Source organism: Xenopus tropicalis, chromosome 4, assembly GCF_000004195.4.
Source record: "Xenopus tropicalis strain Nigerian chromosome 4, UCB_Xtro_10.0, whole genome shotgun sequence".
Classification (NCBI taxonomy): domain Eukaryota; kingdom Metazoa; phylum Chordata; class Amphibia; order Anura; family Pipidae; genus Xenopus; species Xenopus tropicalis.
The window spans coordinates 112768779-112912957 of NC_030680.2; the positions used below are offsets into that span (position 1 = coordinate 112768779).

The 144179-nt window shown below is 36.7% G+C and overlaps 1 pseudogene; it reads right to left on the bottom strand.

The window, feature by feature from the left end:
• Positions 1-106789: 106789 nt before the first annotated feature.
• Positions 106790-106947, bottom strand: LOC116410651 (annotated as a pseudogene).
• Between the last annotated feature and the right edge of the window lie 37232 nt (positions 106948-144179).

Consider the following 144179-nt stretch of genomic DNA (forward strand, 5'->3'; position numbering starts at 1 on the left):
CCCCAGAAATGTGTTCAAACTTTAAATAGTCTGACAAATTTTGTAAAATGGAAGTGGAATTTAGGGGATGTGGTCGTAAAAAATGGGTGTGGTCAAAAATTTGCAGCCCTGTGCGCAGCACTTCTTTTTCTCCTTCATTTACATTTTTCAAGGGAGGTATGAAAAAGCCACGCTTTAAATAATATAATAGATTTCAACAGTGAAATAAATATATAAATGTATTGAATACTGTAACATAACAAATACCAAGTGCCACCCCATATAAGGCGGCTGTAAGTTGTTATTGCTAGTGGCCGATTGTCGATCAGATGGGGAAGAAACGTGCATTTTGAGCCAAAACTTGGCATTCCGCCCTTTGTTAATAAAAAGACCCATTCACTAGAATGAAAGTACTCTACAAATAAACACACTTTCTACTTAAAAACAGATTTTTTTTTGTAAATTCAGGTCTGTTATAATCCATGCTGAGGAAAGAGGATTGTACACTTGACTTTGAGAATATGCTTTAGTATTGCTGTATTTAGACCTTTCTGGATAACAGACTAGGTGCATACCTTTACTACTCATCTATTCACTTTTCAATTGAATAAGTGAATTTCACTAAGTTTGCCCAGGACCAGTAACCAATAGCAACCAATAAGATGATGTTAATAAGATGTTTTTAATCAGGTGACCAGTAAATGCTTCTTGCTGATTGGTTGCTCTGGGTTACTTCTCCTTAGTACCTTTTATTACATAACCCCATTAATATTTGTAATATCAATCAACAAGTTTCTTACATATTCAATAAAGAACACATAGGACCTTTTTTTAAATAAAAGTATGTCAAATGTTTCACAAATAAATGTGTAATAAGGGGTGTGAAATATAAGCTATATATTAAGCTGTGGATTTCTCTTTACTTTTTATTTCATAACATCTATCACCATTTCTGAAATCTGCAGGTAGAATTGTTGCAAAGTTAAAAGTCATATTCCTAAATGTGTGTAATTTGATATATTGTACAGGTATGGGATCCATTATCCAGAAAAACATTTTCCAGGATTTCCAAATTACGGGAAGGCCATCTTCCATAGACTCCATTATAAGCAAATAATTCTAATTCCATTTTCTCTGTAATAATAAAACAGTACCTTGTACTTGACCCTAACTAAAATATAATAAATCCTTATTGGAGGCAAAACAATCCTATTGGGTTTATTTTAATGTTTAAATTATTTTTTAGTAGATTAAACACATGGTGATCCAAATTATGGAAAGATCCCTATCTGGAAAACCCCAGTTCCTGAGCATTCTGGATAACAGGTCCCATACCTGTACCCTAGAAATGTACACCATTGGGTTAATATATGTATAAATACATAAACATGTCCCTGTACTGGTAGCCTTGGACACAGAGCACTTTGATGTGATTGCAACTAAACATTTATAGTTTCTCAGAATATTAGGGTAGATTGCATCTTTTTATATCTCTTTTTGTAGCCAACAGCAAACGGTAAGCGTAACCTTTCTTCAGCAGAATAATCAAGGACAAAACATAATATTATTGCTTTCCACACTTGCCTCATAATCTGCTTTACATCCAATCAAACCATATGATGGCTGCTTTCACTGGAAAATGTATATGAAAACTTAAGTCAATGTAATACTTTCTCTCGGTATTTCTGTATGCTCTTGATATTAAATACATTTATTGTTTTTTTTTTTTAACTTGTTTATCGAATACCTCATCTTAGAACATTCCTTCCAAATAACTAAACTAAAAGATCCCTTTAGCCTAGTCCAGTGCTGAAATACTGCAAGTTGGACAGCATATTTGTAACACAGGTATGGGATCCCTTATCTGGAAATCCGTTATCCAGAAAGTTCCGAATTACGGAAAGGCCATCGGCCATAGACTTTATTATAAGCAAATAATTCTAATTTTTATAAATGATTTCTTTTTTCTCTGTAATAATAAAACAGTACCTTGTACTTGATCCTAACTAAGACATAATTACCCATTATTGGGGGCAGAATAATCCTATTGGGTTTATTCAATATTTAAACAATTTTTAGCAGATTTAAGCTATGGACATCCAAATTACGGAAAGATCCCTTATCCGGAAAACCCCAGGTCCCAAGCATTCTGGATAACAGGTCCCATACCTGTACAAGACAATCATTTTTTTCTTAAAATTAACATTTATTATGATATTAACAGTTATATTCTAAGACCTGAGGACTCATTTATACAGGGGGGGGTGCAAAGTGCAAGTATTCACCCCTTATCTCTTGGACCATGCTCATTCTAAAAGAAGCCTTTTTTGACTTTTTGGAATTATTTGACGTTTCCTTCATCCTCTTTCACAGCTTATATTTAAAAAGTTATCTGTATGCCAGATTGTTATTCAGATCGATGAGTCTGCCAGCTAAATAGCAGTTTCAATTCATAACTAGAAAGCTCCAGATTAAAATGTCAAATAATTCAAAACTACAAAAATTAAAAGAAGAGGAGAAATCACAGATTGTTTTGGAATGATACAGTCTACAATTTACTAACATATTTATTCATTTTGGTGTTTTGCCTCAAATTGCTTAAAATCATACAGCAACTGTTTACTGTTAAAAATACAACTGATTACTTTCGTAATCTCATTTTTCCAGAGATCTGGGTTTTTTTTTTTCAAATCAAAATCTCAGCACCTAAAACCTGTTTTTATTTTTAAAAAACACGACCACAGAGAAAAAAAGCAATTTATGCAATTTGCAGTATATAACAAATGTGAAGATTCACCTCTTAGCGTCACGTTCATTAAACTATGAATTTTTCATTTCACTTTATTTTCAAATTTTTAGAGACAGATTTATCAAAATGTGAGGTTGGAGCTTAATTCCTAAAAACTTGCCCAAGTTCTATTCATTCCTAACCATAGCAATAGCTTTGTGTCCAGGTTTGCATCTTTCCATATAAACTATACCAGGCAGGAGGTGGGCAGATAAGGAGGGCAGATTATGCCTTAAATGGACAGAACCATAGAGCTCATTATATGCAAAAAATTCCAACTTTCAAAAATTATTAATAAAAAAACAGTATCTTACCATACTGGTCTTGCAAAGGTGAGTATTAACCAAAAATGGGGACAAATGCATCTGCAGGCAATGATTTTGTGATCTAAGCTGACCCACAATGCTTCACATTTTTGTAATTAATATGTTACTTTTACTTCTAACACACCTGATTTTTTCAGTGCATAAAACTTTCTAACCAAGAGGGAAACTTTTTCTGCGGGCAGCTGTAGGACTTACCAACTGAACTACTAAAACTACTATAAACTCGACTTGGTATTTTTTAGAATAAAACACAATCATTTTTGCATTTATTAAATGTCACAATAATGTTGGTAGGGTCGAACCAAAATATTGAGTTTATTTGCAAAAATTCATGAAATTTGAATGGCTGTTCATTTCCATATATCCTCTTTATTTTTCCCAAACAGAAATTGCTCCAGCAGCCACTTAGGAGCATTGGTGCTCATTCTTGAAAAACACTAATGTAATTACATTTCACTTAAAACTGGGTGAAATAAAAAACAATGATGGGATTAATTTCCCCTTAAATAAGTGTAAAAATTGAACACTAGAATTGTATGATTAACAATGATGAGATTAACTTCCACTAGAAACTGGGTGAAATAGAAAACTATGATGGGATTAACTTCCCCTTGAAAATGTGTCAAGGACAGGCTGTCACTGACTATTCTGTTCCTCTACTATTCTAAGCTTCTGTAGGACTCAATGGTTTTAGGCAGCTTAAACCTGGTGTACTTTTTGTAAGTCAAAAAAAGCCACATAAAGTTTTATAAATCTCGAATGTTTGTGGTTTTTAAAAAGAAATCTCAGATTTTTTGTGAAAATACTCAGCAGAATTATCTTAAATTTTTCAAGAAAAAAACAAACAAAAAATCATATACTGCCAAAAAAACACATGTAAATCACCCCAAAAAAAAATCGCATAAAAAAAAATCCAACTTTTCTCAGAAAACCTTAGTTAATGGGCCCCTAAATGTCATGACTACAACCCTCATCATCATAGTAGGATGGTGGATCACCAAAGCATTGCAAAAACACACTATTATGACACACATATACTGATAAATGATAACCCATTTATTGTCAATAAATTGCATTTCTAGTATAACTAAAATGTTATTTTCCTTTGTCACACACTGTGGTCATTCAATGGGTTGGATACCAGCGGAATACCTGCAAAATAGGCAGGTTTAAGGGATAAGGTTCTTGACCATGGGGTGGTCCGTGAGTACCATGCTTGGATACCTGGCTAAAGTGTGGAACTGTCCCCTCCCACCCCCAACGAGATAATGCTAATTATTCACCTTACCCGGTTTATCCATCTCTGGGGTGGCATCACTTCTGGGCCATAGAGATGTTATTTCTGGTTTTGTAGGTCCCTGGCTCGGAAGGTAACCTTACCTCTTAAGGGTAGGGTTGGGTAGCAGGTCTGGGCAGGATAAGGTATAGGGCACTACCTTAATGCAGCACAAATGATGTTTTGTATCTTCAATGCCTGCAAAAATTACTGCTTTAAATCAGTTCTTGGCTCCAGGAATCATGAGCATATTTTATTTTTATAGCTGTCTTCTAGTATATTTCTAATAGATCCCACATAGAGTATGCAAATGCTGGGATAATCAGAGATTTTCATTTAGCTGATTAATAAATGTCTAGCCTGTGATGCTGGAACATGCTAAATAATTAAAAGCAGAGTTTTTATATTATTCTCTTTGAAGTGTTATTTACTTTATGCCCATCAAACAACCTCGTTGTAAATGTAGTAAATCAATTTTTCAACTAATCAGCTATGAAATAACTTTTATCTCTTTCAACAACATAATAAAGTACAACAGCAATAAACAAAAGCTTTTGCAAAATGTCAATTGGTTTATAGTAGTGTAGTGTAATGCTAAAATACCACCGCTTACAAAATAGGTGTAAGTTGTATCTGCCAGTGTGGCATTCTCAGACTGGTGCAAAGCGAGAGAAAATGGTGCCTTTGAGCACTTTAAGGCTAATGCCAGATGAGGCGTAGGGCGGATATTTTCAGCAAACAGAAAAACGCCTGCTACATGTGCCTGCTCCCGAATGAATGGAATATGCTCGGTGCAAGCACATGTAGCCGAAATATGCTTAAAAACATGAGACTTTGTATTCTCTCACGTTTTTATGCGTATTTCGGCTACATGTGCCTGCACCCGAGCGTATGTCATTCATTTGGGTGCAGCCACATGTAGGAGGTGTAGGGCGGAATTTTCAGCAAGCGCTTTTCCTCTTGCCGAAAATATCCGCCCTACCCCTTGTCTGGCATTAGCCTTACATAACACTTTGTTAATATAAGCCCTATTAACTCAAATGTAATTTATTTTCTGTTCACTGAACATTATCACCACTTTGCAAATAAATTCATTTCTTACTGAAAAACATTCCTATGGCAATGTTACTGCTTAATGCCTTAACTAGTCCATCAGAAATATTTGTTCAATACACATGGGGATAATTTCTAAAATTGTCCCCATTATTTTATTTTAATGTAATAGCAGACCACTGACTGAGGGAAATACTAGATTCCAAAGGCCATCCTACTCATTTTCAGGAACTTTCAGGAACAGTACAGAAAGTTCAATAACATTGACTGCAGATAAAAACTCCCATAGCAGCTCTGAGAGCTTCATAAATCATGTCCCAAAGGGTTAATTTTTGTAATGTTCTGGCTAAAATGATTTTTTTTTATTCACACAGAATTATCGCAATGTAAGTTGCACTATATCTTTCTGGCATTTACAAGGCAAAGCTACAGTAAATCACCATAAGGCCACAGAGACAGTACAATCTGTTTTCTATTAAGAAAGAAATGGAAGTCTTTTCTAAGAAAGGATTTCACAGGTTTTTGTAATTAGAAGTCATTTCAGGAACTGGGGTATCTTCCAAGCATCACTCTTATCTCAGTTTAACCCTATACACTACATCCAGCTCACAAATGACAGCTGATATTACATTCTGACATAATCTATAGGGCTAAAACAATTGCATTCTGGTGATTTCTTCAGACCCAGGTAATTCCAAGTACAGGTATAGGACCCATTATCCAGAATGCTTGGGACCAAGGGTATTCCGGATAAGGGGTCTTTCCGTAATTTGGATCTCCATACCTTAAGTCTACTAAAAAATCAATAAAACATTAATTAAACCCAATAGGATTGTTTTGCATCCAATAAGGATTATTTATACTTTAGTTGGGATCAATTACAAGGTACTGTTTTATTATTACAGAGAAAAAGGGAATCAGTTTAAACATTCTGAATTATTTGATTACAATGGAGTCTATGGGAGACAGGCTTTCCGTAATTTGGAGCTTTCTGGATAACGGGTTTCCGGATAAGGGGTCCGATACCTGTATTTCAATATCGTGCTTAGAATTCTCTATTGTTTAAAGAATTTAAAAAATTAAATATAAGTTTTATCTTATGGAAATAAGAAACTTTCTGCATATAATCAATTAAAAACGATGTAACATTTTTAGTGATGGGCAAAATAATTTGGCAGGCATGGATTTGCAGCGAATTCCTGCGTTTCGCCATTGGCGGATTTTTTCCACAAAACAAGCATCAAAATTTTCCACAGAAAAACTTGCCGCTTGGTAATTGTTGCCCGCATAAAAAAAATTGAGCGTAAAAAAAATTACAATTTTTGTGTGACATTTTCGCCACTTAGAAAATTTTTCCCCAATCTTTTCAAAGATACGCAAATTACATGAAGTACGCGAAATTGGACAGATTCGCTCATCACTAATCATTTCTGAAATATTCAAGTTACTCTTTACTCTCACCATCTAAGTATCTGTTTCTCTTCATGCAGACATCAGGGTTAGATTTTTATTAGAAGGTAGGTCTAATACATCTTTTCAAAGATTGAGCTCTAATCTAAATCCTTTAGGCAAAGGGACCTCCCCTCCCCACAAAGGGTGTATTGAACCTAACTGCCAATCAAAGGCTGAATGTAACTCCTGTATGAAGAGACATTAAAGAGAGAGAGATAGATGCTGAGAGGGGGAGAGGGAAGAGTAGCTTCTTTCAAAAATATACAGAATTTTAATTGATTACATTTAGAAAATGTTCTTATTTCAGTGAGTTGAAGCTTACATTTTCACTTGTGTGATTGTTCCCCTTGACAATGGTTGACAATGTTCTATTACGAACTAACCATTAAATACCTGGTAGAAAATATAATGGTGCATTCACTTAAAGGAACAGTAACACCAAAAAATGAAAGTGTATAAAAGTAACTAAAATATAATGTGCTGCTGCCCTGCACTGGTAAAACTTGTGTGTTTACTTTAGAAAGTCTACTATAATTTATATAAATAAGCTGCTGTGTAGCCATGGAGGCAGCCATTCAAAGGAGAAAAGGCACAGGCACATAGCAGATAACAGATAAAACACTATTGTATTCTACAGAGCTTATCTGTTATCTGCTATGTAACCTTTGCCTTTTCTCCTTTTCTCCAGCTTGAATGGCTGCCCCCATGGCTACACAGCAGCTTATTATATAAATTATAGTAGTGTTACTGTAGCAAACACACCAGTTTTACCAGTGCAGGGCAACAGTGCATTATATTTTTATTACTTGAAAGCTCTTTCATTTTTTGGTGTTACTGTTTCTTTAACAGATGCAATGTGTATCAAGTTTTATTTGCCCATGATGCAACATTTCTCCAAGAATTCCACCATCATTGTGGCCACATACAGAATTGTGTCTGCTGTATCAAAACAACATTACTACAAGTGCTTTTTCATAGCTGTAGGTGTAGGTTGTGTATTTCATTATCAGAATGGGGACTGGTAAATGACTTTTTTCGGTTGAAAAAAATGGATTTACAACAGATGCAACAAGGTTGTTTAGTGGTCATGAAGTAAATAGCACTTCAGAGAGAAATTTTAATTGTTCAGTATTTTCCAGCATCACAGGCTAGACATTTATTAATCAATTAAATGAAAATCTCTGTGATTATTGCAGCATTTGCATACCTTATGTGGCATCTATTAGAAATGTACTAGAAGACGGCTATAAAAGCAAAATATGTTTGACATGCCAGGAGCCAAGAGCTAATTTAAAGCAGGGATTTTTGCAGGCATGGAAAATAGAAAACCTCACTTGCAGGTGGTGCTTTGTACATTGAGGTAGTGCTGTTGATCTCCTATAGACACCCTGTAGTGCATAATCGTTTGATATTGCAGTGCCTCCTGCATGCCTGCCAAAGTACCAACCATAAGCCGGCAAAAGCCACATTTAAGAGTCACACAGACTGGCACAATAGTTACTGGGCTTATTTATCAGTTTTCAGGTTTGTGAATTTGAGTTTGTTTTTCTACATCAAATTAACTCACAAATAGAATACTTGCTTATTTATCAATACAGAAAACTCTTTCGAATAAAAAAAACTTGAAAATACCTCAAATTTTACACACTCAAAAACACCTAGAAAACTTGAATATCTGAAATTGAAAATATGGCTTGATATTGCCAAGGATAATGCAAAAGAATCCTGGGGCCAGCACATCCGTAGTAAAGTGAAAGAGACGCTTTGTTTCTTAAAGTTCAGCTTTTCACTTTACTGTACATGCACAAGGGCACGAAGACAGAAGTAGGAATAGGATCGCACGGTTGCATAAACCCCGGCTGGTGCAGTTTTCTCCTCAACCCGGGGTATCAGGTAATTGGTTATAATCACTGGGGGAAGCCTAACATTTTGCCACCCCCCAGTTATTGTAACTTTTCTTCTCCTTTAACTAATTTATTACCAGTGCGACAAGAGAAAAGAACATTTTGGCGCTTACACTAGAAATATTTTTATGTTAGTAAGTTTAGGTTGGTTGAAACCGAGTTGTTTTTGTTTGTTTTTTTCACTTTGTTTTTCTGTGTATGCATGTATGTTCTAAATCCTTCTCCCACAGAAATATGAAATGTAAAATTCAATAAATAAAACTTATGATAACAGTTAATGATGTTGATATTGATGATATTCAAGTCTTCTTACAATAGTTATACAGGTACAGGATCTATTATCCAGAATACTCGGGACCTTGGGCTTTTCTGGACAAATATAATTAGGATCCAAATATAACAATATACTTTGGAATAATATACCTTAGGTCTTCTAAAAATCATTTAAACAATAGCCCCAATAGGATTATACTAGTGACGGGCGAAATGTTTCGCCAGGCATGGATTCGCAGCAAATTTCTGAGTTTTGCCATTGGCGGATTGTTTCGCGAAACGGGTGAAAAAATTTGCCACGGAAAAATTTGCCGCGCGTCCAAAAATTGGGAGATGGCATACTCATAACTTGGAGCTTTCTGGATAACGGGTTTCCAATTAATGTATCCCATAAATGTACTGATTGTTTTCTTGGCTGAATATGACTTTGATAGCCCAATAGCGAAATAGGATACAGTTATTTTGAAGGCAGTACAGAGCATTGTGATATTAGTGATCCCGTTTGTGAGGATAATTCAGTAAACTGGAAGCTGGTTTAATTGCATCTTTTTAACCATAAAACATAAACTGGTAGCTAGTCTGAGTCTCTACAAAATATAGATTTCTTTCAGCCTAAACTTTAAAGATACTGTATAAAGCTTTTCTTAAGACATTGCCCAGGCAGTGGCAGTAAAGCCTTATCTTACAATCTGCTCAACTACAAAAAAAATATATTAAATTACATATTATATATACACAGCAGTATGGCAGAATGTGTTGACACCATACAATACAGTGAAATCATTAGAATGTTACCAGGTTGTTTGACTCGTAGATATGTAGATATTCCTTTAGATATTGAGCAGGCTCACTCACCCGTCTGTGCTAAAGCTTATGGACTTGCTCCAGCTAATTAGTAACCTTGCAGTGCTGGAGAATCTATTTTAATGGTTCCTTTCTCTGTTGAGGCCCTTCTTTAATTTAGACACAGAAGGCACAAGGGCATTAACTAAAATGGAAAGAAAAAAGGATTCATCTTAAAGTGTGAAAAGAGAGCAGGGTAGTTGCTGTCCTTCAGATTTAAGATAAAGTGTACAGAAACTTTTAAATACTTTGTAGTAAGTTAAAATATACTTACTACCAAGGTAAGTAACAAGGTATTTTTCCAAAAAAGTTATGGAATTTGAAGGCTTGAGCAATCATAAATGTGACCTTTTCTTAATCTATGGGTCAATGCCCAAAGATTTGTGCACTTTTCCCTCATATTTGTATGCTTTCTACCCATTTAGACTGTAAGCTCTACAGGGCAAGGATTCCTTCCTACTTTGTCTTTTAACTCATGGCATTTAATTGCTGTATATAATACTTATAATATTTATTTGCTATTATTTTTTATAATGTTCTCTTTCCTGTGTGCACTTGTCTATATAGTAAGTTGCACATTGTCTATATACAGCAAACATAAAATAGTATCATTATTATCACTATTATCCCATTATTATTAATATAATAATTCATGATAATAATAATAACAACAAAAAGAGGAAATGAGTCAATTATGCAAGGAAAAAAAAATTAACACATAAAGAATGAGTCATACAGGATGCCATAGTAGTAACATTTAGCATATAAACTAACAGTAGCAGTTTGTGACCTAAGAAAAGGGAATAAAGAGAGAGAGTGTAATCAAAGACCCATTGTGTATATATATTTTATTTTTTATTTTTTTTTCAATACGAAAAGACCTATTTCTTAGAGAGGCAATAATGTAATAATATGTCTCACTGGACAACTAAAAACACAGAAAAATATTCACAAATATTGTTAATATAGATATAAATACATACTTATATACACACACAGCATTCGTCTAGCAGCATGAACACAAAAATTGGCTTGCAACAAGGATAACGACAATTTGAAAGGAGGAGAGTTCTTATTTATATCTGTGCAATAACATACCATCAACTTATTCTGTCCACTGGTATCTGTCAAGTTTCATTACATCTCATAATTGAACTGAACAGTGACTCACAGTGACTTGTTATTGCAATCAAAAAGACACCACCACAGATATTGCCTAGATATATCCGCAAAGCACAAAACTGGTTTAACCTCCTGTCTACTAGGATAGTAAATTAATTTCCATATAAATAAGAGCACCCAGGATAAAACATCATTATAAACTTTCCAACACGTATAGTACATTATTTTTCACAAGTATTTATGGCACCTTTTAGCTTTAAAATGAATAAAAAGTATTGATAAACAGGTGATATTAGCTGTCACACAAAGAAGATTTGACCCAATTTCATACCCACTGCCTCTAAGAAAAGAAAACAGATATAGTTCCCGAGGCTTTAATGCAATATGCATCCTACTCATCAGCATACACAGTAGATCGTGGATGGGGGAACATTTTCTTTACTATCAGACATGTGGCTTCACAATCTAATGACAGGTATCTGGATATATGACTCCTAGCAGCAAACTGTTTTAACTCACTTGGCATATGAAAAATGTCACACCTTCCATTTTTACGTACATTATTGTACAGGTAGGGGATCTGTAATCCAGAAAGCTTTGAACTATGGGAAGGCCGTCTCAAACAGACTTAATTTTAATCAAAATTAATAATTCAAATGTTTAAAACTGATTTTCTTTTTCTCTGTAATAATAAAACAGTACCTTGTACTTGTTCCCAACTAAGATATAATTAATCCTTATTGGAGGCAAAACAATCCTATTGAATATAATTAATGTTTAAATAATTTTTTTTAGACATACGGTATGAAGATCCAACTTTGGAAAGACACCCTTATCCGGAAAATCCCAGGTTCCAAGCATTCTCCATAACAAATATCCCGTATAAATATAAGATCTGGCACAATTTTAAAAAAGGCAAATTACAAATGGAACCTGCGTAGATAGCTATCATCTAAAATGTATTCTTTAATAAACAAAATACTTTTAAAGAGAATTTGTAAAGGCAGCAGTAATAACATTTTTGAAATGCAATTATTTTATTGGGCAAAGTTGGCATAAACGTAGAAACCGTAATTTACTTGGCCAATCATTAGTGTGTCTGAGCAATTAAAGGATAACTTACAGTTTTAAACACGCCATATTGCCATATTGTAAAATGAACAGTGTGTATGAATGATTCTTCCTGTGCTCCAAGTGCTTTAACGATTGACATCTTCAGGCAGGGGATCCAAAGCAAATGTCATAAAAATGAGAAGAGATATAGCAATAAGTACCTAAATATCACTGATCTTTCAGGTCAAAAAATATATAAACATCTAATAAGTTTTTTCTCAATGAAAGGAGAACTAAACTTTAAAAATAAGTAAGGCTAGAAATGCTATTTTTTATATACTGAACTTACTGCACCAGCCTAAAGGTTCAGCCTCTTTATAGCAGCAATGATCAGGGCCTTCAGAGTTATCACAGGGGTCACCATACTGGATTCTGTTAGAAGTGACATTACACGCGTTCAGTGTGCTCTGAGCAGCTGCTGGGAAGTTAATCATAGAGGTCGTCGCAAATAGAGATGAGCACATTTTTTCACCGCCAACTGTGTATTCACCATCTGTGAATTTGTTTGTGAAACAAAAAAATTGCCCATTGACTTTAATGCTAATTTGTGACACAAGTCACAAATTAGCAATCAGAAAATGATGCTGGGGGTGTCATATAAGCTGATACTACAGGGCTGGTTATTAATTTCTGCTGCTAACTGCACTGGTTTCAGGACTGCCATGTACTAATAATCTGTATTATTTGCTAATCAACTATCTATTATGTATATTCTGTATATACAGTATATTGTAAGTCGGTCCCTAAGCTCAGTAAGTGACAGCAGCACAGGGCATGTGCAGGGAATCAGCAGAAAAAAAGATGGGGAGCTACTGGGGGCATCTCTGGGGGCACAGATCTTCCCTGCTAAAGGGCTGTGGTTGCCTTGAGCTGGTACAGTAGCCCAAAATATAATGTCCACCATTTTTTTAGTTAAGCTTTAGTTCTCTATTAACTATAGACTACAAAAAACAAGACTGTAACTGTTGACCAAAGATATATTTATGTAAATATGTACATTTATTCTTATATACATATGTACATGAATATTCCTGGTTATAAAGGTTCTTTAATAAAAGAGATAGTTCAATCAAAAATATACATTTATTAACAAAAGCTATTGCAAAATACAAAACAGCACTAAATCTAAACACAGTATATAACTGCTATTTAGAAGATAATTATAAAGGTGGATATGTTACATAGAATCCCACTGCCTCCCTTATACTCATCCTTCCATTGAGTCAGGCATCTATGTCCTCACTTCAGGAACTCCAGGAACACACTACTAAAACTTAACCCATGCTATTAACCTAGAGATTGGTCATAGTTGATGTGGCAAGTTCTGATTGGTCAATGACCATTAAGTTAACTTTAGGGAGTGGGCCATAGATTCCTGAGGCAGGTTGGACAATGGAAGTTGGGAATTGCAGTTGGAGACAAAGGGGATTGAATTTCCAACTACTCTTGGTCAAAGGGGAGGAGACTTACCAACTGTGTGCTAGATAGGATGTGTTTGAAGCTGGCATCTGTTGTAACCTAATTATATCTAATATGTTAATTACTCAACATCCTTAAATACACAAGTTACAATGTATATATAAAATACACGCACATTCTATTTAATAGAAATATGACGCAAGCAAGTCTCCCTGGGTTAACAGTAACAACTGTACCTCAATGAATAGAGGGTATATTCCTAGCTTGTGTTGCTAGGCTGTTATGGTGGGTGGCCATATGGCTTATAGGAAATGTGTATTAGGCCAAGAGTAATACCCAGCTGTAAATAATATATATTCTAAATGTTAAAAATGAAGAACAAACAGTATTCTCCTGTAGAGATGTAGCGAACTGTTCGCCGGAGAACTAATTCACACGAAAATCGGGTGTTCGCAAGTTCGCAAGTTTTAGCGATGTTCGCAATTTTGGGTTCGCCTTAGCTGGAGCCAAATTTTGACCTCTCCCCCCAGAGCCAGCAGATACATGGCAGCCAATCAGACAGCTCTCCCTCCTGGACCACCCCCGGACCACTCCCTTCCATATATAAACCGAAGCCCAGCAGCCATTTTACATTCTGCCTGTGTGTGCTTGAAGAGTTAGCATAGGGAGAGAGCTGTGCAGGGGTTTGAGGGACAGTTTAGGTAGCTTTGCTGACTAGTAATCTACTTTCTACTGCTCTGTATGTAGCTGCTGTGGGCAGCTGTCCTGCTGATCTCATCTGCTATAACCCAATAGTCCTTGTAAAAGCAGTTTATTACACAAGTTTAGAAATGTAGTGTGATTTCTGCCCTTTACAGCACAAAACGCAACGCTGTGTCAACAACGTATTTTTCAGAGAAATTTTTGCCCTTGATCCCCCTCCTGCATGCCCCTGTCCAGGTCGTGGCACCCTTTAAACAACTTTAAAATCAGTTTTCTGGCCAGGAATGGCTTTTCTAGGTTTTAAAGTTCGCCTTCCCATTGAAGTCTATGGGGTTCGCAAAGTTCGCACTTTTTGGCAAAAGTTTGCGAACTTTTTTTGTGAGGTTTGCTACATCCCTATTCTCCTGCTGCCTCTTTAAGGTAGCTGTCTTAGGTCTAAACCTCTATGGCAGTGATCCCCAACCAGTGGCTCTGGGGCAACATGTTATGTTGTTATTATGGGGGACTTTAATTATCCAGACATTGACTGGAGTAATGGGGTGGCTAAGTCAGAAAAAGCTAGTAGGTTTGTAAATATGCTAAATGACAACTTTTTATTTCAGGTGGTTCAAGAACCTACTCGGAATGAGTCTATTTTGGACCTGGTAATATCTAATAATACTGAACTTATCTCTAACATTTGTGTGGGTGAGCATTTGGGGAACAGTGATCACAACATGGTCTCCTTTGAGATAATGCTACAGAGACAGCTCTATAAGGGAGTAACTAAAACGCTCAATTTTAGACGTGCAGACTTTGCCAGTATAAGGGCATCTCTGCAATGTGTCAACTGGGAAAGGCTTTTCATGGGGTTAGACACAGAAGGAAAATGGAACATCTTTAAAACATTGCTTTGCAAGTATACACAACAGTATATTCCCCTTGTAAGCAAGGAGAGGCATCGCAAAGCAAAACCTTTATGGCTGAATAAAAGAGTTAGGGTCGAGGTTGGTAATAAAAAACGTGCTTTTAAAGCATTCAAGTTAGCTGGGACAGCGGAAACTTTCATCAGGTACAAGGAAGCAAATGAAGCATGCAAAAAAGCTATCAGTCAAGCTAAAATAGAGATGGAAAGGGATATTGCAGCTAGGAGTAAAAAGAATCCAAAATTATTTTTTAATTATGTGAATAGTAAAAAAATGAAGCAAGAAGGGGTGGGAACTTTATTATCACGGGGAGGTAAGTTGGTTGATGAGAACGGGGAAAAAGCAGAAATTTTGAACTCTTATTTTTCATCTGTCTATACATCTGAGGAGCCAGATAATGAAGGCTTCCCTTTTAATATACCCAGTGCTAGAAATTTAGCTACTGATGCGTGGGTCACTCAGGAGGAAATTCAAAAGAGACTTGAACATGTAAAGGTAAACAAAGGTCCAGGACCGGATGGGATTCATCCCAGGGTATTAAATGAGCTGAGCGCTGTGATTGCCAAGCCTCTTCACATAATTTTTCAGGATTCGTTGAGGTTTGGCATGGTGCCGAGAGACTGGCGGATTGCTAATGTGGTGCCGTTATTTAAAAAGGGATCTCGTTCTCAGCCTGAAAACTATAGGCCTGTTAGTCTGACATCAGTAGTAGGAAAGCTTCTGGAAGGGGTAATAAGGGATAGGATAGTTGAATACATTACAGTTCACAATACTATTAGTTTGTGCCAGCGTGGTTTTATGCGTAACAGATCTTGCCAGACTAATTTAGTTGCCTTTTATGAGGAGGTGAGCAGGAACCTTGATGCTGGAATGGCAGTTGATGTCATCTACTTAGATTTTGCTAAAGCGTTTGATACAGTACCTCACAGAAGGTTAATGATCAAATTGAGGAATATTGGCCTAGAACATAATATTTGTAATTGGATAGAAAACTGGCTGAAGGATAGAGTACAAAGAGTGGTGGTAAATGGAACATTTTCTAATTGGGCCAGTGTGGTTAGTGGAGTACCGCAGGGGTCAGTCCTTGGTCCTTTGCTTTTTAACTTGTTTAATAATGACCTGGAGGTAGGCATAGAGAGTACTGTTTCTATTTTTGCTGATGACACTAAATTGTGCAAACCTATAAGTTCCATGCAGGATGCTGCCGCTTTGCAGAGCGATTTGACAAAATTGGAAAACTGGGCAGCAAACTGGAAAATGAGGTTCAATGTTGACAAGTGCAAAGTTATGCACTTTGGTAGGAATAATATAAACGCGAACTATCTACTGAATGGTAGTGTGTTGGGGGTATCCTTAATGGAGAAGGATCTAGGGGTTTTTGTAGATCACAAGTTGTCTAATTCCAGGCAGTGTCATTCTGTGGCTACTACAGCAAATAAAGTGCTGTCTTGTATAAAAAAGGGCATTGACTCAAGGGATGAGGACATATTTTTGCCACTTTATAGATCCCTGGTAAGGCCTCACCTTGAGTATGCGGTGCAGTTTTGGGCTCCAGTCCTTAAGAAGGATATTAATGAGCTGGAGAGAGTGCAGAGACGTGCAACTAAACTGGTTAAGGGGATGGAAGATTTAAGCTATGAGGTGAGACTGTCGAGGTTGGGGTTGTTTTCTCTGGAAAAGAGGCGCTTGCGAGGGGACATGATTACTCTGTACAAGTACATTAGAGGGGATTATAGGCAGTTGGGGGATGTTCTTTTTTCCCATAAAAACAATCAGCGCACCAGAGGTCACCCCTATAGATTAGAGGAACAGAGCTTCCATTTGAAGCAGCGTAGGTAGTTTTTCACGGTGAGGGCAGTGAGGCTGTGGAATGCCCTTCCTAGTGATGTGGTAATGGCAGACTCTGTTAATGCCTTTAAGAGGGGCCTGGATGAGTTTTTGAACAAGCAGAATATCCAAGGCTATTGTGATACTAATATCTACAGTTAGTATTACTGGTTGTATATATATAGTTTATGTATGTGAGTGTATAGATTGGTTAGTATAGGTTGTGTGCTGGGTTTACTCGGATGGGTTGAACTTGATGGACAATGGTCTTTTTTCAACCCTATGTAACTATGTAACTATGTTGCTCCCCAACCCCTTGGATGTTGCTCGCAATGCCCCCAAAGCAGGTAGTTATTTTTGAATTCCTGACTTGGGGGCAAGTTTTGGTTGAATAAAAACAATTTACTACCAAATAAAGCCCCTGTAAGCGGATAGTGTGCATTGAGGCTGCCTAATAGCCAATCTTAGCCCTTATTTGGCTCCTCCATGAACTTTTATGATGCTTGTGTTGCTCTCCAAGTCTTTTTACATTTGACTGTAGCTCATGAGTAGAAAGGTTGGGGATCCCTGCTCTACAGCCTCTGTAGCAAAAGTATCCATGATGGAATATATACTAAAACATAAGATTTAGTGCAGTAGCAACTTTAGGATTTGTATAAGTCTACAAATAAATGGTTTAGGCAAAGCAAATACAGAATGGATCTTTAATGTGCATAAACATTTTTATAAACCATCAAGACATGTTGTGCTTCCAACAAAACACTATTTATTGTTTTCCGTCAAAACAAACGTTTGACTTTTAATTCTGTTTTCAATAAAAATGAAATGGTTTTGCTGAAATAACATCCCTTTAAAAGCCCATTGCATTTTCTACAATTAATTTAGATAAAGCAAACAGTATAATACTGCAGCCTGCAAAATGCTTCTCCGTAAAATGCCACACTCTGGCACGGTTTGCATGACTTTTTAAACTGCATATCAATATTGCTCAGCTTGATTCAGCTGTCAGTGTTGGACTCCGAAAGCTTATTTCAATAAAAAATAAATTGAATGGAACATAATGTAAAAGGAAATAAATTGTAAATTAACATGATTTATACTAACTGAAATCTGTCACAAACGCCATTCCAAATCATGCATTGCCTGTCTTGTGTGAGTCGCTTTGAGAGTTCTGTATTGTAAAGCAAACTCTTTCTCCACCAAAGTGTTTTTTTTTTTTAGTTTTCGTAAGACCTGACTAGTGAAAAATGATAAATGAACTCTATAAAGTTTCCTTTTCCCCTTCAAAATTTTGAAACTGTTCCCATTTTAAGTCACACTTCCTTCTGTGCTTGACAGTGCAGAAAGTCTGCGTTACAAGTAGGAAGGAACAGAATTATTAATATAGAAAACAAAGCTCAGAAAGACAGAGGTCTAACTGTATGCTGATGAAATGTTCACTATATTGATAAATGAATTTGTCCCATTTTGCTTTGCCAAAAAAAATTGCACAACTGCTGAAAAATTCAAGAAATGGCAAAATTCAGCTGATGCACGCAACTTTCTTTGATGCAATCTATTTGACAGGATTGTGACTTATTTGACATGTGACTACCCAGAATATGAACAACTAACTACCCAAAAATGAACTTTTCTTACTTTATAACAATATCTTCACACTCAACTGCAAGTGATGAGTGAAAAGGGAATTTTACTTTAAAAACTTCACTGAAGTGAATTGAAGTCAATAGGAATGTGAAATTACAATGCAGTGAATGTGTTTTTAGCTCTGCAATAGCAGATATGTTGCCCTACCTTGTTAGAGAAGCTCCTCTCCACATACAACTGCTCTTCATAAAAAAAAGCCTCCAATTTTGCTAATCTCTCCCAAGCATGTTGGTGACTTTTCCATCAATTTCATCATGCCATCTATATGGTAGTTTTGCATTTTGCAAACTGCCTTATTTTATGTAAATGACTTCTAATCTGTATTAGTTTCTTTATAAGTTGAGGGTATTATCAAAAAAACCCCATGAACAAATGTTTAATTTATATTCATGATCATTCTAAACAAGCCAAAAGTTGATTATTAATATTGTATAAGGGTGTCATTTAATAATGTATACAGTAATTCACTGGGAGAGATTTATCAAAATGTAAGATTAGAGCTCAACACATTAAAATTCACCTACTTTCTATTTATTCCTATATGATTTTTAGAAATATATTTATCAAATGGTGAACTCTCACTCTCTAACTTTCACCCATTGATAAATACACTTTTAAAAATCTCATAGCAATAGATAGAAAGTGGGTGAATTTTTCTGTTGTGATCTCTAATCTCACATTTTGATAAATATTTCCCATAGAGTAAAGAAAGGGTTTCCTATATGAAATATGATTCATTTTGAATACTTTTCATATTTTTTATATTTATTACAACCATTCCTTTGTGCAACTACATAAGTACCCTCACTTGTTTGTTCTGTTTGTGACCACAATTCCCTGCACCATTTTGGCTAAACCTTTATCCACTGCACATAACCCATATAATGTATGTATGGTATTTAATTAAATGTAGCACAAAATGCCATGAACTTACTGCCTGCGTTCAAGTGTGTGTTTAGTACAGAACTTTGTTTGCATATGGCCCTAACATATTGGTCACAACGACATTTAAAACTCCCTAGGAGTCTATTCTTAGCACTCTCTTGTGCTAAGGCACAATGGTATAATCAGTGTTAGGTTCAAAGAAACTTAATTTACATGATAATATGCATCATGTCAGGGAAGAATTGCTGAGCTACCAGAAAAAAAATGGGTTAGCATAAAAGGTTTTGATTGAAAATTAATGTTTTAGCATTTTTAGCTATTTTTAACTTGACTCAAACATGAGCACACACACCCATACGACTAGTCTAAAAGTTGAGATTTTTTGGGGGGATGGTATTAAAGTAAAAAATATATTTTTATCTCTTTTATCATTCAATAAGAAATTGATAAAGGGGGCAGTGTTTAAGAGACAAGCCCTGCAATAGAACTATTGTCACAAGGTATTAAAATATAATTTATACTTATGTTTATATGTATAATATGTACCAAAATAGGTCATTAGATGAATGTATATTTTAGGTGCAGAAAGACAAGGATGACATTTTGTTGAATAGAATATTGGGGACCTGGGGTTTTGCAGATAAGGGATCTTTCTGTAATTTGGATCACCATACCTTAAGTCTGCTATAAATCATTTAAACATGAAATAAACCCAATAGGACCATTATGTCATGGATTTATGTAGCTTAGGTACCATCAAAGGTACCATCAAGGTAATTTAAAAAAAATGGAAATTATTTGCTTAGAATGGAGCCTATGGTAGATGACTTTCACATAATTCTGAGCTTTCTGGATAATGTATTTACAGAGTAGGGATCCCATACCTGTACTTTTTTTTTTTTTTTTCAAAATACTGTCCTCATTGCAGCTGAATAATGGGCTCATATATTACAAGGTGATATGGTTTACTATTGCCATTTTTAGTTTTCTCAATAAACCCTGTTGTTTGCCTTTTTTTCCACATCAAAGAAGTAGCTCCAGCCACCGGTGTTGATTCTGTTGATTTACTACAGTATATAAGGCAAAGGTCAACATTACAGATGGTAAAAAAAAATTTCTCTAGTAAAACATTATCTGTGACCTGGGTATTAGCAATATTGTTAACTTTTTCTCAAGGTACTTGAGAAAAAGGCAAGTGGTGAGCATCCGTCTTTTTCCTACTCAAGTAAGCAAGTAGGGGACAGGGGAAAGCTGATTAACGACCCTTATACAACATGCAAAATGCTTGCTAGAAGTAAATGTTATTCTCTATTTTGTTTTAATATTCACCCTATGCCAAAACTTATTGAGGTGAAGGAAGAGGGACTAACCCTGTTCAATTGCAAATTTCACATTTTTCCCCACAATTCAAATTTGTTTTGTGCCGAAGCTCCTAAGTTCAAATTATGGTTTCTGAAACTTGAATGTTCAATATTTATTAAGTACAAAAAACTTGAATTTTAAAACTTTGCCAACTTGCATGTACTAGTAAATGGGAGTATCATTAGACAAAATCTATGCTTTTTAGAGTTTTTCAAATTTATTGAATTTTTTGAGAGTTTGTAGACCGACTGAAAATTATGAAAAGAATTTGAATTGATGCATTCAAGTTTTTTTTTTCAAAGACTATTTTTTTATACAGGTATCGGACCCGTTATCCAGAAAGCTCCGAATTACGGAAAGCCCATCTCCCATATACTCCATTTTAATCAAATAATTCAGAATTTTAAAACGGAATCTTTTTTTCTCTGTAATAATAAAACAGTACCGTGTAATTGATCCCAACTAAGATATAAATAATCCTTATTGGATGCAAAACAATCCTATGTGGTTTAATTAATGTTTTATTGATTTTTTAGTAGACTTAAGGTATTGAGATCCAAAATACGGAAAGATCCCTTATCTGGAATACCCTTGGTCCTGAGCATTCTGGATATTGGGTCCTATACCTGTATTTAGCTTTTAAGTAAATATGCAAACTTTCGAGTTTTGTAAAATTTAAAGTTTATTCGAATTGATAAAAACATTTAAAATTCACAAATTTCAAATTGATAAACAAGCCTCCCCATGTTCCAGGTAGCCCAGCAAAATCACATGGTTCCAGTATAACAAGAGATTTATAGTAGTAACTGGAAATTCATCTAAATCTTGCCACCCTGGCATTTACCCTAGTGATGCCCTCATTTTTGCAGAGTTGCTGTCAGTATTATAATATAGTTTAGTATTGGGTTTTTTCCCTTATAAAGTACTATATACAATCTAAAATTCTTATATCTTATAGTGCCCGAAGTGCTTCCTTTGCATTCAAAGTTTACACTTGCAGATTCAGTGATTGTGCTAAATCATTCATGTCATGTCTACAGATGGAGCAAATTTTATAAAGACATTTGCTTGGCTTATAATGTCACAGTAATAAATGGAACTATAGGATAATAACAATTATCAGTATCTATAGGCTATTTTTTGTATGAGTAGAGTAAAAAAAAGTAAAAAAAGAATAGTACACTCAAAGATTAAGGAGCAAACTATTTCTGTCTCCCCCAACCATGATGTAGATTTATTTTTAAAGGTTTTTCTTTAATGTAGAACAAAGCAGAATGAATATGGCAGTTAATTATTTCAGTAGCGTTGAGGCTTATGTTGCAAATCATCAGTCTAATAGCATTTTACAGTTGTGATTTGGGCACACACATTTCCAATTGAATCAGTGGGATCAAAATGCAATTACATATCATAAATGAGGAACTCTTCTTTGTCCTCTACCTACTTTTGTATCCGGTATGGCGATTTTTTTATTTAGAAACCATGCAACTGTGAAATTTTAAATTACATTTTACATGAGAGAGAATCAGTTGAATGTGCCAGAGGCAACAAGTGAAGTGCTTTTTATCTTTTCCTCATTGTCAAGTACAGAGTAATCCACAGAACAAAATAACCATGCGTTGCCAAGAACTTCTCATTTTTATACAAAGAGGCACCCATGGGCTCTTCTTTCTTCTTTCCACAGTGCCCCTTGAGGGATGAATACAGAACCCCTTATATTTTTATGTTACCTTTTGAAGCACTATATACTCTACAGGCTTTAAATGATCAAAGCTGACACACTTATAATTCCCCTTTAACACAGTTTATTTTTGAAACAGCATTTTATATGCTAATTTAGATTGTGAATGGAGGCATTATTTATATGATTTATATGATTTAAAACATTCATAACTCATTACATTTGTTCCATTTAATATTGTAATATTTACTAGACATTTACTATAATTAGTGATGAGCAAATTTTTCACCAGATACAGATTTGCGTCAAAATTCCATATTTCGCCATTTGCGAATATTTTTAAATACCCCTCATAAAATTCTGCTGCAAGGAAACGTGGCAACAAAATACCCATAGGGATTAGCCAGTTTTCACTGTTTTGCAAAGTAGTTATTACATGAAAGTTCATTTGGAATTTATGCAGGCATTGATTTTAGAAATGGGTTTGATCACTGCACATTTACAGCCATTGTCTAGGGACACAATCATTCATTCTATAACCAGGTTTGGAACAATACACATATATTATCAATATCTATATGCAGAAAAATCTTTATTGATTCCTTTTAGCATGGGACTATTTTAGTTAAAAAAATATATAGCAGTGACATCTGGATTTGTATTTTATTTGAGAGAGGAGAGTTTGCCGTAGGCGACAACTAAACTGTGTTTTATCTTTTCCTCATTGTCAAATATAGAGTAATTCAGAGAACAAAACAACCATGAAGTACCAGGAACTTTTGATTTCATTCAAAGGATCACATACAGTATGGATGTTCATCTTCTATGTAGCTGATAAATTGTAAGTTACCTTTTGTATTTACAGGATATACATATTACAGGAATTTAAAGGTCAAAATGACACTATCAAAATGTGAGTTTAGAGCTTAATACATAAAAACTCACCCACGTTCTATTCATTGATATTCTATGAGATTTTTAGAAGCATATTTATCAATGGGTGAAAGTTAGAACTCAGCATTTGATAAATACATTTCTAAAAATCCCATGGGAATGAATCTCTATTCTGCGTGGATGAGTTTTAATGTATTAAGCTCTAAATTCACATTTTGATAAATCTGCCCCTTAATAGTCACTTCTAGTCCTATAAACACATTTGAAAATTTTGGAAGGAGATCAGCAACCCTTTGTTTATCTTATAACTCTCACATGTTAGGTGGACAAATCATAGATAACAGGTAGAGAACAGTTTCACATTCCCAATGTTTACCTAAGGTGCTCCACAATGAAAATTTCTGCTATAAATTACTATGCCTAGATAACATCACACTTGTTTTACATAAAAATTGTATTGTATCATTTGTTATTGTCTTAAAAATTGATATAGAACTGATATAATAGGGTTTGCCTAAAACAACAAAGTGTTATTTAGGATTGAATAACAGTATAAAATTGGCTCTCAGTAAGGTATGGGGAGTTTAGTTGGGTTGAGGGATAATACAGTTTTATTATATACAACATCAGTAGTGAAATGTTAGTATGTACATTAATAATAATAATGAAATATGTATATATATATATATATATATATATATATATATATATATATATGTATATGTATGCACAATATGCTAAACATTTCCAGATAAACAGTTTAATACTGTATATTTGCAAGAATATTTATAGGAGTTATAGGGCAGCTTTTAATTCATTTTATGGAGGAAACTTGCAGGTCCATATTAGATGATTTATCATAGTGGAGGTCTCACCAGTGTAATGTGAACAGTAGTGATGAGCGAATCTGTCCCATTTCGCTTCACCAAAACAAAACGGTAAAATATCCGTTAAACGCGTTTTTTTGTCGCCTGTGTCTTTTTTGACGTGACCATGCCTATTTTGCCACGACTGCACCTATTTTGATGCTCCCACACCCATTTTGCACATGACCACAACCTTTTTTGACACGCTACAAATTTTTCTGCAGCAAATTTTCTCTGAAGTTTTGCGAAACTATTCGCCAATGGCGAAATGTGGAAATTTGCTGTTAATCCATGCTTAGCGAAAAAATTTGTTCATCACTAGTGAACAGAACAAGACCTGACATCAAGTGCTTGTTGTGCTAATATATGAAAAAAAAAGAGGCAGATGCAGCAATGATTTGATTTCAACCCATTATGGCATTGCAATTAATTGTAGCTGATATCAATAAAGATTTTACAATATATTTTACAAATTGTATATTGCACATTCCTTCTAGACCATCTCAGACAGCTACTTTACCTGAAGGCTTGGATATTTATACAAAATGTATTTCCTACTCATTCTGTGATAAATTTGCTATAACATTTTCATGGGAACATAAAGAAAACAAATATTTACGAGTGGTCTACACTTTAGATTTTAAAAATCTTCCACCCCCTTTACCAGTTTAGTTGCTTGTCTCTGTACTCTCTCCAGCTCATTAATATCCTTCTTACGGACTGGAGCCCAAAACTGCACTGCATACTCAAGGTGAGGCCTTACCAGGGACCTATAAAGAGGCAAAATTATATTTTCAACCCTTGTGCTAATGCCCTTTTTAATGCAAGAAAGTTTTGCAAGACATGTCTACAAATTGGTTTATAGGAGAAGGAAAGACATTTTGGCATTTTACTGCCAATAGATTTGCCACATTAGTGCCACCTAGAACACTATATTTATTCTGCAAAAAGCTTTACCATACCTGAGTAAAGAGCCCTATAAGCTTTCTCTGTTTATTTAAGATAGCAGCTGTAGTAGTTTCCTTTTTGCAGCTCTAACTGTTGTAGCTCAGATTACAAATTCCTAAGGGTGAGGGGAGTGAGTTCTATGAATTCTTATGGGAGGTGGGAGCAGGAGAGGGGAGAGAACTTTGACCCCGGGAATGAAAGATTTTTCTAAAAGAGGAAGTCTCATACCGAAGAACATGTTTACAAAATAGAAGACAAGAAATCCTGTGTTTCTTTTGACCGAGGATCGAGTTTCTCAGTGCAGCATTTCTGTGAGTGCTTATGGCTGTATTTATAAACCTTTCTGCTAAAACTTTCCTAATTTTTACCTTTCCTTCTCCTTTAACTAATAAATGGCACCTATAATGCATATAATGCATGTATGCATATATACCTATAATACAGTCGGGGGAGACAATGGTATTTTGTGAAGAAAACTCTCCCTGTGAGTGCTACATAATCACATTAGGTGATCATTGGGTTCATGCATATGACATAGGGTTGGGGGACTTTACAGACGATCTCATGTTACACACTTGTACATAATGGGAAAGTGGTGGTTGGATTCCTCACAACATGCTATTGTTTCCCCCAACCAGAGTGTAGACTCATTTAGCCTGTACCTCCTGTGGGGAAGGCAGGTGCCCTTTAATTGAGCAAAAAGATACTCAAGATTGTGGAGTGTGTTCAAGGCTGGTGCACATTTTGCTTATTCTTTTTTTTTTTAACTTTTAACTTTACTTTAAGATACCACAAATAGCATTAAACCTTGTGAAATGTGGCCATTATGATTTGGTTTGATGCTTTTAAATATCCTTGTATGAGTAAGCCCTTGGGTTCCAACATAAATGATACAATGCTTTATTGGAATTTTGTGAAACAGATTTTTTTCTTCATAATGTAACTTTTAGCAAACTTCAGATATGGAGCCTGGCTTTGCAAATGTGCGTGAAATTGGTTTTGAGACCTATGGCATGTGTTTGTTCATCAGTTGTTACTATGTGACAGTTCCACTGTGTCCATTTCTTCTACAATGCTTTTTTATAACTTGCTGTAAGTGAACTAACGTAGTAATTTCTGGAAAATTGCACTTTTTATTTTTTAAATAGATGAGTGATCCCCATGCAGCTGAAACACATAAAGACAGACAGATATGGTCCATAAAAAAGGTCAACATTACAAAGACACAATAAGATAGAATATGAATTTTTTGTGCAAGCTGTATATTTTGTTATTTTTTCCAGTTAAATTCACAAATCTGCTGCTTACACAGGTAGAAATCATAGGATAGACTGTATCCCATGGGGCATCTATACACCTTGTCAAGAAGACATGAAAATCCAGCAATAGAATTATGTTGCCTGCAGCTACAGTCCCAGAATACATTTGTGCAAAGTTGCAAAAGAGCTAATAAAGTGCACCCCTTATTATTCAATAGGTCAGCTAAGAAAGAAATTCCTTCAAAATTACTAGCTGCATGTTTAAAGAGAATCTAAAGCCTCAAGAAGGTTACTATACAATAGAAAACATTTTTTATAAAATCAAATAATTTTTCTCCTGCATTTAGAAACATGTATAACATAGGCAGCTCTGTATGCAAAGAGCACTTCTTATTTGCAGTGTCAGAGTGGGATGTCCGGGGCCCACCAGAAGACCTTGGAGCATAGGCCCATTCTTCATATTATTTCTACTTCTCTCCCCATTTAACCTCTTTATTCCCCCAGTGTCTTTTTCTTATCACTTCCTCTATTTAGCCTTGCTGTTTTCATACAAAAATAGGGAATGACCATGGAATAGGCCAAGTGGTTAAGAGCAGAAGGACCCACTGCTTATTTCAATGGAGCAGTAAATAAGGATGCCATGATCATTATTCAATGGTAATTTTTCATTGTCTTTGTGGATACCTAGACCTTTAAATGCTTTCATTCAAAAGCAACTAAAAAAAAAATCACATAGACCTCTGCTATGACATGAAGATTTTATCACAATATAGTCCTCAAACATGTGATATGATGACAAGTCAACCACATGGAAATATTTGGAAAGCCCTGCACTGCTTATTTATAGCACCACCAAGCCCCTGTAAGGGTGCTTTATTCTTCTATTTTATCATAACTAGCATATATACATATTAGTAATCTGTGTGTAGGTAGAAACTGGCAGTGATAATCATCATCATATGTAAAGGTATAGTTTAAATGAAAAAGCCAGAATCTACAGAAAAATAAGGATAAAGAACCATAAAGACATTGCAAATTGAATAGTGTTAACAAAGTATTTAACACAAAATCTTTTTTAAATACATAAAAGTCTGCTGATCACAAAGTAAATCTGTGGGCTAAATTGTCCATTCAAGATTTTTCAATTACTTGCAGCCCTGAGGCAGCTCATGTGATGCCGCCCCCCTGGCCTCCCCAGCACTCACCTCTCCTGTGCCTGAGGGGTCCGAGGGGGGGTGCATCTCTAATGCAGAGAGTGCAAATACACTCTCTAGCAGAGCAGAATTTCTGGTTTAAAAAACAGAAATTAAGCTCTTAAAGTTACCAGGATAGGGCTTTTGCCGCCCCTGTAACTTTGGGGGTGCTGCTGCCTGAGACGAGTTACTCAACTTTCTTATTCTCTTTTGTGTAACTGTTACATAGTTAAGTTGGATTTAAAAAGGGCCAAATCCATCAAGTTCAACCCCTTCAAACAAACCCCAGTGCTTGCGAGGGGATATGATTACTCTGTACAAGTACATTAGAGGGGATTATAGGCAGTTGGGGGATGTTCTTTTTTCCCATAAAAACAATCAACGCACCAGAGGTCACCCCTTTAGATTAGAGGAACGAAGCTTCCTTTTGAAGCAGCGTAGGGGGTTTTTCACGGTGAGGGCAGTGAGGTTGGGGAATGCCCTTCCTAGTGATGTGGTAATGGCAGATTCTGTTAATGCCTTTAAGAGGGGCCTGGATGAGTTCTTGAACAATCAGAATATCCAAGGCTATTGTGATACTAATATCTACAGTTAGTATTAGTGGTTGTATTTATAGTTTATGTATGTGAGTGTATAGATTGGTAGGTGTGGGTCCAGCACAGGGTTTACTTGGATGGGTTGAACTTGATGGACACTGGTCTTTTTTCAACCCTATGTAACTATGTAACTATGTAACACATACATGCAAACTATATATATACCAATATCTATACTAACTGCAGATTTTAGTATCACGTTATGGATATTATGTTTTGTCAAGAACTCATCCAGGCCCCTCTTAAAGGCATTAACAGAATCTGCCATTACCACATCACTAGGAAGGGCATTCCACAGCCTCACTGCCCTCACCGTGAAAAACCACCTACGCTGCTTTAAATGGAAGCTCCGTTTCTCTAATCTAAAGGGGCGGCCTCTGGTGCACTGATAATTTTTTCCAGAGAAAACAACCTCAACCCTGACAGCCTAACCTCATAGTTAAACCCCTCCATCCCCTTTACCAGTTTAGTTGCACAATTTGGCAATCTCTCCAGCTTATTAATACGGTGCATTGTTACATTGAGGATCAGTTCATGTTAACTGTGTTGGGCCCTGGTTGTTACATATCACCGAAAAGAAGTTTAGTTACAACCTCCTTGGGTATTAGTCCCAGGGGGGGTCTGGCGTGAAGTTACCTTACTTCACTTTCCCACCCTTGCATGGCTGCGCCAGGTTACTGGCATGATGGGTGGTCTGATCATTCCTGTCTAGTTATGCAAGCATCCCAGTAATGCTGGTTATCAGTATTAGTTTTTCAAATGGCCATTATACATCCAACCTGGACTGTCAGTGTGCTTCTTTCCTTGGAAATTCTGGGGCAAAAGGGGCTAGATGGTTGGGGAGCCATTTAAGTGGGATGGTATCATCTGCCATAACACTGCCCTGGTCAAGTTCTTTTTAGTAAAAATTCCATTTGAGTAAACATTTTTCTTAACCAAATATTATATTTACAAAACATTTCATTTTAAATCTGAGAAATCTTTCACTAATTTCACTTAACATTCCCTTTCCCCGAGCATTCCATTACGCTATGCATTCTAGCATATAAAATGGCATTGGCAAACTACTCTTCCTACTCAGCATCACTTAAGTATATGTGTCCTCATCCATCATTGCATTTTATGGTAGCAGTGAAGTTGCTTAAAACTACAGGAAATAGCAGACTAATATTATGCTTCTGTTCTCAGATCTATTTACTGAATAATTCATAGGGTGATCAGTTTAATGTCATGTTTTGTTGTTGTCTGAATGAAGGCTATTTAGGATATTGGCATCTTAATGAAAGACAGTTTTTTAAGGACAATGTGTTGCAAGGTTGTCTTAAATTTCCATATTATCCTGAAACATAAATCATATCATTTGGCCAAAGAATCGTCTGTGCAGTCAGTAAGCACATTGCAGACACTTTTAAAAATCTGTAGATGTGGCTGTATATTAGCATATAAGATTTGTTTTACTGCATCTTTTATTAAAACCAGTTTTATTTACAGCAAATCTGTTTTTCTTAATATTAAGAGAATCTCAGCTTCTTTACAAATATCAAAATATCTACTGAGTGAAGAGAATCAATTTGCTTCTTATTTTGCTGTCAGCACAATATTCTGCTTGACATATCACACAGACATGTGAGATTAGTTGGGGTTAAAGTGCTGCGGGAAGATGTCTGGGTGTTTATTAGAAGCTGACAGTAATATTGAGAAAGTTGACAGAGTGATGAATGTTATCAGCAAGTGAGAGCAAGATTATTATTATTACATCGTAGGTACAGCCCTTTTGTGGGTATCTTTGGGCTTCTTTGCCTTGGCTTGTAGTACAGTTGCAGCGATAGTTCTACAGACAATTTCAGCCTAATGAGATTTTTATTAGGAGTCATGTAAATTCCATAAATAAAATCTCATGTTTTAGTAGGCATTTCATATCTATGGCATAAATAATTTAACTACAAAAAGACATGATTTTAAAGTGTTAAATATGTCTAACTATTGGCCACTCTCCACTTGGAACACTCACTGCTTTGTACTCTGAAAAGGGGCTTATTTTATGGCTTTCTGGTAAATCCTTCACAATGTTATGGCTGTTATGGCTGTTATTGGTTATTTGGCACCCCTATGCGGACTTTCAGCCTACAGGAGTTTCTGTTTGTCAGTATACATTTATGCTTCCAAAACTTGCCTCCAAACCAGGAAAAATAAGCACCTTTTTTAAGGCCACTGGGAGAAACATCCAAGGGGTTGGTGAGCAACCTGTAGTTGCAGAGCCACTGGCTGGGGACCACTGGATTAGGATATGGATCCCAAGGAAGAGCAGTGCCTTAATAGGGCATGTTGGGAGGATAACTCTAAATCATACAACAATCTTATAAAACAACTTTCCTGGGTTATTTCAGTCTTCCCCCTAACATTTCTAATTCATAGATTTAGACAAATTAGGACACACCTGATCAATATTCACCATAATCTATTAAGTGCAGATATGCTCTCATTTGGCCCAAATCCCTGTCTTATTTCAGGTTTGTTAATCAGATGTATCCTGTCTAAAGAGCAACAAGGAAAATTTACATTAGCTCTGTTAACATCAAGGGTTCTAGTAAGGAATATTATACCTTGTACTCATAGGATTAGCGGTTTGACAGCAATACTTGCTTTTAGAATAAAACAGTTGACTACTTAATAAAATATTGCCAAAAATGTGATTTAAATATCAGGCAAAGGAACACAAGTTCCTTTGCCTGATATTTGAATCACATTTTTGGCAATATTTTATTCACACATTAGTTTGTTTTTGGTTTTACCTCTAGGGAGCCTGTGGAGATTGTGACATACAACTCTGCCAGTACTACAAGGTAAATTACCAGTTTACTTACTAAAAGTAAGTGTGTATGCGTAGAACTACTGTAGATATCATTGTTCTCCTAAGCAAATATGGGAAATGGCATACCTTTGCTTTTCAACAAAAAAAAATGATTGAGGCGATTTTTGAGAGCGTAGTCAAGTAAACAGGCCAAGGTCAATAACCAAACTTTTGGTGCAGCACAGAATCGTAATCCAGAAGCATGGTCAATAACAGGCAATAGGTTGGTACAGGTAGTGTTTATTTATGTATTTTAGCAGAATTAATCTGCAGGAAGAATGGCAACATTTCCATGTGGTTGTAGCACACCCACACCTGTCTTATACTTTTTAAAAATGGGTGTTGGTCAATCTTTTCCTTTACAAGCTGCAGTGAGGATTAAGCCTGTAGAACCAATGCTGTGGTCAATCTCTCTCCTATAAAAGCTACAGGTATGGGGGTGGACTAAGCCCTGTGACTGAAACCAATGCCCAGGTTAGGAGACACTTATCCCAATAAATGCTACCAAGCAGGAAAGTGCCAGCCTTTGAAAAATGACCAGAAGTAAATAGTTAGGACCACCATATGGGGTTTACCATGATGTGGTATAGTGACTCCTGTTTTTTGAAAATACATGCATTAGCATAGATACTAAATTATGTATGAAACAGAGGACATGGGAATGTGCATTAATCAATGCCCCTCTCTCTTTTGTATGCTAGCTAATTTGGCCAGATTGGTCATAATTCCAGTATATTTGTTTTATTTAGTCCTGGAGTGCTCCCACATCCCTCATTTTTGTGTATTTATGTATTTTAGCAGCAGTAGATTCAGTGAAACAGCAATGGTCAAAGAACAGGAAATGGTCAGGAACACAACATCAGACAGGAACTATACAGGACAGACCTACGTTGGGTGAAGGTAGACAGCCACGGCGACTTTTAATATTTCACAGTCACAGCGCCATTATAAATAAATCCCACTAAACATAAAAGCTATCTTAATGCTGACTAAAAATAAACACACAACTCTGTTTTTATTCTATATCAATTATTCAACTCCTACAGTTAGGTTCCTAGCATGACCTTCTAATTCTTCTATCTAGAAATGTCTGGCATGAAAATAACATTCCCCTGCAATAGTATAATTACTGGAGACAGTACAAGTTAGTGTTTTCTCTTACTGCTTATTTATTGTGGTTATTCTTTAAAACACTGTATATTGATCACTTGGCATATTATTCATGGATCACAGCCTGTGGAAACCAATTTATATATTTTTGTTAGTGATTCGCTTACTTGTTTCCATATGCAATTTAGTCCTCTATATTGATAATTCAAAAATCATATTTTCAAGAACTCTATCTGCAGATGGGTTAGTATTACTATTACTCACCATTCTACTATAGGGTGGATATTCTACTGCCATTGTATGCCCCTGGTACTAATTTCCTATTACAGGTATGGGATCCCTTATCCGGAAACCCATTATCCAGAAAGCTCCGAATTACGGAAAGCCCGTCTCCCATAGACTCCATTTTAATTAAATAATTTAGAATTTTAAAACGGATTTCCTTTTTCTCTGTAATAATAAAACAGTAACTTGTAATTGATCCCAGCTAAGATATAAATAATCCTTATTGGATGCAAAACAGTCCTATTGGGTTTAATTAATGTTTTATTGATTTTTTAGTAGACTTAAGGTATGGAGATCAAAATTACAGAAAGATCCCTTATCCAGAATACCCTTGGTCCCGAGCATTCTGAATAACGGGTCCTATACCTGTACTTACAGAATTAATCCTGTTGCTAAGTAAGAAGCTGATTTTGATCCATATTTTTATTATTATGCTCATAAACTCATAAACCTTCAAAAGGCAACTGTAGATCTCCTAATCTCCTACATTTTAGTGAGGAAGCCACAGATGCTGTAGTTTGTGCAGCCCTCCAGTATGTAAAACTGATACACAGTACAGTATATAGCAGCATCATATTATGATGTATATAAAAAGGACACAGAGATACAAAAGAGGGTTATTTACTAATGTACCTGCAAGTATGGGTGCTCTAAAATAGATGGAGAGAGCATATTGATGCAAACCATTATGGTATTTTTTTCTAGACACGGTCCTTTGCTTAAACATAGTTGCCAATGTGTCCATCCTGGCTCTTCTGATGAAACTGCCTATTGACACAGGGTAACCCTGGAGATACTGCCATCCTGGACCTGGGGATAGCTACATGGGTACCGCAACAGTTTGGAGCTTATTTCCTAGGGTTGTTCAGTGTCACCATTGAGAAAGAGGGACAGCCTCACAGTATGGCAGCTCACACCATATGTAAAGCCTCTTTTTGACCTCAGGTCCAGTCACAAATAGCCACATTCAGGGATATCTGTTAACATCTTGATGGAGCTACCATACAGTATTTTTGATGGTTTGTGCCCTTCTAAAGCACATCATGGTTTTACCAATAGATAACGTGTTTAGAATGGGATCTGCTGCAATCAAATGCCAGTGTTTCAAGATAATCTGTTAAACATGCCCACCTGCTTCATTGTATCTAGTGCAAAAGACTGCCCTGTTATCTGATTCTTTGGATATCCATTTGGATATCTAAATAATATATATGGTATATATGTTTCCTGTTATTTTTTAATAAAGACGTCTGCGCTATTATATTCTTTTTCCCTTTCATTATTATGAATACTTGAATACGTTTATACTTGAAGACACCATGGATTCAACATTAATTCGGTTGATGCGTACAAGTTTTGGTGAGCAGGCAACTTTACCATTGGGTTGCTGACCTATCATCCTTGGTCCAACTTTTCGGAAGGGATTTCAGCACATGGCACTTTTCTAAAATTCAAAATTATATGGCACAGTGTGTTGCACTTGGCACTTTATTCCAATAATTTAAGGGTACTGCTTCATATTATCAATTTTGTGCTTCCCTAGAGATTTACCCATATAAAATGGTAAGCATAAATCTATATAACCTTAATGAAATGGTGTCAGTTTGAAAACATATTACATGTTTGCATCCCTTAATTAGACCTTCTAGATTCAACATCACATTATAATGCAGCTAATGCAAACAGATGCAATATTGTGAATATCTATCTACATTTTACTTTTTATTTTGCAGCCTACACATACATTGTCCTTTAACACTTGGAAATCATTCATTCATATGATTGTGTTAATACAACATGGTTTTCCATCTCACTCTTCAATATATTGATTGTTTATGCAACAATGAGTAGACTGCCACAGGCAACAGAGTTATACTGGGTATATCAGTGACAAATTAGACCAATTTTGTGATTTTCTCCATATTTTGCTTTGTTCTCCCCGAGCATATTACTCTCTTTTCACTCTCTCTCTTTCTAGTCAATAATCACCTTTGTTCTCTAGCAACTCCCCCACCCTCAGCCTCTCATTTACTCTAGTTCTCCCTTCTTCATCTTGCATCCACACTTAATGTTCGGCGAAAAATAGAAAGAAAACATAAGTCAGTGCAAATATTATCCATAGATATAATATACGGGTTTGCTTCCTAGATTTTCAGCTCAATTAGACCCTTGTGAAGTTTTAGCCTCGAGTAAATATCTCAAGATATTTTCATCTTTACTTGATTTTTTTTACAGCACAGATAATCAGAACAAGAAAATGTATTGGAGATTAAAGGTTTCTTGAGATCCATTATAATGCTGATAATGCTGCTTTGGCAAACAGAGGAAAAATGTAGCTGTCTGCATAGCTACAAGAGTATTAAATGGGAAAACACGTCACTGCAGGAATGTCAATATTTGAACCAATATTTATTCAGAATTAAGCAGAAAATGGGTACAGACAAGAAAAAAAATGAATCACTAGATTGCTTAACATTCAGAGATGAAAAACTAAAGGGACAAAAAAAGGTAGTAAATGTTTAATGGGTTTATATTAAAAATGTATTTCATTTGGTTAAAATAACACACTCACAAGGTTATGATTTTTGACTTTACATCCTCTTTACATCCCTCAAGCACTAGTCCTTGAATATCCAAAACTGGATTGTTGTGACACAGATAAGAACAGTAAATGAACAATTTTTTACACATGCATGATTGACTTAACACTTTTAAGAGAATGCTAAAAGCCTAACTTATTACTACAAGTCATATTTATAAATATGCCTGTTAGTGAGGTGTGAGACGTTCAAAACACCTTTGAGACTATAAATTGCCTTGGCTTTGTGGATGTTGAACATCTCATAAGTGCTCATAAGATGGAGTAAAAGTCAACTCACAGTGTGCCCATGCATCACCAACCTCACAGTTCTCTGAGACAACATTTATTAACGACTAATACCATGTAGGGGCACTCAGGCTGCCCATTTATTGTCTATGATCAGTTTATGGGATGTTTCTGCATTGTGAAATAGCTAAGACCAGTGCTGGATTTCAAATCTAGGTTCCCCGAGGCCGCCCCCCATTCACGCCCCCCCCCCTGCGGCTAAGATATGAGAAAGTGTGGTTCTTTTTGCAGGGAACCTACTGCATGAACATTTTAAGAAGTATTTAGATAGTTCAGTGCTATCTGGATTGTTAGGAATTATTTTAAAACAGTTTTCCAGTGAAGATATAAACAAATTTGTTTACACTTTTGTGGGGAAAATAGCTAGCAATCTCTAGGATCTAAACTTTGCAAAAGTGTGTGCTTTTAAATACTTTAATCAGTACCATCAAGAATAAAATGCTTATGTGTTAAATTTGTATTATAAAATTCATTTGGTTGGGTCGAAGGTCCCATGTCAAGGTCCTAATGAGGATTGAGTAAGTCAAGCATCGACACACTAATACTGCTTGCTAAATGTTTTCTTATTGTAACAAATGCATTGCAGCCTCTCTTAATGAATATTGATGTGACCTTTGCACGGCACTTCTTCTAATTTAAGATGAGTACAGTACATTCAATGACCCAGAGGCACCGCACCAAATTAGGAAATAATGAAACTACTAATTGCTTAGAGAAGCAGGCAAAGAAAAGTAGATTAGAAAAAAAAGCAGAAAGGAAGTTACTCTTTAGCAAAAAACTATTTTGTCGCATATGCCCATAATGGTAAAAAAAAAAAACAAAATGATAATGAAATTTGAGAAATGATTTAGTAAATAAGTTGGATACATCTTGTAAAAAATTACACCAGAAAATATACAAAGTATTCATTATACAAATGGGCTTTTCACTGAAACCTTAATGCATTTAATTAAAGATGATACAGATCTATAGTGACTTCTGTATTACTGATTCTACAGTGTTTTTGATCTGAAGAACCCTATAAACACTCAAGAAGGATCATGGTCTTCAGGGTGATTCTAGATTTTACTTCTTTCAAGAACAGCAAGGGAACTAGGGGCTACTATGAGTTGTTTTCCATTTCATCTTGGAAAAAGGTAGCCTTTGGGATTATGTCTCGTGTAAGTCAAGGTTCGGGCTATTAATTATGAACTATCTCCATATTTACACAAGATGATTAATAAGCAATAGATGATTGATAGTTGATAGATAGATGATAGATAGATAGATAGATAGATAGATAGATAGTGAAATCGAATTAAACATTATGACATTTTTTTATGAAATCCTACTGGAAACTTGCATATAATGGTCCCCAAGTTAGATTAAACAGTACTATATGTTGATTTTCATGGATCCAACAAAAACTACAAGTTGACTGATATTACTTTCTGAAATTCATCAAGTGAAGTGACAACTTTTAGGACAGTGTTAATGATGCATAGAAATGTCCTCCAATGCTGATATTATGGTAATTATTTCATATCTTTTTTGCAGTTGCCTTATTGATATTAAACTTTTTAGACCTGATTATGCTAGAGCTGTCCAGGTCATGGTATATATGTAGTAATAATTCAGATAAACTGGACTTGCTGTTGTTTTTTTTAATAGGTTTCACCAGTAATCTGGCTGGCTTTCTCAATTCAGAATGACTTGTACAATGATCTTTCTGGAATATATACCCTGGAATGTTGCTCTTATCAGCATAATGTGTTCATTATAACCAGCAAAGAATCAGGGACCTCATGAAGGTAATGTGTTGAGTGTATTAGCATGACTGGAATTACCAGGTGTTATAAAACCATCCAGGGAGAGGTGACAAAGCAGCATTGTATGTGGAAGACAATAAATGTTGCAGACCCCGCCTCTATTCAAACTTGTTTTTTTTTCCGTTTTCACATATATATGACAAGCATCAGGAAAGCATCCAGTGTGCCAAGAAGAAACTGTAACCCAAAAGCAACATTTGCTCCCTGGGACTGTATGTAAGACTGTGAAGGTTATTTGGGATCTAGTCTAGTTTTTAGTAGTTGAATGTTGGTTTTTATTGAGGCATTTGCTTGTCTTATTTGATTGTCATCTACAACCTTAACCATACCAAAAGCCTAAATGTGAGAGTCAGCTCTACCACTTAATTCCAAATGTATAAACTGAGAAGGAAAACCAAAGGTTCTTCTGCACATGCTAAGGTGGGGTTTCTACAACTGAAAACCTGGAGATTATGCCCAGAATTCCCAGTCTCAAAAACGTTCACTGTTTACTCCTTGGGACTGTAAGTAAGACTGTGAAGGTTTTTTGTGATCTTGTCTAGTTTTTAGCAGTTGGATTGTTTGTTCTTGTCTTCTGAATTTCCACCCACCGCCTTATCCATACCAAAGGCCTAAATGTGAGAGTCAGTTGTAACACTTGGTTCCAAATGTTTACACTGGTAGGAAAACCAAAGGTCCTATAAAGATTCTGCAAATTATGTCAGGTACCCATCAAAATGTAATGTCAAAATGAAACCTGTAATCAAAATAAAATTATCTGAAAATGTATATAGATATATATTGTATGCTGTCAGCATTCATCTTAGTGTGCATTGTGATACTTTACCTGTCTGTCTGTTGAAGTCTGTTGAAATGTTTTAGACCTCTTGAAAAGTTGATGTGTGCGCAACCTATCCTTTACTCACACTGCAGTGTATATTTGGTTGTTTATTATTCTTGTAATTACTATGTAACAGAAGGGCATACGTTTAGTTTAATTTGACTTAGCAAGCCACCATAAAACTCAGAAAATAGAGTGTTCAGTGAATTTAAATAGCATCTGTTGTCCATTCTTAAAGACAATACATTTTCTTCTAAACATAAATATTCATGGCAAGCTGTATTTGGGTTTGTGTTCTGAGATGGTAAACATTTATTGGAATAGCATACACAACAGTGCTGAGCTGTAAAAGCAAATAGGACAACATATGCTTCCCGTTTGAATATTAAATTTGATGCTATTGTCAGTACTGCAGTATTTTTCACTTGCAATCTACTGTGAACACGGTAGAGTTAGAATGGAAGAACATAATGGAGAGGATGCTAACCTGTATTTAAACAGTTACTCCAGTTTTAATTGAGACTTCAAGTAACAAAACAGATCAAACATTTAGAGGGGCCTTCTATAAAAAAGACACATCTAATATATAATACAGGTATAGGACCCATTATCCAGAATGCTCGGGACCAAGGGTATTCCGGATAAGGGGTCTTTCCATAATTTGGATCTCCATACCTTAAGTCTACTAAAAAATTAATAAAACATTAATCAAACCCAATAGGATTGTTTTGCATCCAATAAGGATTATTTATATCTTAGTTGGGATCAGTTACAAGGTTCTGTTTTATTTCTACATAAAAAAAGGAAATCAGTTTTAAAATTCTGAATTATTTGCTTATAATGGAGTCTATGGGAGACGTGCTTTCCGTAATTCGGAGCTTTCTGGATAACGGGTTTCCGGATAAGGGGTCCGATACCTGTACCAATAAAGTCAAATTATTTCATACATATTGAGCTGTAGCTCTGTACCACTGAGATTTCCTTTGCACCCATATCTTATACATAAAAGCCATGGTGCTCCTATGTATAATTGCATGTGCAAGTTACACTAGAGCTCAGGGATATCTTAAATTGTATTCAACTTTATATTAGGCAATACCACAATACATTTCTGATAAAAAATGTTTTTAACTTTTTTTAAAATACTTTTTTTTTATATGTATTTTGTGTGGACTGGTCTACAAGTTGGAACAGATGAGGAGAAACAAGAGATCTAAAGACATACATATTAATCTGAAAAGGTATCAGCAGGATAACCTTTTACTGTTAGCAGCTTTATTTTTGCTCCCACGGCCCTATCTTCAGACAAAATACAGTAAGATAAAGGCCTGACAATATTGCCCAGAATTGAAAGTAGCCTGACTGAAACTAGGAAAAAAGAGAGTCCCCATAGACTACATTCAGTGGAAGTAACATTCAATGAGTTACATAATATTGTTAAATATTTACAGGTGTCAGGGTTAGTTCAAGGAAGGTGCTTTGCATTATTGTATAAAATGGTATGGTAAAACACAGCTTGTACTTGCAGACAATCAACAATCATTACTTAGGGACTGCTATTCAGGTTCAGATAAAATCAAGTCAGAAAACAGTGAGTTCTAATGCTCGTGTTTTCTGGCATTGGTTGCTTTTTTTCTTCGTGAATAGTTTATACACTGAGTTATATTTTGTGACTCCGTTTTACCTGAACCCCTAAGAGTTAGTAGTATAATACAGAGGTAGTTAAAGTTGTTTTGATAACTGTACATTCATTAAAGGTTATAATCAGGAACAACTAGGAAGCACTGAAAAATTAGTAGAATAGAAAGCACGTCCGAAGGCCAAAGAAAAGGGAAAACTCACATAGCAAATATTTTTCCATGGGCTGCACAAAATATGACATTCAATTAAGCATTTTGTATTGAAAATATACTAGAGACAGGGCCGTGTTTAGGTCTCTTGCCACCCAAGGATCTAGACTTAATTACGCCCGCCCAAAGTTGTGGAAGTGATGTCACGCTTATGGCTGCATATGATGTCACTCCCACCTGCCATCACCCTCTGCACCCTCCCCCAGCTCTGCTGTCAGATTTGCACAGGTATTATCAAGTGGCTGCTGGAGAGGGGTTTTTTTTATCTTTTTGTTTTTGATTTTCAAATATATAGGCGCTCAAGGGCCACTCCCCTAAAGCTGCCACCTAGGCACAGGCCCTAGGAATCCTACATAAAAATACAGCCCTGGCTTTAGATAAAAAAAATCTAGGTTATATCCCTTTAGAAATGTGTCTATAACAAAAATGTCTTAAACTGTTATTTATTATTTACTATTAAAGTTGTAAAAATGCCTTGGATCCAGACTTTTTGAATAGTAAGGTTATTGCAGAAACCATTAGAGTGCCACACTTGATACCTTCATCTTTGTTAAGGGACATTTTATATTAATAACTTAATTGTACAGGTATGGGACCTGTTATCCAGAATGCTCGGGACCTGAGGTTTTCCAGATAATGGGTCTATCTGTAATTTGTATCTCCATACCTTGTCTACTGAAAAATGATTTAAACATCAATTAAATCCAGTATGATTGTTTTGCCTCCAATAGAGATTAACTATATTTTAGTTGGGATTAAATACAGGGTAGTGTCTTATTATTACAGAGATAGAGAAAATCATTTTTTAAAAATTAGAATTATTTTCTTATAATGGAGTCTAAGGGAGATGAAAAAGAATCTTCTGCAGGTGTTTTATATTACTTTTAGTCTAACTCTGTCTGCTTATGAAACACAGTAGTATTTGAACAGCTCCTCTTACAATGCAAAAGGCCATTGCGATTGGAACTGGGATTATTCCTAAATGTACCATGAAGAGAGTTGCTTTTAATTAGTCTGTTCTTTAGCGATTTACTTGGTAGTCTAAAGAAAAAGTACATTTAACTTCTATGGATTTCTCATTAAAAGTAATATAAAATGGGTGGAAATATTCAACTTGATGCCTTTGGGGTATGGGTGAGTATTCCTTTATATAGGTATGGAATCAGTTATCTGTAAACCCATCCCCCATAGACTCATCCCACCCATCCCCCATGATTGCATTTTTCTCAGATATAATAAAATGGTACCTTTTATTTGATGTCAATAAAAATATAATTAATCCTTACTCATCCAAAGACAATCCTATTGGGTATATTTAATGTTTAAACTATTTTTTTAGTAGTTTAGTAGTTTTATGGTGATAGAAATTACAGAAAGACTCCTTATCGGGAAAACCCCAGGTCCCAGAGCATTCTGGAAAACAGGTACCAAAGCTGTAATACACAAGAGCCCTGAATATCCCGTAAATGCTATCCTTATAAATAAGTAACCCTTGAAGTTTCATGACCTGTAAAAAGGCATTCTGCTTGGTCATGGAACTCCTCAGTGAGTTATATATATATAACAGTGACCAAAAAATAGTACTTTTTGCCTTGTCACTGGCAAGTATAAAGCAGATGGCTCCCCTGTAGGGATGTAGCGAACCTCAAAAAAAAACTTCCGCCGAAAATTGCGAATATTCGCGAACTTTGCGAACCCCATAGACTTCAATGGGAAGGCGAACTTTAAAACCTAGAAAATCCATTTCTGCCCAGAAAAGTGATTTTAAAGTTGTTTAAAGGGTGCCACGACCTGGACAGTGGCATGCAGGAGGAGGATCAAGGGCAAAAACCTCTGAAAAATTGACACACGCCGTTTTTCGAAATGATCGGTAATTTTGCGACTTTTTCGTATTTTCCGGCGCTTTCGTAAAGTTATCGTAAGTTTTGCGACTTTTTCGGAGCTTTCGTACCGTTATCGTAAGTTTTGCGACTTTTTTGGATCTTTCGTAACGTTATCGTAAGTTTTGCGACTTTTTCGGAGCATTCGTACCGTAATCGTAAGTTTTGCGACTTTTTCGGAGCTTTCGTACCGTTATCGTAAGTTTTGCAACTTTTTCGGATCTTTCGTAACGTTATCGTAAGTTTTGCGACTTTTTCGGAGCATTCGTACCGTTATCGTAAGTTTTGCGACTTTTTCGGAGCATTCGTACCGTTATCGTAAGTTTTGCGACTTTTTCGGAGCTTTCGTAACGTTATCGTAAGTTTTGCGACTTTTTCGGAGCTTTCGTAACGTTATCGTAAGTTTTGCGACTTTTTCGGAGCATTCGTACCGTTATCGTAAGTTTTGCGACTTTTTCGGAGCATTCGTACCGTTATCGTAAGTTTTGCGATTTTTTCGGTGCCGGCGAACCCAAATTGCGAACATCACGAAAAGTTCGCGAATTTGCGGACTTGCGAACACCCGATGTTCGCGCGAATTAGTTCGCCGGCGAACAGTTCGCTACATCTCTACTCCCCTGCACCAAAAACAACAATGTGCAAATAAATATGTGCTGTTCTATGTTTATAAATGATCCCCATTGTGCCTACACACAAGAAAACAGGGGCACATGGGTTTATTCGGAAGTCTAAGGCAACTAACCTTTCACTGTTCACCTAATCAGCCTCTTTAGTTCAACTCTGTGGATGACATTTGGAGGCTACTTTTTCCATTTTGCTTCTAGAAAATAGTGGGCCTTATTTATAATAAATGAAGCTCACTGTTTTAAGATGTCCTGCATTTTTTCCATTATTTAAGTAGCTTATTCCTAATCCTATCCTACATAACTGCAATATGTATAAGTGATTTTAACTAAAAGGGTATTATTAAAATTCTTAACCACATAGCATATAATTACACGGTTGTAGCCACAGTTTATGTCCTAGACAGAAGATAAATGTTAAATATATGGTGTACAAGAAGGCACAATCAGGTCCAGATTTGTGGCTAGGCCACAAAGGCCCGGGCCTGGGGCGGCATGCCGCTCCGCCACAGCGGAATTTTAGAATTTTGCTCCCATATGGAACAATGGGGACCTCTCCCCACTGCTCCATAGGGGAGTTTTAATGGTCACGCATGCACACTTGTGGAAGGGGTAGGGGTGCGCAGAATGGGGGCGGCGTCGGGGCGCCCCCATTAGAAATCCAGCACTGGGCACAATTTAGATATAAAAATGTGTCATTATATAAAGCTATCACTTCATTGGCTTAAAGCGGACCTGTCACCTTAAGAAATAATTCCAAATTGTTTTCTATTGTGGTTGTCAAGCAAAATAAACTTTACTTACACTATATAAATTATTTTAATCTTAGTTTCTTCAGCCTTGGAATTCACAATTGCAGCAAGCAGGCAGGGGCCATTTTGTGGACACTGTTGTCAAAGCAGGCATTGCATTCTGCCAATATCTTGTTTCTGTGCCATTATGGGGGAACCTAATGCCCATGTCCATGCACTGGTTACAAAATTGCATGGTGAGGAGGGAGGGGGAATGTGAGCAGTGCAGCAACATCTAAGAAGTTCTGAATTGAAAGTGAAAGTAACTGCCTGCCCCACCCCTATGCCTAAGGCATAGAGGCGGGGCAGGCAATATATGACTGACAGCTGGGATTTTCAAATGCTTTTATAATGGGTATGGATGTGGTAATAAAAAAATGATTTTGGGTTTCATGTTTAATTTGAAAAGGGCTTTTATTACACAGCTTTTTATGTCTGGGTGACAGGTCCACTTTAAGGAATGTGCCAACTTTTTTTCAAATTTTCAAAGCTCCCAGGTCCCTTCATCTGAGCAAATATCAAAATAAGTACCTACAGTGAAATTGGCTTCCTTTTAGGTTAATTCTCTTCAAACAAGCCAGGTGGTTAGATGAATTTTTGTAAAAATAAAAAAATAAAGTGTCTTTTACGACAGGCTATTTAATCAGGGTCATACCATAAGACCTGCTTGTGACATTATGGGTCTGTAATTAATCAGGCAAATTTCATTTGTTACTAAATGAAGCTATGTGCCATCAATCTGTTGAAAAGCACATGGTACATCTGAGTAATGTGCTGTCATTTTTCACACAGAAGCAAATGCTCAATATTTCAGTAGCAGATTAATTTGATCTACAAAAGTGAAATTGTTTTATGGCTTATATACCTTTTTTTACATCACATAAATGTTTCCATTAGGATTAAACACTTGATATTGGGGATTCAATTCCTTGAAGCAATTAAATAGATTTTTAGTAAAACATTATTGTGTAAAAATAATAAAGTACAGTACTTGAGGTTTGTTTGAATTCTATAGATATATAGATGTGTATAGAGTGCTCTATGGCTGGCAGTAAGGACAGGGTTTGTCTGTGCCTTGTGAAGCTGTGCTTTATTCCTCATGATGGGTTTTTAATTCAGTGTGAAGAGCAGAATGCAGTGTTTCCTGGGGCACAAGTGCCTGTTATGTAAGAACACTCTTAAGGGGCACACTCTTGCACCCCTCTAGCACTTGTACCACTGGGAACAGTAAATGGACCCTAATATGGTCAGTTTATCATTCAACAAGATTCAAATGGGAGAATGCAATGAAAGTTGGGAACAGAAAAACTGTTTACGTCCCATTTCTGACAGTGGCAGAAAGATTGTGAATTTTATAGTTCTCACCAGTGAGCAGTGTATGTAATAACTTCTTACTGGAAAAATTATCTTTGCTCCAAAATATTACTCCACCTTTAAGGGGCACATTCATTAAAGTACGAATCCGAATCACAAAATCTGATAATTTCTGATGATTGCAAAAGTCACGAAAATTCCATTAGTTTAAATACTAAGATTTCATACTTACGATCCGAAATTTTCGTATTGAAACGATCGTTTACCATTGGTGATGCAAAAGTCACAAAATTATCATATCCGAACAATCGTTTACAGCGGAAAAACCTTTCTGACTTTGATCCTTCAGTGCATGATTTTGGAAGCCTCCCATAGGACTCAATGGCACTCTGCAGGTCCAGCCTTGCCCAAGGAAAGTCACGATAACAAAGCTTGAATGAATCCAAAACTTAAGTACTCGCTGCGACAAATGCGATTTAGTCGCACAAATTGTTGCGCAAATTGTCGCAAAGTACGAAAAAGTCTTGCAAATCAAAGAAAATATTGTAGAAAAAACACAAAAGTTGTAAACTTTAGAAAAAATACAATTTTTTTTTTGTAATCGGACCTGTCATACTTTCATGAATGTGCCCCTAAGTATACCTTCAAAGTGCACAATGCTCAATTACAATTTTCAATGCAATTGTTTTTGTTATTTGTGGCAGTTTTGACTGTTATTACATTTTCCTCAATGTGTTTTACTGTGGAAGGAAAAAGTTTGGTACATAAAAATTCCATGCTGGTAGTGTTTTTGTTGAAATTGGTTGAAATTACATTTTGGACTCCTATACACTAAGGCAGCTAACCCTTGCACCAATGTCCTGACCTGCAATTTATTACACCCTAGTGGTTCAAACAATCACTGTAATCCTTTTTGTGATATTAGTGGTGTTTGTATTCCCTTCCCATGGTTATCACTCAAATTGGTACTGATTTAGGTAGAACATTACCCTAGTTAGTTACAGATATAGACACTCTTGGCAACCTGTTTGGCTGTGGGACATTAGGCTAAGAAACTATTTTTAAAAAAAGATATATCTGTTTTCCTGGAGTAATTATTTAAATTGTGGCTAAGAGTAGGTCAATATTCACATGGCCAATTTAAGCTCAGTGATTTATTAACTAAAGCAAATCACATAGATTGGAAAGCAGAGCTAACTATGGGGCAGCTGACAGAGGCATCAATAACCAGAGGAAACTGATAGATCCCCCCCCCCCCACACACACACACTTATTTTCTTAAAATAAATCATGTTAATAATCATCCTAAAATATCTTTTATGTTTTTTATGCCCTTATATCAGTTTATTGTACTTTAGTCTAGGCAGACAGAAGTTCATGTGCCTGGTCTTAAAGTACCTGACAGTATGATCCATGGAGGAGGCACTGAAGATTGCTTTGCTCTGCAAACCACTGATATCCTCATAAAACAATTTCCCCCGACTATGCACTTCAAAAAGCTAGTTTTATACCATCAGGAAATCCTACAATCCATACATTATTGATCTGCAATTTATTTTGCCAACCATCTGCCTAGTGCTCACAATTTTGATTAAAACCCTGTAGATATGATCATGGTCAGTTGTCAGAGTCTACAAATCAGTGCAATAAACTACACCACACTGTAGTGTCCTGTGCTCATCAAAATAACATTCTATGACCACTATAATCTTCATTTTTACTACACAGAATCCGTCAATGACACAGTGCGGACTAATGTGTACTGTAAATGAGAAATATAATAGCAGACAGAATATATAAAACAGGAAATGAAAAAGATGTGACATAATATCCAGCCATCCACAATTTTCTGCTCAACCTGTGTGACAGAAGAAAACTACAGTGTAATAAACTACTATGCTGCTTTCTTCTTCTCCCTCTACTTTTCATGAGCAGTAACATTTATATTGTTTTATGTAATATTAGGATTCATATCTATATCCAGGGTTTGAACTCCTAAAGAACTGCGACCAAATCAAACACCTCCCCTGTGTGTGTTATAATCTCTGGAATTCCTTTGGCATCTGCCCCATAAAGCATCTGTTTTATTTCAATTAGGCAGATAGAAAGCAAAATCAGAAGCATAATCAATGTGTAAATGTTTGTGTGTGTGTGTTTATATTTGTGTGTTATATAGAGTTATAGCACTTTCTGAAAATTCTGAGCTAAGTTAAGAAATCGTTTGTTTTGCATTATATAAAAACGACTGCATTTTGTATGGCTGTAGTTTTTTGATACTGTAATATTCATGTAAACATAGAATAGTAGCCATTCTGTCATTGAAAGGGGTGGTATGCCTTTACATTACCTTTTCTGGGGTTATGTTAAAAAACACTATGGGAGCCATATACTTACCTTCCAATGTTTTTTTCTGATTTGCATTTTTTTGAAATTTTACTATACATAAAAACGGCTAAAAATCCAAATCTAACAAATTTGCCAGCTAAAACTTGTCGAGATAATGTAGAAGTCATGTAGAAACCAATGGCAGATGTCCCTTCCCTAGAGGACTCTTCTTTTACTTCAAAACTTTAGAGGTTTCAGATTTTTGATGCTGGTTTTTTTTGTGCCAAAATACAAAAAAGTAGAGGTTCCGGTACAAAAATGTGAAAAAAAATTTTGTGACTTTTCTTTTTTTTTAGTAAATGTAAGACATTCATAGAAATTAGTTTATTCAAATTATAAACAAAACAGAAATGTTGACGTTTTAGTAAATCTGCCTCAACAATTGCCCAGGAGCTGTATCCCATAGCAACCATTCAGCAAGTAGAATTTATTGTTTACCAGTTTAAAAGCAAACATCAAATTGGTTGCTATGGGTTACTGCTCCTGGGTAAACATAGTGCATTTTATTACATATGGGGTTTAGTATATTATAGCATGTCCTGTGCTTAGAAACTTTGCAATTGGACTTGCCCCTACCTTTCAGATGGGGTTTGCTTATTCCCTCATACAGAAAGCTCAAATTTTATACTTTTAAATTACTTATCTTTCTATTCTGTCCTTCACGTTTTCATATTCCAGTTTCTTATTCAAATCACTGCCTGATTTCTAAGGGTAAATAAGGCCATAGTAACCTGATAACTGTGGAAATAAAAAACTGAAGTGCTGCGGAAAAAAAAAACAAAAAATGAAGACCAAATTCAAACTGGCCTGGAATATCACTGTCTGCGTCATACTAACGCTTCATTGGAAGGTGAAGTGCCCCTTGCTAGAACAAGTCCTCACTGGCATAAAGGTTAAAATACATTCTCTGATGGTAAAAAAGGTTAGCGATGCCCTCCAAAGATGGCTTAGACCTGTGGTGGGACACTGCTCCAATATTAGATCAATAGCCCCAATTTGTGTCCTTAATAAAGGCAACCTAAGGCAAGTAGGGGGAAGGGGATTTTGCTTGATAAAGTAAAAAATATTAAAGGCTGAATAAAAGAAATGTTAAAAGGTTCTGTTACATACATAGCTGTCAGAGATAAGGCTGGGCTATGTCTAGCAAATCACCCCCTTCACAATTGTGTGAAAGCTAGCTACAGTGCTAGGTCTGCATTTCACAGGAAACCACAAGCTTAAAGTGATACTTACACTAAAAAGCTACTCTTCAAAATATTAATGTACGTTAAAAGTTCCCTATAGGTCATGTTGTTTGTTTTTGCTGATAGGGCTTCTTTTGTAATATTTTAAGTAATTGTTACTCGAAGTTCCTAAACCTGACTGTTTTGCCAACCTGACTTTTCCTTCTCAAACTGTCAGTTATAGCTTCTAATGCTAACGGTGTCCTGCTGCACAAATGTGACAGCCCCCTTATAGAGGAACATGGGGGGGGTTGGTAGGTAATGTAAAAGCATTTGACAAAAGCAACAAAATTATAAATAGCATGGGAAGACAATGTTATGGCAGATGTTAAAAAAAAGTTTAATTTCTGCTGTCAGTATCTCTTTAATGGTAAACTTATATTTTGCACACTTCTAGAAATAGATATTTCTGCTACAAGATGTTTTTGCCTGTTACAGAAATCATTGCAAAGTTGTCCTCTTTGATGTATACTATCATGTATATGTTACCTATAAAAACACACACTACCATTGTGTTATTTGAAGCCTCTCGTATCGCAACTTGATACACCCAATAGGATTGTTCTGCCCCCAATAAGGATTAATTATATCTTAGTTGGGATCAAGTACAATGTACTGTTTTATTATTACAGAGAAAAAGGAAATAATTTCTAAAAATAAGAATTATTTTTTTAAAATGGAGTCTATGGGAGATGGCCTTCCCACAATTCAGAACTTTCCTGATAATGTGTTTCCAGATAATGGGTCCTATACCTATACTTATATTTTCTATTGCATTTATTGGAAATAGTTTCTCCATTTGGAAAAAGAGCATATTTTGAATGAATGTCTCAAAACAAAATATCATTAAGCGAATTCAATAATAGGAGCATTTTGTTCCAGATTTAGTAACTCTTGGCAACCAATCAGCAAGGATATATTACATAGAAATCTGCATGCAAATGGCTGAGCCTGTGTGGCAAAATATAGTATAGAGAGGCAACATCTGCAGCATAGAAAGGAACAAAACATATTGCAGACTCCATGTTGAACATTGATCAGCTCTTGAAGCTAAAGATAAATCCTTATTAGAAATATTGCTATTCTTTAGGAAGAAACAATAATTCACTGTGTAGCAATACAGTGAAACTGAAGCAATATGTGTAAGAGAAATGAAAAATGTTTAAAGGCCGAAAGGCTGCAAAGGCCTCTGGGTGCTCCTGACTGTGGCCGACATTGCCATATTTGCAGTAAGGATTCCCCCAGATATTATGGTACCATGCAGCTGTGTTTCATTTAAGCCTACCTTTTCTTTATTTGTTTTTAAATGATGGCCTTTTTATCCTTTATTATTAAAATGTAGGCTTTGACAAAAGCAACAGACAAGTTAATTTTTCCCATATTTAACCATTAAAATGACAAAACCATTTCATATTTAATTTACAATCAGTGTCAGATCTGTTTTGGACTGTTTCCCTTTAGGGTAATTTCTTTGGGGTTTCTAAGGAAAACTATATATAATTTTTTCTCAGGACAACCTAAGCTTTCTGAGTTTCCCGCCCATTTCACTTTTTTATTGAGAAATATGGTTCTAAATGCCTATACAGGTATGGGATCCATTATCTGGAAACCCATTAGCCAGAAAGTTCTGAATTACGGAAAGGCCATATCCAATAGACTCCATTATAAGAAAATAATTCTTATTTTTTAAAATGATTTTCTATATCATTGTAATAATAAGACAGTACCTTGTATTTATTCCCAAGTAAGAATGGGTTTAACTGATGTTTAAATCATTATTCAGTAGATTTAAGGTATGGCAATCCAAATTATGGAAAAACCCTTATCGGGAAAACCTCAGGTCCCAAGCATTCTTGGTCCCATACCTGTCCAATACCTGTAATATGGGAAAAAAGTCATTTTACAACATAAAGGCATATATCACAGACTTTTATTTTATGTGTAAAAGTGCAAACAATTTGGAAAATTACAGCATCTCATCTTCCATATGTTATTTGGTACAAAGATACAAAATAATTAATATGAATGCCAGAGGTCTTTTCAACAGTTTGATGCCCAATATGAATATAAAAATGAATTACAAAACTATGTGGCCTGTAGAGACCACAAAAGTCAAAAATTTTCAAGTAATCAACAACAATACAGAATGTAATAATATCACAAAAATCCATTAAAACCATTCAAAGCAATAAACAGTATTTATTATGAAATAATTAGGGATGCACCAAATCCAGGTTTGGTTCGGGATTCAGCCAAGATTTGCCTTTTTTGGCAGGATTCGACCATGCTCCTGGCTTAACTGAATCTGAATCCTAAAAATCACGTCACTTTTTTGTCATGTAAACATGGAAATTTAACCCTTGCAAAGGGTCCTTCCAAAGAGCTTGGTATTCGCCCAAATCCTTTACTAAGGATTTGGGGGTTCGGCCGAATCCAAAAAAGTGGATTTGGTGCATCCCTAGAAATAATTAATGCATAATTCAATGAATGCATGGAGCATTGTAAATGAGCCCCACACTCTGCATTGTCTCAAATGTGCACTGTTTTTCCCACCAGGGTCAAGGTATAACGAATTCACAAAACCCTATTTAACACCCACAAATGAAAAATTGTTTGAGCACACACGTTCTTTTTATAACTTATTAATGGTGCATGTTTTGCAGATGCCCAAAGGAAAACACAAACTAGGATTGTTCTGGCGTGGCCGGTAAATTTGAATGAGATAGTCCCATTAGTCTTTAAATGCCAATAAATCGCTAATCTCTTCTAACACAGAGAAGTATTTACTATGATTACAATATTATGTAAAACCATCAAATGGTACAGATATTTAAATTGGTTCTCTGTGGATTTATTTTGAAAAATTCCACCGCATATGATAATATTATGATAATATTATATACTTTGTAGGCATGGCTACTGGGAAAAAAATGTGACTGACTGGTTTGCCTAAGGGCTTTTATGCACCAGTGTTTGCTCATGTGTATCCCTTTATGGGATCTTAAGGAGTTAACTCAGTCCACTATTTCCTTTTTGTTTGTACTCACTGTACATAATAGAGCTACATTTTTAAATAGAGAACAATGGAAAAACTCTGCAAAAATCCTTGGCTTTTTATGGGCTGGACATAAACAATAACAAAGTATTTTGGAATAAATTCCAAGAATTAAGGGCATTATGTTGTACTTCTTCCTAGATAATTTCTTAATGTGTTCTACTCGCGGCAGTCTATTTGATAAAAATAAAGTACTTGACCTGCTAATTGCAAATGTTTCATCTTACCAGATGGGAGCTTGCTGTGAGAAATCACATTGTGCCAATGAGCCCTGATTCCTCATATCTATATATAAAGAGTGGTTGAACAGGAAGTCAATTTAATAAAATGATTAAATGGAAAATTTGTGGTGAACGGTTAGAATTTTAATTGTCATATTAAATTTGAATATTCTTTGAATATAGTGCTAGAAATAAGACTTGGTTTCATAAACCAAATGTTCAGGGAAAATTAGTAAGTTCCAATAGAGAAAGTGATGGGACTGTTTCTTTTCCCCACAAATGGAGCATATGTCCAGACAAGTGGGGCTGAAACACACTGCACATGTTGTATTCTTAGGCCTTGCACTGATATATTAATTATGAAAAGAACAAAGGGAACCCACAACACTTACAATTAAACTAGGAGTTTAACCTATTTATTGTGCCAGTTAAAAATCATAAAACTACAAATGTTTCATAATCACAAAAAATTATGATAATTTACCTCTTTTTTTCTTCCCTATTCTCCTATGTTATGATTTATAGGTGTAAATGCATTAAGATTTTTTTTAAAGGTGAAAAAACTTAAAATCACCAGGAGTTTCCAATTTGTAAGGCTTCTCCTAGTGGATATAATTAACCTCCTAACCTGGTTCAGCACTCACAAGGTACACCACCATCTTTATTGCTGACCCACAAATACTGCATTGCCTACGCAGAGTCCTTTTCCTGTGCTACACATGATCCTAGCTTGAACCAGTGCAGGGGACACCAGATAAACCTAAAGAAGACAGTGGCACATAATTCTGCATGAAATAACCCTTGGCCAATGCAGTGGAGTGTCAGCTTGGAGTAGATTATTAGCGAATTACTAGGGTTACCTAACAAATTGGCACTCCCAGAGTGATTTTTTTTCCTTTCCTTTTCCATTAAGAGATAGTGAGTTAATCTGTCACCCTTTTGTAAATCAAGCCATTGTGTATATGTAGACTTTTTTTAATTAGTTGTCCAATGCCTCTTTTTTTCCCTGGATCAAGATCAGTATGGATAGGTTGTATGTAACATTAAGTTGGATGGATTTTCCTTTACATTACCAGATGCTATATATATATAAATGTTGATAAGGTTAATGTATTAATTATAGTTGGATTTAGCTATATCTACAATCATATTTGGAAAGTAATGGAAAGTCTCTCTTCGCAAAGTTGTTTAGCTCTTTAGATTTACATTGGTCGTAATGACTGATAATAAGACCAATCACACGTGATACTGAAATTTGTGTGTGTGTATATATTTAATACAGCAGTTAAGAGTAGTGGACCACGGGTAGATTTGTCACCTGGAGTTAATTCTCAGCTACTATGGGCAACAAACTTTCCTGAAATGTTTTCCCATTGGCAATAAACTGAATTGCTGATAAGAAAGCATATGTGGCACTCTGTTTCCTGAAGTTGCCTGTGCAAATGTTGCCTATATGATGGTAGTACTCTTAGACATATCTATATTTCTGAGCATTGAGACTCATTGCTGAGGGAATACTTTTTACCCTGCAAATAAAAACATGAGAGTCAAATCTAAATATTATTAATGTATTAAGTAAACCTTTACTTAAATAAGTCATTTCAGTAGATAAGATAATAATTACTGAAATAAGCTTGGAGGTACACAATAAAACACAAGCAGCATGCATTGTGTTAGTTGACAAAGACACTGATAATAACTTAGGAATAATAAGAGACAACTCAATATTTCTGTTGAATTGATTTGTTGTTAAAGCCTTCACACTTGGACGTAAAAACAGGTGGCAAGAGTAATGAGTAGAAAATCAATCTAACAGACAATGAAAATGTCAGAGCAGCAGAGCTCCTTGCTAAATTCTAGAATGAGCTGTTGCAAATTTCAATAACCTTGTAACAAAGACTGACTGGAAAGTGGAAAGTGTCAGCATGTGAAGCAATTCATTGCATGTGAAGTTTGATATAATCAGGTTAACCCCCATTGGATGCTGGCGGTGAAATGCTCGCCAATGTGCATATTGGCTATAGTACAACTATAATCTATTTTTTTAACTAATAGAATTTAATTCATATGTTCAAGAAGGGTTAAAAAGAAACATCTCCGTTTAATTGTAACATTGATTTTATTATCCTTTATGAAGTAAAACTGAAGACCCTTTAAGAGCAAGAATTGTGTATTGTTTGTAGGTGATTTAAAGAAATGATTGTTCATAACTTAGTTTAGACTCCCACCTTTTTTAAATGCCTTGTTAATAAGTAATGCCCAACATGGTCAACAGATCCCGTTGTACTGTCTCCTGAAAAATGAGTTGGCCCTACTGGCTTAGCCTCACCTGTTGTGGCTTTTATAGAGGAGAGAGCTCTTTCAAAAGCAATAGACCACTACTGACATTTTTATAGAAGTACTGTATATTAGAGCTAGTTTGTGAGACTTCATCCATTATCCAGAAAGCTCAGAAACAGGGGAAGGACATCTCCCATAGACTCCATGTGAACTGAATATTTTACATTGTTAAAATTGATTTCCTTATTCTCTGAAGGATGAACTAAGATATAATTATTCCTTATTGAAAATAAAACCATCTTATTTGATTTATTGAATGTTTAAATGATTTTAAGTACAGTGATCCAAATTATGGAAAGATCCCCTACTGGAAAATCCCAGTTCCCACACATTCTGGATAACAGGTCCTATACCTGTACTGTTTATTCATTCTCCTGGTATGTTGTATAAGTATGTACCTTGCACAAACAAAATATTTTCCTTGCTTCACATACTGTACTGTAGTCCCAGTGGTGCTGCTTCTATACTGTATGTAAGGCCAAGTCATAATACAATTACTAAATAAAAAATCTTAGCACATACCAGTCATTTTTACCACTGTTTACATTTTTTTCCATAAGTGTCACATCACTCACATTTGTTTTTGACAAATGTCAAACACTCAAAACATAAAATTGAATGGATCTTTTTTGTGATTGAATTTCCTTATGAAATGGAATTAGACATTTATTATACCTGTTAAATGCAATACTTTTGCTATTGGGGCAATGAAAAAAAGATAAATATTTTAAAATTTCTGATTTAGAAGATGCTCTTTCCCCAGATATACGCAGGCAAGATTTATGAATTAAAATCTGAAAGGTATGAACATTATTGTATTGAGATAAGATTTACTTACTGTTTAGCATTTAGATGATATTGTGATCCTTCCCACTCCCCCTCCCTACCTGTTAGGCTCTTTACAGTACAGAATGATGTGCATTAAGCTTCCTTTCATCTTCAGCTAAAGGAAAAAAGAATAAAAGGTCACATGAATTTTCACACATTGGTAGACACTGTGCTTTTGCATAAAAATTTCTAATGATAAGCAGTACTAGAATTTTCATGATCAACAAGAAGGTTATGCATGCTGATAAAGAAGTAACTCTCGCGGCTTACATTATCTTGAAGCCAATTTCACTACAACATTTTATTTCCAATCAAATATTATGTTTCTATTGAAAAAATATTGATGCGGGGGAGATTTATAAAATCTTGTATTTCCATTTTGAGTTCATGTGAAAAGCCTGTATGGGCACAAAGCAATAAACTGCAGCTTTGCTGTAGCTTCTGACTTTTTCTCAGTAACACATTGGCTCAGTGTAGAAAGATAAAATGAAGATGCAGGTTGAAGGCTTTTGAGCTGTGAATCTCTCTTTAGCTCCTGGAGATATGGTCAGTTCCATTAAAAATGTCCTAAACTTATTTCTATGACCAAAAAAAAGCAAAACTATAGTACTTTCTTCACAGGAAATCTGAAATATATAGACAGAAAAAGGCAAAGTTATACATGTATCTGGTTTATTCAGTATCCAGCAGCTTATTTGTTTTCAGGGGAGGGCATCTGCGACAATTTGTTCCAAAGAATTCAGTGCCGAAAGAATCTTGCCATTATAAATACATTTACAGTATCTATTAAATAGTTAAGAATGAAAGAAGACATATGTTGGTCAAGTTCTTCTATCCCTGACCCTATCACTGTGCCCTGTAGCGGTGGAATGCCCATTGGTTCTGACTCCACTAAACTCCTCTGTTCCTCTAAGCTGCTTGACTGGCTGGCCTATTCCTGACTCTCACCCACTATGGCAAGTTCTTCAGAATCTGTATTAACACTAGCTGGCCTTGTCTGAGAGGTGTATATTGCTTTGGCTCTTAACTGGGCCTTTTATACAGATTTTCTTAGACTTTTGACTTTAGAGTAAGTGCAAAGGGCTAAAATGGAACGATGAAATGAGCATGTATTGATGGAATTCAGTAAAGTAGTTGCATGCTTCCAAGAATAATACTTGTAAATCACTGCATTGTCTGTAAAAACCATCATGATTTGAATTAAAAAAAAATAGCACATTGCACTTATATAGTAAATTAACTTTCTTAGCTTTAACTCATTCCCAGGTCAATAGTGACCAAAGACAATAATGAACCATACCTGAATTAACCACAAAACGTATGTACAACATACTGTTTACCCTCGAACACCACCCCTTTGCTTTAACATAGCAAAGTCCTTGTTGTTAACCTTAGACAGAGAACTGGCTTGTAAGATGGCTCAATGCCATTGCATATTTTTTGTACACATAGTACCACCAACAGACTTTAGTTTAGAACACAAATGCTTAAGTGGCACTGTATCAAAAGTCTTGGCTAATTATATGTAAGTAAGTCACTTCTTCCACTCAGATGAGAAAGAGTTTGAGGATATAAGGAAGAATGGCTAGGCTAAAACTGCACCAAGCTCTCGAAGAACTCATGGTTGTTTTTAATCTGGCTCTGGAGCCTTTGTTTAGATTTACTGTATATAAATCATCAAGTAACATCATGTGTCAGCTGCTTCTAATGTCTTGGGCTAAGACACTGGCATAACTATAGAGGAAGCAGACCCAGCAGTCATGGGAAGTGGGTGTGGTGGGGGGGTTGGGGACCTGGACCATGGGGCCTGCTTCCTCTGTAGCTATAAGGCAATAAAAATCTCCCCTTCCAGACCACTCTCCTACCTGCAGTTGGGCAAGGTAGGGGGATGCGGTAGACAGTGGGGGAGTGGGCAGGTGGGGACTTCCAGGCAGGAATTACTATGCACCAAACCCCTCTGGAGATTTTTTGGCAGAGGGGCCCATGCTGTAAAGTTACACCACTGGCCTAATCTTTGCTCTGCAACCAAAATATTTTTTACTGCACTTTCAAATACTATTAATAACATGTATTTCTAAAGTACCAATATATTCCTCAGCACTGTACAATAAGAGGGTTTATACATACAAATTGACACACAAATGAACATAGAAAGCTACCAATAACCAATGCAAGAGGTCAAGAGGGTCCTGCCCAAAAGAACTTACAATCTATAAGAAAGCTTAAATCTATATGTTCAGTAGTCTCTTCCCTTCACATCATAGCATTCTTAAAATGTGTGAACTTCCTGATTATTCTGCTCTCTCCCCTTTAAGGTTGATTGAAATAACCTTATAGAGCGAGTCTTATTTATGTACAGTACAGAACCTCAAAGTTTCACATAATATAGCAGTACTAAGGGAGAAAATTATGCACATGCTCACAACACTTACTTGAGAAATGAAATGATTGTGTTTGGGGAAACAATACTGAAATATATCTCTAAACCCTGTAATTTAATGCTCATAATGTAAGGTTGCTTTCCTTGCACGTGGAAAACACTGAACTGAATCTGTAATTTAAAGTTAAAGGAAGTGTGGGCTACGGGTGATACACATTTTATGCTGAATTACTGCTTTGCTTCTTACTTTAATTAAATCTCTAACCACAGTGTTTCATTTGAGTACAATAACTGCAGATCTCTATGTAGACTGTCATTTCATAGATGGGTATTGTGATAAATGTAAAGCAATGGTGGCACAGAACTCCGGGCTACGTGAAGTCAGGACCTGTTTTCTGAGTTTAGCTCTCTCTATAAAATATAATATTGCACATTTTATTTTATCTTCTTGTGGTGTTAATTAAAAGTTGATACATTAACTTTCACTTGGGTTCATGATTTAAACATGAAGACAATAAAACTACAGATTATGACTCAGTATGACGCATGAAGTTTTTGCGCTGTGCTATTTGCTGAATAACAAAGCACTAGCATTTATCTGCATTAGAAACTGTAGGTTTTTTGTTTTTTTTATTGACAATTTGTTGGAATTTACAAGTTTAACAATCAAGATTTGCATTATATCCACATGTATCTCAAATATTGAATATGTCTGTACATGTTAAGATATATAAACACAGGAAGAGAGAGCAAAGAGAGAGAAGGAAGTGAAGTAGCAAGAAAGAAAAGGAAGAGAACAAGGGAAAGAGAAAGGAGAAAGAAGAAAGAAAAAAAGAAAAAAAAACACGAAGAGCAAATAATATAAATTATTAGCTATAACTTAGAAACTGTAGTTTTTAAACTAGACATACAGCTTTGAGATATGTTATATGTAATGCTGGATAAAGGTTCTTTTGTAGCTCTGAGCACCAGTCCTACTAAAACGCCTATAGGATTCTATAGGACCATGGTTCTATATTTATATAGTGTTAGAGTTAGTCTATATGTGTTAGAGTTAGTGTATGTTTCTCTGTAAAATATAAACCTTTAGATATTGCGTCTCAATTTCATTTACATGATAAATTATATTTTATCTATGGAATAAAACAATGAAAAACCCTGTTGCATTGTTTCTGATAGCATCTAAGGGATATATGTACTGTATCATGCTGTGTAAAAAGTGGAGTAAACATTACCGGTGATGTTGCACATAGCAGCCAATAAGATGCTTTGCTTTGGTTTTCTAGCTGTTGAAATCTAATTGCTGATTGGTTGCCCTGAGCAACACCACCGGTAATTGCTCTCTCCCCTTACAATTTCACTTTACACAGCATGTAAAATATACCCGTTAATGATACTAAAATATCATTATCAGTGGGATACATTGTCAGTATTACTAACAAAAAAGAACTGTGAGTTTCTTTTTACTCTAGTCACCACCATCCAGCCCAGCATTACCTCAGGGTCTGACTATTGGGAGAGCTACACTATGGAGATCTGTCCGTCACACTGGGCTTGGGGTGGTACAATCCTCCCATTGGCTGGTGTTTTGCTAATAGTTGGACTCCAACCTACAGGAGGATTACACCATCACTTACCTAAAGTGACTGATATATCTGACCTATGCAGTTCTGCTGGTCAGAGAGTGGGACCTCTAATAGACTATGACTGAAGTTAATTTTTGAAAAATAAAAAAAAATTCCACTTATTTCATTGATAGGATATGTATAACCTTGATTTGAATCATTTTTTGCCCCCCAAAAGTAATGTTTGAACCCAGAAATTGCACTTTTCTCCTAAGATATTACGCTATATGAATTTTATGGCCACAACCTCATTGCACCATGCCTAATTTAGGGATGACCGAAGCACAACTTTTTAGCTATAGTTTATACAGGAGTAGCTCCATGTAGTAGCTCCTATCATTCTCAGTTTCTGTCATGTGATCCCAATGGGCCAGTTAAAAAGGGCAACCATCTGGGAGTAATCTTGGAAGCAAGCAAGTTGCAGGTAAAACTCAGTCCCTTTGTTTAATGTATATTGAAGCAGTAGAATTCTTAGTGAATGAGATAAAAGTGAATGTAGGACTGGCGAGTCTAGGGATTACTTTGAGATAGTTGGCCAGCTTGAAGTATATTGCAATATATGGACAAACAATCCCTATTTGATTAAAGGGGAGATGTTGGTAGCTTAATGTGCAGAAGGTCTTAATGTCCTATATATATTGATAATGGGTGAGAGCAGAGGATCTCTTGTTTTTGTCTCCCAGCACAGAACAAAATTTGCAATATGCTACTTTGGGATTCTAATGATTACATGACATAAGGAAATACAGATTTTACATGTTGCATTTAGTAATATTATTCTAGTAAAAATAGAAAAAAAACCCCAAATACTGTAATTTCTGGATAATTGATTAGGTCTCCTGCTTGTGCTATTTAAAGGTAATGTTTTAAATCTGTGCTTTCCAAACTAAGATTAAAGGAACAATATATAAATATTCTGTCCTTAAGTTTTCCAGAAGGATGTACCATATGGTGTGATCTGAAATGCTCACCTCCGTGACATTACAACTGCTAATCAACAGAACATTAGGCAGCTGGATGCTACTGTTTAATAGAAAAAAGCATCAGAAACACTATGGGAAATATGATATTCATATGGATAGCCCACACTTCCATTATGACCCGTGCTGCCACATTAAATAGCAATATGTGTGCTAGTAAAATACAATATGAATCTGGTAACTATGTAAAGAGGGCAGCTGTGGGAGCAGGAAGGTCAGTGTGTCCTTGCAGAGAATTCATAATAACATGTCGAAGTACAAATGAATGTTTCCATATTCACTTAGATTAGAGATAAATTGGACAATGGTAAACAGCATGCTGTGAAGGTGTCCTGTGAAATCCTTCAGCCAAAGAAACAGGAATATAATATAGAACTCAACATGACATAATACATCACACAGAGCAAAAAGAGACTCTATTATATACTGATTTCCCCACATACTTGTCATTTTATGATACAAATTAATATAATTTTACAGTGCCTGGCCCTATATCCTGTTAAGTATGAATGCAGAGATTGACATTTTTCAGCCCTGAAAAGGATTTTGTAGCTAAGGCTCAATAGCTCAAAGTTAAAAGATCTGCAAACCATTTGAATAACAAGTTAGTTCAGCCGATAGTTTTTGCCTGCTTGCATGCTATCAATATTTATTCTGCTGGCATTTTATTCCCTAGCCCAGAGCATATGTAATCCATCATATATACTTAAAAATGAAAGCTCACAAGTTTTATGTGACGTGACATATTCTCACCTAAAAGCTCTAGCTAAAAGACAGCAAATCGGCCCAAAAAATGAGAAATGAAAAGAACCAGAAATAGACTTCTGACATGTTTACTAAATTTCAGGTTTAAATTTCCCTCTGGAATTGCTTTGTGAAATAAATTGTAGTCCTTTATGAGGTGTAAAAGTTTCAGAAGCAAAAAAATATTAGGAAGAAAAAAAAAAGGGCTGGGGTAGCAAGGAGAGAAGGTTTGTAATAACTACAGAATGCAAAAACAGTAACAGATTCCCAGTGAAAGACATAAAGACAGACATAGGCTAGGGTTTTGTACTAAAAGACACTATATTTATTATAGTGTGTAAGCCAACATCACCAGTGATGTTGCCCATGGCAACCAATCCGCAATTAGATTTGAACAGTCACCTACAAGTTAGAAAACAAAAGCAAAAATCTGATCGGTGATGTTGGCTTACACACTATAATAAATATGCAACTTAGTGGCGTGTGTTATATCAGTGATGCTGGACAGTAATGCAGGCAGGTTGTTAACAGTTCACCATCTTCATTTCTTACACACTGAGAGAAGCTTCCTAGTCTCCTCCCACTATTTCCCAAGGCTGCAACATTCAACAGCATATAACTTTATAAAACATAACACAGCTTTTGCACATACATAACAGCGTGTTTACTAAGATTGGAGATAAATATCTCTGGTGATGTTGCCCATAGCAACCAATCAACAATAAGATTTGAACATCAACAAGTTAGAAATCAAAGCAAAGACCTTATTGGTTGCTACATGCAACATCACCGGTGATATTTATCTCCATTCTTAGGGGCACATTTACTAACCCACGAACGGGCCGAATGCGTCCGATTGCGTTTTTTTCGTAATGATCGGTATTTTGCGATTCACACGGTGAAAATGACGTGTCAAAAAAATTGACGCACGACTATTTTTTTAACAAACGTGACAATTCTTTTGACGCGAGACAATTCCTTTGATGGGCGACAATGCTTTTGACGAGCAAGACAATTCTTCTCGACGCACGACGAAAATTCGCCAATGGCGAAATGAGGAAATTCGCTGCAAATCCATACCATGACATTTTTCGTTAAAATTCATAGCCTTCCTCATACATAATAATTCCTTTCACATTGTACATTTTTGTTATTTTACTGCATGCTTTCCTTAAATTTGCCCTAGTGCCCTAATATTAAGGTACATTTCATGTATACAGCAACCATTTCTTTCTCTGAATGTTGCACATTCACAATCCTCCTAGATTACATATAATGGAATGAAACATGCTTTTTTGTGACAAGTCTGTTTCACTCTATTACACACAATTTGTTGAGTAAAGAGTCTGTTTCCTACTGCATTATGCTTGATATATTTTCCCTTTGTTACACATTACAACCACAAGTCTGCAGCTGCCACATCAAGTCTCATTTAATACAAAAATATTTGTTATTCTGCTGTGGCACTATACAAAATTCAATATATTTGACTGTTTATTTTAAATCAGTAAAAGTTGTTTGTAATGGGAATAATATGCCTATTGGTGCTTTAGAGATGACTGCACAATTGAATCCCCTTTAGATTGCCAAGCAAAAGTAAAATTAGAGTAATCATAAAATTCCATGCTTAATTAAACATAATAATGTTAGCAGTAATACTGTGATAATCTAAAATAAATGCAGATTTCTTTTAAAACCTATGGGCTTATGCATTAAGCTGCAGTGCATATTCAAGGTGGGCACAATGACAAGCGAAATTACAAATAATTATGTAAACATTTGCATAAATATGTTTTAACCCTTTCATTGCTATCTGTGATGGCTTTGAGTGTGATCCAGTGTTGCCTAGCAACAAGATTTTTAACTACTAAATTCAAGAACGAGGACATATAAAAATCGACACGTTCTTGTGATTTTTCATTATTTTTTACACAATCCATGGCGCTTAAAGGGTTAATAACAGTGCATATCTGCAGGGATGAAAGAACTGTCTTTGATAATACAGATAGGCAGGGAAATTTACGATTTATGAAAGTAACATTTTTTTCAGGAATCTGTGAAGAATGTGTTGCCATGTGTTTTGTTTTGCCAAGAGACAAGAAAAAAAAAAACATCAATTGACTCCAAAGCATTTGGCACAAGTAAAAATTCCTAATGACTCCAATGTATTTGCCAAAATTTAGCCATTTCACAACGTTTTCAACAAAGCAAAACAAGGCAGTTGTATTCATCACTACAAATACCTTGAATCATACCTGCAGAAAGACTGGTTTTCAATACTTTGTAAGTATATTTTCTGATATTTTCCATATATGTCTCAAACATTAAACACGGTAAAGGGATGTAGATTGTATTTATATATTTGACTGAATATGTTTATAGAAGTAAAGAATCATTCCCAGCAAAAGATTTGTAGTATAGATATGTAAGAGCCTTCCAGCTGATGTATAAGATAATACAATATCACCTCTGTTTCAAGATGATCAAACCTTTAGAAACATTAGATTAGAAGAAGAAAAGGCTTTAAAAACCAAGAAAGGCTTATTCATGTCTTAATAAACATGTATATTTCTTGCAAAGCTAAGTAAGTCCAAATAGGATCATCATAAATTAGTGCATATATACTACAGGTATAGGATCCATTATCCAGAATGCTCGGGACCAAGGGTATTCCGGATAAGGGGTCTTTCCGTAATTTGGATCCCCATACCTTAAGTCTACTAAAAAATCAATAAAACATTTATTAAACCCAATAGGGTTGTTAAACATCCAATAAGGATTATTTATATCTTAGTTGGGATCAATTACAAGGTACTGTTTTATTGTTACAGAGAAAAAGGAAATCATTTTTAAAATTCTAAATTATTTGATTAAAATGGAGTCTATGGGAGACGGGCTTTCCGTAATTCTGAGCTTTCTGGATAACGGATTTCCGGATAAGGGATCCCATACCTGTACTATTATTATACCATATGACTATGTCACCTAACTATGTTAAAAGACGTCTTTTGAAAACCATTTTCTACAGATCATTTAATGCTTATCAGTTATTGGGATCTTTTAGTATGTAACATTATTACATTGTGAAGTTTAGAGGTAGTCTAAATACCCAAAATACTGTATCTAACCAACCAAGGGTTAGGTGCTGCAAAGGTTTAAGTCCTGTTATCCAGAATGTTCTGGACCAGGGTTTTTCCAGATAAGGGGTAATTTTGTATTTTGGATCACCACACCTTAAAGGAGAAGGAAAGGCTAAGTCACTTGGGGGTGCCAAAATGTTAGGCACCCCCAAGTGACTTAGAACGCCTACCTTGTACCCCGGGCTGGTGCCCCTGTACGGAGAGAACAGCACCAGCCCGGGGTAGCTGCCGGCGCTTCCTCCTTCCTCCTCGCTTGCGCGCGCATGCGCAGTAGAGTGAAAAGCCGAACTTAAACATTAAAGTCGGCTTTTCACTCTACTGCGCATGCGCCGGCCGGCGGATTTCGCCGGCAGCGCGCAAAGGAAGGAGGAAGCGGTGTCTACAGGTGCCCCGGGCTGGTGCTGTTCCCTCCGTACAGGGGCACCAGCCCGGGGTACAAGGTAGGCGCTCTAAGTCACTTGGGGGTGCCTAACATTTTGGCACCCCCAAGTGACTTAGCCTTTCCTTCTCCTTTAAAGAACTAAACCCTAAAAATGAATATGACCAAAGATGCCATATTTTATATACTGAAACTTACTGCATCAGCCTAAAGGTTCATTAGCTCTATAGCAGTAATCATTCAGGCATTCAAAGTTGTCATTGGAGCTCCTCATTTTGGATTTTGTTACAAGTGACACTGCACATGCTCAGTGCCCTCTGCTTAAAGAAGAAGGAAAGGCTAAGTCACTTGGGGGTGCCAAAATGTTAGGCACCCCCAAGTGACTTAGATCGCTTACCTTCTACCCCGGGCTGGTGCCCCTGTATGGAGAAAACAGCCCGGGGTAGCAGCGAGCGCTTCCTCCTTCCTCTCTCGCTGCGCGCGCATGCGCAGTAGAGTGAAAAGCCGAACTTTAACAGAGAAGTCGGCTTTTTCACTCTACTGTGCATGCGCCGGACTCGGAGTCTAGGGGAAAGGAAGGCGGAAGGAGAATCGCCCCAGATGCCCCGGGCTGGTGCAGTTTTCTCCTAATAGGGGCACCAGCCCGGGGTACGAGGTAAGCGATTCAAGTCACTTGGGGGTGCCTAACATTTTAGCACCCCCAAGTGACTTAGCCTTTCCTTCCCCTTTAAGCTAAGCTTGGGGGTCGCCATTAATTATCAAGCAAAAAATGAGGTTTATTTGTCATAGAACCTGATGCTACAGGGCTGATTACTTATTGCACTGGTTTCTGAGCTTCCATGCACCAACAATCTGTATTATTTACCAGTCAGCCTTGTATTATGACTTACTGTATATTCTATTTAAACAGTGTATTCTGAGCTCAGTAAGTGACAGCAGCACAGAGCATGTGCAGTGAATCAGCAGAAAAGAAGTTGGGGAGCTACTGGGGAATCTTTGGGGGGCACAGATCTTCCCTGCTAAAAGGCTGTGGTTGCCTTGGGCTGGTACAAAACCACAAAATGTAATATGCAACATTTCTGCCTACTTTTTTAGTTTAGCTCTAGTTCTCCTTTAAGTCAGCAAAAAATAATTTAAACATTAATTCAAACCATTAAGAAGAAATTATAACTTAGTTTGGATCAAGTGCGAGTTACTGTTTTATTACTACAGAGAGAAAGGAAATCATTTAAAAAATAGATTCAAATGGATTCAAATGGAGCCACTGGGGGATTTGGAGCTTTCATGGTTCAGGGTCTCATGGTTCATGCATTTCACTGAATTTTCTACTAAAATATTAGGGCTAATATAAATATAGCTGTTTTTTTTCAGTGGTGATTATTAACCAGCTTACCCAGGAGTTCTATAATCATAATATATCATTCCTATAGCAAATGAATGGGTAAAAAGGACAGATCAAAAGAGTAAATTGCTTTATTTAATAAGCCAGTGATTCTGGCAATTTATGGCTGCTTAATGGCATAAAAAAATCAAACTTTTTCAGTATGAAATTTCATTACATGCAATTTTGTTCCCACTAGTAGGTGGGGATGATAAATACTTTCATGGGTTTGCATATAATAAATTCATGCAAAGGAGAAATTGTTCACGCAAAGGAATAATTTTTCACATTATGTATATTTTTTTCCATTTTTATTATATATTTCCACTAGTGTTGATGGCCTTTTGCTTACCTGCAGTGCTAAATGAATAGGCACATAAATAAATAATGATAACAAACTTAGCATCATGTGGCAGCATACCTAGCAATACCTTATAAATTCCTTATAATAGTAACACTTTCCCTCTCTATAGGTTTTCTAGTGTTGGCTTTATAATAAATGATTCACTGACATAACTAGAGGGTTACATACACTGATGCAAAGTTTGCAAATGGATCCCATGTTTGCACCAGGACCCCCATGCCAGAAACTTACAGATGCAGCACTGCAGGACTTGCAGGTTCCCACAAGCTCCCGCCCCCTGCCACCCCGGTGTTGGCATCCTGTTAGGCTCCATGGGGTTGGAGGCCTTGGTGTACCCCCTGCTCCACTGGTAGTAACAACATTGATTGACTACTCCTCTTGTGATTTGGCCATCATTTGAAAAACAAAACATCATAAACACAAAAGTCTACATGATAAAGTGTGGTTTAACTCCTGAATTTGTTTGTGTTAATGCTTAAAGGAAAACTATATAGTTTATATTATATGAAGTGGTTTATTAAGGATTACATATATATATATATAATCAGTAAATATTGCATCTTTTCCCTTAAGCCACCATTTTGTGATGGGCTGTGTGTTCCCTCAGAGATCACATGACTAGGAATAATGCAGCTCTAACTGTAACAGGAAGAATGGTGGGAGTAAAACAAAGAAGTCTGTCCATTAATAGGTTGATGTGACCTAACATGTATATGTGCTCTTGGTTTGTTTTTGAGTACCCAATGGCACATACTACTAAAACTATATATATATTTTTCTTTTTAATAAAAATGGACTAGATATATATTGCAGGGTTTTACATATGAGCTGTTCTATGAAATATATGTTTATGTTTCAATGATTTTAATTAGAATTTTTAAAGTAATTAAACAAAAAAGAACTACAAATTTCCACCATTGTAGCAGAAGTGATTAAAGTTCGGTATGTTATACTTAAAACATTGTTTAGTGCTATTATACTACTATTATACTAAGAAGAGGAGAAGAAACATAAGACTGGAGAAGAAGGGCGAGAAGAGAAAAGAAAGCAAAGAGAAGAGTGGGGAGAAGATGAAAGCATGCTATCAAAGTGCCACACATTATATACAAAAATATATTGCATATCAGAAACATTACTAAAAGCAAACCCAATCAGAAACCCTTTAATAAGTAAAAGTGGAATTATCAAATTCGTATAGGTGGCAATATTGGATCCACGGATCCCAGACCTTCATTAATTGTTTTTGTTTATCAAGAAGTATGCTAGTAAGTTTTTCAATAATTTAAATATTATCTATTTTTGCCTTGACCTCCGGGGAGGATAAATAGGGAGAAAGCCAAGCCTTTGCAATAACTTGTTTACTGGCAGTAAAAATATGTGTGATTAAAGTATGCTATGCTCTGGAAAATGTATCTATTGTCTTATGTAAGAGGGCGTCCTCTGGACTTTTGGGTATATTGACCTGTAAAACCATATACCGTATATACTCGAGTATAAGCCGATCCGAATATAAGCCGAGGTACCTAATTTTACCTAAGAAAACTGGAAAAACGTATTGACTCGAGTATAAGCCGAGGGAAATGCAGCCGCTACTGGAAGTTGAAGTGATATCACCCCCCTCCCAGCAGCCGATCAGCAGAACAATGGGAAGGGAGCAAGATAGCAGCTCCCAGTATATATGAGAATAGCATGCAATAGTAAGAAATCCAAGTCCGGCTTGGGACTCCTCCAGTTACATGGGAGTAGGAGAAACAATAGGTTAGCTGAAAGCAGTTCTAATGTGTAGCGCTGGCTGAAAGCTCAGACTCAGACACAATGCACTGATATGGCGCCTACGCACCAATATTACAACCAAAAAAAATACATTTGTTGGTTCAAGAACACAATTTTATTTGCTATGTAAACAGTGTAATTTAGAACTAAAAGTATATCATAAAAATCATGACAGTATTCCTTAAAAATTTACTTGATCACTTGGCACTGTGACCTTTGCTCCCTTTGTTTGGCAAACCTTCACTGTGCAGAGACAGTAGAGGCTGAGCAGTGCCCATAATCTGATGATAATGAAGTGTACATGTAATTTCACAGCAGGCTTTGGGTTGTGTAAGAAAGTGCTTGGCAGCATCTAGTACACAATCTCCAGCCTGGGTCTACCACTTCAAAGGCCGCTGTGCCACACACCCACTGCTTTCTGTGCCACTCCAACCTGTTCATAAGATATATGCCTCAGCCTGTGTATGGCCTTAGTGAACCACACTATTGTGTGAACTGGAAATTCTGGCAATATCTGTAAAAAGGCCATAAAACCATTCAAAACATTTTTTAAATTATAGAAAGCAATTAAAACCCTGTAAACACAAAGGGGCATATTTGACTTAGGTATACTGTACAGGTGACCTGTTGCGTGTTGGCCAGTATGAAGACTACACATGGAAAACATGATGAACCTGTTCTTTAAGTATGTAGGTATATGCCTCCGTTATATGTCTGTTATCCCCTACCCCGTGAAGCGTCGCGCTGATGCCGCCGCCATCTGATGCCCGACTGTGCACTTGAAGCCGATGCTGGCGATGCTCGGCACCTTACTGATGTCCCGCGTATGATGTCGCTCTAACGTGACAGTGTGCGCGTTACGTCATCGGCAGGGGGCGGGGGCGCGCACCGATCACAGTTCAACAGTAAATCCAAATACCGTATATATTCGAGTATAAGCGCGAGTATAAGCCGAGGTTTACTTTTTCAGCACATTTTTAGTGCTGAAAAACTCGGCTTATACTCGAGTATATACGGTAAATGAATTTGTAAACCCTAATCCATAAGTGTTGTGCTTTATCACAGTACCAAAATGTGCCATTGTACCTGGGGTGGCACATCGCCTGAAGCAATGAGGATTAGCTCTAGGAATTCATTTAGCTTTATGATTTGGGAACAGGTACCATCTAATCAAAATCTTGTATGATGTTTCTTGAGCTAGAGCATTAATGGAATTATGCATAGTATTTATTCTTGTTCATTAAGGACAAGCACCAATTCTTTATTACAGACTTTTATGAATTTCAGGGTATCAATAGATTGAGTATTAGTACTTTTCTGATAAAGAAAACTAAAAAATCCTTCCATAAGGGGATTGGAGGGAAATGAGATCTCTTCTGTGAGGATTTAAGAAGTAGCGTATTTGATTATACCTATAAAGTTCTTGAATTGATGTAATAAATTTTTATAGAGACCTTCATACTGTATTTGGGGTAGAGTTTTCATTTAAAGTATAGTTATTGTGCTAATGCTAATTCTAATCCTGTCAACCCCGGTAACATGTAGATTAGGAATTGCTTAGGTCCTTGATGTCACTCCATGTGTCAGGGGTTTTGGTTCAGAAGATAGTAATCTTGAAGTAATTCATTCAAGTGTGCATTTTACCCACTAGGTCAAAATTTCATGGGAATTAAGACTTAAGCTGACAGGTGCTGACAGGTTCAGAAATATTAACTCTCCACTGTCTTGTACCATAAGTAGGGAACTTAACATACCGGTCACATTACAGGTTTGTAGATAAAAACGAATTTAACAGAACCATATGTACAAATATAAACACATGTATATATATAAATATCATATAAATATTGCCTTGACCTAAACAGAAAGCAATATGTTTAAGTGAGTGAGAAAGCAGCTAGAATCAATGTTCCCTCTAAGCTGCGTGCTTGTGTTTGCACACACAAATTTTGAGGCCAGCGCATACAACAAATTGAGGCGCTCACAAAGAATTTTGCAGGAAAACACAAAGCTTTGCATTAACCTTGAACTGAACACACATTTTTTTAAAAATTCACACACAAGTTTAAAATGTGTGCACAAAAGAATTTTGTTGAGAACGTAGCCAAAAAGGGAGTAGAGGGAACATTGGTCAAAATGCTCCATTTCATTAAAGAAGTAAAGCCTAATATAAGACAACAGCTAATAACGCTGCACTGAATTTAATTAGTCTTTTTGACCAAAATAAAAACATGACATGATCAAAGTACTCGTGAAATAAGTCAAAAACTCATCACAGTCAAGGGGGCTCAGGTGCACTGACCTATAGCCTTCAGCTGGTGGAGCAGAAACAAGCATTTGTGTGAGAACAGATACTCAACAAGTGCTTCAAACAGGCATATAAAACTATAATTTATCTACAAAAGAGGTAGAACATGTGAGTGCCAATTGCCTTCAATACATAGGCATCTGCTATTTGGGCTGCACCCAGACACAGTGCTTTAGAGTGTGAGTGCTACCAATCTTTCCCAATCAGTATTTTACATATATAACGTATGCATGGTATAAGTTGGTCCCTAAGCTCAGGTAACTGACGGCTTCCCAGAGCATGTTCTTCTGCTATTAGGGGCATCTTCAGAGGTGCAGTTCTTCACTGATAGGGCTGTGGTAGCCTTGGGCTGATACAGAAGCACATACATATCATTTTGTGTTAGCATTTCTAACGTAATTCTTAAGTTAACATGTAATGTAAACTTAATTCTTTGTTGAGCTTTAGTTCTTACAGGAAATGTGTTATTACCATTTTTTTTAAAAGCTTGAATTTTTAGCAGTGTTATTGGATTTCTGAAAACATTGCAAAGAGCCCAGTATAATAATGCAATGGTCTTATAATGAAACCCATTTGAATATGTAACATATTACAAGCATTATCCCATCAGTATTATTAGGTCTTTGAGAGCAGCATAGACATCTGTTTTCAGACCTGCTTTAAATGCTAAGGGTAGAAATGTAATTCGGAAATGGATTTATGTGCAAATTTCCATGTAAATGTCAAAGTCTTTTATTGTGAAAATTTAATCTGACTTTCAAATCACACAAGAAATATGGGCCCACTGCATAACGGACATAGGAAAATAGAAATAATTCACCATTTTTAGAAAACAATTACAATGTTATGAGTCAAATAAAATATTGGGTTTTATTATACTGGTTTTGTTATTAGTAGGCAATGGCATATATGGCAATGCTTAGAATATCCAATTAAATCAATTATATACAATATTAAAAATGTAGGAGACAAATATTGACTAAGCAATATGAGTTAAATAAGTTATCTACCCTTCACTTACTACAAATATATACAGGTACATGAAAAATGTGAAATAAAAACTATAGCACACAGTACTTTTGGATATTCATTCTGTAAAGCTGGACTCCTAGGTTATACCTTCATTATCATGAATTGTGTCTCTGTTTACAAAGCAAGACATTGTATGAGGTCACACATATCCACATTTTTGTTAAATAACAGCAACAAAAAAGCACAACACAAGGGTCCTGTAAGATTAATGTTACACCTAACCTATTCTGTATCAGCAGCTGATTCTTCTAGAGCAAGTGACTGGGCTGGAAAACAGTACATAATATGTAATATAAATACATGGTTTAATTGAATGCTTTGTTTAGATGCTACATTTATTGTAGACATACAGTATATATTTGAGGCAATTTATTGCACTCCTTCAGGTGACAGTCCCAATCCAAGACCTTCTTCAGGAAAAGGAAGCAAATAGAGCCACCACCAGCAAAGAAACATAAATACCCCTTCAAAGATGGCTTACAAATGGTTCAAGTATGAAAACTGTTGATAACTGTATACTTTTGCATACTGTTATTCAGGTTGTATGAAATATTTGGGTACAAATGACTAGTGATGGACAAAATTTTTCCCCATGCATGGATTTGCAGTGAACTCGTTTCGCCACTGGCAGATTTTTTCACAAAAGAAGTGACAAAATTCACTGTGTAAAAAAAAAAATATTGCACATATCAAACAAAATAATTGTTGCGTGTCAAGAAAAATTGACGCGCAACATTTTCACTGTTTCACAAATTTCCAAATTTTTTTAAAAGATTCGCAGAGGAATGGTTTGCCTTTAAGGGGACACAAGGGTGAGTTGTGTGTATAGAAGAGGGAAATATTCCTAATTTGTTGGTTGGAGAATATTTTGATAATAATTGTTGCTTATTTCTATGTTACTGGTATGAATATGTGTAATAACTGACTTCATTATGAATTTCATCAAACTCAAATTTGTTAGAATTATATTTTTATTGTAAAGATTGCAAATTCATTTTATTGTTTAATTCTTGGTTTTAATTTACTGTTACATAAATCTATTGTGTCCTTTAGAATCCAAGAGGATTGTGTGGTGTAAACTCAAGTGATTTCAAAGAACAAAGATTTATATAGTAGAAAATTGGTAAAGTTCTAACATGTTGCCAGACCACCAACTTTATTTTGGTCATGCATACTAACAAATTATAGTTTATGTGATGGAAACTGTTTTGACCTTAATAAGTTGTCCGCAACAATTCAGGTTTTTTTAGGGTATGGATTAAAGACAGAAGGTGAAAAGCTTGGGGAGGTTTAGGTGCATTGTTGTTTCAGCTATTTAAAGTCCACATTCAGTACCAGGTCATTAGGACTGCAGGTTGTTTTAGTGCATAATGACTTAACCAGAATTCCTGCTGTTGTTCATGTTCCAGTCATCTTGCTGAACAATTGAGTGCTACAGAATGAGCACTTGACAAAGGACATGATTAATTCAAAATATTGCCAGCATGTGAATAAACACATTCAATTCACCAGCTTTTAGTGTACTGTTGCTTGGATACATACAAAACTAGCAGGCATACCAGTGCTCACATATAGTACACATAGCACACATACAGTGCCACATGTATAAACTGATACGCACCATGGCATTCTATCACTCATACATATAACAAAATGGGTGTGCAGAGGTGAAACCTACAAAGCCTTACCAGATATTAACCAACAACTGTGGTTGTTAGTAATCCTAGAAAGGGGTCTTACACACCAGAACATTTTCTAGTACTGTACACCAATGAATCAGTTTTATTTTGACACCCTTAAGACTAAGATTTTTTGATACAGCCTCAAATTCATATTTGTCTGGCATGCCTCTTGCTAGACGTCTTAAAAAAAGTAATAAAGCCCTGTTTTATTCTAATGCAATATGCTTTGCTTAGTAAGAGCAGAATCTCTCCTCCATGAATCACTGCACTTTCATTATCACCAGATATAAAAACATACACCAACAACAACAGCGCCTTGAGTAATTTCATTAATCGGCATCCACCAATCATGTGAAACTGATTCATGCACTGATGAATTCTCATTCAGTTAATGTTGCTTCTGGCAACTCCACTAGCACAAAACATCATCATCCAGTGAGCTCTGAAGGCACTGAGAGGATAACTGTCTAATGAACATCAGAATTAGCTTTCGATATTCATAGAAACAAAAAAAAAACATAAAATTGTTGTAATTATTACAGGCAGTAAATGATGATAATTAAAGGCATCCATCTGCAAGAAGTCCGCCTGGTCTATTTACAGGATAATTAACTTATTTTCTCCAAACTGTTGTTTTAGTAGACTTTTATTGTTTCACTAAATTTAATCAGTAATAAAAGTGTTATGTTATAGTTATTTTTTATTTAGAAATCTCAAATTCATTTTGCAATCATATCTAAGAAAGGGGAGAAGGATGTATTCATTTTAGTGACGCAGATCTGCTTTATCCTGTGGTATGTTGCAATGAGTGTTTTAAAAAGTTTAACACAGAGCCCCAAAAAGACAAGAGGGAGCTTCTAATGCAGGAAAACTGAAACCCCCATATTGGGGCAGAATTTTCATATATTCTAGAGTTACATAGTTCATTTTGGTTGAAAATAGATAAAAGTCCATCGAGTCAAACCAGTTCAAATGACCCCACAGTGCATATGCCTATTATACACACATATCTATACTAAACTAACTGAATCTGTGGATATTGCAGTGTCCTTGGATATTATACTTGACTAAAAATTCATCCGAGTTACTCTTAAAGGCATTAATAGATACATGTGCCAAAGAGCAACTCCTTAACGCCTCTTTTGAATAAAGTGCTGTCTAATGCAGGCAGAGCTCAATTCAAGGTGCAGAGGTGCAGAGGCCTGTGTCTATTTGCACAATGTAAATAAGGTGTATGTTGATTCAGAAAATATTTCTTAATTTGATCAATAACCTTTTGTATTTTATCGTATCAAATGCTTTGGCCAATTTTAAGTAGATCACATTCACTGCAAACCCAGTGTCTAGGTTCCTGCTCACTATCTCATAAAAAGTAATACATTTTGTCTGGCAAGATCTATTGCACATAATACCATGCTGGTACAAACTCATAGGGGCAGATTTACTAAGACACGAATGCTCGGATATTCAATATTTCAGTATCTTATCACTTATACCCACCTCTAAAAGCTTTCCTAAACCCATCCCCTATTGCTGCATTTCTTTTTTTACTATTTACAAAAATAATTTTGAATGTATTTTACAGTACAGTACAGGTGTTATTTTCTATTGTTTGTGGTTTTTTTAGTTTTTTTTTATTATTTGCCTTTTATTTTGTCTTTATAACATATTGAACAATGAGGCTAATGCTACACATAATATACAGTATACTCTGCAAGCCAGAAAACGTTTGCCAAGAACGCCCCTAAGCTTCTACTTGTGCCTGCACTGGGAAACATTGAATAAGGTCGGGTGCAGGCACACGTAAGAGGGTTTTACAGTAGCAGGGTGAATATTTGCTAAGCATTTTTCAGCTTGATGAGAATATGCCACTACTAACTATTAGGGGCACATTTACAAAAGCACGAATGCTCCGAGCGTATTTTCGCTGATTTTTTCGGGCGTCCGCACGACTTTTTCATATGGCGCACGACTTTTTCGGACGTTTGCACGAAAAAATCGCAAAGGTTTTACCGTTGTTTACAATTGTTCGGTATGAAAATTTCGTGACTTTCGGATCGTCAATGCGATATTATTGTGACTAATACGATTTTTTCGTAAGCATTTTCGGGATATTTGCGATCTTCCGAAATTTTCGTTTCCAATACGATTTTTTCCCATTCGTGATTCGGATTCGTGTATTAGTAAATGTGCCCCTTAGTGTCATTCCCTTCTGGAGAGCTGCAGAATGAAAAGATAAGTGATTAGAAATAAGAAATACAAAAAATAAAGGGTGCTTGTAAATTGTATTTTAATTTACAACATATGAAAGGTTCACTTTAAATGAAACACCACCAGTTTTTGTTTGCTTCAAGCAGTTTACATTTATAGCACACAAAGCGTTAATGTGCATGTTGTAGTTCACCTTAAAATTCACTTTTACTAATGTATAGACAATGTTATTTTAAGCTTTCCTGCCTTTAATGTTACCTCATAGTTCTAGTTGTTTCTGTCACAGGGAAAGCCAGAAAATGTAATTTCTTTGATACATAAATATATATCTTTGAACGTATTTCTATAAATATATTGAGGAGAAATTGAAAGTGTAAGCAAATCATTTCTGATGCTACTGCATTGGCATAGACAAGCAATTTCCAAATCTTCATATCAACATTTAATTAATGGGAGCAGCTGGCTGTAATTATGAGATAGTGAATTACCTTACAGATCATTACTTCCCCTACTCTTGAGGCATAAAAGGACAAGAAAGGGTGTTTCTCTCTTTCGCCACCAATATGAGGATATAATCATGATTTAATTTTAAAGCAGAACATTTATGAAATCAAAAACTACAGTCTGAAAAACTTATGCCAAATATGACATTTCCCTAAACATGTTGATTTTTTTTTTTTTTTTTGCACCATTTAAGTGATATTAAACTAGTTTTGATGCTTTAACTCCTCTCCTTTAGTTTTACCTTGCTTCTGGCAGCTTAGCAAATACTTGTCGCTGACTTCAAGATGTGAGAGACTTTGACCTGAGCCAATATTGGAACAACTTTAAAGGACAAATCACAGCTCTTCTTACTTTTATTTGGCCCTCCCTTGTTCCTGACATCACAGGCAAGCTCCCTTTAGCAGAGAAAATTGGTGCCTCTAAAGATGGCTTCTGTAGCTCCCCATCTTGCATTTGATAGTTAATAGAAAAGTACAATGCCATTAAAAGACATGGCTCATTTCTGGACTGGATAACAACATTGTTGTCATTTTTCTAAAAATGTTAATTGTGTTCAATATACTAAAACAGTCCTTGGGATTTTTTGCCAATGTATAGTGATCAAATCCTGCAAATTACACTCCACATATCAGATTGCATGGTGCTAGAATATTCTATACATTCTAAATTGTAAGCTCCATATTTTTGTTCAGTTTCTGATTAAGTTGTATCTTGATTGAAGTGTTAACACCACATTTGTGACCAATTTTTCTAACAATACAGGACTACTAATTGTAGATGTCCAGTAGGAACATTGCTCAGGGCAGGGATCCCCAACATTTTTTACTCGTAAGCCACACCCAGATGGAAAAAGTGTTGGTAAGTAGTGATGAACGAATCTGTCCTGTTTCGCTTCGCCGCAAAATTTGCGAATCTTTCAAAAGATTTGTAAAATGGTTCGCAATTCCTTTGACCCGACTATTCTTTTGACACACGACTATTCTTTTGTTGCCCGCGACTATTCTTTTGACGCCCGCAACTATTATTTTGACTCCCACGACTATTCTTTTGATGCCCGCAACTATTCTTTTGACGCCCGCAACTATTCTTTTGACTCCCGTGACTATTCTTTTGATGCCCACAACTATTCTTTTGACGCACAACTATTCTTTTGTCACCTGCGACTATTCTTTTGATGCCCGCAACAATTCTTTTGATGTCCACGACAATTTTTGGACGTGTGGTGAATTTTTTCATGGCAATTTTTTTCACCCGGTATGTGTGCCTTAAAAAGGGTCCCAATGGGGGCTGAAACGTCAGCTGTACATACAAATATGATACAATACATTAACTATACTATGATATTTGTTATGGTTTATATTTTGCACATTGTATTAAGCCTGTGCACAGGGGCAGCTACAGGGTAGCTGCAGTGGAAAGAGGAGCTGTCTATGGATTCTTCAGGTACTTGGGTCACAGCTAATAACCAATGAGATGGTGGGAACATACTGTACTCTGGGTTGAAGTGTTGATGGATTACTACAGCTTATTCATTCAAGGGCCAGTTTCTTCTGTCTACTCTCCACTCTACTTTCTAATTTTCTACCTCATGTTAATAGAATTATGGAAAACATTGTTTTGCTATTTGAGAGGATGTCTATACACAGTAATATTTCCAAGCATATCTTAACACACAAAGGTGACCTATAAATTGTGGGTACTCTATAGAATAACTACCAGCCATAATTAAGGCAAGCAAGGGAAATGTTCATATTTCTTTATTGTGGCCATTTAATATTTTACTCTAAAGACAAACTTTTGTATTCAATAATGTAATTTCACACAGAGTAACCCAATTTCATGCCAGATTTGCTTTTTTATGTAGCTGAATAGATTAAAGACTTTTTCCTTTTAACAATTTCAATTTGCTTTAAATATGTCAGACAGTTTTACATAAATCAGCATATTGAATTTTGTGTGAAAAAAGCTTTGCTGAAATAACTATTAGTTAGTGAAGCTACTAAAGGTAAAAAGATAATTGATCTTTCAGTTTTGCTTTGAGATGTGTGTAACTGAATAAGAAAGGTTGTGTAATATAAATATTTCCCTTAACATGTTTTGCCATCAACTCAAACTGTATAATGTAATGATTTCTTATTAATTACACTTGGATTTTATTGAAAAAGAATAAAAGCATGGCACATTCCATCTTCTTTCATATGCGCTTCTATCATTAACACAGATACAGAGATTGTGATATACAGTGACTTACATAGTATTCCCTTGGATTTTTTCACATTTAGCTGTTTACAATCTGGAATAGAAATTAATTTTATTTGGATATAGCACTTATCCAGGCAAAATAGTCCATAATGTCAGTGGTAAAATCAAAATATTTTTCAAAATTATTAAAATCTGGTGCAACAACTTTCTAGATGTCACATTATTGGTGCATCTGTTTCTAAAAGGCCCCAGAGTATGTTTGAGATAATAATAACTAAACAAAAAACATGACCAAGCATGGAGAAGCACCAATTAGGAATGAGTAAAAATATTCCAAACTTGAATATCCCTAGGAGCACTATTACATTTATTGAAAATGGAAAATATATAGCACAACCACATGATGCATGCCATAGAATGGCATATATCAAAACTCAGAGACTGGGTAAAGAGGACATTAGCCAGAGAAACAACCATGGCCAATGGTAACTTTGAAGGAACATGGAGAGATTCACAGCCTATATTTTCCACAAAGCTGGGTTTTATATAAGAATGAGACGAAAAGTGGTTGCTAAAAACCCCATTTGAAATCCTATTTTGAGTTTGCTAAAGAGCTTGTGGTGAGACAGAAAATAAGTAACAAAAGATTATCTGGTCTGACAAGTTCAAAACTGAAAATTTTCCCTTTTTTACAAATTCTATGTGTTTTAAGGTGCCGGTGAAACTTGCCCGCAATAGCAGCGATCTATCGTGGGCAAGTAAGTTGCTCCGTGGGGTCTTGCCCTTAGAAAGCCAAAACTGTTTATCACCAAAAGATCAGCAGACCCACAGTAAAGCATGGTGGTGGTAGCATCACATTGCTGGGATGCTTTTCAGTGGCAAAGACTGGTCAGGATTGAAGGCAAGATAGATGTAGCCAAATACAGAACAAACCTGTAGTCTGCAGCTGGGGTAAAGGTTTCCCTTCAAGCAGAACAGCGATCCTCACCACACCACTAAAGTTACACTTAAATAATTTAAGAATTAAAGCAGACTTAAACAAGATACACCTAAATGCAAATTGTATATTTATATCTCTATACAGGGTTGGACTGGGCTAGTGGGAGAAAACCCAGGACTGCTGCCTAGCTCCTAGCAACAATGGGTCCGAACACCCCCTGCTGTCCAGGATCTGCTCCTTTACCCCTCCTGTTCCCAGAGATCTGTCCGTCCAGACAGAGAGAGGAGTTAGGTGGTAGGGCGGGAATTTGTGACTCTGGACCGATACCACCTTGGGTCTGTGGTGTACAAACAGAAATATGTCCAGCACTTACAATGTTTTTAGATAATAAAGTCACAGAAGCCTAGGTTAGAGCTTTCAGCACACAGTATTTTAGGAGGGATTTGTTGCTGTTTCATTCAGGGTGACCCCATAATTATGTTATTCAAGTTTGGGGGGGTGTAGCTTCAAAGCTGTAAGAGTGGCGGCAGTTTGAAAATCTTTCCTGTCAAAGTCACTGGAAAAACTGGGGTGTTCGGAGCGGCGCCACAAAAAGACAGGTGGCAGGACTGCTTAGAAAAGCACAAGCAACCTGCTCCGCTGCAGGAAGAAGAAGTGTGGAGAGTTTGTGAGTTGTACCCCTAAAAGTGTAGGAGGAGTAGTGTCACAATCATGTCACTCTCAGACACACATGACACTGGGACCGGGAGACAAGGTGTTACACTCAGTCTCCTTACACGCAGGTTAGACTAACGTCAGACACCCCCAAACACACCACTGCCCCGAAAAACTATTTGCTGCCACCATCTATCATTAACAGGCGATAGAGACTTAATCTGAATATCTTCCTTCTCTCTACAACAGGTACTATTTCCTAATAGACAAATCTATCACACACTCTCTCCCTCTGTAGATAGGGTTAGCTTCTACTAATTCAACAAGCACTCTAGCAGCCAAAGGGTTAACGTACAGTCAACTAGTTAATTAGCATTTACCCTGACAACTTTCCCTCTACACACAGACAAGAAGTTAGGGAAGTTAGGGTACATTTAGGCCCATGCATTCATACAAGCTGTGCGAGATCTTTCTAGAGCAAAAGGACAAAACTTATGAAATGTTATATTTAATATTACAAAAGTAACCAGTGCATATAAAAGAGAAACACACATATGCAAAACAGTAAATAAAATAAAAGGGAATAAAACACAGAGAAACCCTATGCATGTTACCAAGTAAGGAATTTCCTTTGAGTCCTCCTAAGGCAAGAGGAAACCTAGGAACACACCCCCAACAGAATCGGAACCTCAGGTATGAGCTGTAGTAATTGGGTCTTTTGCCCTTTTATTCCCTAGGATCTTTCCTCATTACTGTATGCATGAGCAGGGAGTGCCCAGGAACTGGTAACTTATGACCCCCTGTAGAGAGCTGCAATTTTCTGGCCAGTTTCTGTCATATAATACTGCCACTTGCCAGTATCCAAAATTATGATGAGAATATGGGCTTGCTGTGATCCATATGTGGGCGATCAGAATGATACAAACATGAGGGGTTTCTCATGTTCCAGTCCCCCAGAAACTATCCCTCCTAGCTCGTGGGTATAGGTTGGCCCTGTTTGGTATCATTGGGAAGCATGGGACCTCCTCATAACCAATATATGATTTATGAGGATGTGAACTCTAAAGCAAAGGAGATATGGATCCCTTTTTATAATCCATATTTTCCTCATAGCTGCTCCCCCTGCAGCTCTAGGTCCACAGTTCATTTTTGATGAACAAATCAAAGAAACCAATTACCCCAGCTTCCTTGCCCAAATGGTCTGGCTACAAATAAGTGTGTCACCTTTCCACAGTCCCTTGTAATTAGGGGTCTCTTGTGGACCAAAAGCCAAATGTATATTGGGTTTTCAAACCAACATAATTAACAGTACAGAATATTTAAATCATTATATTCAGAAGGTTTGTTTTTTTTTATTTCAGTGAGACAAAGCCTTTATATCATTTTAATTTTCATGATAGTTCCCCTTTAAGGAACAGAAGATGGAAAAAGGAACCAAAAAAGCAAGTTGTAGAAGAAGGACTAGCATGTCATGTAAATACAACAGTAATCAGGACCAAGGCAGTATGTGAACTACTGTAGCTAAAAGGTGTTTAGGCATAATTGATTCGCTTTCTTAAGAATTTCATTTAATCTTAAGGCGGAGGTTCTATTTCAGTGTGGCTTTGTGGTTTCTGCAGTAATGACTTCCTTTCAATTCTGTTATGCAGCCTTTCTGATATGAGAAACCGTCAGCAAACCTTTTAAGACAGCTTATATTCAAGAGGGATTTGCACCATACAAAGCCTTTGTCATTGTAATAGAAATGCATAGTATAAATGGCGAGCTGGCAAAGTGGAACATTAGGTAATTTCTGGACACAGGAAACATGACAGTAAAATGCTGTGATCATTTTTTACTGTTATCCATAGGTGAAAAGATCATGAATTAATAAGATAATTGTTCCTGTACTACATTTACAATCTATATGGTATATTTGCATTTCAGATAAGCATGAAGTTAGTGTATCAGTATCATCTGTGTACTGTATCAAATTCTTCTCTTCTCTCACTGGGTGCTAAACCATGCATATGTATAGGTAGTGCTTGAATCTTATTCTGTGGGGAGGTAGGGTGGTACAGTACTGCTCTACAAGGTTAGTATTGAATTTTGTTGCCTAATTCCATACGATGGATGAATCTATATGCTCGCTGTTTTGTTTCCCTTAAGAAAGTGAGAACCAATAGGCAGCAGAAGGAGCACAAATGAAGACAGTACTGTAGGCTGTTGAAGGATTGCACCATGCCCCAAGGAGGTAACTAGGGGTAGGCAGAAGAAGCATGTGACTAGGGCACAATGGTCAGGGGATGCTAGGCATGTACCTCTTCTACCTACCCCTTGTCCAGACTCTAGTCCACCCACGGTGGTTTGTCACCTTGCTTTCCCCCCTGCAACATCACTATCCACCAACAATCTTTTTAATAATAGTCCTGTGTATGTCTTCTCATAGGAACTTGTCAGATTAGTTTTAATTTTGTTGGCTCTGTAACTGTTTAAGAGATGATGGACACCTGTATCCAGAATATTTAGCATCAGGCCCATTTCAGTTTATATACGTCTATTGAAATCTCCTGTTACATCACTCTTCCTAGAGATAACAGTATGTATATCACTTTAATGATAAGTTTGTACAGTGTGTATATATATATATATATATTTGTGTAAAAAATGCTGATGCACACCAGGAAAATGTAATGAAAAAAGGATACTTATTTTATTTAGATCGATGTTTCTGTCCTCACCCGGGACCTCACCTGGGACCTTTATCAAATATATATGTGTATGTATATATATATATATACACTGTATATGTATAGTACGACAAACACAGAGATCCAAGCTCACAGTGCTTATGAAGAAGAAGCCGTGTTTATTGTGAAAAGGCAGTCTTCTCACAATAAACACGGCTTCTTCTGCATAAGCCCTGTGAGTGCGAATCCCTGCATTTGTCGTACTGTCTATTTGTGTTGACCTGCACCCAGGCTCCCAGTGTCTTCTTTAATGTGAGTGCCAGCTACTTTATATATACTACTTGGTGCTTCTAACATTGTTCTAGAACACCCAGCCCTCTTATTTAACAAAGAGAATGATGTAAAGATAATAACCACCTCTACAATATCAAACATAATGAGATCAGAAAAATACTGTAACATTAGAAAAGCCTAGAAGGAGACCATCTTATGTATTTAGAATAAATAATAGTTGCATTCAATTCTTGTCCAAGGTAAAAATACTCTTGCAAAGGCAATCAATATTGAAGCAGGCAAAGACTTGCATACAATAAACGTAGAAACAATAATAATAATAAGATGTACGGTTGTACTCCACTGTATTGAAAGACAGATTATTTTTGCTTATAAATATGGTTTATTTCATTTAAAGTCCCTGGACAAATTCTTTAGATGCCTTGAAGAAATGCTTTCGCTGAGATGTGGAAAGAGCAAATTAGAAATGCTGTGATTTCCTAGGAGAAAAATTATCATTACAAAGGCACAATCTGGTATTTACACTACAAAACTGTATGCATGTTTGTAAGAGCCGATAGATGGCAGTGTTAGGTATATTAAACACAGCATTGTAATTATTAACAGGGAAGCCTTGGTCTAGGCCACATATAGGGCCACAGCCACATTGGCTGCTGTACTGCAAACTGTACTTGCAAACAGAAAATAAAGAGAGAACTTAAGTATAGTAGTTCTTCAAATAATTGTATTTATTACTGAGCAAATAGTTCATATGCTGTGCCAAGCTCCCTCTTTATAAATGTGTCACTAGCCTGTTGCAGCGCTAAGAGGTGGGCCAAGCAGGCCGGGCACCTTAGGCAACCTAGATGGCCACCTCACCCCAGCACCCTCCCCCCGTGTGCATGAAGAAGAACGCATGCACAGTGACATCAATGGCAAAGGTAAGAGGCAGCAGGGAGTCAATGGTAAGAGGCAGCAGGGGGCCAGAAAGTGCAGACTATGGGTAGACAGATGAGTAGAGATGTAGCGAACCTCACAAAAAAAGTTCGCGAACCCGTTTGCGAACTTCCGCCAAAAAGTGCGAACTTTTGCGAACTTTGCGAACCCCATAGACTTCAATGGGAAGGCGAACTTTAAAACCAAGAAAAGCCATTTCTGGCCAGAAAACTGATTTTAAAGTTGTTTAAAGGATGCCACGACCTGGGCAGGGGCATGCCGGAGGGGGATCAAGGGCAAAAATTTCTCTAAAAAATACGTTGTTGACACAGTGTTGCGTTTTGTGCTGGAAAGGGCAGAAATCACACTACATTTCTAAACTTGTGTAATAAACTGCTTTATAACGTCTGGCATCTACATAAATTACAGTAGCAAAGTAAAAAAACACAAATAAAAACAAATGATGTGAATGTGTGGTTGGTGCTTAGTGCACTACTATGAGCAGCACACCTGTCTCCAACACACACAGACGGAGCTGCAGTACACAATGAAAAGAAGAGTAACAGTAATCAGAAAATAAAAGCAGTCCTTACAAGGACTATTGGGTTACAGCAGGACAGCTGCCCCCAGCAGCTACATACAGAGCAGTAGAAAGTAGATTACTAGTCAGCAAAGCTACCTAAACTGTCCCTCAAACCCCTGCACAGCTCTCTCCCTATGCTAACTCATCAAGCACACACAGGCAGAATGTAAAATGGCTGCCGGGCTTAGGTTTATATATGGAAGGGAGTGGTCCGGGGGTGGTCCAGGAGGGAGAGCTGCCTGATTGGCTGCCATGTATCTGCTGGCTCTGAGGTGAGAGGTCATAATTTGGCTCCAGCTAAGGCGAACCCAAAATTGCGAACTTCGCTAAAAGTTCGCGAACTTGCGAACACCCGATTTTCGTGCGAATTAGTTCTCCGGCGAACAGTTCGCTACATCTCTACAGATGAGGCACCTGCTTATGGCACAATGATGAGGGGCCCAGGCAAGTACCTCTGCCTACCCATAGGGAGCACTAAATGGCTGTAATGTAGCTTCTAGCAGCCAGGTACTTCTCCAAAGGTCTACTGTGTTTTCATTAGTTGGGTTTAAAAGCTTCACAGTCTATCTCATTAAAGATCCTTTGGAAATGAGACAGGATACACAGCTGTAATGCTAAACTGCATATTATTTATTGAAAAAGATTTTTACATGCATCACATGACCAAGAAAGGCCAGGAAGGGGCACCCATAATTTACCATTAACCGTTTATCCCTAGCTACAACCTTGAAAAACAGCTTCTCCAGCAATAAATACAAACAACACCAAAAACACCAAGCATTTGTAACATAGTAAAATAGTAATGTATCAGCCAATATGACTGATTTAGGGAGGGAATTCCACAACTCTCACAGTAAAAATAAACCCTATTAGAATATTTAGATGGAACATCCTTTCTGCTAATGGTGTCCTTGTGTCTGCTGGAAGGACCTACTGGTAAATAAAGCATTAGAGAGCTTATTGTATGATCCTCTTATATATATGTAACCCTATTTTGGCTACGGTTGTACTTTTAACACACAAACCCTGCGTGTGGCGCTACAGGAGCCCTGAGCCCCCGCTTATTATGGGGGACAGGTATGATATAAATGAATGGCGTGCCACCACCCAGGGTAGGTATAGGTAGAACTATATGTCTCCTCCCTGGGAAAACTCTATGAGGTCCTCCTTGGACCCGGACTCCCAGCAACTCCTGGTACCTTACCCCTCCCTTGGGGTAACTGCTTACCAGGCAGTTGAGGATCCTCAGTATATGAACAGCCAAGACACCGGTTAAAATGGTGAACCAGATGAACTTGTTTTATTGATGCAGGCAGAACACTTCAGAGGATGTCACACAGACGGCTCAAGTCACACACTCTCTCTTTGGGCTACCCCCGGTACTCCCGCCGGATGCTTCCACCTAGGAACTCACCCCGGTCCACGCGTAGGGCCCCTTCACTGGGAACACTCCCAGGTGCTGACTTGGCTCCTCTTACTACACACTACAGGTCCTTAACTCCAGCCATGAGTGCTGGGGGGGGGGGGTCTTAACCCCTCTCTCTCCTGTTGGGGCTATCACTGCCCGTTCTCTGCCTGTGACTCCTAGAGTGACCTGTTACAGTACCTCCTGTACTAGAACACAAGCCTGTTATATGCTTCTTTACAAGAAGCAGTCCCAGGACTAAGACCTTCACAAAATGGTTGTCAGCCCTTTTTATATTGCAGCACACTGCCACCTAGTGGTTGCTGCTGCATAACAGGGAAACTCCCTTTTCACACATAAACACCTAGGACCACCTTTAGGTGTCCATAACCAAAAAGGCCACCCTCATGGTGCCTGTCTAAAGGGGAACTAATCCTGGAGGGGCCCAATTCTTTGGGGTCCCTACATATATATACACGTATATATGTATATAAACATAGTTATCATATCAACCCTTAAAATGGACCTGTCACCCAGACATAAAAATATGTATTATAAAAGTTCTGTTTAAATTAAACATGAAATCTGAATTCCTTTTTTTTTTAACACATACATACCCATTATAAAGGCATTTAAAAATCCCAGCTGTCAATTGTATATTGCCTGCCCCGCCTCTATGCCTTAGGCATAGAGGCGGGACAGACAATTTCCATTCAGCACTTTGTAGATGTCTCTGCCCTCCTCACTTTCCTTCTCCCTCTTCACCATCTTATTATGTAGAAAGTGCATGGGCATGGGCATCAGGTCCCCCATTCTGGCACATACACAAGATTTTGGCATGATGCAAAGCTTTCCTTACTAACAAAATGGCACCTCCCTGCTTGCTGCAGTTATGTAATTCCCAGACTGAAGGAAAAAATATTTAAATAATTTATATAGTGTAAGTGAAGTTTATTATGATTGACTAACCTGATAAATAATTTGAAATTATTTCTTAGGGTGATAGACAAGTTAGAACAAACAGTTGCAACCTTTCTTAGAGCTCAACAATTTAGCTACTAAGTACTGTATATTCCACTCTGCTGAATGCCCTGTAAAGCAGATGTGTATGGCTACAAAAAAGCCAATGATTTCTGCAGGAGGCATCAAAAATGCTTATTTCTTAACACAGCATCAGATTTTAACATTTTTTAGTTTATATATTTGAGCCATTTATTTAACAGCCATTACTTAATTAATTTGTTTTAATGTTTTGTAATGTTCTCATTATATTAGATGTAGCATGTGTCCTGCTTCAGGCACCAAGCAAAGAAAGATGGAGAGGCACTGGATATAATTTTAAAGCCATGGGTTATTAATCTTATAGAAATGCTTTACCTCTAGGCTGATACAGTAAGTAAAGTGGGTTTACATTTAACATAGTTATTGCTTTTTTTTATTTTAAAAAAATTGAAATAAATTCACATTGGTTATTTATATCATTAAATACGTATTTGCCATAAACAGTACATGACATGAAGGTTCTCTTTACAGAAGTGTTACTGCCTTGCACTGTTTAGTTCAGACCAATTACAGATATCAGGCTCTCTTCCCTTCTAACATAAAGCACCAGATGGAGTGAAAATATTCTTAACCCACTAACCATCTGTACAGATTTATAAAATACTTTGTTTGCCATAGCTTCATTACTTGGTGCACACGGCTGAAATACAACATAGGCAGTGTAACCTCTATTTTATTATTAGAGGAGATATTAACCTTTCAAACCATTTAAATGAATCCTTTCATTCAATGGCAAGCAGGGATTTTTAAATTAGTTTTATTATTCCAAATTAATCAACAGATTACGGTATTTGCTCTAAATATAATGAAGATAGCTCATTATGTAGTTTACATATCATGCCTTTGATTTGGTCATTTGCTCCTGCAGCATCCTTAGCAGTCTTTCAAGTATTGTCAAAAATATTTTTTTAATAAATCCCAAAACCCTAAGAATTATGAATTATATACTTCACATTCATAAATATCATAACTTCTTCTAAGTGTCTATCAGGGTTGGACTGAGCAGATGGGACATCTGGAAAAACCCGGCCATCATAAGCCCGCTGACATAGACCCTATCCTCCAATTGTGCCTAGTTTAGTATGAGATATGTGCAGAAAGGGAGCCTCTGGAGGGTGTTGGGGACATTGGCACTGTAGGTGAACTGCAGCTAAATGTTTGCACAAAGAAGCTATAACAAATAGTAATTAGAATTAAAATATAAAAAACCACGAAGCATAGAAAGACCTTTCAGTTGTAAAAGGGACATCGGCCATTGCCTTCTACATGATCTTGATGGGTTTTAGATGATGTATTTTTGTTTTTTGGGTCTTTTGTGGTTTTGTTGCATAATAAATTGCAAAATTGCATAATAAATTGCAAAAAAAAAAATTGCAATTTTTTTTTTTTAATTTTTTAGTAAATGTCCCCCTTAATATTTTTTTAATGGATTCCATGTGGAAATGTGTTTAGAATGGTAAGAACTATCAGTTTACAGACACGCCTAGAAAAATGAACATCCCCTTTAAGATATTTATGACTGGAGCCTCTCATATTAAATATCTATAGAATTTACCTTTGACATTTATTTTCCCTTAACTTACCCCTGTACACAGGAGTGATGGGTTGTGGCAAGTTGTAACAGAATGCTATTTTTTACACACCTTTATGAATATGTACGGGGCAGGGACCTCTCTTGTGTCTTTGACTCTTAACTTGTTGCAACTGTATCTGTATTTATTGTTATACAGGTATCGGACCCCTTATCCGGAAACCCGTTATCCAGAAAGCTCCGAATTACGGAAAGCCCGTCTCCGATAGACTCCATTTTAATCAAATATTTCAGAATTTTAAAACTGATATCCTTTTTCTCTGTAGTAATAAAACAGTACCTTGTAATTGTTCCCAACTAAGATATAAATAATCCTTATTGGATGCAAAACAATCCTATTATGGTTAATTCATGTTTTATTGATTTTTTAGTAGACTTAAGGTATGGAGATCCAAATTACGGAAAGACCCCTTATCCGGAATACCCTTGGTCCAGAGCATTCTGGATACCGGGTCCTATACCTGTACTTTGTATTTTTCTATTATTATTTTAATAACCCCCTGTTTGTATTAATGTATTCTACTGTACAGCACTGTGTACATAAGTAGCGCTTTATAAATAAAGATACACATACATATATACATATGAGCCATTGTGCATGTAAGCAGAATGGATTTAGTGCTTCCACAAATACAGAAAGAAGAGTCAAAATAAAGAGTTCTTTCCTGGACTGGATAGATGCTCCTACGGTAGAAGCCTAAAATGATATTCAGGAAAGCATACATGTACTTCCTACTGCCAAAAAGTTGTTTATTTTCAAAATGAGTGGCTATACTGTGATTTATTTTATTAGGACATTTCTAACATAACATTTTAACACTTCATTTTGGGGTTTTATGCTGGCATTTTAGCAAAACTAAAGTATTATGGAAAGGCAACTTTTAGGCTTGGGAAATTCCTTAAATAAATAAACCAATTAGCAGAACTGCGATAACAACGGCATGAGAGCTCATTTACGTCTGCAAGTGCCAATGTGTTCCCCACAATTTCCCTGCAGTCTGTTACCTCTAAAACTATTTTCCACTCAGAAGTCACAGCACATGTTTAGTAGCAACTATGTCCTGACAAAGATGAACGATAATAACCAGCATGGCATTCACCCTACACACAGATCCTTGACTCCGGTACATTTTTTGTTTCACTGACTTTGCAAAGAAGTTTAAATGTACTGCTGGAAGAATGGGGATGTGCCACTGTGTTAAAGATAAATATTTGTATGTAAATATTGGAGCGTTCACTGTGTAATGTAATCAATTAACGATGGTGTGGTAAGTCTGCCAAGATCAGTGTTTGTACAGTAAGTTTCTCTATATAAAGATAAGGGACACAATGTAAAGTGAAGTGATCTGAAAAGCTACAAAATATTTCCTGAAAGTATTGCAGTTCTAAAGATTTTTTTTTTATTGTAAAATGTTTCTTGACCTCCTCTACTACATTTATTATATACTCTATATTTACAGTTGCTAACTCCCACATGGGGGTTATTTATTTAAATTCATATTTATATATTTTTTTTTTCTACTTCAAATAACTCCTCACCACCTTCTACAGAGGAACTATAGAGAGCATTTTGTGCAGCTGCATCACTGTCTGGTTTGGGAATTGTGCATATCAGACTGGAAGTCTCTACAGCGGATAGTGAGGACAGCTGAGAGGATCATCGGTGTCTCTCTCCCCTCTATCGATCACATATACACCATACGCTGCATCCGAAAAGCCACCAGCATTGTGGCTGACCGGTCACACCCCTCACACCCACTCTTCACCCTCCTGCTATCTGGAAAAAGATACCGTAGCATTCGGGCACTAACATCCAGACTATGTAACAGTTTTTACCCACAAGCCATCCGCCTTCTCAACTCAATGGACTGGTCACACACTAAAATCATTCAGACGATCTAAACAACATCAGGTCTGAACTGACAATTCACAATCACTTATGGTAAATCACCTGATCCACCTGATCTATCTGAACTGCTCTTAGCAATCTGCAATTATTTGCACTATATTTTTAATTTTTTAATTTTTAATTTATGCTGTTAAACTTATGTTGTGTTGTAAAATGTTTTCATGGGTTGCATGTATGTAGCATCTTGGGCCTGGAGGAACGCTGTTTCGTGTCACTATGTACTGTACTGTATATGGTTGAAATGACAATAAAACCTACTTGACTTGACTTGACTTAAACCTTCTATTTAAAAAAGAATCGAATGTTAAATTATTGATTAAAAAATCTGAATTAAAAAAACAGATTTTGGAAAGGCCATCTCCCATAGACTCCATTTTAATGCCCCTTTTCTCTGTAATAATAAAAAAAGTACCTTGTACTTGATCCGAACTCAGATATAATTAATCCTTATTGGAGACCAGTCCTATTGGATTTAATTAGTAGTCCTTAAGTATGGACATCCAAATTACAGAAAGACCCATTATCTGGAAAACCCCAGGTCCTAAGCATTCTTAATAACAGGTCCCATACCTGTACCTCTTTAATGTTTCAGTGATTAAGAAATACGGCAGCAACAATTAGATTTGATTTGGAAGAGCCAATAAATAATAACTATTGGTCTGTTAATGCAGAGGCTTTGACTAAAAGTCCTTTCTTAATTTAGAACAATCTATGCTCCGTAATGTCAGGTTCAATTGAAAGAACACTACAGCTGCAATACATGTATACCTAAATGACTTGAAAGCAAAATCCATTTGCTAATGTTATTGAAATACTTTAATAAGTGCCCACATGGAAAGGTTTTATACTTTGTAACGTATTTGAGCCCAGCTGGATTATAGTTAAAGCATAAAAACAGCTGACATGACAAAAAAAGTGTATAATGTTATTAAAAAAACAAACAAATAGAACTAGATCTTTGTATTAAAACAAAAAGAACCTTGCTGTGATATACCTAGAATAGCATGAGCATATTTTAAGAATTTAGGTGGCACCCTGGCACAGGCGAACTTCTAGCAGTAACAAAGTTAAGCAATTAAGTAAGTGAAAGACGCAACATTCTAGTGCTGTGTAATCTCATCAGAAACAGTGGAGACCAAAACAGTTATTCCTCAAGGGAGAAGAACAGATGGATTTCCACCTGCAACAGCCTTTCAGCATACTGGGAGGAAGTAGACAATGAATCTATGGAGCAGATTACAGTTCTTAGCACAAGAACAGGCTGCCAATAGGGTAAAGAAAGGAGTGATGTTGTTTTATTTAAATGAAAAGAACAGGTGGATGGTATCATTTCTTTGATATATTGGAATAATTTTAAAAAAAAAAGGACATGGCAGAATGACAAGCCTTATAAAAGGGAATAAGATTCCAAGGTACCCTGGAGAGCCGTGACACAGACCATATGACAGATATCTTTAAAGCTTGTCATTTAAATCTGACAAAAATGCTGACAAACACACATTTTTCTTTAAATCCACCTGCTTGTTGTATTCAGTACATACTGCTCTGTGATGGCGAATAACAATTAATTTGTTCCTTATTATTGTTAATTTTACAAATCATTGGACCGATATTACAAAAACCATAAAACATGTGGAAGGTACAGCATTAATCATAAATCATGAAATGGTCACAATTGTGCAAGGTCCTTCCTCTTAAAAACATCTGGGGAATCTACTGTATTTACTTCAATAAGTAAACGGATTTAAGTTTCAAAAGGGCATTTTCAACACAGTGGCAAAAATATTTCTTTAAACAATTTAGAACAAATGTAACCAAAGCAATCAGTGGGCCAATATCAACGTAAACATTAAATGTTTTTAACAGCCCATTCCCCATGTTACTTAGCATCTACAGGAATTGTTATAGAGCATTGTAATTGGTGCAATGGCAGTCACTGGACCACACAAAGGCACAAGATCTCAAGGCCACAGTTTTTTATATTCCTTTATGTCTGAGCAATAATAGTGAGTTATGCTTTGTGAGCTATCCATAATCTAAAATCCTAAGTATTTTAGGATTTTAGATTATGTTAGACTAAACTTTATCTAAGCCAAATGTATGACTAATGCATATCATAGCTCTCCATAGACCTCTTTGTATGACACCATTTATTTATAATAATCCTACCCCTGAACACGTGAAAGGTCAGAACAAGGACCAAAACATAATTGTGATGGAATAAATTCTACAGATTTTTTTTACACATAAGGAACCACTGGTCTAATAACTCAGTTTTCTATTTGAATGGTGCTTGCACTCTGAGCACTATATGGTATATATATTGTAAACATTCAATTGATTGGTCATAGTTATTCCTCCCAATATCTCATTTCAATCAGAATATCTAGTATATCAACTATAAAGAAAAGCAGTTATTGATGTTTTTATTTGTGTGTTTGTAAGCAGTAATGGATAATTAAAAAAAAAAAAAAAAAAACATTTTTGTAATATACTCCTACAGAATGTTTTACAGTGGGCTGAATATTATTTTTATGAAATAAAATCTAGTATCCATATAGCAATAGGAAATGTAACATTGCAATGCAGTCCATTGTGGGTTATGTAGTTCCTGCATTCCATCTGTTACAATGTTTCAGCCTCCCCTCCCCACCAGAATTTCAAATGATGCAAAAAACAGAAGAACTATTTTGCAGCTGGATTACAGCATACAAAATTGGTATGTATTCATACTTTTTGAAGGAACATATTACAGTAATAGGTATATTAGGGGTTTCTGTGTTGTGTGAGGCTTTTTAACAAACTTTTGTTTTGTTTAAAACTTTGGTTCAGAAGCCAAAGTTTCCCTTTAAAGCTTTTCACAGTTGAGTCTTTTACATTAGAAAATATCCAGGTAAATATTAATACAGTTTGGAAGAACAGAATCAAATAGTTGTTACTTTGTAGCATAAAGAAATGTGATGATAAACTGAAAAACTTTGTAAAAAATGTGTAGTCCTTATCACTTATAAGCCCTTTAGGAGATGTACCATTTTAAGTTAAACTTATTGATTCTGATTAAGTACTTTCCATTTCCAGGCATCCTCTGTGCTTAAATGTAAAAGGGAATAGGTTTCTTTGTCAGAATGTGCAAAGCCGTCGGCATGCTGGTTGCCTGCTGGAAGAGCTTATGTACAATCTGGTTCCTTACAAGTTGACAATAAAATATTGTAATAGCACTTACTCGATATTTTTGAATCTATGACAATCATTGCATTACCCAGAAGTGCATATTCCTCAATCTAACACTTTGTTTGCAATGCTAAATTGAAAATGGCTTGTAACAAGAACATGCTAAAAAGCCCAGAGAAGAATTAGAATTGTTTTTATTTAAATAATAACACAGAAAAAGGTAAAGCTACATCTAAACAAGAACTTTCCTCCTTTACGGTCACTGCTAGTGATGACCGAATGTGTCCTGTTTTACTTTGCCAAAAAATTTGCGATACTTTGAAAAAAATCGAATGCACATCTTTTTTTTGATGTGCGTGACTTTTTTTGGTTGCGCAGCTGATTTTTCAGCGGCAAATTTTTTAAAAAATCCGCCAATGGCAAAACGTGGAAATTTGCCGCAAATCCATTGCTTATGTCTAGCCATAACTGACTTACTGTTACTATTTTTTATTGCTATGTATATTTTAGACATAGGGGCTGATTTATAAAAGTACGATTGGATCTGAATACTAAAAATTCTTATTTTTAAAAAATTTTAGAACTGTGTGTATTTTCTGGGATTTTTTCATTAGTTTCCGCATCTTTTTTGTACTTTGTGACAATTTGTGCGACAAAATCGTATTTGTCACAACGAGTACGAAAGTTTCAGAATTAATTCAAACTTGGGTATCGTGACTTTCCTTGGGCCAGGTTGGAGCTGCAGAGTGCCATTGAGCCCTATGGGAGACTTTCCTTGGGCCAGGTTGGAGCTGCAGAGTGCCATTGAGTCCTATGGGAGACTTTCCTTGGGCCGGGTTGGAGCTGCAGAGTGCCATTGAGCCCTATGGGAGACTTTCCTTGGGCCGGGTTGGAGCTGCAGAGTGCCATTGAGCCCTATGGGAGACTTTCCTTGGGCCAGGTTGGAGCTGCAGAGTGCCATTGAGTCCTATGGGAGACTTTCCTTGGGCCAGGTTGGAGCTGCAGAGTGCCATTGAGCCCTATGGGAGACTTTCCTTGGGCCGGGTTGGAGCTGCAGAGTGCCATTGAGTCCTATGGGAGACTTTCCTTGGGCCAGGTTGGAGCTGCAGAGTGCCATTGAGCCCTATGGGAGGCTTACCTTGGGCCGGGTTGGAGCTGCAGAGTGCCATTGAGTCCTATGGGAGACTTTCCTTGGGCCGGGTTGGAGCTGCAGAGTGCCATTGAGCCCTATGGGAGACTTTCCTTGGGCCGGGTTGGAGCTGCAGAGTTCCCTTAAGTCCTATGGGAGGCTTCCAAAATCATGCACTGAAGGGTCAAAGTCAAAAAATTTTTTGCGTGATTTACAATTGTTCGGATACGAAAATTTCAGAACTTTCGGATCATACCACTATATTTTTGTGTGACCACAATGGGAATTTTTTGTGCTTTTAACACACATCAGAAATTATCGGATTTAATCCAAATTTTTTGAATCATACTTTTAAATTTAGAGAATTCAGACTTTAATAAATGGGCCCCAAAGTCTTTCATTTATTACTGCTTACCAAGGAATAGGTGTCCTAAATATTCTCCTTACTAATTTTGCAATGAATATTTGTTTAATATTTGTTTATATATTCAACCTCCCTACATTCTAAGGCATAATAATAATATTTTTATGAAAATGGGTTATTTAGATAAAGCAGGGTTTTATATATGAGCTGTTGAGCTGTTGGATCTTTTCATAGAGGGCTTCATTGTTTGTGGGAATATCTTTCCTTTAAATGCCTTCTTTTTAACCCCAATCATATGGCTTCCATAAATTCTGCTCACTTGCTGGAAAGTATATTGAGATGACTATGGCTCTACCTATGTTTTACTGTGACCAGCACTCTGAATAGCACTCATATTGAGTATTATGTCATGTCAGAAAAACTGCCATATACACAATGAAAGGAGGATTTATAAACTCTACAGGGGCATCATTACATCAATTGCACTACTACTGCACAATAGGATCTAAGAACACCATGGGAAATCTTTTGACATTTCAACACAGGGAAAAAAAATGTCTAAAAGGGATTCTATGCACATGGGTAAAGAGGGATATAGGTGGATTTGCGGAACAGCTGAAAAATGTGCGAAACCACTAAAAATGAGCAAAATGCATTTTTTCGTGGTTATCTCTTGACTTTTTTTATGCACGCAACAAGCAACTTTTTTTTTCCCTCACTCCAAATGTATTAAAGTTAATGGCCATTGTTTTCTCTCCAAATACACTGTGGATGTATGTCAGTGGGCGTTTTTTCTCAAGTTTTTTCTCATTCCGAATGCATTAAAGTCTGCAAGCATTTTTTCTTACTCCAAATGCATTGAATTGGCAAGTGAAAATTTTTTGCAGTGTTTTTCTCACTTTTTTTTTGCTGCAAATTTTTTCCGCAGTTTCAAAATCAAATCCAGAATTTTGCCACACATCCATGGCTGGTGAAAAAAATTGCTCATCGCTATTAATGAACTTATCTGGCTGACACAGAGCACAAGCACATTATTTATTTACAACTGGAATTAATATTCATACATATTTATGAATTATAAAATTGTTTTTTTAATAAAACATGTTCTCATTGAAGAAGGTAGTGCACTTCAGATAAGAGTGTAAACTTTCGGATAAATGTTAAGAAAAAGGAAATTATTGTTTTTAGAAATCAAGCTACAATATCATTTGTAGCAAGGTGTTTTGCAATGCATTCTTCTGTGTATAAATGCCCTCTCACCCTATTGATGGATGCCTCAGATACATAACTGCCAAGTACTTAAAAGGTAAGGTTCTCTGGGCTTCGACAAAGGCAAGCAAGCTTGCAAGTTAAACCCAGGGTTACTGGGTTACTGCCCAGGTGCAAATTTGCACAGTGTTTATAAATGAGGAGAAAGAAAAGCCCTGGAGCTATAAGCTCAGGGGTTGGATGACTATTATTGGTTTTATGTTAAGAGATTGGGAAAATCAGATGTAACTGTCATTGGGTGAGAAGCAATGAGTTAAGGCAGGCTAAAGCTTGGCCAGAGGGCGGAGAAAGAGAAGGATGTGATGTCAGGGTAAGTAGCAGTTCACTTACTTATCTATTGAGCAGGTAGAAACGTCCCACCCACTCTCCCAATTTTGTATATTTTGCAAAAATCTCATGAGCTTTCTTTTTTCTTTATGTTCTCATATTATCTATTAATGACGGAATGTCAATGTTTTCCTGAATGCATTGTTATATTGTGGCTTCTGTATCTTTATAGCATATAAATGTGAGAGTCAGCATTGTATCAATTCATCATGTTAATGTTAAATGCTTAATTCAGGAATGTTTCCAATCACCATTGGGGTCAAGAAGAAATTGTTATCCCTCTTGAGGCATAATTGGCACTGGCTTCAGGTTTTTTTTTTTTTTCATTCTTTGGATCAAAAAAGTGGATATATTATAGTTTATTTTAAGTTTTATTTATCACAGCAGTAGTAGGTCCTTAGCCAGAGTATTACACATGAAAATTTAGCAGAGAGACTGCACAGTGTGTTGATAGATACAGACACTACTACTGCTTGTGCTAAGTGACAGTCTTCTTGGATTTCCTGCAGATTCAGGACTGGCAGCAGGGTTGCTGAACTTCTCTCATTGTGGGAGATGCAGCACCTGGGGGCATCCATTCTGTAGGTAGAGGCAGTCTAATACTCAGTGGTGGTTATAATGATATAGTGCCAATCTCATATAGCAACTATGGAAGTGAAATTTAAGTCTTCAGTGAAGAACAGCAGAGCATACTAGCGATCTCTGGCTTTAGAAAATTGTTTTGGGATAGGCTGGTATTTATTTGATTAAAGTGAATACATGCTGTGGCCATTTTACCTCATTTTTATCCCCTGGTGTTCTATGAAGGTATGTAACAATGGGATTCAGTGGGACTGATCAAGGCGAAAGGTCAGTTGAGGAGTCCCCATGTTGGGCACCAAATCATCCACTGAAAATCAGCCATGAGAAGAAAGATTAGGGAAAGACAGCAATGTAACTAAATGTCAGGTGAAAAGAAAGCAAACATGTCTGACAACCAGGAAAATGTGTAGCAAGAATAAGCCAGATTGTCCCTGAATTGTAACTTATTGTGGACCGGTACCTCTCTCTATTTATGCTTGTTCCATCATTTGTAATTGTTGGGCTTCTGTCATACTGTTTGTGTTCTCCCCAATTTATTGTACATTATTGTGGAATTATGTATGTCCTTTATAAATAAACAATGATAGTAACATTTAAGTTCACAGTGCAGAAAATCACACTGAGCTGAATACTGCACAGCCTCTGTTGCAGAAAACCACTCACATCGTAGGACAATGTTACTCTATGTAAATAATCTGTATTCTTCTGTGTGCCATGCCTTGTATAATGTAGATCAATATGTTTAACATAATTGCTAAATGTTTGCCAGCCTTTTCCATAATTGTTGAAAACAGTATTCTAAAATGCCCTTTGGGATATTTAAAATAACTTCTCTGTTATTGTTCTGAAATTTTTCATAGAACAGTTGTTCAATATATTTTACAGGACAGGCTGGTATACAAGTGCCAATTTTTTTCTAAATAATCCAAGAAATAAAAACACATATTAGCAGCACAAATTTGGAGAGTTCTGAACTTGGAAGTCAATGTAAATCCAATTATATCAGGAAAGAACATAAAACTTTACCCCCAACTGCTTGAGGAAAATTCAAGCTAATAAAACAGCTTCATGGTTTATTACATTCATAATAGCTTAATAAAAAAAACAGTAAAACTTAAGTTTATGAAAGTAAGACTTGGTTCTTTATCTTTCTGTTTGATCTTATAATATTCTGGTGCATTCTACTGCGTTTAATATGATAACACTATTTCTAGTGTACTGCTCTGTGCAGCTGGAGTTTAAGTAGACATATAACCACATTAGAGTGTATTGGTGTTGTGAATTATCACTGTTTGGGTTTTCATCAATTACTATTGCATGCAAATCGTCTAACCAAACAACAGCTGCTTTATTAACTGGTCAAATAAATAAAATAAAATTATATTTATGTGTTTCTGCTTTGGTCTTGAAAAAGGTTTCATTTGGTAGAAGCTATTTTGCCATTATATACAGTATTTATAAAAAAGAGACATTGTATAATTGTGTGTGTTTGTGCTTTAGCACTATTGTAGCAGAGGAGCTGTCCTACAGGTTTGATGACCTGCCTTTGATGCCAGAACCTATACTAGAGATCCTGGTTTTAATCCCTGGGATCCCAATTTCTTCTGAAGATGGATTAGGGTTGCCACCTTTTTTTTCTTTTATTATTATTGGGGGTTGGGTAGTGACATCACTTGGGGCAGAGAAATGGGTGGTTTAGGCAGGGAAATGTGTGGATGGGGTTGGAAATGGGTGGATCGGTGGGGAAATAGATGGACGGGGTGGTGAAATGGGAGGGGGAGATATATAAAAGGCAGTAATCTGCTGTGGATAAAATCAGGGAAGGAAGGTCTTATAGGTAGGGTTTTCCAACTTTACGAATTTATTTGCAGCCATCTTGCTGATAAATTTGTAATACCGACACTGGCTGTAGCTGGCAATTTGCCGGCAAGTCCGGTCAAATACTAGCTGGGTGGCAACCCTACCACGGATAAGTCTACAAATCTCCTTGTGCCCTGGCATGTCTAGCACATCCATGAGTTTACCTTAATTGCTGTAAAAACCCAGTGAAGTATATTGTGTACCATAAAAAAATTGATATATATATATATATATGTGTATATATATATGTATATATATATATATATATATATAGACAATGTCCTTTCCACCCCCTCTCTCTCCTCTCTTGTGGGTTATCAGTAGAGTAAAACTGTGGTATATAACAAAGTAAGTTAGGTTAAAAAAAGACATACGTCCATCAAGTTCAATCTTAAAGAGATACTGACACCAGAAATTAAACATTTTTTACATATACAATAATAATGACTTTCCATGCTATTTATAATTTTGCCACAAAAGTATTTGCCCAATGCTTTTACATTACCTATCCAATCCCCTATCCCCCTTCCTCTATGAGGGGGCGGCCATATTTGTGCAGCAGGAGGCTGTTAGCATTAGAAGCTATAACTGACAGATTAAGAAGGGACAGTCAGGTTGGCAAAACAGTTAGGTTTAGGGACTTCCAGTAACAATTACTTACAAAAGCAGTCATATTAGCAAAAAGTGATCAACATGACCTATAGGCAACTTTTTATGTAGATTAATATTTTAAAAGGTAATTTTTTCATGTCAGTATCACTTTAATGCCCATATATAACCTGCCTAACTGCTAGTTTATCCTGAGGAAGGCAAAAAAAACATCTGAAGTCTGTCTAATTTGCCAAAGGGGGAAAAAAATTCTTGCCCTAAGGTTGGGGTAGAACATTCCCTTAACATTATAGAACATTCACTTTGATAATAATTAGGGCTCATTTACCAACAAAGGGTGCATTGCAGGCAAAATTGCATTAAAAATGTTTGTCACAACGGTACATGTATCAATACATGGTCCTCTATACTTTTGCTTACAGGGTTTCCTGGAATGAACACCTGCATGGAGGACCAAGACAGAGCTGAAGATACTTAGAACACTGTTAAGTTAATGTAGTTTTTGGCACCGAAAGCATTGCCACCACAATAATTATGCACTTTGCACCCGTACTGATGTAATTTCAGTTTGAATTCTACTTGTACACTATTTTATGTGCATCTGTAATTACCCTGGAATTCTGGGAAATAATGCTGCCTTGAGATATAAATAAATTTGCAGTTTAACCCTTGAGCACCAGCATAACTTGTAGAGACAGCATTAAGGACATACTGTATCTATTTTATCTATATCGGACCAGACTTTTACACACCAGTAAGATGTGATTTATTTGGCATAGTGCCTTGTTTAAAATCTTCTTTGGCAAAAAGAACTCCACAAGTTACACAGCTCACTATACTCAAAGTTGACCAATTTATTTCTAAACATTTGTTTGTCATAGAGCATGTGATTATTTGATCATGTGCAACATATAAAAAGAAATGACCAGGTCTTGCTATAAATCATTGGGTTTCTATTTATATTTTTTATAAACATCAGATAAAGTCAAATCATAACTAAACACTTTATAAAGACTTTGGATTTGATGCGAAAGTCATTTTCAGAATGTAAACTAACACAGTCTGTTATCTGATATAATGTGCAGAATCCAGATCTGAACCTGAGCTCAGCTGTTTTGCAATATAAATAGGTGACCTCTTTACAGGTATAACACGCACACAGCGGGAGCTTGGTTGCTGCATCGCCCACTAATCCTCAGGCTGTATGTGAAATGAATATTCCTCTCTGCAATTAGGATTTAAGCAAGCTGTGGAAATATAATAATAGTATATGTATGTAACAATCCTTGCACCAGGTTTATTAACTCATAACTACTAATCAAGTGTTTGCATTTAAACAGGTAATACACAATTGCTAGTAGCTTATTGGCTGCAGTGGGTTGCTAGACCTGATGCAACATTTGCAACTTTTATTACATTTTCTCTAGGACAGGGGGTCCCCAACCTTTTCTACCCATGAGCAACATTTAAATAAAAAAAAAGTTCGGGAGCAACGCAAGCATGAAAAAGTATCTAGGGCATGACCGATAAGGGCTGTAATTGGGTATTTGATAACCCTATGTGAACTGGCAGACTATAGGAGGCTCTGTTTGGCAGCACACATGGGGGCATATTTATTATGCTGTGTAAAAAACAGCGAGAAAATTCGGCACACATCGCCAGGCTTCGCCGTGTAAAAACGGCGTAAAATCAGCGTAATTGTTTTACGCGTTTTTTCTTCCACCGGAACTTATGGAAAATAACTGCGTAATATCCGGCGTAATATCCGCCGTTCAGATGACGATCTTTTCCATTTCTATTTTACACAGCTTAATAAATACACCCATGGTGATTATACCTCCAAAACTTGCCTCCTAGCCAGAAATTTAAGAATGGGCACCTAATTTGAGGCCATTGGAAGAAACATCAAAGCAGTTGGCGAGCAACATGTTTCTCACGAGCCACTGGTTGGGGATCACTGCACTGATTTGTGTTACCTAATATATTTTATAGTTTTGGGGAATTCAAAAATCTGGAGTAACAAATAACAACCAATCTGAAGTAAGATCTGATTGTCTTGCTATAGAATAACAAAGTAAAGTAAAATTCTTTTTGGCTATTTTGATTTACTAACTAAATTTTATAAATTTCCCTAGAAAATTAGTGATAAGCAAATCTGTCCCATTTTGTTTTGGTGAAAAGTTTGTAAAACTGCAGAAAAATTAGATAAACATGACCACAAATTTTTCACTGCAAAGTTTCGCAAAACAATTTGCCAAAAGCAAAATGTGGAATTTCACTGCAAATCTATGCCTGGTGAAAAAACTTGCTCACATTATATAATGTTGTATTTGTGAAGAGTGAAAATGGCTTATTTAGATGAAGCAGGGTTCTACTGAGCTGTTTTATATACCTACATTGTTCAGGGGTATCATTTTTTATGATGAACTCTAAACTGTATCCCAATTAATGAATACAATTTCATTAAGAATTTCTATACAACAATGCCTATGGAGCAGCCTTAAACGAGATGTTCACCTTGACCTTGTCTGGTTTTTTAAAAACCCAAGCTGGGGAATCCCAAAGAATTTTCAGCAGTTTAATACAGTTACTGAAAATGTACCCGACTACACTAGATCAACATATTTATTAAAGCAGATCAATATGTTAATTCAAGAATATGTTTGAATGCTAAATACCCTGCCCCCCTGTGTTATTACTTTAGTGTATTAGTATGATCTCCCTAAACTTTGGTCTCCTTACAACACTTTTATTCTATCTTATGCCTTTTGCTTGTTTCCCACTCTGCACTGCACTTGCTTTACCACAATATGCCCATTCCTCTATGCTCTAACATTCAATTTATTTCAGTTTATTGAGCTCAGCACACTGTATGTTTCTGTAGTTTTAATCGCCTGTTTATTTGTATTACTGTTATTTTTTATGCGGTTATCAATAAAGCTGTCTCTGTAAGTCATTTACAGAGATTCAGCAGAGAACCAAACACAGCCCTTGTGTGGTTTTTCTTTTGGATATTTAGGGAGATGGCAAATATTTATTGACTCAAGAGATTATTTACGTAGCTTAGCAGATCTTTATTAATTTTCAGTGTTTACATTACAAACATAATCCTTATCAATGTGCTAACAGCAATTACTGTTCTAGCACTAGTTTTCTTGGTTAAAAAGGAAGCCTGTTAAGGACAGAGCCCAGTTGCGGCCGTGGCCTCTGCCATTCCTGACCTTGTGCATCTCAATGACGCATTTCACCATTGGTGAATTGTTTTGTTGAACTTTTTGGTGAATTGTTTTGTTGAAAATTTGCGGTTGCATGAAAAAAGGGGTGCAGTCACATCAAAAGGACATGGTTGCCTCAAAAAAAGTTGTGGTTGTGTCAAAAAAAGTCATGCATGTCAAAAAAAGTTGCATGCTTCCTGAGTTTTGCAAATTTTTCTCCATTTTGCAATGGCAGATTCGCTCATCACTACACAAGACATAAGGCTTATGTCACACAAAGGGTTTTTTTTCTGCCAACATTAAAAAAAATTACTGCTAAATGCTTACTGCCTAAACATAATAGGCATGTACAAACAACAGTTCATTACAATTGCTTAGTATCAAAAGACTGCAAAGGGAGAGCCTTGTCAGTCTAAAAGCAAAGGTAAGTAAGGTAGCTATGACCTGTATGGTAGTGGAGGTCTTGTGAGTCTAGTTATAGGCAGTAAGCGTGTAATGAAAACGAGTAAATCAGTAATAATCAGTGTGTGTCAGGAGAAAAGGGGAATTACAAAAGGTGACCAACTGCTGATGGCTTTTGTTGTATGCATAGGAAAGAAGTAGAAGGCCTTGAGGCTGTGGAAATGGAATGTGGTTGAGTGCAGGATTCTGTCATGATTTTTACTGCTATATTACACTGTTCAAATTGCAAATAATTCATTCTACCATTTAAAATTTTATTTTTGAAGCAATAAGTGTATTTTTTGTAGTTGTGATACTGATACAGGCAGCCTTCTCAGTGCATTGTGCCGGAAAAAGCTATTATTTCTCCTACTCAGATTTTTACTATTAAGTGCTATTCTCATATCCACTACTAGGTGGCCGATGGGAACATTTTTAGCATTACATGTGTCAGGGAGCTGCTACCTTGCTACCTTCCCATTGTTCTGTTCGGCTGCTTGGGGGAAGGGAACGAAAGGGGGTGATATCACTCCAACTTGCAGTGCCGCAGTAAAGTGTGACTTAAAGACATACTGACACCAGAAATTAAGTTTTTTTTACATCTATCATAGTTACATAGTTACATAGGGTTGAAAAAGGACTAGAGTCCATCAAGTTCAACCCATCCAAGTAAACCCAGCACACACAACCCACACCTACCAATCTATACACTCACATAAACTACCATAACATTGTCTTTGCAAGAACTTTGTAATTTTGCCATAAAGGTATTTGCTTGATGCTTTTACATTACCTGTCTGATGCCCCATGTTCCTTCATGAGGGGATATTTATCCATTTGCACTGGAAGTTAAAACTGACAGGCTGAGAAGGGACAGTCAAGTTGGCAAAACAGTCAGGTTTATGAACTTAAGTAAAAATTACTTTTAAAAGCAAACATGTCAGCAAAAAAATGTCAAGACGACCTATAGGTAGCTTTTTATGTACATTCATATTTTGAAAAGTAGTTTTTTGTGTCAGTATCAATTTAAGTTTTTTCAGAGCACGTTACATGATTGAGGGCACCTGGAAAACTAACAATATGTCTAGCCCCATGTCACATTTCAAAATTAAATCTGTTAAAAAAATCTTATGTAAAATAATACAATTTCAATACAGGATTCTGTTGGAGAAGCACCATTAACTGATTGAATCCCATTAAAAGAAAATATAAGGGGTAATTTAAGACTTGAGGGGGTTGCAGGTACTCATTTTCTAAGCCGACAGCTGCCTTTAGTGCTCCTTTTCTAAGCCGACTGCTGCCTTTAGTGCTTTTGTCCAAGCCGAATGCTGCCTTTTTTTGCAGTTTGCATGCTGTAGTCAGGTTCGCAAATAAGCCCTATTGACTTATAATTTTTCTTTCTTTAATTTTCAGATGAAGTTCTATTTTTTTTACTTATATTGAAGAAAAGTGTATATCAGGGTTTACTGCAACTTTAAATGGTTTCAGACTAGTGCTCTAATTTACACATTGAATTAATGTAGTTATTCAGCAGCAAATGATGTATATTTAGGAATATGTGCAAGTTATTGTGTGGAAGAATTTGGCAATATTTGGATTATTTTGTTTGTGCCCCCACCCCCAAACTACATTTAGAATACAACACTCACAATACTGGGAATGTATTTTTAGCTTTACCTTCCTGACAAAAATCATTATTCTATATGAAAATAAAGACTGATGGCAACGTTATTGAATCTGATGAACACAATCTCAGACACAGAGAGATGTATCCCTGTAACCTAGGTTATAAGGTAAAAATAGACACAAACATAAGGCTATTTGTAAAGATTTCAGATGTGTTGATCTGCTAGAATCTGTTTTCACAATGATACATTCTCAAAGCTCTGTCCAATATACTAATTGGCTTTATAATGACATAGTCAGTAGCACTTTTGTCAGAATGCTTTGCTCAGTGTGCAACATAAGGAGCCCATGTCATGAATTCTGTCCTTGAATAGCACAGAACAATTGATGTGCTAAATACAATGTTACCTGGTATTGGAAGTGTTCTGAAGAACCTCATTACACGGTAAGCAGCTGCTTCCTACAAGATCTCTTTGCTTACCGCTGTGCTTATCAGCTAGCTTTGATTTCTGACAGAACACAGACATGTCCATAAACTTCAACATACTGTTTTTTCCATTATTTGTCTCTGTCTTGGCAATATCAAAGGTGCTATGTTTTGACAGTAAGATGCCCAGTAGGGGGAGGATTCTCACAGCACTAGTGCCTTTTTCATCTCTCTATTTAATATAAAAGAAAAATAATGCAATTTTATATTGAACTTTTACTTTTAAGAATGTTTCGGGCAATCTAATGTATAGTGTTATTACATATAAGGGCTGTCAATATATTATTCATGATCCCTTATTGCTCTTTAAATACCAGCTCAAATATATTCTGCTTTACCTCTTCACCCAGATGTATTTTTTTTTTTTACATGAGAACCTTTAAAATTTTAGATGGCAGGGCACAAAGTGCAAAAAAAGATGCAAACCACAATGTGTTTGGCATTATAGTTCCACGGACTGCAGAATGTTAGCAGGTCTTTGAACTCCAAAATGGACCTGTGTCTGCCACATGAATATAGCTCTGCCTGCTTTTGGCAGCATGGTATTCATGATAGGCAGGAGAATGGAGGCACATACTATAGGCATTCCACCTGCAACTGTCCTCTAAGTTGTGCATCATTCAGATGTACAAGTTAAGGAATGCTGGTGGGTGAGGTGCAAAAGAGCCCTGTACTTACTGGATGAAGAGCCAAGTTGGAATCAATATCAGGACCCCAGCTATGCAAAGCAGATTTACTACCTACTGAACCACTGTGGTATTTGCCCACATAACAATCTTAGATCAATGGTTTACAAATGGGACAAGTAACAGATAAGTTACCAAATACCTTTGGCTTCTACTCCTAAAAGCACAGAACACTACTGCTAAGGCATAGGAAAGACTCAAAGGCTTCATCTTTTAGATGTTCTCTACCCATCTAAAAGTAGAAGCTCTGGTCCAAGAGTTGCCCTGAAGTAAGTTATACTGTATATGCTAGGCTGGTAACAATTCAAGCATGTTCATATGTGGCTAAAATAAGGAGATAACATATCTCAATATATAACAATATATAGAGAAGGCAAAGAAAAAATATGTGAATGCCACTAAATGTAAACAAGCTTACAACAGGGTTGACATACCGAGTTGGTTAATTACCAGATTTGCAAGCTTGAACCATCATGTTCAAAATGATGAATGGAGTAGTTTGCCTTCTACTGCGGTCTTCTGCTAGTCTGCTGTCTATATAATAATAGTGGTCATTCCTAATACCATGTTGTATATTCACAGCAAGCTCCAAAAATAAGGTGATCCCACATTATGAGGAGATGTTTATTTTAAGGTCACTTCATCTTCTTTGGGTACATTAAAGTGGAGCAAGCTGTGAATATGCTAGGCTATGTTGGGCTAGTAATTACAGTATATAGTACAGATAGCAATTCATTCCACTTCTTATCAGATACAGAGGTAGCATGATAGTATATAATGCTGTGTGTAATTGACAAGTCCTGAACAATTCAGGACTCAAAGAAGAAACCATTTTTCCATTCTCCGCTCAATGCATTATACTGGGTCACATATGTGTGAGGCAGAAATCAGAAGGAGAGAGCAAGAGAACAAAGAGAAGTAGAAAAATGAAGAAGGCAAGGAGGGAAAATAAATCATAATCTCAGCACGAGCTGGTGATAACATCAGTCACTGTCAAAATTCTCATTATTATGGTCACCTAGCAATAAACATCCAGACTTCTTCTTTGACCCTGGCTAATCCCAGATCTCTTTGAGAATTAACTGCAGAAAGGGGTATGTGTTAAAAATATAACTTGAATTATATCACAGTTTAGATTACCTTCCCTCTTTGTATACTTCATACAGTATATGTTGTTTGAATGGTTGCAAAGATATTGCCGAGTTAAAAAGATAGGAGGACAATTTATTAATTTTCAAGTTTGCGATAGGTGAAGGAAAAATCCTGACAAATCTTGCTTGACTTTTTACTTTTTTAACAGATAGGGAAACAAAAGGAATTCTGGGAATGAATTCCAAACTCTTAAAAAAAATCCCATTTACATGGGTTTATCCTATAGGCTAAAGCTCACCCACTGGGTTTAAAGCTGAAGCCAGGATAATAGCTGATCAGATTCCCAACTACAGATCGGTTTCGATGTTGAGTCATCGCCTGTGAGTCCTACCCGAAGGTATGGGCTCCGATGCTCATGTGTCCAAGGCTTTCGCCAATGAACAGCATGTGCGGGCAGATCCACCTTCGCCGAAGCTAGGGTGAAAACCACCAAGTCTTGGCCTAGGGTCAAGTCCAGAGGTCTATGACACCTATTCAGGGTGCACAAATCAAACACAAAAAGGGTGCAGAAGTGTACGGTTGCAATGCCATTAATCACCTTGGTAAGGCTTCAGCATAAGGAGCATGTGCGAAGCCCCCGACAAAAAATAAGTCAGCAGCTCTTCCCTAATGGGAACACAGCCCCTCTGCTTTCATCAAGCTTCAGCTTCATCACAATTAGCAATAATCACGCCTCGGTTTGACCTCATTGGCTATGATACTGCCACTGCTCAAAGCTTGGTTTCACCTTTCTTGAGGCTCATCAGTGTAGTGCAGGGTTTTCTGATCAGCTTAGGTAGAGTCACCATGTGGTTCTACAAACAAATAAATAAGGTTGAGGAGACTGCCTCATACAGACAAAAGCAAACAAAAGGAATTCTGGGAATGAATTCCAAACTCTTTATTCTGTCTCAGCATCAGTTGTACCTGCCACAAGCCCTGTGTAGACCCGGTCTGTGAGGATGAGTGCAGCAGGTTGAATGATCACCTTAACAGATAGCTTACTCAATGAATAAAGACTCCAGATGTGTTTTCCAATGCTTCTTTAAGCTTCAAGGTAGCAAGGGTATAACATAGAGACTTTTCCATAGGTAAATTTCTAATGAAGATACACAGCTTACATACACTGCAGTCTCTTCATAACACACTCAACAAAAAGGGCAGTTACAACAACAAAATGGAGGGCGGGAGCAACTATCTAGCAAGAAACAGCAGGGGTGAATGGACGATACCAAATAACATTATAACAATAACATTTAATAACAACTGCTAGGCAATAAAAGCTGCGTGGCAGCACACTCCCCGCCTGGTATCGTGAGATACCACTACACAATTATTTTTCCTACATACTATTACATTGCATGCAGTAAAATGCTAACTAGCTTTCTCAAGTCTAATGTATTAGGTGACTCCTTGCATCTCAGGCTTGCTGCGGAGGGTTCTCTTAAGTGCAGCAAATCTGGCTAAAGCTTGTTCTCGATTGTTAGGGAGAGTAAGCCTTGGTAACCGGAAGGGTAATGGAGCTACCCAACTGTTGGAGTTGTCCTTGACAAACTCTTCATTCATAATCTTGATGAATTCCCTGTCTTCCACTGAAGGGGCAATCTTGTTGTCATCACAAGTAGTCTGGTACACTGACTCACCAAGGTCCATGTGAGAAGTGAACTTGCAGGCAATACCTTGAAATGCTTGACATGGAGCTTCAGACTTGAAATCAAGTCTTTCCTTCACATGATAGTGCAATGGACATTTCATCGACCGATAGGTACGTTCTGATCCCTCTACATTGGTTTTGTAGGAAGCTACATCCAAGTGCTTGTACGCTCGATCTAGACAGGCTTCTCCTATTATCACCCATCCAAGATCGAGTTTCTGGGCATGAGGAGCATCGTCTGGACCATTACATAACTCTCTTATTTTATGAACTCTGGGAATGTCTCTCCCTAGAAGAATCATGATCTTCGCGTCCTTTTTAAGTGATGGAATGTAATCAGCAATGTAATTCAAATGAGGGTGATGACGTGCAACCTCAGGAGTGGGGATCTCTTCTCTGTTATTCGGTAGCTGATCACATTCGATTAGCGTTGGTAGAGGAAACTCTATGTTCTCATATTCTGATGCCACTATGAAGCCATGGGCTCTTCATCCAGAAGTGCTGACTTGTCCTGCACATGTCTGCAAGGTGTAAGAACAGGTCTCTCCGTGAATCTTGAATAAGTCAAAGAATTCTGTACTGGCTAATGAGCGATTGCTCTGATCGTCGAGTATAGCATACATTTTTATGGCATTTTGTGGGCATCCTTCAGGGAAAACCCTAACGAGACATATCTTGCTGCAAGACTTGCTATGAAGCCCTTCTCCACACACCTCTGTACATCTTGTGGTTACAACATTGGCATTTTGCTCAGTTCTCTCCCCGCCATCATCTGATGTAGTCTTGGGGTTGCTACCAGGCAAAGGTTTCCCTTTGAATGAGTCTGAATGAAGAGCGTCCACATGCCTGGCACTGTTACACAGGGAACATCTGACGGCGTTCTTACAGTCTCTGGCTAAATGATCAGAGGATGTGCAACACTTGAAACAGATATTATGCTCCTTGAGGTATGTCATGTGTTCTTCGATAGGCTTGCCCCTGAATGCACGACATATGGAGAGAGAATGTGGTGCATCATGAATGGGACACTGTTGATCACGATTGCTTGCCTTGGTATCTTGTAGTTTAGTATCTGTAGCCAAGACATTGGATGCAATTGCAGTCTTTCTCACAGCAATAGGATGTCTTAAGTCCTTGAATTTACTGCTGGTGGCAATACCCTTTGAAGTAGTTGAAGGAAGGGTGGTTGTATCTGAATACGAGAAGCTTGGGTCATTCATGGATCTTGCGATCTTCCTCACAAACTCTGCAAAGTAATAAAAGGGTGGGAAAGAGACATGGTGTTCATATTTATACTTTGATCCTACGCTAGTCCACTTCCCCTGGAGATAATTAGGCAGCTTTGCTACAATAGGATTTACACCCTGAGCAGTGTCTAAATAGCTAAGACCTGGCAAACTAGGATCTGACTTAGCAATTTCAAGTTCAAGAAGAAGGTCACCTAAGTCTCTAAGCTTATGATTGTCCTTAACAGAGATCTTAGGAAAGTCTTTTAGTCTTAGGCAGATTCAATGACTTCTGGGCTCCCATAGTCTTGTTCCAAAAGTTCCCAGGCAGCATCAAGGCCTGCTTCGAAGTTATGAATGTAGACAGATTTAAGTCTCTTTACTTGTTCTGAAGATTGACTCCCCAACCACTTTATTAGCAAGTCAAGTTCTGCTTGGGGTTCAATATCCAAGTTCTTGGTTACTGTCTTAAACGTAGATCTCCAACTCCTATAGTTCTCTGGGCGGTCATCAAATCTAGACAGTCCGGTAGCAATCAACTCTCGCCGAATCATATACTTGCTGAACTCTGCAATGTTGGTGCTTTCGGTTTTTTCACCCACAGGAAGTACTGATGGTGCACCATCTTGGATCAAGGTTGGTATCCGATGCTGGCCAATAGGTGGAGGGAAAGGTATAGCAGATGGGTTCAGTCCAGGCAAGGGTTTGGTGTCTAAAGGTCTTTGTGCATTTGAAGTTGAAGAGAGCTGTATTACAGGAGGCATAGAGTTCACTCTGAAGTCTTCTGCTGTGCCCTTGTAATCTCTACTCACAAGGGGTTGTGGTGGCACATGAGCTGGATAGGTTGGTACACTTGATTTTGTGGCATGCGGTAGTAGTAGAGTGTCTGTGTTGGGAGGTGCATACTGACTTGCTAGAGGATTATGAGATGGATCTACTACCGTAGGCGGCACTATATCATTATGGTTCTGGGTCAAGAGAAATTGTAGTGTCCTTTCAACAGGGTCTTGACAGGCGACCAAGCTAGGACAAGACGCTCCTTCTTCTTCCAATAGGGCTTGTTCTAAGACAAATAATTCCACTAAGGCTACTTCCTTTTCTCTTTTCTTCTGAAGGATTTCTAGATGGGCCTCTGTTTCTGCTTGTATTCTAGCTTGAATGCGTTTTGCTTCTACCTGTGCTTCAGCTTCCTTAAGCTTAGCTTCTGCCTGTGCTTCAGCTTCTTTCCGCTTAGCTTCTGCCTTGAAAGCTGCTTCCCTTTCAGAATAGGTGGCTCGAACCTGGGCTACTGCAGCCTTTTGGCGAGCTTTGAGTATTTGGTCGCTCAGTGATGACCTTACAGAGCAGGACCGCAATGACTTAGAAGAGGATTTATGATGTGAGCGGGCAGATCTAGATGATTTTCCTGAGTGTCTGGAAGAAGTAGATATACAGGATGTAGTTTCATCAAGCTCTGCTAATCTAACCTCTATCTGTACCTTTGCTTCAAGATATGTGCTATGTCTCTGCTGCTCAGTAGAAGTAAAGTCTTTTAATTCTAGTGAAACTTCCTCCATGTTGGAACGTGACAAAAGGAGAGAGTACCTTTCAGAAAGTCTTTTATAATTCTCAAATGCCTTCTTAACCCTTGAGAGGGCGGCGTTCAGTTGCTCAGTGTTGTTGCTAGTTTCATTAGCAGCTGTTATACAACTTAAAGTTTTCTCCCATAATGCAATGAGATTATCAGCTGTCTCTTCCTTATTTGCTTCATAAGCCTCCCTTGCTTTCAAGGATGGATGAGGGGCCCTAACTGGATGTCCAGAATGAAGCAAGGTGTCTGCTTTATCATGAGCAAATGCAGGCTCAGTAGAATCTCTGTCAGACATGACAAGTGCTGCAGTTTAGTGTCTTGGAAATCTGGCAAAGCTCAGCTCTGTAGGTATTGATACTTTGTTTGTAAGCAGGCTGGGCCTTAGAGCTGGGGCTGCAAGCTAGCTCAAACCGGATTCTTGGCAAAGAAAAACACAGTTCAAAATCACCTTGTGTAAGGTAAGAATATAGTTCTTATAAAAAATGCAGATATTGAATTCACAGTCCAAACAGCTTGACAATAATGAATCCTTGTGACTTTATGGTACAGGTATCGGACCCCTTATCCGGAAACCCGTTATCCAGAAAGCTCCGAATTACGGAATGCCCGTCTCCCATAGACTCCATTTTAATCAAATAATTCAGAATTTTAAAATTGATTTCCTTTTTCTATGTAGAAATAAAACAGAACCTTGTAATTGATTCCAACTAAGATATAATTAATCCTTATTGGATGCAAAACAATCCTATTGGGTTTAATTAATGTTTTATTGATTTTTTAGTAGACTTAAGGTATGGAGATCCAAATTACGGAAAGACCCCTTATCCGGAATACCCTTGGTCCCGAGCATTCTGGATAATGGGTCCTATACCTGTAGTAATCTTGCACAGTTCAGAATGTGCTTATGGCTGAGCAACAGCACAGACCAGCAGTAGGTTATACTGTGGGGAATATTCAGCAAGTAGCTGGCTCCTAGTGCAGTGCAATGCTTCTGGTAAGTGTAGCAGTTACACACAGGCAGTGCTAGGCCTCAGTGCACAGTATGAAGATGGATTCCTGTCTTAGGGTGTTTATTCTTCACACAGGCAAATGATTACTCACGGTTGTGAAGCTGCAGAGTATAGCCGTGCAATGGATTCTTTTAGAAATTTACTGTTCTGCCTCATACAGACAAAAGCAAACAAAAGGAATTCTGGGAATGAATTCCAAACTCTTTATTCTGTCTCAGCATCAGTTGTACCTGCCACAAGCCCTGTGTAGACCCAGTCTGTGAGGATGAGTGCAGCAGGTTGAATGATCACCTTAACAGATAGCTTACTCAATGAATAAAGACTCCAGAGGTGTTTTCCAATGCTTCTTTATGCTTCAAGGTAGCAATGGTATAACATAGAGACTTTACCATAGGTAAATTTCTAATGAAGATACACAGCTTACATACACTGCAGTCTCTTCATAACACACTCAACAAAAAGGGCAGTTACAACAACAAAATGGAGGGCGGGAGCAACTATCTAGCAAGAAACAGCAGGGGTGAATGGATGATACCAAATAACATTATAACAATAACATTTAATAACAACTGCTAGGCAGTAAAAGCTGCGTGGCAGCACACTCTTAAAAAAATCCCATTTACATGGGTTTATCCTATAGGCTCTTTTTTTAACTCTTATCAGCTAGCTTTTTTTAAGAGTTTGGAATTTATTCCCAGAATTCCTTTTGTTTGCTTTTTCTGTATGAGGCAGTCTCCTCAACCTTGTTTTTTTGTTTGTAAAACCATATGGTGACTCTACCTAAGCTGATCAGAAAACCCTGCACTACACTGATGAGCCTCAAGAAAGGCAAAACCGGTCTGTAGTTGGGAATCTGATCAGCTATTATCCTGGCTTCAGCTTCAAACCCAGTGGGTGAGCTGTAGCCTATAGGAAAAACCCATGTAAATGGGATTTTTTTAAGAGTTTGCAATTAATTCCTAGAATTCCTTTTGTTTGCTTTTGTCTGTATGAGCAGTCTCCTCAACCATATCTATTTGTTAACAGATCAGTCTGTAATGATCAGTATTCTTGCGATTTTTTCGCCGCCGTCACGATTGTTTCTCATTTTGCGCGACTTTTTCGTCGCCGTTACGACTTTATCGTATATTTTCCGCGACTTTTTCGTTGGCGTTGCGAAAAATTCGGATTGGTTTTTCCGCCGTTTACTATAGCGCAATACGAAGAAATCACGACGTCGTCGAAATAATCGCACAAAATACAATAAAGTCACGATGGTGCTGAAAAAGTCGCAACAAATACGAAACAATCGCGACGGCGACAAAAAAAAAATCGCAAAATTTTCGTTTCCAATCTGTTTTTTTCTCATTCTGGATTCGGATTCGAGGATTAGTAAATGTGCCCCATACAGTATGTAGTCTCTCTGCATTTGCATGATAGGTTCCACTTCTAGACACTACAAGGCAAAAAGTCATTTTAAAACAGCAAGGCAAGGTTTAAAGGGCATAATTCAGGTGAAAACCACGCCCCCCGGTGAACGCCCAAAAAGGTACAGATTGCATTTGCTAGTGCTGTATTCATAACGGATGGGCATGGATGTATGTAGGTGTATCTTGTCCTCCTAACATGGGTGCCATTTCGGTGGGGGAGACATGCCTAACTGATATACATTGTAAGCATATGTAGGCTTTACATGTCCTATAAGGGTTTAGTAGAAAAATTGCTGTCATAGTTTATTTTGTTTCTAGGACATGTTATTTAGTATCAATATACCCTTTAAAAGCTGGTCTTACATTCTCAAATTTGGTCATGCAGTTTAAACATAATGCCCGACCACCTAGGAAACTCTTAAGAATGTAATTACTGAATCTAATAAACTGAGGATTATGAGATTAATTATCTCATCTAATAAAAAATATGTCATCAGCCTTTATGAGTGCAACATGAGTGCGAAGTTGAGCTTAAAAGGTGAGTGATACATTAGGTTACTGTATAGTTATCTAAATAGGGTATTTTCCTCATGTTATCTATTATTTTACTTAATTGCTAACATTTGAAAAATAAAAAATACCTTTGAATTTACTAAAATGCTTACATTTTCCATAGACTGTAAGGTTTTACTAGTTACAAATATGTATATGCATTAGTTGATAGGAAGAACTATTTTGGAATGTATCTAGGGTTGTACTATAGGATTATTACAAACACTTACCACGTAACACAACGTACTGATACTATTTCTTATTCATTTATATGCAAAACTGTGTTTTAAGAAAGCATGGCAGATGTTGAGTAGACCATGAATGACACATTTGTAAAATTAGAACCTAAAACATACAAGTGAATATTGTATACAAGTGCTTGATGTCTTAGCAATTAAACAAACATAGGACGGTTAAAATTAATAAGGCAATATGGAGAAAATATATTTATGCATTAAAATATGTTTACAAGAATAATATACAGAGTATGGGTTTATTGACATTGCATGAGCTACAGTGTAAGTGACATGCATAAGAGATGATCTACCTGTGCGTAAGAAAATTCACATTTCCTCATACAATAAATAACCCAATGTAAAATATAGGTTTTGCTGTAGCTCATTCTCTAGAATATAACATAGGAAAGACGTAGTTTATTTAAGTATAGGCCCCAATTATCTATTGAACGCTACTTCTACACAATTTAACCCAACCTTATTGGCTTGATGTTTTCCAATGCCACATAAAGAGTTATGTCACGAATATGTTAAGTTTGGGTAAAGTCTCATTATCCATAGCTACCAATCAGAAGGTAGCATTTACTGTTTAATAACAAATATGTCATTGATTGATGGTTTACTTATTGTGGGGGCAAACGTTGCAACTTGGATTTCATTACCACTAGAGCATTGGGGCTGATTTATCAAAGTCCGAATTTCGGACTTTAAAAACTACGAGTTGGAAAAATTCATATTAAATATGAAAATTTCAGATTGCATCGTGGTCGTTCAAAAATATCATGGTACAATCCGAAAGTTCTGGAGTTTTCGTATCCAAACAATCGTAATCGGCACAAAAAACTTTCTGACTTTGAACCTTCGGCACACGTTTTTGGAAGCCTCCCATAAGACTCAAGGGCACTCTGCAGCCCCAACCTGGCCAAAGCAAAGTCATGATAACGAAGCATGAATGAATAACGAAACTTTCGTACTCATTGCGACAATAGGGTTGATTCACTAAAGTGCGATTAGCGTTATCGCATGCTTTTTTGCATTAATCACATGCACTAAATAACGCATGATGCAAGGCGTTTATTTTAACACATTGCGTTAATTCTCACATAGAGATAATACTAACGCATGATGTACAAACACATAAGAAGCTTTAGACGCGCTAAATATCGCATTAGTCTGTGCGAAACACCTACTTGGGGCAGGCAGTACTTATAGAAAATTGCGGCTCCTGAGCTTTTGGCAACACAACATGGAGTTTGCAGTGGGATTTTTTCAAGTATGTGTTTTCCCTAGAGTGATGCATCCTCCAGTTTTCAGGGAAATGGTAATTTGCAGAAAAGTAGTTTTACAAACGTAATGGTTACGTGCGTTAAATTGTGCGTTAAATCGTGCACTAATATAGCAAGTGGCGAAATATCGCAGAAAATATGCACAGCTCTAAAAGTTAGAAAAAATACGATTTTTTCCGTTCGGACTCAATCGTACTTTAATGAACAGGCCCCATAATGTTATATAAGTTTACTGCAGCTCCTATTATTATGGCAACCAATCAGAAGGTGGCATTTTCTGGTCACCTGCATAGGACTAAACCTCTTAGTAATTGCATTTTTCGTACATAAGAGGGATAGACCTTACTTAGAGTCACTAAAACACCATTACATGCACTTCTTTCAACAAAGAAAATACACATTAAATATAAAGTAAAGCATCATATGGTTCTCAAAAACCTACTTTCCAAATATCTAAATCTGGTCCTGCCCAGTGCCTCACTAAACTGTACAACTGTCTGTGTATGCGTTGATCCTAAAAAAATTGCATTTGTCCAGTCAAATTCTTATCGCAAAATATGTTGTGTCTTTGTGGACCTAATCTGTTTTCTGTAATTGTTTTACCATGAAAATACTTGTCTGTGTAAAGTCAAAATAGCATTTATTTATTAATTACTTAATTATTTAGCTATCTTCAGTTAAAGAATTGTACAGATAAAAAATACCTTTTTCTGAATGAGCATACTTGCTTATCTCAAATGCAAACCAAATCCCTTTACAATTCAGTGACTTTTTAATAATAGATTTAACAGATTTAAAATGTCACAAAAGTAAGAGCATCTTTCCATACCCTGAATTATAGTACTTTCATTGCTTACATTTGTAGAATAATATATTGTGTCAAGTTATATTTGATTAGCTTTCGCAGTAAATTAAATGCAGTATGTATGTCTACTTTGATTTATGACTCAGAATTTCTATTCTGGAGTTTGCCGTTTCTGTACATTTCCTATAGATTGCTAAATGTGGTTTTATATCAGTCATATCATGTCACTGCTTTTAAATTATTCCTTTCCGCTCATATTAGACTGCACAGGAAAGAAGAAAATAAATAAATTCGACACCATTTAGGGCTGAATGTAGGGTACCTGTACTAACAAAGTACCTGAGTGCAGTTACTGCTCATTAAAACTGTAAGGGAAACTGATTGGTAATGAGCAAATCTGTCCCATTTCGCTTCGCCATAAAATTTACAAAAGGGCAAGAAAATTTGCGAAACGCATTTGTTGCACAATTTTTTTGATGCCTGCGTCTTTTTTGGTTGCCTGCACCTTTTTCACACGACACAAGAATTTTTCCACAATTAATTTTCACGGAAGTTTTACAACACAATTTGCTAATGGCAAAATGCGGAAATTCGCTGTGAATCCATGCCTGGCGAAAAGATTTGCTCATCATTAATAGTGATGAATTAATTTTTTTACAACAAAAAAAAGCTGCAGGCGACAAAAAAAAAAGCCTTTGGCAACAAAAAAGTTGCGCGACAAACGCACTTCGCTGTTTTTTCGCTGTTCCGCAAATTGTCCTGTCATTTTGCAAATTTTCCAGCAAATTAAAATGGGACAGATTCGCTCATGACTAGTAAGGGATACATCCACACAAGCATCCTGCTACAGTCATACATTCTTTATCAATCTCACTCATCATGCTTTATATTTGTGTGGGTCAGATAGCCAGTTCAAGATCTGCTGACATTATTCATGGATTTTATAGCTCATTCTATCAAATTTGACTCAAAGTTAAAAGAATAGGCAAAACATCAAAATACTGCTCTTGGAATATGCAACTATGGTGAGTTCTTTTCCAGTGGCCCACAATACATCTGTTCCACCTTATAACCACCTTATGAGATATCCAAGTATTTTTAATAAAGACAAAACATTATTACACCAAAAATTGGTACTGGAGACTGATATGAATAGCAGCAACAAACTTTAAACCCCTCACAAACTTCAGAGTGTAAAGCTGCTTTTGGGCTTAAAAAAGTCAAACGTTTTAAAGAGGACACCTATGAAAATGTATGTCACAGTAGAATAAACTACCCACAATATGTATTTTTCAAAGCTGTCCACTATCAAAGGTAAAATATAGCCACCCTACTTTAGGTTCTGATTTGAGTTATTCGTTTGCTTAACTGTAAAAAGTTTTTGTTTGACAATAAATGAAAGTGCTATTACATCTTATATAGATATTTAAAAAGTCTAATGGACTGTGGCTTCTCTACCAGCAGTAGGGTTGTTCCTCAATATTGTCTTTTCCCTTATTACCATTGTAGGTTACACCATCATAATATTAGTGAATGTCTAGTAATTACAGGAATGCAGTAATATGCATTTTTGTATCCTTATGGATACTCTTGCCTAGCACATCTAAGGTCAACAAAGATTTGGGGATTTTTATGCATATATTTAAGTAAAGCTAGCCCTATTGTGACTGCACTATACTTCTGCTGTCCTTAACTATGCCCCCTCATTGCCAAACATATCTGTGGTTCTTACCGGTAAGGGTGAAGACACATGGAGCTACTAGTAGCAGCTACTTGTCATAGCTACTAAAATAGGCAATGCTGATCATTTACTAAAAACAATCTCTACATGTGTCTTAGCAGAGGCAGTTCTCAGTATTGTCTATGGCAGGGTATTTTTTGGCATTTATTAGCCGTGAAAAAGTAGCTGCTACTAGTAGTTCTGTGTGTCTTCAGCATAAATTTTTTTCAGATTACATATCCATTCTACCTTATCCCTGAATTATTTGACCAGCTGAGGGGTTCTGTCATATATTCTAAACATCTATTCAGAAGAACCCACATCCATGCAAGCAACAGTCACTAGTTAATTATTAATAATATTTACCATGATTTTTTTCTAAATCATTAAACATTTCTGCATGCAGAGACAAACAACAACTGGTAGAAAGTGATGGAACAATTAAAGAAAGCTATTAAAGTTGTGTTTGTTTTTTAACTTGAGAAGTGGTGGTTGCGAAGGGACAAAATAATTCTTAAATTAGAGGGTACTATAAAGACACAGCGGGGATCTTTTTTTAACATTAAAGAAAGAAAGGTAAAAACCAAGTAAGCTTTATCAGAAAGGTCTATGTAAATACAGCCATAAGCACTCACAGAAACACTGCACTGACTTCTCTGAAAAATAGATTTCTTGTGTCTGTAATTCCTGTGCCAGAGACACACAGCTTTCTGTTCTCTGCTCTCCTGCTCCCCCCTCCCTCAAGAATGCTAAGAACTCATTCTCCCCCCTTAGGAATGTGGATCTGAGTCTAACTAACTGAGCATGTTCACTTGGTCTGGGTGTCTGTGCAGGAGTGAGGCATTATGGGAACTTTCTTTACACAGCTCAGCGTTTTTTCTTCCTGTTTGGCTTCTGAGCTTCTGAATGGGAGAAATATGGGGAGACTTAAGGGCACTATTGCGACAATTGAAGGCCTGTAAATGCCTGCAGCTTGAGATTAACTCTTTATTAGCTTTCCTTCTCCTTTAAAAAGGACAAAGGCAATGCCTTTGCTTATAATGGCACCTTTGGGAGATGGTTACCCAGTAATGGTTTATAGGATAGGGTATCTGATAGCTGTACTGTACCCTTGGTTTAAGCAATCATGAAATGGGATGTCCACCAAAATGTTGTTTCTAGCAACTTGATTTTATTTGCATGTGATACTGCACTTTACAACAGTTTTGTTTTCGATTTTCGATTTGATTCTGTTTCCTCATTCTGGCTTTGGAAACAAACCAGCAGAAGCCAGTCGTCCTCCATGTCTATGAAAGTTGCTATATTGTTTTAGGAGTTGAAGGCAGGAATACAAAGTAGGCAATAGCCTAAGGGATTTACACATGGGTGTTTTTTACATATTCGATGCAGGTTTGGGGCACAGATTTGAGCGTACCTGAACGTATTGGCTAATTGCTCCCATAACATTCCGTCTGGTTGTACTTATAAGCGTTCAGAGCATACAATGGGATTGAAATGTTGGGAAAAGGAGTTAACATGCTTACTATATGTTGAGTTTTTTTATTATAATGGCTGAAACTAATATTAAATGTCTATTAGTGATTGTTAATACAGTAGATTTGAATTAAACAGCACTGATTTTTACTTAGCCTTGTTGTACATCCCCAGTTATCTGTCAATATTATTTAACTTTTTATACAGAGCAGAACACTGGTTAACATAATGCTTACAATGGTGTATCCCATTATAGTGGTCAGCAAGTAACTGGAATAAATGTCCATTCAGCAAGCAGAAAATATGATAGTACAGGTATAGGACCCGTTATCCAGAATGCTCGGGACCAAGGGTATTCCGGATAAGGGGTCTTTCTGTAATTTGGAACTCCATACCTTAAGCCTACTAAAAAATCAATAAAACATTAATTTAACCCAATAGGATTGTTTTGCATCCAATAAGGATTATTTATATCTTAGTTGGGATCAATTACAAGGTACTGTTTTATTTCTTCAGAGAAAAAGGAAATCAATTTTAAAATTCTGAATTATTTCATTAAAATGGAGTCTATGGGAGACAGGCTTTCCGTAATTCGGAGCTTTCTGGATAACGGGTTTCCGGATAAGGGATCCCATACCTGTATTAATGCGGCTAACTGCACAGAGCATATCTGCTTTGCAGCACGACTGGAAAACATTCACATGATCTCCTTTGGAAAACGTCAGCAATATAATTAAGAATTCTTCATGACTCTGAGGATCGCAGTCAATGAAAAATAGGGAAAATTCCACTCCACTTATTAGGCAAGGTAAATCTTAACAAGTACAGCTGTTTGATTCATTACTTCCCAATGAAGCAGTGCAAATGCTAATGATGTGTAGAAAATTACACAGAATAACAACTTTTTTTTTCCCCTATCTTTCCAACAGACCCACATTTGTGATTAGGAACAAGTCAGGTTCTTGCTCTGCTGTAGGCTGTTCAACAGCCAATTAATCACAAAACTGTCTTTTGAAAATGGTAATCCATGACAAATCTGTATTAAATTTAATTCAGGAGTCAGTTTAACACATTATTTTACAATGTTCCATTAATAGTTGAATTTGCTTCAGCCCTGAATCAGTTGAATTGAGTTCCATTCTTAAACGGGTTAATGCTTATAAAAGGTTATTAAGTGACCAAGTGGCAATTTATCAAATGTAGGACAATAATGAAAACTGCTATAATGGTGAACTTGCGATATCCAAGTTATAATTGCATTACAACTCGCTACATTATCCAAAATCAAATGGCTGTTATTAAATACTTGATGTTAGTTTAGCATAAAATTAGCAGTTTTGAGTTCAGAGCACGTACATATTTGAGCAACGCTACCTATTGGTGCTGCACAACTTTATTATTTAAGGTGAATCATGATTTTTAAGTGTGAACTATATGTATTTCTTCAGCAAACTGAATCATGTTTCACGTTAGACATAGAAACATAGAACAATAACAGAGTAAGCAGTTGTTTAGCTTTATACAGATATGGGACTTGTTATCTAGAATGCGGGATCTAGAGTCCCTTTGTTAAATGTATACTGAAGCAGTAGAATTCTTAATGAATCAGATGCAAGTGAATGTAGGACTGGCCAGACTGGGGATGACTTTGATGTAGTTGGCCAGCTTGAACTTTATTGCAATATATGGATAGACAATCCCTGTTTTGCTTAAAGGGGAGGGCATATCTTGTTAATGTAATGCACAGAATGCCTTATTGTTCTATATATATTGATAGTGGGTGAGTGCAGAGGACCTCTTGTTGCTGTCTATATGTATTTTGTTTAAAATTGTTTTGAAATTTAGTGCTTGAGCACAGCTTACCCTTTTTTTTGCTATATATATGTATGGAAAAAAAATATATATATATATAAACAACACAGAGGTGCACACCAAACAATGTAGAAAACAGCTGCCCAGGTGCAAGAAAAATACAAAAAATAATAAATCAATTTTCTTGCTGTGTTGTTGTTTGGTTGTTGTTTTACTGTCTTTTTCTTTTTAATGTAACTTTATTTAACAACAAAGGCTGTTCATTGTGGCCACAGTTCCTGTTTAATGTTCAGATGGTTCCTTTAAACCATTGTATCCTGTCTCTGGCTCTGGACACTGGAGAAAATTACACCAATGTATCCTACATATGTTGCCATATTAGATGTGATAGCTTATAGATTTGACTGTAATATATATACAAAAAATGATATTGTTCTGCACAATTGCTTAATCTATATCAAGTATCGTGCAATGTAGGTTATGGCTGAAAATAAAAGCTTTTTGCACTCTGCTATTTGCTTCAAATTATAGGAGTTTAATGTGAAAAAGTAAAGCATTCTCTTCGTAAAAATAGACACTTTTACGTTCTATTATTTGTGAAACCTTGATTTAGATGTTTCTTTCAAATGTTACAACAAAAGTAGCATGCTTTTTTTTTCTTCTTTTGAAATAAGTAGTTCTGCAGAGCTTGAAAATGTACTGAAGATCAGGCAAATGGCAAAAATAAATTAAAAAGTAGATAAATGAAAACAGTTTTATTGGTTAAATAAAGTGGCAAAAAGATTTCCCAGCCACCATCGCATTGCTTTTTGCAATATCAGTTCTTCACTTGCAAATAGTTTGAATAGGGAGCCCTGAAACCTTGGTATTTTCTCCATCCTGCTGTTATTAACAGAACTGGGGATAATACATGCAGCCTAAGGTGTGGCTACATGTGTGAAGGCTTACAAGGTGCAACTAACTCACCTTGTCTCTACCTTGGACAAGTTTTGGAGGAGGTAGCCTTTCTGCCATCTCTATCTCATGGTACTGATGGCCTTGCAGCCCTGACACACAAGCCATGTGATGGCATCAAGTGAATTAGAAGCTAATGATATTGACTGCGCATTCGTTAGTGCACAGGAAGTAACACCATCCCACTGAAAGAACATATGCCACAACTTCAACAATATTTACAAAAAGAAAAGCTAATTTAAATCTGAACTGGTGCATTACATGCAAGTTGCACCGTTCCACAATAATGCTAGAATTCTGGGGAGCAAGCCTTTGGATCAAACATAAGTAGTGTTTTCCCCACAGTTTGAGAATTTAGGCAGGAGTACACACCAAATTATTAAATTGGTTTTTAGCCTTTTATTGTCCTTTTATATTATCCTTTCCTAATGAAGAAAGGACTTTACCCCCAAAACATTGATCATTGCTTGTCACATATATAAAAGGCTAAGAGCCTGTTTGCCAATTTGGTGACTGCTCATTCATATTCTTAAATATTTTGGAAAGCACTTTATTGTGGCTAAAAGAATGATACAGCATGGAGTACAATTGCTTAATAGTGTCACATGATGTGCATATTTTAGTGAGGATGCTCTAATAAGCACTGTAGTATTTGGCAAGGTAAGGTAATAACCTTGAAATTTCTATCCTGTGTTAAAGTGACACACTTTAGGGGGCACATTTACTAACCCACGAATCCGAATCCGAATTGGATAAATTCCAATTGGAAAACTAACATTTTGCGACTTTTTCGTATTTTTTGCGATTTTTTCGTCGCCTTTACGACTTTTCGGAAATTGTCGCGACTTTTTCGTTACCAATACGATTTGCGCGAAAAAACGTGAGTTTTTCGTAGCCATTACGATTCGCTCGTATCTTGTCGCGACTTTTTCGTATTGAGCGCTCGTAAGCGGCGGGCGAAACTTTCAGACTTAGCATGATTTTGGAAGCCTCCCATAGGACTCAATGGCACTCTGCAGCTCCAACCTGGCCCAAGGAAAGTCACCATACTGAAGCTTGAATGAATCCGAATCTTTCGTACTCGGCGCGAAGGCTACGAAAAAGTCGCGACTTTTCGCGCAAGTAGTAATGCTACAAAAAAAATCACCAAATTTTGCACAACATTCGGAATGGCAACGAAAAAGTCATGACAATTTACCGATCATTACAAAAAAAACGCAATCAGACGCATTCGGCCTTTTCGTGGGTAAGTAAATGTGCCCCTAGGTGTCAGTTTACCAAGTCAGCAGTTTTTGTTTAACTAGTGGTCTCTAGTTAGCTAGAAAATCATTATCCAGAATACTGCAACACCATTTCCCCATACTGTCTTCTTAAACAAACTGTCATCTTGAACTGATTTTCTATTGCAGTAATAATAACACTGTATCTTGGCATGACATTCTACATTAACTAATGGTCTCTTATCTAAAACCCCAGTTTTTTTTAGTGTGAGCTTGATTCAGGGTTAATTGAGGACCATCACAAAGAAATAACTACGGCTAAAATCTCTATACACTGAGAGCTTTTAAGTCAAATGTGTGTTTTTTCCCTTCTTACTTAACATCTAGAGCTTTTCAGTACAGCCTTAGAACATCTAACATCTAATAATCAATGGGGTTAAGGTCAGTGCAAAGGAGACAGACACATCTAAGTGCTTGTGGAAGATGCATAATCGGGTTCATTAGTTTAAAGAATTTCTTTGGCATAAGTTTCATCACATGAGTCTGTTTCTAATGTAGGGTAATGCCATTAAGTCTTCTGATATTGAGAGAGTCTGCTGTGTGAATTCTAAGCAGGAAGCCAGACATATCTTCATTTGAGGGTGTAGAATCAAAGAAAACAATTATTCTGAATAGGTGAACAAGGAATTGATTTTCTTGATCCCTTTAATCCATGATTGCATTCCATGACTAATTGAATCAAGTTTGAACCACAAAAAAGGATTTTTTCTGCTCCAATGTTTATAGAATATACTAGCCTTGAAAATAATTTATTTCACTAATGAACTGTGTTTGCTGTAACTCGCACTGGAAAATAAAACGTTCGCTTCCAAAAAAAAAAAAAAAAAGGAAAAGAAAATCTTAAAAACCTATTTAGCTATATTTTTATTTTCTTGTGTTTTAATATATTTTTTGCTGTTTCTTTCCATTAAAATATATTATTATATATAATATATAATTTACATGTATATGTTCCTATATGTGTCTGTATATGTATGTGTCTCTATATGTGATTGCATGTTGAAGTTTTACATATGTATGGGATTATGATTCAAAATGCCAAGTGTAAATAACAAACATTGAAGATCATATCTTTATATGAATGCATACTGTATATGTGTGTGTATCTCTATACATCTCTCTCTCATGATTTCTCACAAACACTTCTTCTCTAGAGAGAACAAATCCAACTTTGATTATTTCCACATTTAGTCCCCATTTCCAGAGTTTACTTGCATGCCTCTTCAGCTTATAAATATCCTTCCAATGTTTGAAGCACATAACATCCTGGCCCATACTGGCTCTATAAGAACAAAGAAGACGTTATAATTAGTTGGGCCAGTAATCATCAAGATGCTTGGTAAAATCGGCAGGGCAAGGGGAAACCAGAGCAATGAGCTAGCAAGCAGATTTAAAGGGGAAGGAAAGGCTAAAATGTTAGGCACCCCCAAGTGACTTAGATCGCTTACCTTGTACCCTGGGCTGGTGCCCCTGTTAGGAGAAAAAAGCACCAGCCCGGGGTAGCTGTAGCGCTTCCTCCTTCCTTTCTCTTGTTTAAGTTCGGCTTTTCACTCTACTGCGCATGCGCGCGCAAGCGAAAAGGAAGGAGGAAGCGCTCGCTGCTACCCCGGGCTGGTGCTGTTCTCTCCGTACAGGAGCACCAGCCCGGGGTAAAAGGTAAGCGATCTAAGTCACTTGGGGGTGCCTAACATTTTGGCACCCCCAAGTGACTTAGCCTTTCCTTCTCCTTTAAACAATAGTGATAAGCAATTTTTGTTATATGTTAGAAATCTGCTCACTCCAACCTTTATAGATAACATTTTTGGCTACCTATTTCCCCAGCTACATTTTTGCACTGAACTGTCCCTTTAATGCATTTGGAGTTAGAAAAAAAGTTACTTATTAATTATTAAAATATGTATGCCCCAAACTGACATATATTGTAGAAAGGTTACAGTGAGTATAGTAAATATAATGCCCTTTCCTATAGACTTTTTAACAGTGTAGTTTGACATAAAATAGTATAAGTACTGCTCTTTATAATGTATAATTTCCCTGATCACTATGCGTGGTATTAGTTCACTCTCAAGGACAACAGGTGAGCTTTAGAAATAAGCTATTATTTTACAAAACATTATACAGGTATAGGACCCATTATCCAGAATGCTCGGAACCAAGGGTATTCCGGATAAGGGGTCTTTCCGTAATTTGGATCTCAATACCTTAAGTCTACTAAAAAATCAATAAAACATGAATTAAACCCAATAGGATTGTTTTGCATCCAATAAGGATTAATTATATCTTAGTTGGAATCAATTACAAGGTTCTGTTTTATTTCTACATAGAAAAAGGAAATCAGTTTTAAAATTCTGAATTATTTGATTAAAATGGAGTCTATGGGAGACGGGCATTCCGTAATTCGGAGCTTTCTGGATAACGGGTTTCCGGATAAGGGGTCCGATACCTGTACCCATTTTTCCTTAAATCCTTCTAAAGAGCTTTGTAAATATCCCCCATGGTCTATAGATTAGTATTAATAATAGTAACTGATACTGGTATTCTTTAGTCAAGCATCTAGTACAACATTGATCACCCCTGGAATGTTGTGCTGGGTTATTGGCAAACACTAATCTATAAGCACTGAAAAAAGTTACTAGTTAATAAAAACAAAGGCTACTATAAAACATGAAAACATTTAAGTCAAAATGTGCCTTATATATGTATATAAACATAAGTACATAAGTATACAGAATTCAGAATACTTGCACTCTCATAGCAATCACCACATATTATTGATAAGATCTCAAAATGTCTGGACAAATATGGTATGAATTTATGCTAATATCTATATGAGAACATTCTTGCTCAAAACAAGCGGAGCACCACACATAACATGAAACAAGTGTAAATCGGCCAGTGTTAAGTTCATGTGTCAAGCACCCGTAAACTTGCAGGTAATATCAATTTCCATATGATAATTATCAATTAGCACAGTAGGCTGGCTGAAGGAAAGACAAGATGCAACAGTCTTTTTGTGCAACATAGCACTTCTTCATTATAATAGGATATCAACAACTTCTGAATGCTAGGTTGTGTCCACATAGGTAAATTGCTCACTAGTTGTGCTCACTAGTTGTATTCACATTTTTACATAATTTCATCTATGTGAGCGCAAACTTAGTCATTATTGATGCCCTAGGTCTACATAAGTGTTGTCTTATTCCTGTGCGCCTGGCAGCTTATGTTATGTAGCCCACTTTTGGATATTCTTGTGGCACTACCTGCTGTTTACTTGTTCTTGGCGCTACAGGAGTCCTGAGCCCCTGCTTACTATGGGGGTTAACAGGGATTTCTCCCCTTAAAGGCGTGCCTCCACCCAGGGATGATCTTGTGGAACTTCAACCCACACCCTGGGAACTTGATAGGTTACTGTACCCCTCAATGGGACCCACTTACTCCTGGCTGATGTACCCCACCCTGGGGTAAGTCCTTACCAGCTTGGTAGTGGTCCTCTGGATATGAAGGATATTCAGACACCTCGATATATGTGAAACTGATGCAATGGTTTATTTGAGCAGAACCTCTCCAGGAGTGGCATATACAATTCATACACAGCAGGGCAATACTCCTCACTTCTCATTGAGACCCTTTTCCTGTTGGGTAACTTACAGTACTCCCACCACATGCTCCCATCTAGGTGATCTCCCCGGTACTCGCGCCAGGAGGCACCCCCTCTTGGAGTCCTCCCCGGTACTCACGCTAGGCAGCCTCACCACAGGGACCCACACCGGTACTCTCGCCTAAGCACCTTCAGATCCGGACTCCTGGACTAGAGGTGACCTGGTCCACCTACCTAGCCACTTGTGGCCCTGCACTCCAGCACATGGCTGCATCCCCCTATATATCACCTGCACACCACCCTGTGGCTGCAGCGCGAACTGCAGGGATACTCCCTGTTAACTATTTAGAACCCAGTCATCCCAGTGTCCCATTAACTAGCACCACCCTGTGGCCTGTCCTAGGGGTGTCTGTCCTAAGGGCCCATTTTTGGTAAACCCCTACAGTTACAAAGCAAATGCAGCCTGGTGCAAATATAAAGCACTGACTATAGTGTATGTACCTTTGTGTGTACACAATGTATTGTAATGTACCTTTGTAAATGGCATTATGATGGGTTCAAGTTTGTTCAAAATGTTGCTTTTTGCATTGCATTATACTTTCATAAATGAGAACTGTTTACTCACTGCATTGCCCTAGCATTAGGTTTACCTTCACCTTTTTGCTACTGCCTGTTATAAAGTTTACCTACACAGACATCCGTAGACACTTTATCATCAACTATGTGTTATAGTGTAGCTGCAATCAGAATCTCTATAATATTTAATGGAGGAACACGTTTATTATTATTATTATCTTCTTCATTAGTTTTTAACCAAGTTATCATAACAGTGGTATATTAATGATTTCCGAAGACACCTGTTAATATCTGTTCATTGAAGTGCAGCCAAAACTTGTTTACTAAGACTCTTAGACCAATTAGCAGTCTCTCATTTTCCATAAGCAGTCAAGTAACAGATGTTCACTGCTTGAAACTCACAGGCTCCTGCTGTGTTCCATGTAACAAGGTAAAGTTTAATCAATTTAAAAGTGAACTGTGTGTCAGATCTGTTTATTATAAACCAAGACATGGCAATTGGCAGCGTGAACAAATGTTTGTTTTTGATTCTGCAATATATATTCTAAAAGTTAAAATATTCTTAAAGATGTAATATACACTTAAGTTTTTATATGCTCCCCCATCTCATTCAACTTGGATGCTGCTCAGGAGCGACCATGCAATGCAACACGGGCAATGTAAAATCTATCACAAGCATCCAAAGTTGCTTTGAATTTCTAGGAGAATATATACATAGATGGATTTAAGGAATGTGTGGCCTGTAGCAGCATTAGCAGCAGTAGCAAGTACAAAGCTTTGGAGCAAAGGGGCTTAGTTGTAAAACTGATTGTGAAATTTCCAGTACATGTGGCAAGGGCAAAGAATATTCATTTTTCATTGCATTCAATTGGAAGGTTTTATAAGGTCTTGGGCTTTTTTCTACTTCATTTAATATGAGCCCTTTTTGCTATTTCCTGACCTGTGGAGGAGAAGAAGATTAAAGAACAGATGAGAAATAAGAAAGCAGACAATAGGAACAAGAGAATGCAGAATTGAATAACTAGGAGTTACTTTTACGTATTTTAATAGTAAAAAGATGCAAGTTGAAAGTGTGGCTCCATTAAATAATGGTAAAAATGTGGTTATAAAAGATACAGAAGACAAATGTTTCATCAGTTCTTTTTTTAGGTGTATACAATAGAGGAGTTAGAGTTTAAAGATCTGCCCAATATGGGTACAGATGGCTCAGCTGCAATGCATTGAAGCAAACGAGAGGTTTTTTCTTGCGTTTTTCATGCCAAATGTATTGAATCCAATGGGCTTTAATTTGCATGTGCCAAATGCATTGAGTTAATAGATGAAAACATTTGATCCCTAGAATAATAACAAATTAAGGAAGAAGTAAAAGGGTAAGATCCCACTATTGGTGACTGCAGGCAGAGTACAGACTAAGGGCTCATACACATGAGCGTTGGGACCTGCATTTCCCTGGCTGGGCAAACTTAATTCCTTTTATTAAATATGGGGGTAAGGGCTTGTACAAACGGGCACTTTGCCCTGCATTCCCCTGCAGTGGAATTTTTACAGCTACAGCTAAAATGCCCCGTTACCCCTCCTGATAATATTAAGTAAATTGCAGCTTGACTGATGAGCGTGGAGCAGTGAAAGGTCAATCTCTACATCTAACCTCCTTTGTTGGCTTCATCCACAGCACATTGCATATTTTCAGAAGCCATGGCAGACAGGACTGTTTTAGGCTAATGCCAGACGAGGCGTAGGGCGGATATTTTCGGCAAGCGGAAAAAAGCTTGTGGAAAATTCCGCCCTACGCCTCCTACTTGTGCCTGCACCCGAATGAATAGAATACGCTCGGGTGCAGGCACATGTGGCGGAAATTTGCATAAAAACGCGAGAGTTTTGTTTTTCCGCTTGCATAAAATATCTAATATCACCCTATGCCTCGTCTGACATCAGCCTTAACCTCCACTGGTGCAGAAGAATTATTAACTAAAATGTTTTTAAAAAAAATATGTTTCCCACTGACAGTATTCCTTTAAATTTTCTTCCTGTGCATTGTTTAACATAAAGTGATGCTGAAAAAGTACGGATTCAATGTCCAAAGTTTTCTGTGCATTTTGTAATATGCTTACCAGATGTGCATTAATATTTATTAGCAACCAGCTGTTGTCTGCTGTCTACAATAATCTTGTTGCTAAATTTTTCAAATGCTCCCAGTTGGTTTACCATATTATAGTCAGATTGTGCCAAATGCAAAATGCCTTCTCACAAGTTCTTTAATTGTTGTATCCACGCAGCACAGAACTTGCACCAGATCCCTGAGCGCACATTTCTGTGTAAACCGTATACAAACAGGATGCACCCGCAAAGGGAGGGGCAGTGAGCAGGACATGGGCCTAAACCTAAATGTAATACAAGGGGTTGAGTTGAGTACCTGTAGGGCTAACATGCAAAGGAGCCAAATGCTTATCACCAGGTAAAGGCAAGTGTTAACTACAGGGCTTTCTGCATTGTGAAGCTCATTGATCCTCATGTGCAAACTATGAAATGGTGTACAGTGCTAGTTTAGATAAGCAGGCACTACACTATTTGTATAATCTTTAAATGGGCACAGTTCTGCAGGTATTTTGCCCATAACCCTGAACTTATGATTTTTTTTATAAAAGAGACTTTATCTTTTTTTTAAACAATTATTATTATTAGTTATATTACTATGCATATGTTGGTTTGTGTGTAGAGAGGCATTAACTTTGGGCTGAACAGCTGAGAGTAGCCGATATAGGGCAGTTAAAAATTACAGTTTTTTCTCTAAATTGTTCATACCAGTAAAGACATACATACTAATATAAGAATAGTGATACATTTTAAGGCAAAGCAGAGATGGGCATGCAAAGGACTGTGGAGACTTGTTCCCTCCCATTATCACTCTTACCCCGTTGCACCTAGCTGACAAAAGACGCAATGACACCGTTGTGTGGGTGGAGTTCGACCACAGCTTTATTATCAAATACAACGTCCAAAATTAGTCCTTGCCATGTATATTCAAACTTTTCCAAACAATAAACCATTTTGTTAACGAATGCCGGCCACTGCGAACGCAGTGGGCATTTAGAAGCCATAAGTCAACATCAGAACTTAAATGGCCAAGGACTACCCCCCACCATTTGCTGTGACAAACCACAAATTTATATCGATATGATAATTTTTTATTTTTTTTATTTTTTATAAACAGAGTGTGCTTAAACAGGAAGGGTGGGAGGGGGATGCCGCTCGGTGGAATCCGGAAGCAGAGTGGCAGCAGCAGCACGGGAATGCAGGCACAGGGGAGGGAGGAGGAGCGAGCAATGACTCCTTATCTATGATGTTGGTTGACTGTTTGTGGCTTCTAAACTTTTGCTATGGGGACTCTTTTTTCCTGGTTTAATTCATACTGTTGCAAGTGGAAGTAAATACTTTAGGAAAGGGAATTCTTGGAGATGTAGCCATTCCGCCATCTAAATGCACTTTAGGCTGAAACCATAAAAGATAGGAACCCTGTCACTAAGGTAGGACCCTGCTTTATTGAGGCCACACACAAAATACAAAACCCCAACATACAGAAAAAGAGCATTGTGATAGTGCTAAAGGTACTGCCATTTTGCAGTGACTTTTCACACAAATCTGTTTTTTTTGTTACAAATCTAAGAGAGTCTTACAAGCATGTGTGATCTTATTTCATCCAGGCATTCCTTATATAACATGTAGGGAGGTAGTGCTGTTCCCTGTAGGGGAGCAAGCGTTGAGCTGTGTCTGTCTGTTCTGAGCAGATGCCTAGCAACCGGCTGAACAGCAAGCTCAGGGCTGCGGGAAGTTGCAAAGCAGCCTGGGAGCCACCAAAAGGAACAGGAAGCTTTAAAGCCTGGCAGAGGGAGCCAAGAGGAGGAGGAAAGAAAGCTCTAGAGCTCAGGAAGCTGCATGTGTGCTCAGAGAGCAATGAGAGGGGCTGGTAGTCACACTGCATGTCTGTAGGTGCTGAACTCCATGAAACATATCCAAAGAGATTTTGGAGTGAATATTAAAGTGACAGTAATAAAGGAGCGCTTAAAGATTTATAGAGATTCTGTTTCTTTTGGATTAAGCTGAAAGACTTTACACAGTGAGAGAGCCTGCACTGACAAAAGTAGTTAGTGAGGCCCTTTTTTTCCTTTGTTAGGAGTGTTAAATCTATTAGTTTCCCCTTATTTCAAATAAAACATTATTCCATTTAAGGAGTACTGTGCATGGGTTATTATTGCTCCTAGTGGGGCCACCCATAGGTGCCATAGGAGGCACTGTGCTTATAAGTAGCAGGTACCCAGTCTCTCCCAATACCACTGCGGAGTGATTTGAGTTTATCCTGTGCAATCAGGTAAGCGCCACATGTGGCGTGTAACACTGTCAGAAGTGCCAGAAGCAGTGTGGATAGGGTCAAAGCAGCCTGATATTATGAAGAACAATTCTCAGCAGTAAATCCATGTTGTTTTTAAATGTTCCCCTCATGGTACTGGATATTATTTGTGTTGATTGGGTTTGATTCAGGAAAATCCTCCTAAAATAGAGTTTAAAGGCCAATAGCCTAGGATGGTTAAATTATAGCTGTGACTTATTCTAACAATAATGTGTGGTCAAGGTGTAAGGCCAAGTTCTTATCTATTGTCACATTGTAGGATTCTGTGCTCCTCATAAAGTCATACTAAAACTCTCACAGTGTCAGGTCAGCAGAGAAGCAGTTAAATTGTTTCCAGTGCAGCTGTATTAAACCTTAATATTTCTGGTTGGGTGTTTTATTGCAGTAATGTGTCATCACAGCTACATCTGTCACATTCTATTATGAAATGTAACAAGACTTGACTGATACTATTGGACAGAATAGGTTGGATGGTATGTCACCGAGCAAATATAAATAAGAACTCAGTTCCCCTCATGTTTTTCTCACTGCCTAGCTTGTGTACCAATTTACACTGCAGACAGAACGCTATACATTTTTATTACAACCACAAGTAAAAATTTCATTCTCTGCCATTGTGTTTCCCTGGGGATGAATATTTAATGGCGTGTATGCATTGATGTGTCATCTTGAAATGGAAAAAGTCTACAGCAGCATAAAAAGTACAAATCTATATAAGATATGTGACTGAACTGCTCGGAAAATGACAATTCTGCACAGATATATTAAACAAAGTGATGGCAACACATGAAACTATGAATTAAAGGGGAACTATACCCCTGGACATTGCGGGCCTCGATAAATATTTATCACATAAAACAGCCCATATGTAAAACACTGCTTCATCTTAATAAATCATTTTCTTAAAAATGTACTTTTCTAGTACAGGTAAGGTATAAGAACTATTATCCAGAATGCTTAGGACCGAGGGTATTCCAGATAAGGGGTCTTTCCGTAATTTGGATCTTCATACCTTAAGTCTATTAAAAAATCAATAAAACATGAATTAAACTCAATAGGATTGTTTTGCATCCAGTAAGGATTAATTATGTTAGTTTGGATCAAATACAAAGCCCTGTTTTATTTTTACAGAGAAAAAGGAAATCAATTTTAAAAATCTATATTATTTGATTAAAATGGAATCTATTGGAGACAGGCTTTCTGTATTTTGGAGCTTTCTGGATATTGGGTTTCAGGATAACGGATCCTATACCTGTAGTATGCATCTAGTATTAGCATCTGAATTATTTCCTGTCAGGTGAAGGAGCAGGCAGGTTATCGCAAAATGGTGGTTCATATAAAGGCATGTAGGGCATTAATTCAGTAACTGAGACTTGGGGGCAAAAATATGTAGTACAATTGTGCTGGAGTGGGGGGTGTGGCTAAATACTGCATTTGGTATGAGTGCCTTTACAACCTCCATTATCACACAGGCCTAGCAGACTGATTAATAACACACAACCTGGTGAAAATGTGAAGAACCCAGAAATGAAACAATATTCATGTCACTCATTACACTTTATTCAAAACTGATTTAGCTCTTGCTTCGGCTGACCTATTTTAAAAATGGTAAAGGAAACTAACTACAGGTATGGGATCCCTTTTCCGGAAATCCGTTAAGTTTCGAATTACGGAAAGTCCTTCTCCCATAGACTCTATTTTAATCAAATAATTCGGAATTTTAAAACAGATTTTCTTTTTCTCGGTAATAATAAAACAGCACCTTGTAATTGATCCCAACTAAGATAAATAATCCTTATTGGATACAAAACAACTCTATTAGGTTTTATTAATGTTTAATTGTTTTTTTTAGTAGGCTTAAGGTATGGAGATCCAAATTACGGAAAGACCCCTTATCCGGAATACCCTTGGTCCCGAGCATTCTGGATAAATGGTCCTATACCTGTGCTTGCCCATGTTCTCTCAGTGCCCCTTAGTAGGGATAAGCAATACTGCCCCATTTAACATCAGCAAATAATTTACAAACGCACTGAAAAAATCAAGAAATGGCAAAATGTTGCTGAAATTTTGGCAAATGCATCAAAGTCTATTTCTACTGTCAAATGCATTGGGTGTTAATTATCAAGTTATTTTCTGGCACCTAATACAATGGAGTAAACTGCTTCTTTTTTTTACAACAAATGCATTGAAGTCAATGGGTGGCTTTTCTTACATTTGTTCCCAAAACACATGGTAAAATTCTAGCAATCTATGAATTGCTTGATTCCATATTTAAGGAAAATAGGAAATAGAGAGTGCAATCTCTCAATCTCAGGATTCAAATTCTTGGGTCAGGTGCTACTTTTTACTTGAGATTTCTCAAGCATTTGATATCCTCCAGTAAGTTCTCTACACTGGGGAAATGTTTCTGCTTTGATTGTTTAAGCTAAATCTGGTTAAAAAAAAAATATTACTGCTTGGCTAGTATGGGTTACTGCCCATATGCAGATTTAATTTACCAATAATGTTTTGTTTTTTATATATTTGCATTTTTTTTTTTGCAATTTCACATCACATTCTCATATACCACAAAAAGTATATTATAAGAAACCCCATCCTTTACCACAAGTTTATTTTGCAGCCCTACAATATACATTTTTCCTTTATTACTCAGTCAAAACCTGGCTTAGCTGGGCAATGTATTGTGTGTACAGAAAATAAAACATTATTTTATTACTGACTTCTAGAAAAGGACACCATCACTATTGCGGATAAGAGCAGTAACTAGATGATGCTCTCCATGACACCATATCCTGAAATGGTTTCTAGTTATTTTAACATGTGAAATTTAAACTTGAAGAGAGATTTCCATTTGCTTCTCAGTGGGGAGCAAATTGCCTAGTCTAACTGGTCTTATGGCTTATGGCAGTGCAGTTTTGGCTTGTTTAAAAAAAAATATCTATATCTATGCATAGGGATATACATAGCTCAATTTTTATTGTTGAAATTATTCATTTATCCTGTGATTGGATTTATTTCAATTTTCTGATTTTCATTTCTCGTGCCATACATATTTGCCATTTAAAGATTTATCAAACATTTTGTTCCAAGTCGAGTCAAAAACTTGAAATTGAAAAAACCATTATCAGTCTTCTGAAACTTTACACAGTTTTAATAATCTGCTCATTTGTCAAATTATTTTCCCCATTTTACCTCATTGTTTTTTCTCCAGAAAGTGTTCCCAAACTTTAAGCTGTCATTTTATTTTATAGATGAAATTTCACCAAAATGTACTGCGTCAGCGAAGGCAAGATGATTGTAGTTAAAGGAAACCTACATCCCCAAACAATGTAGGTCTTTTTTTTTTTTTAGTTGTATGTGATGTAAAAGGGCAATATTTACTGATATATATATATTCCAGTTTGGCGAGATTCTTTAATAGGTCACTTAACATAATATAAATTATCTGTTGGTTACGTATTCATTCTGGGGGGTATAGTTTTCCTTTATGGTATAATAGCTTTACAATAGCATACACATTGCCCTACATTGTTAGAGAAACTCCTATCCACTGTGCTACAATTGTTCTTTATTAGTGGCTAGCAAATCTGTCTCATTTCCCTTCGCCAGAAAATTGGTGAAACTGCCAAAAAAAAATAGCAAAACGCATTAAAGTCAATGCATAACTTTTTTTTACTCCAAATGCATTAAACTCAATGGGGCTCATTTATCAATGCATCGCAGCGCACAAACCAACGCAATTATGATTATGCACCATTTTGTGGGCACACGCAATTGCATATGCGTTACATTGCGTCGGTTCATTAATTTTTCCGCAAGTTCTTTTTATGCACATGTCGCAAATACTGGGCAATAATGTCGCAAACAACGACATGTTTTTTGGGGGTGTGGCTAGGGGCTTGTTTTAAGTGCCCAATTTTGGCGAGAGTGCGCCCTTTGCGCCTATATATGTGCTATTTGCGCATATATAGGGGCAGATTTGCGCAGGCACGGCTGCATTGAAATCTTTATGCCTGTTCATTTGTGGCGTAGTTCTGACTGCACGTTCTTCACCATTTGCGCTAGTATATTTGCAGATTTGTGCTACAATAAACGAATTTAGGTATGTCATTAATAAAACCATGTTAATGTTAATTTATGATATGTTGATTAGCATTATTAGAAAAATATAATTGTTAATTTGCTTACAATGTTTTAATACCATTTACCCTTTTTTTTAACTTTGTTCTTATCTATAAAGGCAGTTTCCCTTGTTAATGTGATGGAGTCTTTCATATCTTTTTTCCATTTATACACCAACTGACTAGGTTGTTAAGTTAGGAAGCATGTAGTTAGTACAGGTTTATTAGAGCATTAGCTTGCGCCATCTATGCACACAATTTATGACAAGTTTTGCATCAGTATATGTGCAGTTTTGCAACATCATATGTGCATGTTTGTATGGCGCAGCAGTTTGCGTCAACACTAGCGCATGAAGCTTTAAGCGACCGTGTTTGTGCTATACTGTTAAATATGCTTATGTGCAGGGCAAAAGTTTTGCCTCTGCGACTATTATAGCGCTGCGATGCGTTGGTATATGAGCCCCAATGAGTCTTTTTTTTTATCAGCAAAATTTTTGTCTTGGTAAATGTTTTGTCTCTGCAACATTTTTGTCTCTATTACATTTTTGTTGTAGCAAATTTTTGTGTGCGGCAAGTTTATGCCACAGTTTCATGAAAAAATTTGCCGGTGGAGAAATGCAGAATTGCACTGCGAATCCATGGAGCAGATGTAGAAGGAAAGCCATGGAAATGACATTGGCTGGTATTTACATATGTATTAAGTAGAATATATAATGGGCAGCATTGGGGCTCAGTGGGTAGCACTTCTGTCTTGCAGCACTGCAAAGAGTTTGTATGCTCTCCCCATGTCTTTGTGGGTTTCCACATTCCAAAAACATACAGGCAGGTTAATTGTCTTCTGACTAAATTGACCATAGTGTGTATGTGATAGGCATCTTAGATTGTAAGCTCCTCTGGAGCAGGGACTGATGTAAATGATGAATAAACTCTGTAAGACACTGTCAAAATATGTCAGTGCTATATAAATAGCAGTAAATAAATCAAAATATATTAATGTATAATCTGCTTGGAATTGGAATTAGGTTGTGGCACAGACCAATTCATTTTGTCCTTAAGGCCTGACACTGGTGACACACTTGGGCAGAGGAGAGTTTCAGTGAACTACTACTATTTTAACACCATGCCAAAGACTTACCTCAGCAAATTGCCTTGGAGATCTTGCACAACCTAATAGTAGATATGACCTGCTAGATGGGGATAGTCCCCTTTTTATGGACTATCTAGAGAAGAAATAAAAAATGAGTTTTGTTCAATCTAATATACTGTCAGAAAGTGAAACTACATTTTTATTATGGATAACTGCACTGGTGCAATTCATCACCTATATTACTAAATCAGTCCCCACATTTTTAATGTGATATGATTAAAATAGTAATGATTTTATTATAATTTCTTCGCTCCTATGCACTCATGTCTACAAACATCTCAAATATTTCCATGTCTATCATCATCAGGTTATTCATATTGTCCCAGAAGGTTGCTCAGTCATTTGCAAAGATTATATGACAAACAGGGGGCATAACATTACATTAACAAAAAAGTTACAGAATAAAATGAAGTCCATTATTTACAACTGAGCTTTTGTCAATGCATTTTCATAGTTTGGGCCAAACAGCCTTCAAAATTGAGTGAATGCATGTTTAAATATTAATATGCTTCCCATTAATTATGTTAATTAAAAAGAACAAAACAAAAACACAATCTATGCATTCACAAAATTGTCTAATATGAAGCAATAACCTTGTATAACCAAGGAACCACTTAAGAGACAAACCTATTTGCATTGTACCCACTAAATTTCCACTAGATTTCCTCAAATATGAACTCATGTGGAAATAGATAATAAACACTAGGCACATGTATGGCCCCAAGTGCAGTTGACTCTGATTAATGTACAGTTCTAGAAATACCTGAATTTCGATAACTTTTCCATATGTTTGTACAATTTTTAGAAGGACAACAAGTAATAATTATGGTAAAAATGGAGATGCACTTTTACCATTTATATGCTTAGAAGTGTTAATAGATTTTCATGGAAATTAAATTCTTTAGGTGTCATTTATGACAACAGTGCAATTTTGGTCTCTCAAATTTAAGTGTAATTGTTGCACAAAATCATTCTTTGTATCCACAACTATTCCTTGCACTGCTGCATAGCTACTGTACTTTCAGCACCACTACCTCTGTTGCACCTCCTCTCGCAAATTGAGTACAGAACCTATAGGCACAGGGGTTCCCCTGGACCTACCAATACCATAAAGGTGGCTGTAGCTCCTCCTGAACCTATCGCCACCTTCAAAGGTGGCAGTAGCTCTAGGTGGATCCTGGGAACCCACAGTGGCCTGTGGCCACTAATGGCCATTAATGTAGCACACTTGTGCCAAACTAATCTGGTGCAGCCATCACTTAGAAATTACAACCAAACACTGAAGATTCTCAGCACAATTGTACCCACTTTACATCAAAGCACATGTGGAATTGCACTCATTTTTTTGCATTTTGCCAATAAGTCTGCATTGTTGATTAAAAAAACATGGTGACTTGCGCTTGGGCAGAGTTTTGCTTGTTAATGAGCACTTCTCTCATGATTAGTAAAATCAACACTTTCATTTTGCTTAAAAATAAAAAGAAAATATCAAGCTGAAGGTAGGAGAATACTGTTAGACTACTGTAACCAGTTGTTCATATTAAATAACTACAGCCTCTAAGCAACTCAACTGAACAGGTACCCCTGTCACTTTTGGAGGATCAGTGCCTTTTTAATCCTCCAAGATGCTACACATTTTTCTGCCCTTACAATAACCAGTGCTATAACTTCTAATAAATGTCCTTATTGTTCATGGAGCATATCTGAGAAATCATTTTTAATTTTGCTTAATATTTCTCCTTTATTTTAATACTGGCGGGTCAGTGTGAAGCTGTTCTAGAGTATTTTTAAGAAGCAGAGAAAGAAAACTAAAGAAGCTGAGAAGCTGAATTTTATTTATAAGGCTTGTATTTTAATTACAGACCTTCATAATGATCTCATTAGATCTTTCATTGCTCAACACTGCTGTTAATCTTTAAAGAAATGAGAAACGTGTCTTACAAAGAATATTAATTACTACTTAATCGGCAATTTAACAGGTTATGAGCTATTTTCAATCATCAAGCACCATTATGGCTTTACTAAATATGGCTAATAGCCACTTGCAATATCTGCTGTATATAATCTGTTTGCCCTTTTTATATATTTGCATATGTGCCATCATTTTAAGCACAATTATCAGTACTCGTCATATTCTTCAAACATAGTTCTGCTCTCAAGAAGCAAAAAGGAAAGGCTCAATGAACTGGCACAGAAAACAACTTGTAACATCCTTTTGGACAAATTCTATCTTCATACCAAACATTTATTTTATGAATTATTTTTATCTGTCTCAGAAAGAACTAAGGTAGAATTTGTATTGTAGTAAGCTACAATAAATAACCAAACTAAGATTCTACAGCATTAAACAAATATGACAAACTGACATTTTGGCCTGACATGACAGTAATACTAAATATTTATAACAACATAGGACAAGCATCAAGGATCAATAGGAGATGTTTGTAAATTTATTTTTAAATAACAAAATCATGACTTTATTTTTCCATTTTCTAGAATTTTCAAATAAATGTACTAGGGACGCACCGGATTTGGCCGAATACCAATTTGAATCCTTTACATATGTAAATTAGGACACGGAAGGGTTAAAGCAGCACGTGGCAAAAAATGTTCAACTTCCGTGTTTATATGACAAAAAGTCCCATGATTTTAAAGGAGAAGGAAAGGTAAAAACTAAGTAAGCTTTATCAGAAAGGTCTATGTAAATACAGACATAAGCACTTACAGAAACGCTCTATCAAAAGAAACACAGGATTTCTTGTCTTCTTTTTTGTGAACAGGTTCTTTTGTATTAGACTTCAGGCTGCTTCAGATTTGGGGCACGAGTCTGCTCAGTTCTTTCCCTCTCCACCTCCCTTCTCCTTCTCCCCCTCCCATAAGAATGCATAAGAACTCAATCCCCCCCCTTAGGAATGTTTGATCTGAGCTTCCAGCAGCTATAACTGCAGCAGGAAGCTACCAAAACCAAGCTAAAATAGCAGCTGCTATCAGAGGGACCTTCTAGGGCTCTTTACACAGATATAATAATGCTTTCTGCTGAATAAATATAGCATTCTAGGTGGCACTAATGTGGCTAATCTATTGGCAGTAAAATGCCAAAATTACTCTTCTTCTCCTTTAAGGATTCGGATTGGATAGGAGTGTGGATTCATCCAAATCTGAATCCTGCTGAAAAAGGCAGAATCTTGGCCAAATCCCGAACCGAATCTTGGATTAAATTCTTAAATTTTATGAGTTTGTCCTAGAAAAATTGTAACTTTTTTTTTTGTTTGTAAGCACTCAAAAATTCTTATACATTTACCATTTATTTATCACTTAACTGCAATATAACATATGAAGAAACACTTTATGAAGGACACCAAACACAAATTTGCTCACAGTTGGGTTATTATTTAGTTTTGTATTTAGGGTTATGTATAGAAAAGAAAAACAGGCCTCTTTTCCTAGTATTTTGTTGCCCATAGCTTTTGGAAGAAACGTTGATGTAACTATGGGACTATACTAGAAGAATGTTTGCTAGAATTTTATAAACTGCAGTAAAATCATGTTGGCTATCTCTGACACCATAGGATATTGAAGCAAAGTAAGTAGTGCATACTCTTCGGCCGGTCTTTCTGTTCATCGCTTTTGAAGTTTGAAGCAAAACAAATCTGCAACTCTGGTTCATTTGACTGCAAATGTCAATCTAAGTCAAGAGCAGGCAGTGGCTTTAATTGTAGTCCATTGAATACAGTTTTGTATATGATGATTAGATTTGAGTGCACTAAGGCGCTTTAATTCTGTGCTTCCTTTCTTTTGGTAATTATCTGTACTGTTATTAGCTTCTGAAGAGTGAATCATTTACCAACATGTTTGAAAAGAAAATATTGAACCTACTTCTATTGCAAATGTGAAACCTTGACATGAATCACCTGCAATTATGTATAATGCTTTGTACCTCTGCCAGATCACAAGCCGGCAACAAATCACAGCTGTGATTCAGAATACTTTTCAACAACCCCTTTGTTTGACACAGACTAAGGTCACATTTGAAACCAGAAATATTTGGCCACAGGGGGAAATTATTTCTAGTCAGGTTGTAAGGTGTCACTTTATTGTACAGTATGAGAAAATTCTATGACCTTAAATGATGAAATATGTCACCTCTGTTCCTTGTCACTTGTTGTTCGGCTGAAGTGTTTTACCTTGACATAAAGCTGTTGGCTGATTGAAATTCAGGGCTGGCATTCTATCTAATTCATAACACATTAACACTAGTTGTCATCGTTAATGACTATAGTAACTGACAGAAAATGCTATGGGCTTTGAAGGTGAAAAGGAAATATAGCCAACCGAAAAACTTTCCTAAAAATCCAATTTGGAAATAATGAGACATCTGAAAACATTGAACATTACCTTCTTATAACTCTTTTATGGTTGTGAGGCGTTCTGTGCAAATATTGTGTCTTACCCTTTGAACTATGGTTTTCTTTTTCATTTTCCTTCATCGTGTTCCGGCTTAAGGAGATCAGCAGTCTGTTTTTGCTCCAGGGCAATGAACCTGACTCCTGCGTAAGTCCTGGTAGTACCTGTGGCATATTTATCAAAAGTTAAAAACAGAGCTTGCCAGAGAACTCCAACAGAAAATGTCACATTTGTTTTTATTTATTTAAGATCTTTTACAGACAATTTTATCAAAATCCATATGACAAATATGCCCTACATACCTCATTGATTCTATCATCATATTAATACAAACTGTTACCATATATTTAACCATCTCATAGGAGCTTGAACTGTCCATTTAATTAGGAAACAGATAGAGGCATGGGATCCATTATCCAGAAACATGTTATCCAGAAAGTTATAAATTATAGATAGGCCATCTCCTATAGACCATTTTAATTAAAAAGTAAAAAAAAAAAAAATGATTTCCTTTTTCTCTGTAATAATAAAACGGTACCTTGTACTTTATCCTGGCAAAGATATAATTAATCCTTACTGGATGCAGAACAACCCTATTGAGTTTAATTAGTGTTTAATTAGATTTCATTATTTTTTAGCAGACTTTAGGTATGGAAAGACCCCTTATCTGAAAACCCCAGCCTGACTAGCCTGAATCAGTACTACTATAGAGATGCTGAACCTTTAGGCTGCTGCAGTAAATTAGTATGTACATAACATTTCTAGCCATATTCCTTTTTAGGGGCTGATTCACTAAAGGTCAATAAAACGAGCGCTATTTTTAGCATGTGTTATCGCTTCTTATTTTTTGCGACTTAATGCTCGATTCACTAAAAGGACAAGTGTCATAATTAAGAAGCAATGTTCTTAGCGTTATTTAACTCGCCATGAGCGGTTTTCTTGCGTTATTTTACGCCGCATGCATTATTTCCCGATGCGTGCGATATATTTTGCTGCGTGCTATATTAGCGCGTGATTTTAGGCATGTAACCATTACTTTCAGAAAACTACTATTCTGAAAATGACAATTTCCCTGCAAACTGGCGGCTGCATCACTCTAGGGCCAACACAGACTTGAATAAATCCCACTGCAAAGTCCATGTTGTGTTGCCAAAAGCTCATGAACCACAATTTTCTTTAAGTACCGCCTGCCCCAAGTAGGTGTTAATCTTCCCACAGACTAATGCAATATTTTGCGTGTTTAGCGCTTCATATGTGTTTGTGAATCATGCGTTAGTATTATTTTTATACGCTAATTAACGCAATGCAAGGTAAATAACGCATTGCGAAGTGCGGGTTTTTGCACATGTGATAAGCATCTTAACGCATGCGAAATGACTTTGATGAAACGGGACTTAATTATTGCATGCTTTTTAATGCAAAAAAGCATGCGATAAGCGTTACCAACCTTTAGTGAATCGACCCCATAGTGTTGTATTTAGAGTACAGTGCAGTTTTTTTGCAACCAAAGGGTTACTGAAGAAGCATGTATTGTATATTTCACTCCCAGCATCAGAAACATTCAGCAGTCCAGTCTTTCTTGCATCTCGTTGCTTGAAAAAAAAACAAAAAAAAGCCTGTCATGTTCATAAAGCTTAAAACACTTTCCTGACTGTAATTAATTTCAAAACTTGAAGGTCTGTCCATGTGTTCTGCATCCAAATGTCTTCCTTTGAGTATGTCAGGTAACATTAGCAGACAGGCAACATCAGCATTATGTCATCAAATGGCTGTGCAGGTACTGCGGAGCAAAGATAAAGCCGGCTCCTTATTTATGCAAGGCATTCATTTCAGAGTAAGAAAGTCAAGCTTTGGAGAGTCAACGATGTGTAGAAAAAGTGTGACTATTAATAATTAGTCATGTTAACGGAAATTAGATTTTAATTTTAATACAGACGCAAAACATGGACATTTGCATCTGAAATAGTGACATGGCTTATTGTGCTCACTAATTAACATAATCAGGCCAAAATGGACTACCTTTTCCCATAGCTTAGTAAGTCAGCAGCTCACTTACCGTTTATACAAATGCAGCCAAAACGCTGCTGAAGGAATTCTGCTTCTGTCTTAGGTCTTAAGTTTGCCCACATCTAGTAAACCATTAGAGCCAGAGCAGTTTTTTTTAAAAAGATAACCAGTAAATGCTACTGCTATGGGTTGTTAAAGGTTACTAGGCATGTAGCAAACTCCACACGTTTTACACTTTTAATTACATTACCCCTAGGAATACAGTTGTGAAATTCTAAGGAGGTTGGTAAAAAACCATCAGACAGCAGAGGTTTAGAAAGGAAAGCCCTGGACTGGAGCAATAAGCCCAGGGTCTGCATGACAAGGGATCCAAATAACCAGCAGCCAGATTACACTGGTTTTTGTTTAGAACTAGGCAGAACTAGGTTCAACTGTGATTAGGTGGGAAGGAAAGAGTTAAGGCAGGAGAAATCTGGCCTGGGAGGCAGGGAAAGAGAGGGATGTGATGTCACAAAAAGAAGCACTCACTTCCTTATTTTCTGAGCATTGTTATATTGTGCTGTCTTTATCTTTATATGTTATATCTTTTCATGTTAACTAATGATTGCTTGATCCAGGGAATGTTTCCGATCGCCCAGGGGGTCAGGAAGGAATTTTTTCCCTCTTGAAGCATAATTGGCACCAGCTTCAGGTTGGGTTTTTTGCCTTCCTCTGGATCAAAACAGC